The 118,285-nt window shown below is 44.0% G+C and overlaps 2 protein-coding genes and 1 long non-coding RNA gene across 4 annotated transcripts; 1 reads left to right on the forward strand and 2 right to left on the reverse strand.

The window, feature by feature from the left end:
• Positions 1-18,321: 18,321 nt before the first annotated feature.
• On the reverse strand, positions 18,322-68,018 carry FYTTD1 (forty-two-three domain containing 1). The gene is made up of 9 exons (XM_033958777.1): positions 67,806-68,018; positions 59,149-59,280; positions 48,732-48,877; positions 47,601-47,707; positions 44,254-44,350; positions 34,256-34,320; positions 33,619-33,693; positions 23,528-23,651; positions 18,322-20,689 (listed from the first exon to the last, which is right to left on the reverse strand). The coding sequence occupies exons 1-9, from the start codon at positions 67,876-67,878 to the stop codon at positions 20,594-20,596; spliced, it is 915 nt and encodes a 304-aa protein (XP_033814668.1). The 5' UTR covers positions 67,879-68,018; the 3' UTR covers positions 18,322-20,593.
• Positions 51,727-104,234, forward strand: LOC117366833 (cytochrome P450 2F2-like). Of its 2 annotated transcripts, XM_033958775.1 has the most exons (10): positions 51,727-51,828; positions 75,182-75,560; positions 78,206-78,368; positions 90,160-90,309; positions 90,798-90,958; positions 92,437-92,610; positions 97,310-97,451; positions 98,699-98,886; positions 103,175-103,316; positions 103,398-104,232. In XM_033958775.1, the coding sequence occupies exons 2-10, from the start codon at positions 75,390-75,392 to the stop codon at positions 103,574-103,576; spliced, it is 1,470 nt and encodes a 489-aa protein (XP_033814666.1). In that variant the 5' UTR covers positions 51,727-51,828; positions 75,182-75,389; the 3' UTR covers positions 103,577-104,232. The 2 variants fall into 2 exon arrangements, with proteins under 2 accessions (XP_033814666.1, XP_033814667.1); XM_033958776.1 differs by lacking the exons at positions 51,727-51,828; positions 90,160-90,309 and having other exon boundaries at positions 75,150-75,560; positions 103,398-104,234.
• A 7,127-nt stretch (positions 104,235-111,361) lies between these two features.
• LOC117367020 lies at positions 111,362-113,678 on the reverse strand. Its single transcript, XR_004540678.1, has 2 exons — positions 113,538-113,678; positions 111,362-112,911 (listed from the first exon to the last, which is right to left on the reverse strand). It is a non-coding gene; the product is annotated as an uncharacterized LOC117367020 (long non-coding RNA).
• Between the last annotated feature and the right edge of the window lie 4,607 nt (positions 113,679-118,285).

The raw sequence follows: 118,285 nt of genomic DNA on the forward strand, positions 1-118,285 counted from the left end.
TCCGCTCTATTGAGCATTGTGATCTGTTTGTGCCAGCTGTGCAGGACTTAAGGCTTTCCTCTTCCAGGAACAGTGTTTTTCACTATATTGGTGCCAGGATATATTCACCAACAGCAAAATTTACAGAACTTCAAAGACATCTGTTCTGTAAGATGAAAATATATGGTATGAGTTTGGCTGTGGGGGATAGGAGTGATGACTGTTGAGGGCTGAGTGCTGGTCACTGAAGTATTTCAATGGTCTGGTTTGTCCCATTTGGCACAGGATGTTTTTCATTGCAGCATCTTGTGTGCCTTAATGTAATTTTACATTTTTGATGTATGATAGGGTTGGCTAGTTATTGATATTAAACAATGTTCATGTCTTATACGATTTGATTTTATATGTAAGTAGTTTATTATAGTGTTGTCTCAATGTGTTTTGTATGATAAATGTAATGTTTTATTCTGTATGTTGGTGTGGAACACGCCCTGGATAAGGGCGGGTGATAAAAAAAAAAAAAAAAAAAACAACCTATTGACCAGAGAAAAGGCTTTTAGAAATTGTCATTATTTATGCGCATGCACACACTCTAAAATTTAAAACATGTTTTCTTGAGGGATTAGAAGGCTGAAAGTTGAGAACATAAGAATAGCTATCAGGAAGCAAATTGATTGGCCACTGCTAGAAGCAGAATAGGCAAGATAGACTGTTAAAAGTCACAAGTACCTAGCAAGATTCCATGCTGTCAATCCCAGGGATAGCAGTTTCAGTTAGACCTAAGGCTGACGATGTGCTTAGGACAGCAAATATTCTTCTACCGACCTTAGCTGCAGTTTGTTCAGGGGCTACAGCACAGCTATGCTAGTGAAGATTTTCAGAAGGGCGGAGGTTTAGGAGAGTTACTAATTAATCCTAAGAATTTTTCAGTTTAACTACTTTTGTCCTGTTGGCAGATGTCTGATGCCTGAGAGTGCAGAGGCTTTGAACTGCCAGTGCACTGTGGAGGGTCTTCCCCTGCTCCACTCCTGCCACCGCCTGACTGCTGATCTCATGCAAAGAAGCCAGCTCTGACAGAGAAACTCCATCCTGGGACAAAAGTGGCATAAAAATCAGACTTTCCATCCTCCCAGTCTATAACAGACTGAACTTCCTAGTCCAGGTCCTCAGCTGGTCAGGGCACATGTTGAGGGGAGTTCCCCTGTCCTATCACCACTGATGCACTTCACACACTGAGGATCCTCAGCAGTTCAAATAGGCTTTCCACTAAAGCTCACAAAATCTGGAATGAAGCTTTGTAATGGGGGGTCTCAAAGACCCCCTGCTGGGACTCCTGGGCCCTGCGGCACCCACGTAACTACACTTGACCAAACCATCTTCAGAGGCACCGGGAAAGGGCCCTTACCCTGAGAACACACCTCTCCAGGTCCCCAGTCCTGGAGGAGGCTGAGCCCAAGGCTCCCACTCCTCCCCATGTGCTCTGTTGCACATGAGACATGGAGATTCCCCGGCCAGTCATCCAGCATAAACCTGGCATGATATATGGGTAAGAAGGTTTGAGGAGTCCGTCCCTATTGATTTTAAGCAAAATAGAGGGGTTTTGATGCTTCAACAACAAAAAAAAAAAGATTGTTTAAAATCCAAGTTGGCCACCACCAATAAAACTGCACCAAAAACAGCCCGTGGAGACTCCTTACAGTCATAAAATGCAGAGTGAGGGGTTTCAGAGGTGGGGAACCTAGCCTCTGGCTACAAACACCTTCAAAATTGAGTTTTGGAGACTCCCCTCCCCAATTTTTCCCACAGACTATAATAGCTTTACTCGCTTTGCCTTGCAGTGTCTGCCAGTCTCAGCCTAAGATTTCAGCTGGAACATCGTATACCTGGACTTCAGTAAAGCATTCGATAGCGTACCACACCGCAGGTTGCTGAGCAAGATGAGTTCTATAGGATTGGGCGACACATTGACGAAATGGGTTAGGAACTGGCTTGGAGGTAGGCTTCAGAGGGTAGTGGTGAACGGCACCCCCTCCGAAATGACGGAGGTAATCAGTGGAGTGCCGCAGGGCTCGGTCCTGGGCCCGATCCTATTCAACATCTTTATAAGAGACTTGGCAGAAGGGCTCTGAGGTAAAATAACATTATTCGCCGATGACGCCAAACTAAGCAATGTAGTGGGCAAAAGCACAACAGACATAAATTCAATGTCCGACAACATGATGCACGACCTACTCCTACAGGAGTGCTGGTCTAGGTCCTGGCAACTCAGCTTCAATGCCAAAAAATGCAAAGTCATGCACCTGGGCAGCCAAAATCCATGCAAGACTTACACCCTTAATGGCGAGATCCTAACAAGAACTGAAGCAGAACGAGACTTAGGGGTGATCGTCAGTGAGAACATGAAGACTGCCAATCAAGTGGAGCAAGCTTCATCCAAGGCAAGGCAAATCATAGGTTGCATATGCAGGAGTTTCGTCAGCCTTAAGCCTGAAGTTATTATGCCATTGTATAGATCCATGGTGAGGCCCCCACCTGGAATACTGTGTGCAATTCTGGAGGCCGCATTACCGTAAGGATGTGCTGAGACTGGAGTCGGTCCAGAGAATGGCTACCAGGATGGTCTCGGGACTCAAGATTCTCCCGTACGAGGAACGGCTGGATAAGTTGCAGCTGTACTCACTCGAGGAATGCAGAGAGAGGGGTGACATGATCGAGACATTCAAGTATCTCACGGGCCGCATCGAGGTGGAAGAAGATATCTTCTTTTACAAGGGTCCCGCGGCAACAAGGGGGCATCCATGGAAAATCAGGGGCGGGAAACTGCACGGGGACACCAGGAAATTCTTTTACACTGAAAGGGTGGTTGATCGCTGGAACAGTCTTCCACTTCAGGTTATTGAGGCCAGCAGCGTGCCTGATTTTAAGGCCAAATGGGATAGACACGTGGGATCTATTCACAGAGAAAGGTAGGGGAGGGTCATTGGGGTGGGCAGACTAGATGGGCCGTGGCCCTTATCTGCCATCTATTTCTGTTTAACTCTGCCTCATAGATTCACTGGATGTACCTGGTCTTCTTGCTGTCAGTTGGATTGAGGTCAGATTGAGCATCAACCCCTGGGAGCGGATGACCATGCACCCAGCCCAATGTTAGTGCCAGCTGGGCTGGGAAGGAGCCAAACAGCCTGTGGTTAAGCTCTTGAGTAAATCAGGGATGCGAGTAGCTATGCAGGAGATGCCTTTGAGCTCAAAATATATAAAACCAGGCTGGCTAGCTAGGTGTCCCCAAGGGCTGATCCTGTAGCAACATATTTCTGCCATACATCTTCTACCAGGCAACGGTCCCAACAAGTGGGAATCTCTGGATACCAAGCCTCCAAACAAAACAAGAAAAAACTACCTGAAAATAATAAAACTGCAGGGCAGATCGGAAGCACTCTGAGCAACATGCATGCAGAAACCAATAGGAGGAAATATTTTTTTCACTCAGAGAATAATTATGCTCTGGAAAGCACTGCCAGAGGATATGGTAAGAGCAGTTAATGTAGCTGGTTTTAAAAAAGGTTTGCACAAGTTCCTGGAGGAAAATTCCATGGTCTGCTATTGAGACAGATATGGGGGAAACATAGATGGCAGATAAAGGCCAAATGGACCATCTAGTCTGCCCATCCGCATTAACCATTATCTCTTTCTCTCTCCGAGAGATCCCACGTGCCTATCCCAGGTCCTTTTGAATTCAGACACAGTCTGTCTCCACCACCTCTTCCAGGAGACTGTTCCACACAGCTATCACCCTTTCTGTAAAAAAGTATTTCCTTAGATTACTCCGGAGCCCATCACCTCTTAACTTCATCCTATGCCCTCTAATTGCAGTTTCCTTTGAAATGAAAGAGACTCGACTCATGCGCATTTACATTACATAAGTATTTAAACATCTCTATCATATCTCCCCTATCCTGCCTTTTCTCCAAAGTATACAGATTGAGATCTTTAAGTCTGTCCCCATATGCCTTACGATGACCAGACCACACACCATTTTAGTAACCTTCCTCTGGACTGACTCCATCCTTTTTATATCTTTTTGAAGGTGCAGCCTCCAGAATTGTATTCTATATATAAAAAGCACGCAGGTGACATCAAAAGCCATCAGAGCAGGTTCATATAAGTTAGTCTGTATTATGACGGGGGTCTTTATCCCTACAGGATATAGATAAAGACTTCTCAATGCTATCTGCTGCCATTCCATATGTTTTTTTTTTGTCCAATGAAAATAGTTTCCTACCTGCCCTAGAAAACAAAACGGAACCTATACATTGTACTATTCTAAAAAAAGACATACTAAACCAATGTACATTTATACTTTTTCTATAATCAGACTACAGTTTAATACAATTTGGGTGTCAGAGAGAGGCTGGGTAACTGACATTATTATGCCTCGAATGTACACTGCTGGCTGGGCCTTTTCTATTGTAACATGAAAACCAAACACTAGCGCTGCAGCAGTGCTTCTCAGCTGTCCTTGGGGCACAGCCAGCCACACAGGGTTTTCAGGATGTCCATGATGAATATGTGTGGAACTGGAAAAATTCCACCTTATTAATGTATCTGTCGTATTAAGCTAGGACTCTTCTGGAACTAGTAAGAGCATTAACTACATGCTCTAAGTATGACCTCTTTGCTGAATCTGCATCTCACTGGCCTTCTGGAAAAACATAAGCGACTAGTTTATAACCCTAATAAATACTAGGCCTCCAGATGGTCAAAGGGGTGAAGGAGAGTAGCATGGAAGAGTAAACTAATCTATGTACCTGTAATAATGACTCTATTTTTATGTATGTATGTGATCCCTTTGTGTTTAAGATGCCAAATTCCTTTTATAAGGGGCTGGCTTTTGTCCAAAATTTAGAACATAGTAGGTCTGCTTTTAAGATTTGTGTGTCCTCATATATCGATATATTAATAAACAATTGTTTGTGGGAGTGTGTGGTGCAGTGGCTAGAGCTACAACCTCGGCACCGTGAGGTTGTGGGTTTGAATCCCGCACTGTTCTTTGTGACCCTGAGCAAGTCACTTAATCCCCATTGCCCCAGGTACATTAGTTAAGAGTGGGAACCCGCTGGGACAGTTAGGGAAAACGCTTGAGTACCTGAATAATTTGTAATCCGCATAAATAATAATAATTGTTAAACTGAGCACAAGCTAGTGTTTATTTCCACATATGTATGAGGTAGATTTGCCTTCTTGGTATGCAAATCTCTCCTGGACTGAAGAGAGAACACTGCACAACAGTATCTGTTTAAAGGTGGCAATTACCATCTAGCCAGAAGCAGAGAAAAGCTTAAATCAGGGCCTTAGTTTCAACCCATCTCCCTTTGTCCCCTCTTCAATGCAAGCTGTTGGTCTCACTGACAGCAACGTGAAACAATGGCAAAGGAAGAAAAACACGTGTATTAGATTCTTGGTTTTACATTTTAAAAACTAGCCTGGTCCACATATAGAGTTCATTTGTGAGTGTGCTAGGGCACTTTTACATGGGACAGCTGCACAGACAGCATCTGAATTAGAGGAACATAAGGTGTACTGGAGGCTGACTTGGATCTCTCCCACAACACATCTTGGACTCACCCCATGATATAAGCCTATCTTCTAGAGTTACTGAATTTTACAACTGGATCATTACAAAACAATTAGTGACTCATTCACTCAAGGCAGCTATGCCACTGCCAAGTTCAAGACAAACCATGCCCTCAGAACTTAAAGAATCCCTCTCCATGTTAACAGCATTCCAACACCCCAGTTCTGGTACTGCTTGAGGTTGACAATGGCAATACAATTTGCAGCAGGCTGAATTTTCATAAGCTGACAGCTGAACTCCTAAATCAGGATTGTGTTGTGTCATTTATTACTTATTCTGTCACCACCGGCCAAATACAATGGCATCAATAAATTAGAAAACTTGACAAATATTCCACAAAACGTTACTAAATCTCCGTTTAAAAAAACCCAAAACTAAGGCATTCAGTTGTTTGAAATTTGCACACACGTCTCTCATAAATGCAATATTCAAGATTAAGGTTGCTCACCGCCGCAACAGCATTCAAGATCTAGAAAGGAATTTGTAAACACATTTCCAAATAACATGTGTAAGCATCCCTCGACCAATCTAAAATCAGTATGTAGGTATACTCCTACATGACTACTAAGAAAGAGGTTGGGCAATTGGGATTTTGCTCACTCTTATAGTCAGATACGTGAGCTTGTGAATAAAGCAATAGAGTTATTTTTATGAGTAGGAGGGACAGGTTTTTCCTTGATTTGCTTGAAGGGCCCAGATGAAGAAAATGACAAGAGGACAGTAAAGCACTGGTCTGCACCTATGCATATAGAACCATCCAGAAGAAATTTCCTTTGACATTATAATTCTCCGATCTCAACACCCTTGTTTTACACAGTCAAACTGTCCTCCTAAACTCATTGATGCAATGTTTGTGACTGCCCTTATGCACATCTTGAAAAATTGGAAGTCCTCTTCATTACTAAACTATACCTTTTGGTGGAATTCTTTGAGCATGTATCATAAATTTGAATCATATGCTTATGAAAAGAAAAATATAATTCGACTTTCCAAAAGTTTGATACAATGTAAATCACCCTGGAAATTCCTGGACTCATATGTTCAATCTATTTCCAGAACACCGCGGCCAAACTCATCTTCTCAAAAAGCAAATTCGACCATGCCTCTCCACTCCTGTCCAAGCTGCACTGGCTTCCTGTCATCTCCAGGGTCCATTTTAAATGTGCCTGCTTAACCTTCAAGATGCTCCACGGCATCCTTCCACCTCTTATTCCTCTATCCTGGAATTCCTCAAATCCATTCTCCACCAGATCCACGCAAAAATTAAAACTATCCTTCCCCTCCTCAAAGGGTATCTCCCTCGTCGGTAAACTCGGGTCCTCCCTCCACTTCAGAATAGCTCAGCTCTGGAATAGTCTCCCTTCCCCTCTCCGCAACTTGAGCCCCCTTCTACCATTCCGTAAGCTTCTGAAGACTTGGCTCTTCTCCAAAACGTAACCCGTCCCCTCCCTATTACTATCACACCTAACCTCTCTCTTACTTACTTTTATAAACCCACTGGAGTTCCGTTGCTTCCTATACATGTAAACCGTGTCGAGCTCCACCTGTGGAGATGATGCGGTATATAAACCCAAGATTTAGATTAGATTAGACACTCCTGTCTTCTTCTTCTTCTTTTTCTTTACCTTCATCTTTTTCCTCATTTTATTCTTTTTCTTTCTTCCTTCAATTTCTCTTTCCTCTTATCTTTTCTTTTATTATTTTTTCATGAACAGTCCTAATACTTTGGATCTTTTAAAACGATTCAATTCTACATTGCACACTGTAACTGAATATTTGTTATACTAAATGTTTTGTTTTATTTTTTGATATCTTGTACTTGAACTGTTTCTTATATTTTTTCAAAAAACTCAATAAAAAATATTGAACTAAAAAAAGAACCTCCAGCACCAATCCTTTTTTCATAGATGGAGGAATGCTGTCCTAAGAATATAAGCATTACCATCTTAGGACAGACCAAGCCCAGCATCCCATTTCCAACAATACCTGGCCAATCCCAAAAGAGCAAAACAGATTTTATGCCCCTTATTTTAAAATTTGTATTCCACTTAGCTCCTAAGTGGATCACAATGAAAACCACAGAGCATCTCATCCTCTGCCAGCTAGAAACACATCAGATTGCAAAAAATGGAGCTTTAAGCCGTTTCTTAAGCATTCTCATATTCACAGTCTAATAAGCAGTGGCTTTTCTCAAGTCCATCTTAATGGCTTATGAACTTTTGTTTTAGACAAAGGGTGAGACTAGGTCCGAGACTTGTCTTTTCGGGGATGAGGAAGAAGCTAGAATAGAAAACCATGCCATGCTGTGGGGCAGAAACAACTTCTACAGCATTGTTCATGATTAGGAAATTGAGTTCCACCACTAGACTTGGCAGATGGTGGTGCAAAATTTCTGAACAAGGTGGCAGATGAGAGGTTTCTCAGCTGGGCATAAAGCTGAGGTGGTGATGGCCTGAAAGGCAGGTATGAAGTAGCTGAGCCTCCCCTCCCATCGAGAGTTTTGTCAAAAACTGGGAATTGGCTTAAGGGTGATCATTTGTGAAGCAGCAATCTATTTGCACTCCCCGAGTCTTTGCTCATCATGTTATGTTCTACAGCAGTGTATCGCAAATTGTGTGCTGCAGCGAGATTCCGGGTATGCTGTGAGAGACACATCTTGTAGGCAGTCAGCTGGTGACAGCACCTCTCCTCTCTACACACTCCCCCCCATCCCACAACTGGCGTAGTAACTTCAGGCAATTCAGTTGCACGTACTCGATCATTATTTCCTGATGAAGCCTGCTTATAGCAGCGAAACGAGATCCGTTGAGCACTAAGAACGTTGAGTGTGAATACCGAGAGTATTGGGAGTATCCAGAAACTCTGTGCGTTCAGTACGCATAGAATTTGAACATCAGCTATTGGACTGAAGGTCTACAACTTACAGATAAGTGGCCAACTGCTTAGTTTCATCTCAATACTCATTTGATTTATGCAAGAGAGCTATGTTTGAGCCTCGCAGCTTGTAAATTGATTGGTCCCTTATTAACTATTTATTCCATCATTGATATTACTCAATTAACGAGTTAATATAATATTGCTAATAACAAAAAATACAAATAAATAAATAAAAGATTAGCAATTTAGGATAGGGTGGAGATTTTTGATCGATGAAAGAAACCCATCACCATAAAATACATTCTTAGGGAGAATGATACATGTTTCCTAAGTGGTGAATCTGAGATCTTTTCCTCCATATAGGCTAATTTCTAGGTGTCAACTTGGGGTGGCACTTCATACCTGATGGCTAGCATTGGTCATGACAAACAGGTAATCTGAGACACAAAACTCATTGGCCACCTCTAAACAGCAGAGGACTCTCCAAACATTCAACAACTCTCAAACCAGCAGAATTTTGTCCCGTTTCTTCTTGCCCAAGGGATGAAAGGCAAACCTCTCAATTCACATGGAATGCTGACACCACCTTGGGCAGAAACACAGGTGACACCCCTCTGTGAATCTGAGAAAGGGCTCTCTGCAGGACAAAACCTGGAACTCTCCTTGCTGAGGTGATATCCACAAGGAAAACCATCTTCACTGTAAGATCCAAGAGACACACCTCTGACAGTGGTTCATAAAGAGCTTTCCTAAGGGTTCGCAAAACCAGATTGAGATTCCAGGTAGTTAATAGCTGCTTCACAGGAGGCCGCAACCATAACACTTCCCTCAAGAATCTAGTGACATCCAGATGAGAAGTCAAAGACGACCTGCCTATTCCAGCTCTGAAACAGGAAAGACTGGTTTCCTGAACCTTAAGAGATCCAACCACCAAGCCTCTCTCTAGTCTGTCCTGAATAAATGACAGGATCACTGAAATAGAAGCCCTAGAATGATTTTCCTTACACCAGAGCTGAAAAACTTTCCACACTTTAGCATCAGTTGCCACTGTTGCTGGATTCTTAAGACTGTAGGAGAGTGGCTGTAACCATCTCAGAATATCCTTTGTGCACTAAAGTTTGTGCATAGGAGTCATGCCTTAAGACCAAAGTGTTCCAGATTGTCTAAAAGGACAGGACCATAGAAACATAGAAAATGACGGCAGAAAAGGGCCATGGCCCATCTAGTCTGCCTACACTAATGGCCCACCCCCTAACTACCTCCATGAAGAGATCCCACATGCCAATCCCATCTTTTCTTAAAATCTGGCACACTGCTAGCCTCAATTACCTGTTGTGGAAGATTATTCCAGCGGTCAACCACCCTTTCGGTGAAGAAATATTTTCTGGTGTTGCCATGAAATTTCCCATCCCTGATTTTCAACGGATGTCCTCTTGTTGCCGTGGGTCCTTTAAGGAAAGAGATCCTCTTCCACCTCGATACGCCCCACGACATATTTGAATGTCTCGATCATGCCTCCCCTCTCTCTGCATTCTTCGAGTGAATACAGCTGCAACTTATCCAGTCGTTCCTCATATGGGAGATCCTTGAGTCCTGAGACCATCCTGGTGGCCATTCGCTGAACCGACTCAACTCTCCGCACATCTTTTTGATAATGCGGCCTCCAGAATTGTACACAGTATTCCAGATGGGGTCTCACCATGGATCTGTACGACATTATGACCTCGGGCTTACGGCTGACGAAACTTCTACGGATACAGCCCATGATTTGTCTAGCCTTGGATGAAGCTTTCTCCACTCGATTGGCAGTCTTCATGTCTTTGCTAATAATCACCCCCAAGTCACGTTCTTCTACAGTCCTTGCTAGGATCTCACCATTTAGGGTGTAAGTCTTGCATGGATTTTTGCCGCCAAGGTGCATGACCTTGCATTTTTTGGCATTGAAACTTAGTTGCCAAGTCTTTGACCAATGCTCCAGCAGGAGTAGGTCCTGCGTCATACTGTCGGGCATTGAGCTTTTGTCGGGCACCGTGCTTTCATCTGTTGTGCGGTTGCCTACTATGTTGCATAGTTTGGCATCATCGGCAAATAATGTAATTTTACTTCAGAGCCCCTCAGCCAAGTCTCTTACGAAGATGTTAAATAGGATCGGGTCCAAGACTGAGCCCTGCGGCACTCCGCTGATCACCTCCGTCGTATCAGAGAGGGTACCGTTTACCACTACCCTCTGAAGTCTACCTCTAAGCCAGTCCCTAACCCATGCGGTTAATGTTTCACCCAGTCCCATCGAACCCATCTTGCTCAATAACCTGCAGTGTGGGACGCTATCAAACGCTTTGCTGAAGTCCAAGTACACGACATCCAGGGACTCCCCTATATCCAGCTTTCTTGTTACCTAGTCAAACCATGTTGATGGGGATCTCGTAGATTCTCCTCGTTCAGGATCATATCCAATTGGCGTTTGATTAGTGTTTCCATAAGTTTACTCACTATCGATGTGAGACTCACCGGTCTATAATTCTCAGCCTCCGTCCTGCATCCCTTTTTGTGGAGTGGAATGACGTTAGCCATTTTCCAATCCAACGGGACTCTTCCTGTACTTAGGGAAAGATTGAAGACGGGACTCTTCCTGTACTTAGGGAAAGATTGAAGAGCGCGGATAACGGTTCCACCAGGACGTCACTCAACTCCTTGAGCACCCTGGGGTGTAGTTTGTCCAGTCCCATAGCTTTGTTCACCTTGAGTCTTGATAGCTCCTCGTAGACACTGCTGGGCGTAAACTCAAAATTTCGAAACGGGTCTTCTGAGTTTTCCCTCATTGGCAGCTGAGGGCCGGATTCCGGCGCCTCGCAAGTGAAGACCGAGCAGAAGTATTCATTTAAAAGTTTGGCTTTGTCGGAGTCAGATTCTACATAGTTCCCATCGGGTTTCCTAAGGCGTACTATCCCATCTATGTTTCTTTTTCTGTCACTAATATACCGGAAGACGGATTTATCGCCCTTCTTGATGTTCTTCGCAAGGTTCTCCTCCATTCGGAGTTTGGCCTCCCTGACTGCCGTTTTGACCGCTTTTGACTTGGCCAGATAGTCTTCCTTGGATTCTCGCTTCCCTGATAGTTTGTAGAGGATGAACGCTCTTTTCTTCTTTTTTATGAGGTCTGTGATCTCCTCAGAGAACCACTGTGGTCTATTGTTTCTATGCCGTTTACTTACTGATTTGACGTAGCGGTTGGTTGCTTCGTGTAAGGTTGATTTCAGAGTTGATCACATTACCTCTACATTATCTGTTTCGGCATGGTTTTGCAGTGCTCGATGGACAAAATATCCCATGCTTTCGAAGTTTGTGCCCTTAAAGTTGAAGACCTTGGTTGATGTGCTTGACTTAGTGACTTTCCCCGAGGTTGAACCATATCATGTTGTGGTCACTGGAGGCCAACGTATCGCCTACCGAGACCTCTGTGACACTTTCTCTGTTGGTGAGTATTAGGTCTAGTATCGCCCGATCCCTAGTGGGCTCTAATACCATTTGTCTAAGTCTCGCTCCCTTTATAGAGGTTACATTCCATTACATTAGTGATTTTTATTCCGCTTGTACCTTGCGGTTCAAAGCGGATTACATAAGAAGAGAAACTGACATTTCCAGGAGGGTACATGACATTGGAGAATGCAGATTGAGGGTAAGACTTAATAACAGAATGAGGGTATAGACTTAATAACATTGGAAGATAAATCAGGTTACATTACATTACATAGCAAGTAGTCTGATTCCATACGTTGGTAGATGGTTGGTTTCGGTAGGATGATTTAGGTTTCAGGTAGCTTTCTTGGTATTTCGTTTTTTTTGTTTTTGTTTTGTTTTTTCGCTTTTTATTGGTCGATTGAGGGTATGGTGCCAGGGAGTGAGCAGAGCCTGGCCGGAGTAAGTGAGGACGAGGAGAGGGAGATTAGGTAGATTGTTTATACTTTTTGAACAGCAGTGTTTTGATTTCTTGGGGAAGAGGAGAGGGAGATTAGGTAGATTGTTTATACTTTTTGAACAGCAGTGTTTTGATTTCTTAGGGAAGAGGAGAGGGAGATTAGGTAGATTGTATATACTTTTTGAACAGCAGTGTTTTGATTTCTTTACGGAATGCTTTGAGGTCAGATGTTGTGGTTAACAATCTGGTGATGGAGGGTTCGAGTTTTGCTGCATGCGTTGCTAGGAGGTTATCATAAAGCTTTTTGCGATGAGTGCCTTTGAGTGGTGGGTACGAGAATGGTGTCAGTGTTCTTCTTGTTCTGGGTGGAAGGTTACGGTTTAGGTGATCGTTTAGATAGGCAGGTGCAGTACCGTCAATTACTTTGAAGAGTAGACAGTATAGTTTGAATTGAATTCTGGCTCGAATCGGTAGCCAATGTGAGTCTAGGTAGGCATTGGTGATGTTGTCAAATTTTCCGAGGGAGTAGATTAGTCTGAGAGCTGTGTTCTAAACGGTCTGTAGTTTTTTGATCATGTTTGTGGGGCATGGTAGATATAAGATATTGCAGTAGTCCACAAGACCTAGTATCAGGGATTGTACAATGATCCTATAGTGTTCTTTGTCAAAGAATTTCCTTATTTTTCTTAAGGATTTGACCATGGGTTAGATTTCTTATCATTTGTCTTAACTCCTGCTGCCGCTGGACGCAGCGGAAAGTTTGTTCCAATCCACATCAGGCATATTGAAGTCTCCTAACAATACTGTGCCTCCACGCAAAGTGATATTCTCAATGTCTTCGACTAATTCTATATCCATGTCCTCCTGTTGTCTTGGAGGTCTGTATACTACACCAAGATACAGGCATTTGTCCTTCCCCCTAGCCAAATTCACCCAGAGAGATTCCCCGGTGTACTTGACATCTGCGATTTTGGTAACTTTGATGTCCTCTTTAGTGTATAGTGCTACCCCTCCTCCCATTTTGCCCTCTCTGTGCCACCGAAGTAAGTTGAATCCCGGTATAGCCATATCCCACCTATGGGAGTCCGTGAACCAAGTCTCGGATATCACCACCACATCTAGGTCGGCATTCCTCATTTCTGTCTCTAATTCCAGAATCTTATTGCCCAAACTGTGGGCATTAGCATACATAGCCCTCCATACCTTATGTTTGCTATATCTCTGTGTAGATATTCCTGCTTGAGCTAACTGGACTCCTATAATGCTGTTTGCAATGTGTGTACTTACCTCTGACTCAGAAATGCAGCATGTACTTACCTCAGACTCAGAAATGCAGCATGTACTTACCTCAGACTCAGAAATGGATTGGCAACTTACCTCTCTCCACAACCGAACTAGATCCGCATACCATGAAACCTAAGACCTGTAGGTAATGCCAAGCCATAGGAGCTGCCAGTGCCAATAGATCCCTAATCTGGCATATCAGTTTCAGTTTGCGTGCCTTTGGTAGAAAAACTTGGCCCCATAACGTGTTGAAGAATTCCCCTATGAACTCCAGGGACTGATTCGGCTCAAAGTGGCTCTTCTTGAAACTACAAGATCCAAATAGAGATGGACCTGAATACCTGACTTGTGAAGGAGTGTGCAGCCTCCACCAACACCTTTGTGAAGGATATGGGTGCTGTGGCCAAGCTGAATGGTAGCGCAGAGAACTGGAAATGAGACTCCAGAACATGGAACTGGAGAAATTTCCTGTGTTCTGGGAAAATGGGAATATGCAAGTAAGCCTCTGTCAAATCCAGTGAGGCCAGAAATTCCCCTGGCGCCACAGAGGCAATAACCAATCGCACCATTTCCATTCAGAAGTGGGGAACTCTTTAAGCTGTATTTACTGATTTGAGATTCAGGATTGGCCTCCAATCTTCTGAGTCTTTGGCATGACAAAGTATATGGAGTATCTCCCGAAGCTCGACTGTGTCCAGAACCAGCTCTATCACACCTATCTGCAGCAGCCTTTGTACAGTTCTTCTGACTGCAGGCCTTCTCTGGTCTGCCCACCAGAGAATCTACAGAGGTCCCTGAGAAGGTGATAGAATTCAATTTTGTAACTCTCTCAAATGATGTCCAGCACCCATTTGTCTGATGTGATCTGATCCCAAGCTTCCTTGAACTTGCAACAGTCTCCCTTCTACGTGAGGGAGGTCAGAGGTAGACCTGGCATCATTGGAACTTTTGGAACTGGCTGCTGAGTGAGAGCCAGATGATTGACCTAGTCGGGAACCGCCAAACTGCTGTTTGGACCCTTGTAAGGGCTTACTGTCTGGCAAAGACTTGGGATATCAATCCATCACACTTGTCATCAGACCATCAATCCCTTCCCAAAGAGCATCTGTCCCTTGAAAGGGAGTCTACTCAGGGTAGCCTTGGATGTCGAATTTCCTGCCCATTGCCTGATCCAGAACATTCAGGATCATACCTCCTTCATTAGGCAGCAAGGTCCTCTGTTACCTGTGCCACCAGAGAATCCACCTTAGGTGGTGAAAAAAGCTGCTGAAACTCAGAGTCCATGGGATATAATATGGCCATTGCCCCGACTCCAGTTAGTTAGAAGACCCTCTAGCGCATTCCAGTGCTCCATTATCTTTGGGTGAGAAGGGAATCATGTGGACCAAGACTTGGAGCTGCTTAACAGAGAATTCTGAGTAGTCGAAGGTTGTGGAGACTCCAGCTCACTCAGGGAGCCTGTAATTATTTCCATCAAATCTGCAAGTTTAAACAGCCTGCATACCTTAGGGTCCTCTCCCTGGTCTAAGGCAGTCACCCTGACTGGGCTGTCAGCCCCAAGCTGAGACCCTCCATCCCCTAAGGACGAGGCTGATTAGGAGAGAGAAGAGGAATTGCCATAGATCCCTTATCGTCTGATTCCCCGACCGACTGGACATCCGATTCCTGCAGGTCCCCTGATTGCAAAGGATTGCATTCAGGCTGAGCAGCATATATCAAAGTTACAAAATCTGGGTCAAATACCTGCCCTGGATCCTCCAGGGACCTCTGGAGGTCTGTATCACTTTTCCTTTCAGGATCCCTGACATCCGTGCACTTGCGCTTCGCTGGCGGTGCCAAGAGACGTAGAGAAGGCTCTAATAGAGTTTTATGACCCAGAAGAGCCTTTTATTAGTCCACAACTCCTGCGCCCCCTCCCTCTCACATGCACCATGGCACGCAATGCAAGGATGCTCTTCAGGCAGCAATCCAGCACAAATCTGGCATGATAAAGGGGTCAAATCGCCTGAGGAGTTCATTAAACATGATTATAAGCAAATTCAAAGCATTTGGAGGAAGAAAAATGCTTTTAAAATAAAATCAGGAACTCCAAGATGGCCATGGCGGCAATATTTTGGCACAAAAAAATGGCCCTGGAGAACCAAAATAAAGGCAGAAAATTCTCAAAATAGGATATTTGAGGTAGGGGACCCTTAGGACAGCCCTAAGAACTTTTTAAAATAGCCAAATTCTAGACTACCCCAATGTCTCTCATAAATAGAGTGTACTCGCAGAACTGCCATGTGCCGTGCCTGCATCAACTTTCACTGTAGCTGGAAAATGGAGAAGGATTTCTGCCTCTGACAAACAAGAACGGGGGAGGGAGGAAGCAGCCGACCACTGCCAAGCCTGCCAGCCAGTTATGGGGTCAAAACAGCCTGCACTCTAGTGCCTGAACTCTGCAGGGGCAAGCAATGCTCTCAAGGAACCGATCCCTGAACTCCAAGTGTTAAGGCCGGCCGGCCAGGAAGGTGCTTCCCTCAGAGGGGTGACCTTAGTGGCTACAGACCCAAATGTTTGAATCCTCTCCCAGGAAGAGCTGTCCCAGGTCTACTGTGATCCTTTTAGCACAGGGAAGCCGCTTGAGAAAAATCGGATTTAAAACCCGAAAATAACAAATCTAATGCAGAGCAGATGAGAAGACACTCTTAACTCACTTGCAGAGTTAAAACTGAGAAAAGGGGGTGCTACTAGGGGAGACAAGGAGGAGCTGAGAAGAAAATGACTGACATTCTCTGCAAGCAACACAAGAAAAGTTAATGCCGAGTCAACAATAACTTCTAGAAACTTAATTTCAGAAATCATCCAAAATCACATAAGAAAGTAAATCAGTATCAAAATCAGACAACAACATTTCAATTTAAATCTTTTCTTTTGCAGTAAGGAACAAATACTTGAAATGTTGGATGACATCATCAAGTGAATTCTTCACAGGAAAAAAGAATTAAATATCGTCTGCATAAAGCTTGAAACGTACATCCAGGCTTGATAATAAACAGAAAAATGATTTTTTAATAAGTGTTAAATGTTCTAAAAGAGACGCATCAAATCGACACAGATCCTTAAGAAATTCCTTTGCAGGGACTTTTTGCAATTGCAGGATAGTCCAGATGTCGCATCAGCTGTGTTGAGGCTCAGTAGCTTAGATACCTTTTAAAGAAATTCAAGATAGCAGGTGCTTGTTTAGGCAGCAGGGGGTGGAGATGGGTCTTTTCCTTAGGTGAAATGACCTCCTCTATATTTGACCAAGGTTCCGGGGAGCACAAATAGGAGTAAAGCCCTATTCCAACCATGTATGTGTAACTGGGGGTAGGACAATAGCATCTGGCAAATTGGAAGGCAGGTTATGTGGGGGAGGGTATGCATACCTTGCATGAGGGAGGTACTTTCATGCATGGAGCTGCAGGAAAGCATTTGAAGGAGGCAAGAGGAGAAACTCCTGGAGATTCACAGGCATCAAAATAGAATCCTATGGGGAAGGAAACTGGCCAAGAGGAGAGAGGAAATTGGGTCAGCCTTACCTTTTTCACAGTGCCTGCTGGTGTAGGGGGAAGCTGCACGCTGGTAGTCTGTGCCAGGACTTGTTGCACTTTCACGTGTCAAAGCCACTACCTTTGATGATGCTGGAGGAGTGGGCTTGGAGCAATGGTCCACAGATTTGTGGCCATGTCCACTCTTTGAAAAAGCTGCTGCCAGAGCTGAGCTGGCATCTGGGTGCGCAGGAGAATATTACGACATGGTGAGTCTCCAGGTCACTTCTCCTAGCAATGCCAAAACTGGACGAGGGGGTGGGGAGCAAACACTGCTTATGCAGGCACAGGATAGGTAGCCATGTCAGGTTGAGGAAAGTACCAGCATTGAGGCAACAGTTGGCAGGCCTGGCTTTCCTTTTGGGTATGGATGTTGACCTGTTTTATTTTTTTGGCTGAATGCAAGGACAAGGGGGCAGCTGTGTCTTAACTAGGAGCAGTTGAAATAAAACTGGTGCTGAATGTGGGAACTCTCACCTACAGCCAGGAAGCCAAAAGGATTACTATAGCTAGGGGAGAGCTCGAACGCAGGATCAGTCTGAGGATACCCCCAAGAGGTCTGTCTCTATCTCCCCTGCTTGTCTACAGAGATCCACATGAGCACTTTTCTAGGAGGACCGATACACACCAGTTTATATTGTATCCCAATTGCTTGAACATGGAAACTGGCAGACCAAAGACTAAAGAAATCAAATGGGACAACTCTAATGAATGTATGTGAACATGTAAAGGTAAACACCAAGACCAGGGAACACATTACCAACAATTTGAGGAGATTTACCTAAAAGGACAGCAACAGGGATCCAGCTTGTGCTTGATCTAGTCTGTGACAAGGACAGAATAAGAAGCACCCAAGATGTTGCAAGACTTGCCTTTCTGGTATTGAATTCTCTGAAGGCAGATAAAGACCCTATGATCTAGCCATCTACTCCCTTAGAGATCCAACGTACTTGTCCCAAGCTTTCTTGAATTCAGAAAGCATAAACTGCCCAAGAACACCACAATTAAATCTGTTAATACATACCAAACACTGCTTAGAGACGTAAGAAAGACACAAAACCAGCTTAAGAAAACAGTAACATTTTTATTTAAAAAGTCACTTCAACAGCTTACGATTCAAATGTATTAACTTCCAAAACATTCACTGTAAAGAATCTTTGTGTAAATTGCAAACTTTCCCTGACAGATGCTGCACCTCACTGCTGCGGAAGGCACTGAACACCACGCAAGGACCTTTCCAGGCTAGTAACAGGATGACTTGACACGACACTGGCTATTTCCAGCTCAGTCAGAACCAGGGTTGGGATCCTGGAGGTATTGAGCCCTCATTCAAAATCACCTCTTTTAATAAGCCAAACAACCATTGTTCCTAATCTGGCTATTACAGCAATAGTCCTGAGAACTCTGCATCAAGCCTTCCTCCCTCCAGGGCACAGAATACTGCCCTCTGCTGCTTTACTCATGATGGTGCATATCACTGCCACTCAGTCAAGGGGTCAGCCCAACACAGAACATTTTTTAAACAAATTTACTGCTACATGGCATGAAATGGGGAAATAAGCCTCCAGTGCTTATTTGTTTAGACTTGCTATTGCCAAGAAGCATGCAAGTCATATTAAACAATTATTTTTAAGCCAACATGATTAGGGATGTGCAATGTGTATTGGGGTGAGAAGGGGAAAAGGAAAGTTAATATGGGAGCTGTCTAAATCTCTCTCGCATAAGTCTTCCCCAAGGAAGATGCAAGATAATTCTGACAATTTCACCACAAAGGCGTTACCGAGACATTTAGATCCATAACGTGGCATTAGCTCAGCTTTAATGGAAGTAAAGCCACAAAAAGCCACTTGAGGTTCAACCCTTAACATACACATTATGCCTCCTAATTGTTAGCTGCAAAAGGCTCAAATGGAAATGCAGCTTCTACCTCAATCCTTCCCATAATGGGGCCTGCACTGGCACCAAAGGAAAGCAGAGAATATCACCAAGGACTCATCTTCGACTGTTTCAGGCAGGTATCGGATTTTTTGTGCATTAAGACATTTAATCATTATCAATTGACAATTTGAAAGAGCTGAAAGAAAAGTTATAAAAAATTGCTTATTAGTGCAATGGTTAATTAGTGTAAAGGACTTCTTTTGGGTCAGCCCTGAAACTCCTCGGTGTGAACATGTCATGAAGTGGTACACAGGAAAGAAAGTGGCTGGCCACAGAAAGATAGCGATGACATCTCAATAAAGGCTCTGCCGTTGTCCAGCTGTGTCATGCCATCTCTGGAATGGGGTTTGAAAATGAAGGGGGAATTAAAAGGAAAAAAATAAATTGTTCTTCATGTGTAGCGCACACTGCTTTGATACATGGTGTACTCTGCTCTGAATATTCATCGTACTCTCAAATGATAGCCAGCAGTCTAAAATGTAATTTTGACGCTAAACCCTACTGTGTAGGAGGACTCTACAATCCTGCTATAAAAAAAAGAACAAATTTTGCTTGGGATTTACAAAAACGTCAGAGCCTAAGGTACTCTAATCTGTAAAGATGAACAACACATATTAAGAAGGAACACACTTTTTAGCCTCCCTGGCAGGTGATTTTAAACTCGGGATGCTACCGAGCCAAAGAGATGTGCAAGCCCCCTGGACAGGTAGTTCAATCTATCCACCACGCTAAGAACCAGGTTCCTCCTCTTGCGTCTAGCAGGGAATTTCCCAAGACATTCCTCTTCCAAGGTTGCTGAAACATCATGTGATCGTTAGCTAATAATAAAAACACTAAGGGTCAAGATGGACCAAAAAGTATGAGAAACTTTATAGCCTTCAATAAAGAAAATTTTGTTTCAACTGTCAGATCCCCAACTAATATAAAAAATATATGTTCTGCCCATCTTGCTGCTGGCAGACTTCTGATGCATTAACTGTTTGTGATCTACAATTCTTTCAGTCATCGTAGTAAGTATGGACACTATCACCTGGTTAGCCAGCTACTGGTGTAAATCAAACCTCATCTTTTATTGCCCAGAATAGCAGAACACTGTTATGCTGTTTCCCCTTTTTTGGAGGGTGGGGGTAGGAGGGCAATAGAGAGAAAAGGTAACTATTCTAAAGTATAAACAATAAAAATATATTTTACTAAGGTTGCCTTAAATTAAAAAAGGGAATCTGCTTCCTGTCTGGTCAATTTCTGAAAAACAATGTTTTTTGGTTCCTCGTTTTCCAAAAAGTTAACAAAAAAAAAATTAAAAATTAAAAAGCACACAAAAAAGCTCCACAACTCAAATACCCCCCAAAACAGTCGAGTCCATTTATACAAAACCAAAGCAAGTGTAGGGTGGAGAATCTATCCCACTGTGACAAATCTGTTGCCTTTTTCTGACATCAGGGCAGTCCTTTGTTCCTGTAGGATCCTAAAGCGCTCATTCAAAGTTATTCCTGTCTGCAAATCAAAAACAAAGACTAAATTAATTCTGCAAACAGTCAAAAATGATCTTCTTCACCCAAACAGCTTAATCCTTTGGACTGTTATTTTTTGTTTACATAAACACTTTAAGCAACTCATTTTTCACAAAATTAGACAGGCAGGAAGGTGAGAAAGCAAAACAAATATGGTCCAGAGCTGGCTTAAGGGGCTGTGGCGCCTTAAGCCAGCTTTTGCTATTGAACTCAAGGGAAGGGGTGGGGAGTGCAATCTTATAATCAGAACCACAGAGATAACCACAAGAACGACCCCACACCAGAAAGTAGCTGTGTTGTCTGATCATTTTATTTTTCCAGTTAGGTTGACCCTGATTCTCTCTTTATCACTTTTCTCCTTTTGGTTTTCCAGGCTCTCATTTCCATTTTTTGTTTCTTCTTCTTCCCTATCTTCCCTGGTCTCCCCTACATCTGACACCTTCTCTATCTAGAACTGGGTTTCACTCCTCCATGTTTATATTAGCGACTTTAATGACCCAGTCTTTCCATTCCCATTTGTCTCATTCATTCCACAGCCTCCTTATGCCTCCCTCATCTTTCACCCATTTTCTAGACCCCCATTTCTATTTAGGTACTTAGGGCTAGATTCACTAAGCTTTGCGAGCCTTCTCCGGCCCCAACCCGATTCAGTAATCTTCTGGCCGATCTGATCATGCAAACGAGGGAAAATGGCATGTAAAGTAGGAAGGCAGCGATTCACTAAACCAACAAAGGAACACTAATTGGGCTGGCTGATCCAAAGAGAAGCGACTGCTGAGGACCAGTCGCTCACGTCCTTGCCGACTGTCCTGTTCTCTGCCGCCCTGAAATTCCAGCTCTGCAGCCCTAAAATCCCAGTATCAAAACAAAAATAAAACCAATTTAAACACATCTCCCTTGTGCAAAACGCACAAGGCAAGCTCTGCCAACTCTCCTGCTCTCTGCCGCCCTGTACCTGAAGTGGGCCCACAGGTTAAAAACGTGTTCTGTTCCTGGCTGCATATAGCTCTGGCTAAAGTGTGTTATGTTCCATTAAACCCCCCCTCCCCCGTTTTGACCTCGCTTGTGCAGAGAAGATGGTCTGCGCATGCATCAGAATCGCTCTGCAGCGATCCGTGAAGTCACTGTGGGGCATGCCTCCAATCGAATTAATTTGCATGATGACTTGTAGTGAATCGGTCACCCGGGAAGACTCAGTCACAGATCACATCAGTGAGTTTAGTGAATCTAGGCTTTAGTCCTTTCCCAACCTTATTTACCTTTCTTTAATTTTCATCCCCTTACCAGAAACTTCCTTGTCAGTCAATTCCTTTCTTAGGTCATACCCCCTCCATGCATTCCTTTTAATCCTCCCATTTCTACCCTTTCACTGCCTTCAAAGACTAGCCCCTTGTCCATAGCCTCACAAACCATCTCCCTTCCCTCCTACTCACATCCTTTCACCCAATTCCATTGTTCTTTTAATCTCTGGTCAATTTAGTCCTCACTCAGGAGAAGATTCTCTTAACAATCGCACTAAAATCCAATGGACCGCTATCGCAGCCATAAATATAACAATTTGAAAAAGACAAGTCATTCTCTAAAACCTGCGCATTAACATGAGGTTCACAGAAGGCCACTAAATTTGCATGGGACAAGTTGCTGGTGATAGCATAGAATACACCTGCAAATAAAAAAGACCCCAAATTGAAGATTGTCAGGAGGGATGCCCACTCCCTCCTGCCGCTGGTGATGCCTATACCCCGACACCCCCGTACCTTTCAGCCGTTGGCCGGCCGGAGGGATGCCTACTCCCTCTGGCCAGCCACTTCAAAATGGCGGGCCTTCCTCTTCCCGATGCATCTTGGAATGCACTAGGGAGGGACCTAAGGCGCTGATTGGCCCAGGTGCTTAAGGCCCCTCCCACAGGGGACATCTCTGCTTCTGGGAGGGGGGGGAATCACCATCAGGAGTTGGTATCCTCCCTGTCAGAGGGACGGGGACCCCAGTGGCGGGAGGGGCCGTACTTCAATTCAAGGTTGAGGTTGTTTTTTTGGAGGGGAGGTTCATTTGCAGGGGTGGGGGGTTGCTGAGCTGTCAAGTCTACTTTCCTGTCAATGCCTGAGCCAATCAGCACTCTGGCACTGACCGGAAAGTAAGGCTACGACAGCTCAGTCCCTGCAGGAAAATTTTGCCTGCAAATATAGGACAACGAAGTTAGGGAATCATTCGGCAATAATAGAGAATCGCCCGGAGTGCTTGTTTAAATATTAATGACCTCATTGTAATACATTTGCATGGTAGAATCGGAGTCTGCCAGGAAGCTCTGAAAAGACAATGGTGAGACCTTTTGATAACTTCCACACTAAATCGGCTGGAACTGGTAGGTTTTGAGAATCTTCCCCTCAGCATCCTTCTCAAGCCCCAGGTCTCCACTTACATTCCCAATACTCAGCCACCCAATCATAACGTCTCCACTTAAGTCTGAGTCCCTGCTGTCCTGCATCCTTACATCCCCAGAGCTCACCTCCTGCAGATGACATTGCTACTGCCCCCTCATAGAATCTATCCTCCTTTCCAAGCATCAGCCCCAGTTCCACCAGAAGCAACTGGTCTCGCATTTCAGATATGTAGGGAAGCCCAAGGCAGAGGAGCATGGTTGTAGAAAGGAAGAGAACATGCTCCTGCCGTTGTTCATGCCCCTAAAGGTTGGGCCTCACTGGCTCACTCCTTAAGCTAGCCCGGGGAAGGTCCATGCTAACTAATGAATTCTATATTTTGCAACTGGAACAGCAGACATGGCACTCAAGAGTAAAATAAGAATAACAAACCCAAGAATCACCTGTTTTCCCACACTGTTGATATCAAACTGCAGAGGCACTCCTTTTGGAATCCTTGGCTCTGACGAATCCTTTTTCATCAGGAATGAGGGAAGAGGAGGATGGTTTAATCTGGACCTCGCTGGTCTGTAATGACACACAAGACTGATTCTATCGCAACAGGCTAGCATACCCACTGGAACAAAGAATACAGGAATTTTGTCAGCGAGTCTTGATTGGTTGAAATTCACAACCAGGTTACTGCTGCAAAGTCAATTTTAAATTTTATAAACTGCTTGCTCACTTAAAACTGGCAAATTCAGTTAGTCCTATAGATCTGGATATAAAACAAGATTATTGTTCTTCAATAGATCAGAGCAAAAACTGTGGATGGGATGTTCTGAAAGATTTATTTATCACTTCACAATAAAAACAAATACAAATCCAAGTTGATAGTCCACATATATTTGTCCCACCGGACCCTACACGGTCCGTGTTTCGGCAAACATGCCTTCCTCAGGGGTCCTGAAAGTAATAGGTTTGACATGGTAAGAGTGTAAAGAATACCATTGAGAAGCTGTAATTGTGCAATTTGATAGAATGCTGATCCAAAGTCTGGGCCTAAACTTCCACAGTTTTAGAAACAAATCACTCCCAAACTAAAGATGAACCAAGTACCTGCATGGCGTCCCCCCAATAGTCTCCATTTCAGGGTTCTGCAGTACAGACATCAAAATAACCTGGCAGTTTCCAACCCTGCTCAAAAGTTGCAGCAATAAATTCCTGGAAGCAATTGTTGAATCAGCCAAGTTGCAGGAGGATGACCCTCCAGCAACTCCACTGCCCCTTCTATGCCGCTAGCACATCCGGGTCGGGGTAGGTGAAGCTTCTGTTCAGGGGTAAAGAAAACCCCATTAGTGCAGCCATTGGTCTAAAGCTCTGGCAAGGCTGAAAGAAGTACTCCCCCAGAGGCAACAGAGATGTGGCAGTAGCTGGAGAAGTTGTCACGGCCCCCCTGTTCCTCTTCTTACCCATGGGGGAAAGTTGCCACACATACTCAAACTCAAGAGAGGTCAGGAGCTCTGCCATCTTGACTTAGGACTCCTTTTAAGTCCTATGAAAGAGGTTTCTCAGTCTCTGCTCTTATTATAAAGACCTTGGCTCTCTCTAACATTTTCTTTATGAATATGTACAAGGTATTTGATTATATGATAAGAAAGGGTGGGAGATAAGAGCATATCATTTGAACTATTGATGATTATTAAGTGCTATATTTATTGTTAATTTGTTTGAATATATTGTCACACTTATTGTAAGTTTGAAAATGAATAAAAATTTAAAAGAATATCCCAATATAAACATTTGCTGGACAATTATTGTCTATACAAGAAAATGCATATAATTTGGAAATCATTTGTTTTATCCTCAGGCTTATCTGATGCAGATCAAAAGGAGAAATTAGGTTCTTACCTGCTAATTTACTTTCTTTTAGCTTCTCCAGACCAGTAGAGGTTAATCTTTACGAATGGGTATATATCCAATCATGACCAGCAGGTGGAGACTGAAAACAAAACTGTGGGACAGTATATCATATACTCCCTTCTCTATTCTCATCAGTCAGCCGAATAGCCAAGCAGAGCTAAGAACTGGAAAACAGAAATAAACAATACTCCGAACAGGAGTAACAACTAACATACCCAAATGCTGTTGGAAAATGCAGAGGAGAAATACTAGAAGGAAAATGTCCTCACAGCTCGCCAGCCGAGCTACAGCCGCTGTTCTTTAATTCTCCCCGGCCCTAGAAAAATACTAGAACCCGCAGCAAAAAACAAAACTGCCCACGCAACAGCCCCAACACACCAATAACAGACAAGGTGGAGACCTCTACTGGTCTGGAGAAGCTAAAAGAAAGTAAATTAGCAGGTAAGAACCTAATTTCTCCTTCTTTAGACTCTCCAGACCAGTAGAGGTTAATCTTTACAAATGGGACATACCAAAGCAGTCCCTCACACGGGCGGGACCCCCGAAGGGCTAACACCAGAACATGCACACCGAACACCGCATCTCGACGTGCCTGAACATCTACCCAAAAGTGTCTGACAAAGGAATACAAGGAAGACCAAACCGCAGCCTTACAAATGTCCACTAGAGGCATGAGCGACGACTCGGCTCAAAAAGCCTCCTGACCCCGAGTGGAATGAGCTTTGAGAAACTCCAGAATGGGCTTCTGCCTCAGAAGAGAAGCAAAAGCAATAGTCTCCTTGATCCAGCGTGCAATAGTAGCCTTAAAAGCGCCAGCCCCCCTACGAGGACCAGCTAGAAGAACAAAGAGATGATCTTATTTCCTGATCTCCTGGGTCCGCTGCACATAAGAGCGAAGGACCCAACCAACATCCAACTTGCGCAGCTGTCTTTGCTCAGAAGAGCTCCGACTACCCAAGATCGGGAGGACCACAGATTAATTGACATGAAAAGGAGAAACTACTTTTGGCAGTAAAAGAAGGAACAGGCCTCAAGACAACCCGCTCCCTAGAAAACTCCAAGAAGGGAGCCCTACAAGAGAAAACCTGTAGCTCAGAAACACGCCTAGCGGAAGAAATGTCCATCAAAAAGACCGCCTTCAGAGTAAGATCCTTCAAAGAGCAACCGCCCAACGGTTCGAAGGGCGGGTGCACCAGAACAGATAGAACCAGATTGAGATCCCAAGAGGGAACAGAGGGCCGCACGGGAGGCCTGAGCAACTTGGTCGCCCGCAAAAAGCGAATCACATCAGGAATGACTGTCAAATGCTGACCTGTCACGAACCCCAAAAGGCTGACAAGACCGCAAGCTGAACCCGGAGAGAAGACCAAGCCAGGCCTCTATCCAGGCCATCTTGTAAGAACTCTAGGATGTTAGGCAGAGAAGCGCGAAAAGAGACCACTCCCCGCATCTGGCACCACCCCTCAAAGAGGCGCCAAACCCACATATAAGCCTGAGAGGTAGAAAGCCTCCGGGACCCCAAGAGTATAGAGATCACCTTATCTGAATACCCCTTCTTACCAAGGCGACCCCTTTCAAAAGCCAAGCCGTAAGACAGAAGGGAGACGGGTCGAACATGGGAATGGGACCCTGCGTCAGAAGGTCGTCCAAGAGAGGCAGAGGAAGAGGATCCACCACCAGAGCGTCACCAGATCCGCGTATCACAGATGTCGAGGCCAATCCGGAGCCACCAGAACCACCAGACCCGGATGGCGAGCAATGCGGAGAAGAACTCTGCCCACTAATGGTCATGGAGGGAACACGCACAACAGCCCTCTGTTGGCCATGGTTGAACCAGAGCATCCAGATCCTCGGCCAGTCCATCCCTGCGACGACTGAAGAAGCGGGACACCTTGGCGTTGCCACTCGTGGTCATCAGGTCCATCAGGGGCTGACCCCAAGCCTGCACTATCAACTGAAAAGCCACGGGGCTGAGACACCACTCTCCAGGATCTAAGATGTGACGACTGAACATTCTCCACCCCAGCTATGTGAGAGGCCGAGAAGTCCAGAAGGTGTGACTCCACCCAAAGCATGAGCCGAGCCGCCTCCTGTGCCACCTGAGCGCTCTTGGTGCCCCAACGATTGACATAAGCCACCACCGTGGCATTGTCCGACTGGACTCTGACCGACTTGCCCATCAAGAGGGAGCAGAAGGCTAACAACGCCAGACGGACGGCTCTGGTCTCCAACACATTGATTGACCAGGACGCCTCCTCCATGGACCAGGTGCCCTGAGCTGAGTTACCTAGACACTGAACCCCCCCAACCGAGGAGATTGGCATCCGTGAGAAGCATCGTCCACTGCGGTAGATCCAGACTCACCCTCTAGACCAGATGAGAGGTCTGGAGCTACCAACAAAGATATCCAAACTGTGCCTCTGGGGTGACCACCTCCGGAGCAGAGCATACTGAAGAGGTCACATGTGGGCCCGCGCCCACCTCATCACGTCCAGGAATGCTGCCATCGACCCCAAGACTTGGAGGAAATCCTGCGCCCGAGGACACCGGGATGCCAAAAGGCGGCGAATCTGAGATTGCAATTTGTTTACCCCGGCCTCTGGAAGGAAGACCTTCCTCAAGGAGGCGTTGAACAGAACCCCAAGGTACTCCAGATGCTGAGCTGGGACCAACCGACTCTTGGAAAGGTTGACCACCCAGCCCAGTGACCGGAGAAACTCAACCACCCGAGCCGTAACCCGGGTGCTCTCCTGCAATGACTTCGCCCAAATCAACCAGTCATCCCAGTAGGGGTGCACCAGAATGCCCTCCGACTGCAATGCCGCCACGACGACCACCATCACGTTTGGTGAACATCTGGGGAGTCATGGCCAGGCCTAAGGTAAGCACACAGAACTGATAGTACTGACCCAATATCGCAAAGCGAAGAAAGAGCTGATGAGAGGCCCGAATGGAAACAGGCAAGTAGGCCTCCGCCAGAGCGAGAGAAATCAGGAACTCCCCGGCTGAACCGCCAGAAGGAGAGACTGCAGTGTGTCCATGCGAATAAAAGGGAATTCTGAGAGCCCTTTTGACCCCGGTTTAAACCAAGGATGGGGCGAAAGGTCCCCTCCTTTTAGGGCCCCACAAAGGAAATGGCGTACTAGCCGGTGCCGCACTCCTGAGGGGACACTGGACAACTGCTTTGAGATCTAACAAGCGCTGAAGGGTCTGGCGAAAGGCTAGCGTCTCCCATGCCACCTGACACGGAAAGGCTAGATATGATCCGGTAGAGAGCAGGCAAAATTCTAGAGCATAACCGTCCCGCACCACCACCAGGACCCACTGATCAGACGTGATCTCGGCCCACTTGGGAAACAAGTTGCGCAGCCAGGCACCCACGGGAACCAAAGGGGGCGCCGGCAAAGAGCCATCGTGCAGGACGGGCAGCAGGGGAACCGGGGGGGGGGGGAACTCCCAGCCCCCCGACGGGCTCCCTGAAAAGACTGCATGCGCTAAGCCAACCAATCCCGGGGAAAAACTGGAAGCCTGGAAAGAAGCAGCCCCACACCCCAGGCGAAACTTGCGAAATTCCCGCAGACGCCCCCGGGCAGTGCCGCCCCGAGACACCGGGCAGGCACAGCCCTCAGGCGGACGGGGCACCTTAGAGTCCGTCAAAGTCTGAACCACCATATCTAAGTCCTCTCCAAACAAAAACAACCCCCAAAAGGGAAATTTGGGGAAGTTCAGTTTTGGACGCGGCATGGTACGGTGCGCGGCCACCAAAAGCCCCAGACTTAGCCGCACCAAGTCACAAAGAACATCCGAGAGGAACGAGGCAGTCATATCAATCTTCACCACCTCCTGATCCACTAAGGACCAGTCATCAGACTCACGATCCAGGACACGCTCAGACCACCGAAACACGGTACTAGTCACCAGCCCCACACAAATAGCCGCCTGGACCCCCAAGGCAGAGACATCAAAATTATACTTAAGATGTGTCTCTAATGTACGCTCCTCAGAGACCCTAAGGGCAGAACCGCCTGTAACAGGCACAGTATGCCACATAGCAAGCGCCGAGACCACCGCGTCCACCACTGGCGAAATTAAAGTAGCCCTATCCCCCTCTGGGATGGGATACCCATGAGCCAAGGTGCGCATCAACCAAAATGGCGCCCCGACGTAGTCTACTGCGCCAGCACAAAATCCCGAAAATCCTGACGCACAGGAAAAGAGCGGGAAACAGGACAGACCTCCCTGAAGCTGAGGGGCCCACATACGCGGGGTCTCCGGTGGCGCAACTTCAAAAATGCAGCACCGAGGAAACCTGCTAAATCAGGTCTAAAAGCTCATCCCTCTGAATAAAAAGCGCACCACGGACGCATCTGCACTGGAAGACGGGAAACCCGACGCCCCGCTGTCATCAGCCATCCCCTCTAGAGGATTCTGGAAGCCCGCCAAAGCGGCCAGGTCTTCAACCACGCCAACACGCTCCTCCGACCATCAATTTGCAATCCAAGCCCCCCGCGGGCGCTTGGATGAGGGAGGAGGAAGAGGGGACGCCAAATGAAAAGAGGGAGGCAAAGCCACAGGGGTCGCGGAGAGAACCCCCCCCCCCCCCCCCGGAAAACCTCCAGGTGCACATGGGATCCCCAATTGTCTGCACAAAGAAAGAAATTAAATTGGGGGGCAAAAAAAACCCCCGGCAGTCCCCAGGGACTTCCTGTCCCAGCAGGGGTCCCTGCTGAAACCTGCCCCTGTGATTGCAATACAGGGGGAAGGTCACCTGAGGTTGCAGACAAAATGGAGGGAACTGTCTGTCAAAATGGCAAAGATCCCGCCAAAAATAACCCCTCCAGGGCCTGTAGCGGCTGGGAAACCTAAACTGTCCCAGACGCTAAAGTAGGCAAGCCGGCATCAGCTGTTGAAAAATCAGCTGAGAGGGAATCCTATTTCCCCTACCTCGGTGGTTCGGGGAATCCCTCTGGAGTAGTGAGAGCAGATCGGGCTGTCTCACTGCCTTCAGCCGGCTCACGAGGCACTAAGGCCGGGGAGCTCTGGATGCCTGCAGCCACTGCTGACAGAGCTCCATGACCACACCGGCCCAAACCACTGAGTTCAGGACGGCCACGAGTGCAATTGTGTCACACTCCCCCGGAGAAGGGCACAATTGCTCCATATGCGACCTAGCTAGAAGAAAAGTGTCGGTTAGTGCAAAATACAGTAAAATACAGCAAACTGCCAGGGAAGCAACTCTGCAGACCGGCACTATCTCGGGGATTTTTTTTTTTTTTTAGAACAGACTCCACAGGCTCTCAAAGCAATATGCCTTGCTTGATTTAGGGGGCAAGGCTTATTGCTGGGGCTCCTCTAAAAAAATGTGGGGAAGTGGGGGGAGGACCCCGCTCGAGACCCGCCGGGTTTGACACCCCCGAGGTCGGACGGACCCCCAAACAAGGCCCGCCCAAGCTCTATCCAGCCAAAAACAGGGACTAGAAACCCCCTAAACAAATTCCAACAGCCCTACCAAGGGAGATGGGTACATATCACTCAACACCTGCTGGAGACTGAAAGAAGACTGATGAGAACAGAGAAGGGGATATCTTATGTACTATCTCACAGTTTTGTTTTCAGTCTCCACCTGCTGGTCATGATTGGATATATACCCATTCGTAAAGATTAACCTCTACTGGTCTGGAGAGTGCTAAAGAATTTGTTGTTAGTTTTATTTTAAAAATGAATTAAAGTGTGCTTAGGAGGTGGTTGAGGAGTTTGCTCATTTCTAGACTGGAGATATTCAATTCTTGTTAGGTTTTAAGTTTAAGTTTATTAGGATTTTATATACCACCTATCAAGGTTTTCTAAGCGGTTTTACAATCAGGTACTCAAGCATTTTTCCTATCTGTCCCGGTGGGCTCACAAACTATCTAACGTACCTGGGGCTATGGAGGATTAAGTGACTTGCCCAGGGTCACAAGGAGCAGCGCGGGTTTTGAACCCACAACCCCAGGGTGCTGAGGCTGTAGCTTCATCCACCGCGCCACACACTCCTCCTTATATGACTTTATAGGACTTGTGAACCACTGGATGATTGTAGCTTCATCCTGAACTTGTATCATATAGTTCCCTCCTCCAGCAGCTGCTATATCTAATCCAATACACAACTTATTAATCGCACTATACCAAAAAGGTTCAAAGCAATTTATAGTCTAAGAGGCCGTAAAATCTACGGGAAAATACAAAATAAATCAATAATTAAAATATCATCATACCATGAATTTTACAACAAATCAAATAAAGTTTGCAAACTTTTGCAAAACCTTAAGTAATTGATATCCGTCCTAATGTGAACAGGTAAATTAGTCCAAATTGTAATAAAAGCATATGCAAAAGAGGAATTGAGCTGTGCGTTTATACCATAGTCCACTAATCTGTGGAAAATATAGTAATAAAGTAACACAGAATCTAGTGGAAGAATAATGCAAATGAGAAAAAAGCAAAATTAGATTATCTGAAGAGTCAGTCTGTAATATACGATAAACTATACAAGCCGATTTAAACTTAATTGGCCTCTCAACTGATAGCCAATGAAGATTCTCATATGCTAATGCACCACTTTCATATATTTATAGACCAAAAATTCATCTAACCACAGTACTTTGGAGCAATTGCAATTTTTTGATCAGTATATGTGGATTAAAAGTGGAGATCATCATCACAGGCACCTTTTCGGACTTTAATCCATCAAATTAGAACCATATGATACACTCCTGAATGCATAAAGGGACTGTTTGCTGCCCTGCATGATGAAATACATTGTCACTGATATCTATTAACAGTTGAAGCAATACACTTTGCAGCCCTCCCTCCCCCCCCTTGAAGAACCTAAGTGGATGCTAATGAGGAGCCTTTAAGTATTCACATATGTTCAAGTCTGTCTCGGCGACCTACATTAATCTCTAAGTTTCTATAAAAGCTGCCCATCTGTAGCAATGTAGAGATGTCCATTTCAACAGGACATAGTTTAGTTTAGAAATCCCAAGTACTTCATCTCTCTGGACTTTCCAGATATGTTCCCTGTTATAAAATTAATATCTTTGGGGCACCAAGGTTGTGAAACTACATATGTTGCATCTATTTTATCTCCTTTGAGTAGATTGTAACCTTTATAGAGCAGGATCTACAGTGCTGCCTCTTGTCTACTGCTAAGGAAATGAGAAGCAGCAGCAGCTTAGGTGGACCTGCTTCATAGCAGCTGTGAACGATTGCCTTTCTTCCAGAGAGTTTTGGGGTTTGTTTGGGTTTTTATTTATTTATTTATTTTTTGGGGGGGGGGTTTCACATAAGCATAATAGAAGAATAAGTGGTTAAGATTTAAAGGTCATCTTGAAAAGGTAGATTTTTAGGCTGGATTTGAACAGGCGTAGGAGAGGGAGCATGTTTATTTTAGACATATGGTTCAGCAAAGTGGAAGGAATAGCGTCTGGAGCATGTGGTGGAGATGGGCACAAAGAATGACATTGATGGAGGGGTGTAGAGAAATAAAGAGGTCTCTATTGGTAGGTCAATGAGGAACGTTTGAAGTGTACGTAGAAATGGACAGGGAACCAACAAAGTGACTTAAGACAGTGGCAGACGTGTGTGCAGCAGAATTTGAATTGATTGGATGGGAGAGCGATGGTTCAGTGGTTCTCAGAAGCAGGTTGTAACAATTTAAGCAGGAGGTGATGAGTATGAGTAAGGGTTTTCAACATGAATTGAGATTGCAGGGTGGTCAACAGGAGTAATGTCAGGAAAAATTTCACAAATGTCTGGAATGCCCTCCAGGGATTAGACAAGTTCCTGCTGAACAAGAACGTGAGCTGGTAGTCTCAGTTAGGGCGATGGTCCTTGACCAGAGGGCCGACACGTGAGCAGACTGCTGGACATGATGGACCATTGGTCTGACCCAGCAGCGGCAATTCTTATGTTCTTTATTCAAAAAGACATGCAATAAACACAGAAGATCCCTAAATAGAAAGAGGATGATATCAAAACAAAACTTAAATGACCTCAAGGATGTTGGTGTGTTATGATGGGCAGATGGAACCACCAGCTATGACAGATCAGGATGGGCTGGAGCAGGCTTCAATAGCAAGTCCGATAGTTGGGACTTTAGGACAGGGCTGAGCAGACCTCTATGGACAAGAAAGATCAGGATCAAGTATGCAGATTTTATGTCTGTTTAATTATGAATTGATAATGAATGTGACTGGATCTGCTATCATCTACTATGTTATTATGTGTTGAGAAAGGGTGATAGTCTGCTGGATACATGGCCAGACACAAAGGGGTCAAAGACGACCTCCAAGGCTAAGTCTGTGCGTGCACACACACAACATATATGTGAACTTCACAACTAGGTCCCAGCACATGCTCATCTCATGTGACTGTCTGAGCTATGGGTCAGTAGGACAAATCTTTACACATCTGTGGATAAAAATGCTATATAACATTCCTCTCAGCATTCAAGAAGGTATTTATGAAATAATCATAATTAAGCACTGCATATTGGCAATATCAAATTGCAACCAGAACAGGGAAAATATTCTGTCTACATTATTGGACCCTGAGAGAAGAGAGAGCGAGAGCACAAGCTGTTTTTACTTACACCGGTGTGAGAATAGCTGCTGGGTTGTCTATGGATACAGTCAGAATGCCGCCACTTGTGGTGGATGTCCTCCATCTAGTTTGGAAAGAAAGCTTGCTGTTAGCAGGAGCCACTTACCAAGAGATGTTCTGCTTCTTATTAAAAGCAACAATCTTAATGAGAAGCAGGCAGTCTGCAGCTTATGACCTTAACACCCCCAATAACCTCAGGACACTCAGTATTCCCTTGTTAGCCAGAAGAGGCAGAATTTTCCAGTATTGTGAAAAATCAGATCTGCAAAAAACAAAAAAAACACAAACCAAACCAAACACCCCACCCTCACACTTCATGGACAATTTATGTGTGGCAGATTTCATAACTGAGCTTCCAGTCAATTTTCAAAACCTGCAAGTTATATATCACAATAAATTTTAAAAATCTCCATTGCAGACATGTCGATTTCATGCTAGCCCACACTGCTACTGACTGCTTCAACACACCACCACCTGATCATCCACCCAAATCCATTCCTTCTGTAATGTCAAGCCATGCTGCAACTGTCAGTAACCCAATACATTCTCTGTTATTTTCAGCTTTGATGGGTTTGTGTTATTCCATCCCACACTCAGGTCTGCAATTCCTAACACTGGCCACTTACAATCGACTTCTTTTGATTGCTGGCTCCTCCTCCTGCTGGGGCTCTGTTTGTAGCTGGGCCTGGACCTGAAAGCATGAAATCAGTTTAAAACAGATTTCCCAGAAGGATTCCAGACACCCGTACTTTTTACAACACAGAAATACTTGAAGAAAGAATGCATTGCCAGAGGCTGTGGTAAGAGCGGATAGTGTAGCTGGCTTTAGGAAAGGTTTGGACAATTTCCTGGAGGAAAATTTTGTCCATAGTCTGTTATTGAGAAAGACATGGAGGAAGCCACTGCTTGCCCTGGATCGGTAGCATGGAATGTTGTTACTCCTTGGTTTTTGGCCAGGTTCTAGGGACATGGATTGGCCACCATGAGAACGGGCTACTGGGCTTGGATGGACCATTGTGCTGACCCGGTAAGGCTATTCTTACGTTCAAGCTATAAACAGAGGACATTTTACAAAATACAAAGAAATTCTCTTACAGGGTAATCTCTTCATGAAAAAGGAAGCAATACCAGATACAGTGGTTTCTTATCTATCAACATACAGAGAAAACCATATTACCTACCTGTAGCTTGTGTTTTCTGTGGGCAGCAGAATGCAAGATCCCACACCTGGTGATATTTGACAGAGCCCATGCAGGAAAATTTCTCTGGGACAAGTACATCTTCTAAAAGCTTTGAAGCAGCACTCCTGTGCATGAGCAGGACTTTCTCATTCACTACAGAGAAGATAACTTCCAAGTGGAAGAGTATATGAGGACCTGCACTTTGCTCTCCACAGACATTTGGACAAGTAACTTCTCAAAGGAGAAGCAGAATGGCAATAGAAAAATGTAAGGTGCACAAAAGGACTGATGGGATAACTGAGCCCGCTCAAACCCTTTAAAGGGCACCGTACGGTATTTTGACTCCATTTTGGAGGGAACGGCAGTTACCGCATACGGGGATTCCAGATTCCGCAAAAAAGCCTGCCGGAGGACCGGGTTCAACGGGAGGCGGGGAGACTCCCTAGGTGGGGAAGGCAAATCCTGCCCTGCCAGGAATTCCTTAGAATACTGGGACCCCACCAAGAGGTCCAAATCCAAGGCTCGTCCCATGTCCTGAACAAACTTCGAAAACGAGGATGGACGCAGACCGGACCGGTCATCCTCCGGGGTAGGCGAGTGAGGGCAACGAGCCGCTGAAAAGGAAGGAGAGGCCTCGCGGGAATAGCGGGGCTCGCGGCCAGCCCCCACATCCAACCCCCAAGAAGCAGCGCCGAGAGAAAGCGCTGGGGTCGGACCTCAGGGTCCGGGGCATCGAAACCTTCCGATGCCTTGGAGAGGAATCCCGGGAACCCCGGAGCGAACCCTTACGAGGGGGCGATCGAAGCAACCTCGGGTTCGAAAGGGAAAGATCAGAGACCCGAAGAGCCTCGACGTCCCTGGCCCGCGGGGAGCGACCCCGCCTCGGAGAACCCCGAGAACGTTTCGGCCTCTTGGAATGGCGCTTCGCCCAAGGCCGGCCCGAAGGCAAAGAACCCCCCCGAGGCTCTGGAGGACGACTCCGAAGACGAAAGCCGTCGAGTCCGGCGCACCTTGTCTCGGGGCACTCTGACGCCCCGCTCAGGCTGGGCCGGGGCCAAAGCCGAGCCCGAGGTCGAGAAAGGCTGCAAATGGGCCAAGGCCGAGGACAGCTCCGAGGAGATAAGAGCCCGGAGCATGTCCTGAAAAACCGGGATCGCCATCATGGACGGCATGTCGGTAGCAGCTGTGCACTCCACAGAGGGCGACCTCGGTAACGAGTATTCCCTAGGAGTAGAGGACTTGGAAGACCGGGCCGGGGTCGACCCACCCGGCCCTGCCGAGGACCCCAAGGATGGCTTCTTCGCCGGAACGGCACCTGAGGAGGGAAGCGGGGACTTACCCTGAGAAGGCTTCGAGCCCGAGGACAAGGGCTTCAAGGTCGAAGACAGTCGAGGCGGGGCCAAGGAGACCGAGGCCGAGGTCAAGGCCAGGGCCGAAGCCAAGGCCGGGCCCGCCGAGGGCTCTACTACAAACAGCTCCGCCATGCGTGCACAGCGGCGGCGGAAAGCCCTAGGCTGAAAAGTCGCGCACCGGGGGCACAAATCCGTCGGGTGGTCAGCAGCCAAACACAACAGGCACCACCGATGGGGGTCGGTGATCGACAACAGCCGATCACACTTGGTGCACTTTTTAAACCCCGACAAGGGCCGGGATATGAAAAATCAAACCAGGCCGACCAACCGAGGCCACGTGGCAACGGCAATCCAGGAGGCCCCGGATGCCGAACAGCGAACTATTTTTTTTTTATTAAAACAAACGAAACAATAAAGAAAGAAGAAAACACACAGTGACTCCGATAAAATTACAAAGCCGCAGTGCTAGAAGGCACTTTACACGGAGAGAAAACAAGAACAGGGCTTCTGGCTCCGCGGAAACTTTAAAACTGAGGACCACGAGGCGGGGGATGCGCCCTCTAGTGGAGCAGGAAGGCATGCACATGCGTGGTGCAGCACAGCAGACTTGAAATTTCTTTCAAGTTTGCTTGAAAAGCTGTCCGCATCGGGGCTCCGTGGATGATGTCACTCACATGTGAGAATATGCTGCCTGCTTGTCCTGGGATAAAAATGTTTTTGATGGCACCATGACTTTTGCCATTTCACTCTTATTTGGATTTCCAAGTTATCTTTATTTAAAAAAATGGCCTTAGGAGGCAGGAGTTTCTGAAGGATGAACTAACTAATCCTACTATCATACTGGGAATCTCCGACAGTGATGAACGTGAAAGTATAGACTGATGATGACCATGTTACAGCTGTACACATCTCATTCAAGGAGGCCAACCGAAAAGTGGGTTATCAATGTAGCCATGGTATGACAAAGACCCTCCTTTTCTAGCCTTTATTTTATTCTAACTTCCTCCCCTATATGTTTGTCTGTCTGTCATCCACCCCCCCCCCCACACACTTTTCACATTTCCTGTATATAAATTGTAAACCATCTAGATACTTGTGATGGACGGTGTAACAAAAATCTATTAAACTTGGAAACTTAGCATATGCTCGGCATTGGCAATCTCAGGCTTGCTGAAATAAAAAGAAACAAAGCTAGTTGGACTAAGCACTTGTGTCTGCTTCAAGTAAGAGGCCAAGACATGTTCATTATGAGTGCATGGTTTTGGCATGGAAATCCAACACTACCTTAAGAAGGAACTTCAGATGAATGCAAAGAACCATCCACTGAAAGCTTCATTTAGGGCCAGTCACTAGGGCTTGGAGTTCACCAAAAATAACTCCTCCTAGGTCAGATATTTTATGTCACAGGAGTTTACGGCCATAGTAACATAGTAGATGACGACAGATAAAGACCCGAATGGTCCATCCAGCCTGCCCAACTTGATTCAATTTAAATTTTTTCTTCTTAGCTATTTCTGGGCAAGAATCCAAAGCTTTACCCTGTACTGTGCTTGGGTTCCAACTGCCAAAATCTCAGTCAAAACCAACTCCAGCCCATCTACACCCTCCCAGCCATTGAAGCCCTCCCCAGCCCATCCTCTCCCAAATGGCCATAAACAGACAGACACAGACCGTGCAAGTCTGCCCAGTACTAGCCTTAGTTCAATATTTAATATTGTTTTCTGATTCTAGATCCTCTGTGTTCATCCCACGCATCTTTGAATTCCGTCACCGTTTTCTTCTCCACCACCTCTCTCGGGAGCGCATTCCAGGCATCCACCACCCTCTCCATAAAGTAGAATTTCCTAATATTGCTCTTGAATCTACCACCCCTCAACCTCAAATTATGTTCTCTGGTTTTACCATTTTCCTTTCTCTGGAAAAGATTTTGTTCTACATTAATACCCTTCAAGCATTGTAATCTTGAAATAGGGACTTTAGATCATCTTTTGTTTTATTGTCCCTTTATCTTAGCCTTTTGGAATTCCATCTGGGATCAAGTAAATTGTTTACTGGAAAATCATGTAGCACTATCTTATGATACAGTATTATTTGGAACAGCTATGAGAAAAAAGGTTCAGATATCATTATTTAACAATAAATTTTTATTATTCATGACTGGAGTCGCTATTCAACATATCAACAATTGGAAGGATTTCAGTAGACTTAATTTCAACTTTTGTGGAACTCATTATGTCACATGTTCAAAATGGAAAGATCATTAGCTGTACAAAATGGAAATTATAAGACCTTTACTAGAATAAGGGGGGGCCATTCATATCTTTTTTTTGTGATGATTAAACACCAGTTATTCTATTGAAATATACACCATGAATAAGAGAGGAGGAAGGGTTCTTATTATATTGTGTATATTAATAATAATAATGGGGAGGGGGGTGAGTTATGGGTTTATATATATATATATATATACTAGTGTTTAAGCCCGTTACATTAACGGGTGCTAGAATATATGGCTGTCTGTCTTTCTTTCTTTATGTCTCTCTCCCTGCTCCTGTTTCTTTCTTCCTTTCTTTCTGTCTTTCTCCCTCCTGCAATTTTTTTCTCTCTCTCCCTGGCACCCTTTGCCTGTCTGTCTTTATTTCTGTGTCTCTCTGGTCCCCTGTCTGTCTTTATTTCTGTCTGTCTCTCTCCCTAGCCTCCTTTGTCTGTCTGTATTTCTTTCTGTGTCTCCTCCCCCCCCCCCCACTTTCCTTTGCAGAAGCAGCAGTGCTATTTCCCTTCCCCTCCAGATCCCTGTAAAGTAGTAGCAGCATTTCCCCCCACCCACCCCCCATTCCCTTCTCTCCCCCCCCACTTTCCTTTGCAGAAGCAGCAGCGGTATTTCTCTTTCCCTCCAGGTCCTTGCTGAAGCAGTAGCAGCATTTTCCCCCACCCCCCATTCCCTTCTCTCCCCCCCACTTTATTTTGCAGAAGCAGCTGTGATATTTCCCTTCCCCTCCAGATCTCTGAGAAGTAGTAGCAGCATTTTCCCCCACCCACCCCCCATTCCCTTCTCTCCCCTACCACCACTTTCCTTTGCAGAAGCAGCAGCGGTTTTCCCTTCCCCTCCAGGTCCCTGCTGAGTAGTAGAAACATTTTCCCCCACCCCCCATTCCCTTTTTACCTTGAGCTGCCCTGCTCCGTTCGGCCCCTCCCCCTTCCCTTCCCGTGTGCTGGCCTGCTGCGGCTGAAGGTTTTTTTCGGCGACTCCTCCTGTTAAAACTCCCCCCCCCTCCCGCAACCGCTCCTGTTCAAAGCGGCCTGCTGAGGTTCGCGGCCGCTGTAACGAACCTCGCAGGCCGCTCTCCAACTCGGTAGCATGTTCCCTCTGACGCGATTGCGTCAGAGGGAACGTGCTACCATGTGGAGAGCGGTCTGCGAGGTTCGTTACAGCGGCCGCGAACCTCAGCAGGCCGCTTTGAACAGGAGCGGTAGCGGCTGTTGCAGGAGGATGGGGGGGGGAGGGGGGGAATTCGTGAGCGGCGGCAGGACCATAAGGCGCCGTGCCAATTTCAAAGCAGCTGCTTTTAACATAGGCGTAGCTGAACTGTACCTGATGGAGGAAGGGAAGGAACGGTGGGGCAAATTTAGTCAACGGCAGTCCTTGTGCGGTTCGAGAGAGGGGGGGGGGTGGAGTCGGCGACTTGCAGCTTCGCGTGCCTCCCACCCCCCCTTCCCCCCGGCTCCGCCGCCGATAGTCTCCACCTGCATTGCCCCTGGCGCAGCACTCACCGGCCCGTCGGGCGGGGAACGGAGGGACAGGTTCAGGGCTGCCAGGGGGGGAGGATTGAGTCCGGCTGAGACTGGCAGGAAGAGGAAGGCGGAGCAGATGAGCCGGCACCGAAAAAAACTTTAAAGAGCCAGCCAGACCGTGAGTGCGAGCTGTTGTAAGTTTGCATGTGCACTCTTGCCAGCCACGGACATACGGATCACGGAAGCACGCGGATTAGACTGCGCATGCGCCGCCTACGGTTTTATTATATAGATATATATATATATATATATATAATTGTTGTTTTTCTTGATAGATTTACAAGTGATGTTTTCAAGACTATGTATGGTTTTAATTTGTACACTTGTTGAAAGATTAAAAATGAATAAAGATTAAAAAAAAAAAAATATCCTTCAAGTATTTGAACGTCTGAATCATATCTCCCCTGTCTCTCCTTTCCTCTAGGGTATACATATTCAGGGCTTCCAGTCTCTCCTCATACGTCTTCTGGCGCAAGCCTCCTATCATTTTCGTCACCCTCCTCTGGACCGCCTCAAGTCTTCCTATGTCCTTCGCCAGATACGATCTCCAAAACTGAACACAATACTCCAAGTGGGGCCTCACCAACAACCTGTACAGGGGCATCAACACCTTCTTCCTTCTACTGGCTACGCCTCTCTCTTTATACAGCTCAGTATCCTTCTTGTCACACTGATTTTTCACCTTTAGATCTTCAGGACTCAAAGAAACTTTCATAAGCTAGAGGAGAATAATGCTGAGATCCCAAAGCACAGCAGATGTCTTGATGGGAGGATTTAGTAGAAGCCCCACAAAGTGAACTAAAGATTATAAAGAGATAGGTTTCCCTTCTACATGGTAAAAAAAACTCCAAGGCCCAGATGCACTAAAGCCACCAATCATCACTAAACCTGTTTTGACAGCTTCAGTGATGATTGCACATGCCGACCAGATGCACAAAATGGCTCGCCGCATGTTTTTCCCCCTCGATCACCCATTTTCTAATCCGGCCATGCAAATTAGCTAAAACCCCATGCAAACTATCCAAGCAATTGATGCATTAACATCACTTTGCTATGCAAGGGTTTTAGTGATCCCAAAAAAACCAACAGGTCTGCCTGTTTTGTTAATTTTTTTTTTATGGCACAGATATTTTGCATGTTACAAGGGGGATGCAAGGGGGAGGAGTCTAAGGCCCTGATTGGTTTGACTGAGCTAATCAGGGCCTTAGACTCCTCCCCCTTGCATCCCAGGATACAGAGGGAGGAGCCCAAGACCCTGATTGGCTCAAATGTCAAAGGCCCCTCAACGCAAGAAAACTGGACATGGTGGTAAAGGTGAAAAGTGCTAGTAACAGAAGTGGCAGTATGAAGAATCTGAGAGGGCTGATTCATAACTCATGGCAACTATTTATTTTCTCTTGAAGATGTGCCAACACTGGAAATCAAGTATGTACGTTTGATTGTGTGTGTCTTGTGCTTCTTGGTGTTGCCATTGGATGAGAGATGAGAGCAGCGGTCTCAGGTAGGGGAGAAGCAAAAAACATGACATTTGAAATCATTGTTTTATTAGCAAATATTATGTTAATTGTTTCACTATACCAAGCAGACAATCAGGAGGGTCACGAGTGGTGTTCCGCAGGGGTCGGTGCTTGGACCGCTGCTATTCAATGTATTTATAAATGATCTAGAAACAGGGACGAAGCGCGAAGTAATAAAATTCACAGATGACACCAAACTATTTAATGGGGCTAGAACTAAAGAAGACTGCGAAAATTTACAAAGGGACTTGAACAAACTAGGGGAGTGGGCAACGAGATAGCAGATGAAGTTTAATGTCGAGAAATGTAAAGTCTTGCACGTAGGAAACAGAAACCCGAGGTACAGCTACACAATGGGAAGGCTGTCACTGAGAGAGAGTACCCAAGAAAGGGATTTGAGGGTAATAGTGACAAGACAATGAAGCCGTCGGCACAGTGCACAGCGGCCTCTAAGAAGGCGAATAGAATGCTAGGGACTATCAAGAAAGGTATTACAACCAGAACGAAAGAAGTTATCCTGCCGTTGTATTGGGCGATGGTGCACCCGCATCTGGAGTACTGCGTCTAATATTGGTCGCCGTACCTAAAGAAGGATATGGCGATACTCGAGAGGGTTCAGAAGAGAGCAACACGTTTAATAAAAGGTATGGGAAACCTTTCATACGCTGAAAGATTGGAGAACTGGGGCTCTTTTCCCTGGAGAAGCAGAGACTTAGAGGGGATATGATAGAGACTTACAAGATTATGAAGGGCATAGAGAAAGTGGAGAGGGACAGATTCTTCAAGCTTTCGAAAACTACAAGAACGAGAGGGCATTCAGAAAAATTAAAAGGGGACAGATTCAGAACCAATGCCAGGAAGTTCTTCTTTACCCAACGGGTAGTGGACACCTGGAATGCGCTTCCAGAGGGCGTGATAGGACAGGGTACGGTATTGGAGTTCAAGAAGGGATTGGACAATTTTCTGAAGGAAAAGGGGATAGAAGGGTATAGATAGAGGGTTACTATACAGGTCCTGGTCCTGATGGGCCGCCGCGAGAGCGGACTGCTGGGCATGATGGATCTCTGGTCTGACCCAGCAGAGGCACTGCTTATGTTCTTACGTTATGTTCTTGAGTATCTTTAATGGACCCCCGAAAGGGTTCCCCCAAGTTCAGTCCGGCATTAGACAGGGACAAGAAGGCCAATAAACAACTTCCAACAGCCCTACAATAACTAATTGGAAGACTGGCAACGGCTTACCACACCTGCTGGAGATTGAGAACAGACCGGTTATATTAGGGGGAAGCTCAGCTACAGTCGACTCTATCTAAGTGCTCGTCAGTTAAGCGCACGCTTTGGTTATCCGCACCCTACCACCACGGTCCCAGGTTTTTTTTACATTAAAGTCAATGGATGTAAACTCTGGATATTTGCAATTCAGATAAGAGCACAATCCGCTTATGCACACTGATGTCATAGGTCCAACCTCTATTCTTTCATGTTACGTTCACTCCGGTTAAATGCAATCACGTTCTGACTGGGAATGGCTAGACTTCACACAGCAGCTTAAGCACTGGGATGAGTGCTTTGCTTCCACTCAAGCTGTAGGGCATAGCTTTCCTGTACTTTAGGCTCCAGCAGCCCACATGCCATATTTAAACTGAGCCGGCTTAGCTACAGCCTCCACCACTCCCTCCTATTAAGTGCACACTCCGTTTAAGCGCATGTGGCGACACAGTCCGAGGGGCGTGAACTTAAGCAGAGTTGACTGTACTTGTATTACAGCCAAAAGTATTGTCCAGTCTCCACCTGCTGGTCATGGTGAGCTATTACCTATCAGTGAACTGTGCCAGTCTGGAGAGATGCTAAAGAAGCTTTATTTCCTAAAACAGGGAAAAAAGGCTGCCTAGGGCAATTTGGAGGAATGTAAGTATCTGGGAGCAGCAGAGGGAGCCTGTGATGGGCACACTTAAACAGTGTGAAAGGGCAAGAGGGGTGAGCTCGCATCCCTCAGGATCAAGCCAAAGCCTCATCTACTGGCACAAATGAGTGCGACTGGGAGTTGTGGAGCCAAGCTCCAAGCTCAACCAGGTATAGTTCCAAGACAGTGACCTAGGTCCGGCTGTTAGGCTCAACCACACTGAGCAGCCAGCAGAGCAGGGAGCCAGGCCAGGGACAGGAGCACCATCAGCACAACCTACCACCTACTATGAGGTAGAAAGCACGACGCAATATAGCTGGTGAAGTCACTGGCTGAATTCAGTTTTATGTTCAAGTGATTTTTGTTGAGCTCAATGCAGCAAAGGTAAATGAAAGCTCAAAATGTTAAACCAAATACAAGCATACAATAAGGAAGAAATTGTTAACATTAAGGATACAACAAGGAAAGAAATTATTAACATTAAAGATAGAAAAATCCTACAATATGGATGGTAGGAGATATTTACAATATCTGTAGAAGAACAACAAAACCTAAATAAAATAAATAGGGAAATAAATGAAATAAAATGGAAAGAATGAAGATGAGAAAACAAAACAAAACAGAAGGATAAGTAGAATGCCTAGTGCGGGAGAAACTGGTAGACAGTTTTATCTACCTCCATCTGCTGGTGGGAAGGGATAACACCCACTAATTCAGAACAGTGTAAGGAGACAATGAGAAAAAACAAACAAACAAAAAAAGTTATTCACATTCCACCAAAATTTGTGAGTGATTGAATTAAGTGAATAAAGACAGAAAATAAGCTTCTTGCATGGATGGATGGATTTTTCAAGGACAGAAAAGAATAGTAAACCCTCACCTTCAGGCCTCGTCTAAAGAGGAAAGTTGCTTGACGTGTGTCTCTTTGATGGTTTAGGAAAAAGTTACCATCATCAGTATTTCCTGGTATGCTATTACTGTAGGAAAGAGATAAAAAAACAGTGCAAGCAGCACATGGTTCATTTGACCATAAATAAGGTATTTGTGAACTACATTAATTGCAGGATTTATTTAAGCCTGCAGCAATGAAGCCACATCTAACCTAAGAATGCTTCAATCAAGTTCAAATCTGCACAAAAAGGAAAAGTCTACCAGCACTAGTAAATGTTTCTATAGCAGCATGGGACATACAGTCATGTGAAATATTCAGTTCTTTCTTAAGAAATCGCAACCTTAGAATTACAGGGTTCTAAGTGACAATTTTCAGGATTTTTAACTCCGATGACTTCCGGGTTCTATCTGACATGTAGATGTTACAACACTCACAAGGATTTATTGCAACTTAACCGTTCCTTCATTTCATAAGAAATTACATGGTTCTATGTACAGAAATTAGTCTATGCATGGGATTACAAGGTTCTAATTGCGGTACAGTTAGAACCCTGTAATTCTAAGGTCGCAAAATGTTCACATATCAATGTCAAATCTTTTTTTTTTTTTTTTTTTTATTTATCTCTGGAAAAGAAAGTGATGTAATTGCAGGTAAACAAAACTTTTCCTTGATTTACTCATGAAACAAAAGATATCCACAAAAATGTGTATTCTAACTGAGGAATAAATTAGGACACCCCAACATATCCTTCCACTTAAAAGTGACTCAAATCACACACAGGTGTATCACATCAGGTGCACCGGGCTATAATCTGTTCAGGAAAGATAGGGTTGGAAGAAAAGGAGGGGGAGTAATAATAATAATAATTTATTTCTTATATACCGCTATACTGTGAAGTTCAAAGCGGTTTACATTAAAGATACATTTTGACAGTATATGGGATACATCACATCAGATTACAGCTGATTCCAGAATTGATGGCTACGATGGAAGTTTCATTGCCGAGTGCATCGGTCTGAGTGAGTTCAGCGTTATATGTTAAAAATCATATTAAAGCCACACAATTGCAGGATCTGAATTTTCCATACTGCTTACCTCTTCCTTTTGCAAGAAATATAGATGCTAAATAGAGCCAAGTTATACCTTGGGACCAGTTCAAAGTTGCTGTGGCTATTTTTCCCCCATAAAGTTACCATGTGCTCTGTCTTATCAAATAAAGTTAGAAATCTGTTGAGTGTCATTCCTAATTATTTTGATTTTGCTTACAACTTGTTCATTAGAAGCTCAAGGTGTGCTACTTGTGAGCAAGTCGTAAGGTCTCTGGAGACGGGGCTTACAAGCCAACTTTGTACTTGAGGCAATGAAGGGTTGAGTGACTGCCTACGATCACAAGGAGCTTTGAACTGGGTCTTCCTAGTTGTCAACCTGGTGCTCTAATCACTAGGTAACGCCATCTTGTGCTGTCTTTTTAGACAAATCATTTGTCTTAATTACTAAGGCTATAAGTATGTTTCCTATCTTGGAGATTTTAAACTTCTAATGGCAATCTGATATTTCAATGGAAATTATTCAAAATCAACTTTTCCATCAGATTTTGTTGATATGTTTTTGAATGCTCAAACTGGTAGATAAGCTGCCCAATTATATTAGCCATGGCTTATCTACCAGTAACTGGGGCGGCCTATACAATTTAAAAAAATCATCCCCCCCTTACCTCCCTCGCTGGACGGCATCGAATTGCTGCCTCTTCGAATTGCGGCCAGCGGTGCAGGGCAGGAGAGATCTTTTCGATCTCCAGCCTGGCCCCGCGTTGCTTCCTGCATGGCTTCACGTCAGTTCTTGTGGGACTTTCAAGGCAGCATACAATTAACCCCCTAAAAAAACCAAGCGACACCCTGAAACAGCCTTTCGATTGGATGACACCAACGTTTTCTTTTTTAAAGAAAATAAAAGCAGATCTCGTTCGCATATTGGTTGCTCAAGTGGACCGCCATATTGGTTTATTTAACATCTTCCCTCACGCCTTAATTTTTTTTCTTTCAATTCCATTGGCGGAACCTAGCGTTCATCAATGTTGCGGCTCGCTCAGATTGGCTGGAATGCTTAGTCTTTGTCAAGGGCTACAGGAAACCCTGCACGCTGCTGGGCTAGCTGTGCATGAGGGGGTAGGAGGCTTGCGCCATTTCTGTGATGCGCTGGTAGTGCGGCATTGGAAGCCGGTAGTGTATACCGAGAAATTTAAAGAGCGCGGCCTGGTGAGTTTAGTGTGGTTATCCGCTGCTTCTGCCACAAGAACCGACGTGAAGCCATACAGGAAGCAGCGCAGGGACGGGCTGGAGATCAAAAAGATCTCTCCTGCCCTGCTGGCCGCGATTCGAAGAGGCAGCAATTTGGGGCCGTCCAGCAAGGGAGGTAAAGGGGGGGGGGATGATTTTTTTAAAATTGTATAGGCCGCCCCAGTTTTGCAAGCTGTACCCACTGGGCCAGTTTGCAAAACCCATATATAAGCCGCGGCCTATATATGGGGAAATACGGTACTACTATGAATGAAAACAGTTTTACTTGTACAATACAGTTTTTGGTAGACTTTTGAAGCAGCAGCTGCGACTGAAATGCAAAATATGTGTATGAATCTGGCATTAGTGTGGGCAGACTAGATGGGCCGTGGCCCTTTTTTGCCGTCATTTTCTATGTTTCTATGTTTAAAGTGCTTTTTGGTGCAGTTTCTGTCTTAAAGAGCCTTGCGATGGTTCAATCTCAGTGGAAGATTCTACAGTTCATGGCTGGGTAGAAGACCTGGCTATCTGCGCTACTTTCCTGGCTATGCTGCTGGTTGGACGGCACAACTCATCAGTCTGGACTGGTCTAGCAGGATGAAAAGTCAAAAATATGTTTACATTTCGTTTTTCTCTTTCAGCATTTGAACTTAGGAGGAAATTCTGTAAGGGCCACCTAAAGTTAGGTGGTGGTAGGCATCTGAGGCACACTTACCGGCACCTAACAATTGTTTCAATCAGCTTTAAGTGGCACAATAAATGCCATTAAAAGCCAATTACAACACAATTAACATAAAAAATAGGCGGCGCTAGGCATTTCTCTGGCACATAGCAACACCAAATGCGTAAGTAGGCAATGCTAGGGATGGCGCCAGAATTAGGTGTGACTATGCGTGATTCTCTGATGCATCTACATTTCCAGTGCTTAGGGTCTGTGGTAGCCGCGCCACTTCCAGAATGAGCCCCTTACTGTTTAAAAACCCAATTAAAGCAACAGCATCCCACAAGGCAAAAGGGAGTCTAAGCAGATGCTGAAATTCTGTTCCAGTGAGCTCTCACCTCCAAGGAAAAGGCCTTCTCAAACCCACAGCTGGTATCCTCTGGAACTCAGATGACCTCGGTAGGTTTCGTCCCTTTTTGAACATTGGACGCTGCCTCTGTATGTTCTGAAGAATTACATAGAAAAACCCCCCAAGCACATCATAGAACATTATTCATATAAACTGCTGCTCAGTTCTACTTGGCTGACAAAAAAGAGGATAAAACCCTAATCATTCTAAACATTTTAAAAAACCACCTCACTTACAAGGTTTCCACAGCTCTTCTACATAGCCTATAATTTTATTAATAAATGAATTGCAGGCAAAAACACATGAAATTAGAGCAACCATATTCTTCTGAAAGTAGTTCTCATCAGGTATTTTCCAAAGGGTAGGTTGTAAGCCAAATTATTTCTTTTGTCTAATGAAGCTTTTCTGCTTGCTCAAAGTGAACTGTAACACTTGGTTAGCAGGGCTTGGGTGCAGGGCTGTGGAGTCGGAGTCGGAGGAAATTTCGGGTACCTGGAGTCGGAACATTGATCTACCGACTCCATTTTTTAACTTGGCATACCAATCACGAGCGATTCTTTCAGCTATAGCACCCACTATATACACAGCACAAATGTTGCAAGCTGCTTCTGCGGCCTTAGAACCTTGATTAAAAGCAAAAAGAAGGTGGTGTCGAAATTGCTCATTTCTCTCAACTTGACATTCCATTTTAACGATCTGAAAATTAACCAGTGCTGTGGAGTCGAAGTCAGAGTCGAGGAGTCGGAGGAAATTTCGGGTACCTGGAGTCGGAGTCTGAAGTACAAAAAACTGAGGAGTCGGAACATTTATCTACCGACTCCACAGCCCTGCTTGGGTGAACTTTAAAACAAGAGAGCAATCTGCCAGTACCCCCTATGAGAGAGCCAGCATGGCTGCCGATTTTATTGAGATGTAACAGTGTGTCCTAAGGCAACTTCTCATGCCAAAGGCTTACGGCAAGCTCCACCACCACATTAGCTGTGCACTGGGGCAGACAAGCTGCCATCTCAGCAAGTACTCCAGGGGTGGTATCGAATTTGAATAGATATTGCCCTTTAGAAACATTTTTCAGATTTTGAGTCACACAAGTCAGAAAAACAAAAAAGTGTGGCCTTCCTACCCTCTCACTCAGTGGTGGCCGGTTCAAAGGGCTGATGCCTTTGTGCATGGCTGATGCTTTCCTGGCTGCCAGGCCTGTAATAAGCCCATAGGGACGTCTTTTTCCCATTATTCGCCCTCTGAAGCCCAAGCGATTCCTGCCAACACCTACAAGAGAAGCAGTGAGAAGAGCAGCAGATGAACAGCAGATCACCGCACCCGTCTGCATCTGACAGATACCACTGGCACAGTTAATTCTCAAGAACCAGAAACAATTAGAAATATACTATCAGCCTGAAATTATCCATGATGTCTATTCCTCTTCTTCCCAGCCCATTACAGATGGCAAATTAGTTTTTCACACACTAATTCAGGCTGAAAAATGATACTGAGTTTGGATTGAAAAACGTACGAAGAGAGACTTGAGGAATTTAATATGTATACCCTAAGAAAAGAGGGACAGGGACGATATGATTCAGACATTTCAATATTTGAAAGCTACAAATATAGTGACAAGTAGAATTAGAGAACATGAAATGAGGTTGCTGGGGGGAGGGGAGGGGGTGGTGTCAAAATTAGGAGTAATGTCAAAAGTATTTTTTCACAGCAAGGATGGTGGATGCATGGAATGCCTTCTTGCAGGAGATGGTGGTGATGAAAACCATTAAACACACAGGATTCTCAATAGCGTAGGAGGTGACTCCCCCCACACACTACACTCATGCCCTCCATTCCCCCCTCGTACCTCTTTAAATTTTCACCAGCCTGAACAGCTTCTCTGGCCCCGCGACCAGGAAGTAATCTCAGAAGGGAGCCAGGACAGCACAAGAAGCAGGCCAGAGAAGTTGCACGCAGTGGCGAAGATTTAAAGAGTTACCAAGGAATGGGTAAGGGACGGTGCGAGCATGGCATGGAGGGGGGCGCACACGGTGGTCTGCCCCCCTTACTACGCCACAGAGGATTCCTATATGGAAAAAGAATGGAAGCAAAACAAAAAAAACAAACAAACAAACAAAAAAAAACAACTTAGTGGTGCTTGGAAAGTAAATCCAAGAATTGGGAAATAAGAGCAGCGCCGGGCAGACTTCTGCGGTCTGTGCCTCAGTTATGGCTCGATACATCTGGATGGGCAGGAGTGGCCTTTGACAAACTTCAGTAGCTGAGGAATATATCTAGTGCCAAGCAGACTTCTATGGCAAGGACAAATTCAAGGTTTATTAGATTTCTTATCCCACATATCAAATACACTTCTAAGTGGCTTACAATCTGAAAAATAGAAGAGGAGGGAAGGAACTATACTGGTCAAAGAGGGGGGAAGAATTCCAGAGAAGTGGGACAAAACATGGGGTAGGGTATCCGCGTCTCAGGCCCTTCCTTTCCCCTAGAGATTCCAAGTAAATTGGTTTTAATAATCTTTAAAAAATATTTGATATATTGCTATATGACGAAACGCTGAGAGCGGTTTACAAAATTGCATCAGAAAAAGGAAACTAAAGCCATCAATTAAAAGGAAAGAAAAAACAATAACACAGTAAAGTATCAACAGTTCAGCATTCAAGATAGACCTGCTTTAGTATCATCTCATCTGATGAAAAAGTTGCAGACGCAACCCTTGCTTTCAGCCGACAAAATAGTGCAAAGTTTGACACTGTAAATTCCCTCATATGACTAAGACCCTCTCTCTTTCCATACATATATTACACACTCACCCTCACCTTCGCAAAGGCGCCATGAAGGAAACATTCAAATATTAGATATCTACATAATATTATTCAGTGGAACGAAAATTCTAAGTGGTCACGCTAGAGAGAAAACTAAGTCCCAAAAGAGGGGGTAGGAAGAAGAGTAGCCTGAGAATCTGGGTTTGATTCCCTCTGGGCACGTCTCTTAGCCCTCCATTGCCCCAGATACAAAGTAAGGGCCCGTTTATAATATGCAACTACTAAAACAGATAGGATCTGACAAGGTCCGTGTTTTGGCAAATTATGCTTTGCTCAGGAATCCAATCTTCTAAATATCAGGCAAACACATTTAGGACAATGGATGTTTTCATACAACATGTAGTGATGAGCATCAAACAGTGGGTCTCATTGACAAGGCTTATTTTCATCCACATTTGAGAATTATCTGGCATCTACAATCAAGCTTTATCTCTACAGCTAATTTCTGTGCAGCCATCTGGATACTGGAGAAAAACTAAGTGAGGGATAAACACAATGAACCCTTAGCTGTGAGGCAACAAGCAACAGGAAATCCACAACACTAGAGTCTGTTTCAATAAAAGCAAAAGCCACTAAAAAACAGAAAGAAAATCCCACATCGGTCCCCCCAAATGTAATAATGCTTTGGACAGACTAACTTATCTTTAGATAGGCTAATCTCTCTGAAGCATAAAATTCCTTTCTCTGTGAAGCTTCTCTTCCAATAGGGCACCTAGACTGTGAAGGCGCCAAGCTCTAAACATTGTACTTATTTTCTAAAGACGACTTATACTCCTTCCTACATGCTTTCCTGAAAACTCCCACAAAGTTACACAGAACTTTTCTGCTTAAAGTTTGCAGGGATAAAAGTTATTCTTGCAACTCTGCCCAACCTTCACCATCAAGAAACACAAATGTACCAGCTTTGTGTCAGCAGCTAATACATCTGGACAATCTTTGTGCACATAAATAAGTGCTTTTTTATAAGCATAAAAAAAGGATTATTACCCCCAAATAGAGTAATTAAGTTTGGTTATCCTCAGTTCTGAAGAAGAAGGTAAAATTATGTTCTTACCCGTTAATTTTGTTTCCATTAGGAGCAGCAGATGAATCCAGAGACCAGTGGGATAGCACACATCGACCAGCAGGTGGAGATAGAGAATCTGATTAACAGGTGGTCTTATAGGTTGGCATTCCTCCTGTATATCCAGTATCGCTCCTTGCCCAAGCATCCGGAACTAGGAAATATTGAGCATGTAAAAAACTTCTTTCCAGCAACCAAGTGCAATGGGTAAAATACAGAATACAACTACCAACAATAACAAAACTGAAACTTGCAACCAACAACGGACAGACCATCTGCAGAAAGGGTGGGGCTCTGGATTCATCTGCTGCTACTAAAGAAAAGAAAATTAACAGGTAAGAACATAATTTTTCCTTCCTTAGCACAGCAGCAGATGAATCCAGAGACCAGTGGGATGTAGCAAAGCACACCTCGAACTGGGTGGGAAGCAAACGCCGCCTCCGCAATAACCGAAGCGCCAAAGTCAGCATCTGCACAGGTGGCCACATCCAGTCGGTAATGCTTAGAAAAAGTATTCTTAGAAGACCAAGTAGCCGCACGACAAATCTCGTCCAAGGAAAGACCCTTGGACTCGGCCCAAGAAGTAGCCATCGCTCGGGTGGAATGTGCACAAAGCTGTTCTGGCAACCGCTTTCTGGCCATCAAGTAAGCTGAAGCAATGGCCTCCCTGACCCAACGAGCGATGGAAGCCTTGGACGCAGCCATACCTATGTTGTGTCCTGCAAACAACACAAAGAGGTGATCTGAACGACGAAAGTCGTTAGTAACCCGCAAATAATGAAGAAGAATTCTGCACACGTCAAGGAAACGCAAGGAAGAGAAGCGCTCCCCCCAATCCTCCCGCCGAAAAGCAGGAAGGACGAGATATTGGTTCACATGAAAGGAAGACACCACCTTAGGAAGAAATGAGGGGACCAGCCGAACAGACACTCTGGCATCCAAAATGCGCAAAAAAGGATCCCTGCACAAGGCCTGCAACTCTGAAACCCTTCGGGCAGACGCCATCGCGACCAAAAACACCACTTTCAACGTGACATCCTTTAGAGTTGCATGAGATAACGGTTCGAACAGGGCCTTCTGCAAACACCCCCCCCCCCAAGGACAATCTTAAGGCTCCACTCTGGACAGATCCTCTTAACAGGCGCCGAATACGTTGCACCCCTTTCAGGAAATGAACAACATCAGGTTGAGATGCCAGCGGCGAATGAGATACTCGGCCTCTGTAACAAGCAACGGCCGCCACCTGAACTTTAAGGGAATTATAGGCTAACCCTTTGGTGATGCCATCCTGTAAAAAGGAAAGAATATCAGACAGAGAAGCCTTAAAGGGCAAAAGACCAAGAGTAGCACACCAAGACTCGAAAACCCGCCAGACTCTAGCATATGAGGCAGAGGTAGATCTCTTTTTGGCTTGAAGAAGAGTGGAAATAACCTGTTCTGAAAAACCCTTACGCCTCAGCTGCGACTGTTCAAGAGCCAGGCCGTAAGACCAAAGTGGGATGGATTTTCCATGTTGATCAGACCCTGAGTAAGTCCGGAGACACCGGAAACGTCAACCTCTCACCCATCGATAGCCAGATCACGTCCGCATACCACGGACGACGCGGCCAATCCGGAGCTACCAGGATCACCCTGCCTGGAAAGAGAAAAATGCGATGCAACACCCAACCTATCATCAGCCAAGGAGGAAACACATAAAGAAGACAATCCGGAGGCCATGGAAGAGCCAACGCATCTGCTGAAGAACCGAGGAAGCTTCGCATTGCGAGATGAGGCCATGAGATCCATCTCCGGAAGACTCCACTTCTGAACTAGCAGATCGAATGCCTGAGTGGAGAGTTCCCATTCTCGGGGATCTAGAAGATTTCTGCTGAGGAAGTCTGCCTGAACATTTGCCTGACCCGTAATGTGCGCCGCCGAGAGAAGAGGAACATGAACTTCCGCCCATTGAAACAGGACCAGCGCCTCGCTGGCTAATTGAGGACTTCAGGTACCTCCCTGCCAGTTTATGTATGCCACCGCTGTGACACTGTCCGAGAAGACTCTCGTCGGTTGGTCCTGAACCATGGACTGAAATGCTAGAAGCGCAAGCCTGATCGACCTCAACTCTATCATATTGATCGACCACTGAGCCTCCTCCTGAGACCAAACTCCCTGCGTAGAGGACTGAAGGCACTGAGCCCCCCATCCCAGAAGACTGGCATCCGTCATAACTACGACCCAGTCCGGTGTCGCAAGCGGTATGCCCTTGAACAGATTGGCCTCGTTGAGCCACCAATGCATGCTGAGGGAAGCTTGAGAATTCCATCGAAGACGCCGTCCGTAGTCCTGAGACACTGGGGACCACCGTGATAGAAGAGACTTCTGCAACGGTCTCATATGGACTCGAGCCCATGGTACCACCTCCAGAGCCACCACCATCGATCCCAGAACTTGCACATAATTCCAAACCCTTGGTCTGGGTGAGTGGAGAAGAAGGCGAATCTGAGACTGCAACTTCTCTCCCTGGTCCTTGGGGAGAAACACCTTCCCCAGACAAGTGTCGAACCGCACTCCCAGATGCTCCAATGATTGGGACGGGGTAAGAGAGTTCTTCGGAAAGTTGATGATCCACCCCAAAGACTGAAGAAGGGAAATCACCCTCTGGGTCACTGACACACTCTCCTGCTTGGAAGACACACGGATCAACCAATCATCCAAATAAGGATGCTCCCGAATCCCCTCTTTGCGAAGAAACGCCGCCGCCACTACCATCACCTTAGAAAAGGTGCATGGTGCCATGGCGAGACCAAAAGGCATTACCCGAAACTGATAATGCTGGCCTAGGATCGCAATCCGAAGAAATCTCTGATGCGGAGGCCAGATCGGAATATGCAAGTAAGCCTCCTTGAGATCGAGGGACGTAAGGAACTCCCCTGGTTAGACCGCTGCAATGACTGAGCGCATCGTCTCCATACGGAAATGTCGGACCTTGAGATATTTGTTGACCCTTTTGAGATCCAGCACTGGCTTGACCGACCCCCCCCCCCCTTCTTGGGCACCACAAAGTAAATGGAATATCTGCCTAGGCCCACCTCCGCGGGGGGAATCTGAACCACAGCCCCCAGATCCAGAAGGACTTGAAGGATGAGCTGTACCGAGTCTCGCTTGGTGGCCCCATTGCAAGGGGATAGCAAGAAAGAATCGGCGACGGGAGAGGAAAATTCTAATTTGTAACCTTCTCGAATAATGTCCAACACCCACTGATTGGACGTAATCTTGGCCCACTCCGCCAGAAAGGAAGACAGCCGCCTTCTCAAAGAAATGTTGGAGGGAGCCGAGATCCAGTCATTGCTGATTGCGAACTGCTGGAGCACGGGCTGGCTGAACTGTCGGGGGTTTCATAGCACGAAAGGAACTCTTATGTGGAAATCTAGGTCTAGAATTGTAGAAAGAACCGTAAGACAGCTGAAATGACGGCTTACCCGGCCTATATCGCTTAACAGCGCGGAAGCGAGGTCTGGTAGACGAGGATTTCAAAGGCAGCTTAGGCCTATCTTCTGGCAACCGCTGTGTTTTGGAATAATCAAAATCTTTCACTAGCTTATCCAAATCCTCACCAAACAGCCTACCTCTAAAAGGGAGTTTCACGAGTCTAAGCTTGGACGCTGCATCCACCGCCCAGTTACGGAGCCACAAAGATCTGCATGAAACTACTGAAAGCGACATTTGCTTCGCAGAGGCACAAATAATATCATACAAGGCATCCGCCAATACGCTAAACCCGATTCCACATCTGCCAATTCGGATGGAACCGCAGTCCCTGACTCCATCATTCTATCTGCCATCTGTTGAGACCATTGAAGACACACCCAAGCCGCATAGGAACTGCACACTGCCGCTTGCAAGGTAACCGCTGCAACCTCAAATGACATCTTAAGCGAAGATTCTATCTTCCTATCCTGGACATTCTTAAGAGCAATACCCCCCTCAACAGGCAAGGTAGTCTTCTTGGTGACCGCGGCCACCAACGCGTCCACCTTAGGGAGCTTAAACCTCTCCAGCTCATTCTGAGGCAGTGGGTACTAGAGAATGACACGGTGGCGGTTTACCCGCGGCCACCGCATTTTAGCCGCGGGTCACCCGCCGAAAACGGGGAAGAAAACTAGCAGTCGCTGCGGCGACGGGGACAAGGCCATTCACCGCCCGCGGGGCGGTGAATGGTCTTGTCCCCGCAGTGAGGCATGAAGGATCGCGCGGTCCCCGCAGCTCACACCCGCCTGCCCAATCGATTCTAGTGTTTAGCCAGCTCTCTCCCTTCTCCTCACCTTAGTTTGTAGATTTTCTTTTTCGGCGACCCGCACGCTATCAGAGAGCCGCGCACCCGCTGCTGCTCAGTTTCGATCTTCTGCTCTGACGCAACTGGAAACAGGAAGTTGCAGCAGAGCAGAAGATCGAACACTGAGCAGCCGCGCATGCGCGGCTCTTTGGGAAAGCGTGCAGGTCGCCGAAAAAGAAAACCTATAAACTAAGGTGAGGAGAAGGGAGAGAGCTGGCTAAACACTAGGATCGATTGGGCAGGCAGGTAGTGGCTGCGGGGACTGTGCGATCGCTAGTGTTCCCTGCTCAAATTGGAAGGAGGGAGTGAAAGGGAAAAGGATTCTGGGCCAAGGGGATGAAGTCGGAAAGAAAAACCCACAGCAGGAAAGAAAGGGAAGGACTGGCAGGTGAGCCAGATGCTAGAAGCAGGGGGGGGGGGAAGAAAGAGGGAAAAAAGCTAGATGGGGTTGAAAAGAAGAGACACACTGGTATGGAAGAGGAAGATAGGGGAAATCTGGACACAGGAAGGTAACAGAAAGAGGGGAAATTATGTGCATGGGGCATAGGGACAGAGACATAAAGGGGACATGCCATGGGGATGGTATATGGACACAGGGGGGGCAATGACAGATACATAGGGGAGATATTAGAAATGGAGAAAATAGGAGCACAGAAGCGAGATGGTTTGTGGGGATGGGACAGGGACCGAGCTTGCAGGCTCCAGTGGCTTGCACAAATTACATTGTAACGTGCCATGAAAATAAGAGGAAGGAAGGTAGATAGGCCACGCGAGAGGAGCTGAAGGGTAGTAGAAAGGAACAGATGGTAAAGGAGGGAGGGAAGGGTGGTGGTGGAAAGGAATAGAACAGACATTGAAGGAGGGTGGAGAGGAACAGACCCCCAAGGGAAATGTGGAAGACAGAGTGGGAAGACAGATGCCAGACTATGCGGGAGCGGAGGGAAGAAGATGGGTGCTAGACCAATTGGGGGGGGGTTAAGGGAGAGGCACAGTAACAGCAAATGGAAGACGCAGAGAGAAGACACACAGTGGATGGAAGGAATTCAATGAGAAGATGTGGAAAGCAGAAACCAGACAACAAAGGTAGAAAAAAAAATTATATTTATTTATTTATTTTTTGCTTTAGGATAAAATAGTACGTATATTAGTTGTGTTGATAAAAATTTATAAACAAAGCCCTGCCAGCTGAACATCTTTCTCTAGTTCAGCAGCAGGAACTTTGATTTATAAGAAAGGAATAAGCTAAATATTACAGTACTAAGGCTTATATGGATGCAGCGGGGATGGTGACGGGGCAGTGAATGGGATGGCAGTGGCGGTGAAAGGGATGGCGGTGACGGTGACGGGGCGGTGAAGGGAACGACGGTGACGGGGCGGTGCAGAGGATGGTGGGCCGGTGACGGGGCGATGACGGGAACAGATTTTTTCCCCGTGTCATTCTCTAGTGGGTACAACTGCCGCATAACTTTTGTCACTCGGAGACCTGCCTCCGGCGTCTCCCATTGAGCCGCAATAAGCTCCTGCATGGCCTCATGAACTGGGAAAGATCTAGGCGGCTTTTTAGTTCCCGCCATAAGAGGGTTAGCGGATCCAAATACTAGTGAATCCTCCTGAGAGATGTTCAACCCTTGCAACGCCTTAGATATCAACGAGGAAAGTTCCTCCCTGTGAAAACAGACGGAGCGCAGTAGGATCATCCAAGTCCCTACCTAGCGCCTCCTCCGTGTCCAATTCTGGCACCTCCCCCTCTTCCAAAGACTCAGGAAGAGTCAGAGACAAGGGGGAGACTTGAGTCAAGGAACCTCCCTCATCTGCGGTAGCCAGCCTACGACATTTTGCCACCTGAGACTGAACCGGAGGAATAAAGGCAGAAGGGAGCAAAGAGTCGTTGCAATCCAGGTTTTGTGCAGGCTGAGAGCCTGCACCGCGTTCTGCAGAGAAACCACGTCATTCACAAGCTCCCTCGAAGCGCCTCCAGCTGCTGAACTCCTCCCAGACGCCGACATGCAATGAAGCGTGGCGGGCTCCACCGCGAGTGAAGAGGAGATCGACCGCGCTTCCCAAGCACGGGGAAAAAACAGCCTCGCTAGCTGGCAACAATAAATCTTCTGCCGCAGCGTCTGTACACCCAGCGGACATAGCCCCGACAGTGTTCTGCACTTCCCACAGCACAAACACCGCTTAACCGCCTCGGCTGCCGTGAAATTCAAATTTTTTTTTTTTAATTGCAAAGCCAAAAAACACCAAACCGGAAGGAACACAATGGAGAACGCCAACTACACACCAAAACGCGCATAAAACCCTCAAACAGTACCAGATACCCCAGAGAGAGGGAAAGACCAACTCACCAAACCCCCTACCGGACAGAAGTTATGGCTGGCAGTTGTAAGTTGTAAGCTGACAATAAAGTACAGCACAGCTTCACACTTAGAGGCTCTTTTTATTATTTTTTTTTTTTTACTAAGAAAAGAAGAAAATTAAGAGCCCAAAATAAACCCCTCAATCCACTGGAGGGGAGGGTGGAGCAGGGACCTGGGGGGGGCCCAGGTGTAACTCCCAAAGCTGGTACCGTTCAGCCAGTCATCCCTTTCTACCTGAAGAGAAATAATCTCAATAGAAGAAATGATTATTCCTCAGAATTTTCACCAGGCACAGCCAGAACCCAGGAGCTAGGATAGCTACCAACCCCTGCTGGGAGATAGAGCATACTGGATATACAGGTGGAATGCCAACCTATAAGACCACCTGTTAATCAGTTTGTCTATCTCCACCTGCTGGTTGATATGTGCTATCCCACTGGTCTCTGGATTCATCTGCTGCTGTGCTAAGGAAAATAGCATTAAATAAAGGGGTGTCGATTCAGTAGAACAGCGAGAGCAGGTAAAAGCATGAGATTAACACAGAAGATGCCTAGACAAAATCTGAGATTAGGGGAGGTTTTACCTCATGGATCTCCTCAGCAAATTTTCTCTGTCATACTCATATTCCACTGCCCAATCTTATTTGTTTGCACATACTCTAACTGTAGAAAATACTGCATGGTAATGCTTAAATATGATGCCTGTGACTGTCTCTAATATGGGATGCTTGACCAAGGGGGAGATAGTGATTTTTCAGTCATCTCCTTAATTACTGCTGGATTCAACCTGAGGCATAAGGTGATGCACACAGTGAGACAGAAGAAATGTAGCCCATTCCAGTGTGTGTGTGTATTGTGGTTTCCTGCCGTGCAGTGATTTGCTGACTGTATCTTCAAGTAATTGAGCAGGTGCTTGAAAATCTGGATGGACATGTCATTCCAGTGTAAAGACAAATATTAACAGCTCTATGCATATACCTTTCTGCTGCTGGATTCCCCACCTGCTCCTGCCCATCCTGAACTGTCGAGCAAAGTACGGCCGCAAGCCTCCATTTTGCCGCAGAGCCTTTAGCTTTCTTTCCTCCTCCTTGTTCATCTTGATTATATCATCTGGGAAAAGGACGCAATGAACAAAAGTTATAGCACAACTCTAGAGAAAGCAGAATGTTAAAAGCCGCTGTGTATTTCTGCAGCTGTTTCATGGTCACAGGGCTCAAGCATTTCTCACCTGTCCTTCTCAGGCAAGGCTTAAAACAAAATGACACAGATTGCCCACAAAGATTACATTTTATCTTTAAAAGGTTAAAATGACAATCCCCAGATTCTTCAAAGGGTGTCCAAATATTCACACCCAAATTTGGCACGTGCAGCCTGATTAACGAGCCAACATCAATAGTTAACATTAACCGGCACCAATTAGGGGCTGCATGTGCCAGGTCACCCATTTACAAGATATTCCAGAAATTAATGAGGAAGTATAAGTGCCCAAATCCCTAGAAGGGGGCATGGCCAAAGCATTTTAGAATTCCAGGAATCCTACCCCTACTTGCAGGTTTCAGCTACTCAAAGCTGGGCATGGGAATCCCCAGCAGCTGTTCATTCTAGAGTGCCCTTTACTGAATCTGACTAGGCTGCAACCAAAAGTCTTGTGTCAAATACAACTAGTTGATATTGTGGCAAATTGCCGACTGCCCTTTTTCAGATGCACAGGGTGACAGGTGCAGCTATGAGCACCTTTCAGGGCAGAATGGATGGAGTTTGTCAGAGAGAGAATGATAAAACAGGCCTGGGTGCTTTACAAGCGAACGGCAAGTAGGAGTTAAAGCAATACTAGCAGAGACGGAGTGTGACGTACGGACTCAGGCAATCCGTTCCACTCTATATTACTATGAAAATGAGCAAATAGGATTTAGATTAGATGTAATTTCAGCCTGAATTCCGGAATGCAATTAAATGACTGACTGATTGTTGTGGGTAATTATATGTGCTAGCGCATCCTCATTCATTTAAAAGGCAGTTTGTGATATGGAAATGACTAGTATGTGTGTGACCTAGCTAAAATTGGCACCACACATAACAGGTGATATAGAAACACCAACAGAACGAGACACCAAACAAGACTAAGCAGTTCACTCCCAGTCAACCTAGCCATACCAGCTTCTCAGCTTTTACCCACCCCCGGAAATGATATCAAGGACAAGGTAAATTATACTCGGACCATTGCCTAATTAAAAAATTCACTTCTGGGAATGTTTTGTAGATGATGGCATGAACAGAATTGATTAGATTACCTGTAGATACTCACAAGTAAGTCACCCTCTACTACTACTATTTATAATTTCTGTAGTGCTGAAAGGCGTACACAGCGCTGTACATGTAACATTCAATAGATAGTCCCTGCTCAGAAGAGCTTACAATCCAATTTGGACAGATAGGACATCTGAGGGTAAGGAATGATACTCATATGATGGGTAAAAGTAAATGATGAGTTAAGAGCTGAAAGCAACTTCAAAAAAGGAGGCTTTTAAACTTGGATTTGAAGACTGCTAAAGACGGGGCATGACGTATTGACTCTGGCAGCCTGTTCCAGGCATATGGCGTGGCAAGAAAGAAGGGACGGAGTCTGAAGTTGGCAGTAGAGAAGAAGGGTACAGATAAGAAGGACTTACAGAGTTTACTGGGGGGAGTACAGGGAGAGAGATAAGTGAGGAGAGATATTGAGGGGCTACAGAATGAATGCACTTGTAAGTTACCCTCACTTATACAGTAAAACCTTGGTTTAAGAGCATAATTCGTTCTGAAAACATGCTTGTAATCCAAAACACTCATATATCAAAGCAAATTTCCCCATAAGAAATAATGGAAAGTCAGACGATTGCATTACAAGACTTTGCTTGTTTAGAACAGTCACTACACTCTTGCAGTGTCAGAGAGAGAACCATCGGCTCAGTTGTGATGATGTGACGCGTGTATACTGTATGTACTCGTATTGCAAGACTTTGTTTAGAACAGTCGCTACACTCCCGCAGCGTCAGAGAGAGAAGAACCCTCGGCTCAGCTGTGATGTATGTATACTGTATGTACTCGTATTAACATAGTAACATAGTATTGAAAGACCTTGCTCGTTTAGAACAGTCACTATACTCTTGCAGTATCAGAGAGAGAATAACCATCGGCTCTGATGTTGTGTTGTGTATATACTGTAAGTACTTTTATTACAAGACATTGCTTGTATATCAAGTTAAAATTTAATAAAATGTTTTGCTTGTCTTACAAAACCAAGTTACTTGCAATCCAAGGTTTTACTATATTTAGATTTTAGCAAAGCCTTTGACAGTGAATGGTACAGTTTAGAGGGTGAAGAACTTATGTGTACAACAGAAGAATGGGACTTGGGTGTGATAGAATGTGATAATCTTAAGATGGTCAAATGGGTTGAAAGGGCAATGGTGAAAGCTAGAAAGATGCTTTGGTGCATAGGGAGAGGAATGGCCAGTAGGACAAAGTACTGATGTCCCTGTATAAGACTCTGGTGAGACCTCATTTAGAATATTGTGTATAATTCTAGAGATCACTCCTTCAAAAAGATATACACAGGATGGAGTCAGTCCAGAGAAAGGCTACTAAAATGATGCATGGTCTTCATCTTAAGGCATATGAGAGCAGACTTAAAGATCTCAATATGAATATTTTGGAGAAAAGGCGGGAGAGAAGAGATATGATAAAGACATTTCATTTGAAAGGAAGCTCCGGAATGAGAGGGCATAAGATGAAGTTAAGAGGTGACAGGCTCAGGAGAAATCTAAGGAAATACTTTTTTACAGAAAGGGTGGTAGATGCGTGAAACAGTCTCCCAGAAGAGACTGTCTGAGTTAAAAAATGCATAGGACAGGCACATGGGATCACTTAGGGAGAGGAGGAGATAGTGGATGTTGTGAATGGGCAGACTGTATGGGCTATTTGACCTTTATCTGCCTTCATGTTTCTATTTCCACTTTCCCCTTAATTACTGAAATCATGTTATGACCTCATTCCCACTGGTTCATAGATCGAGCTTTTCTCTTCCTTACCCTATCCAGCCATGCCAGATCCAACATCTCACCTCTTCTAGGGCCCCAAAGCTGTTGTTCTAGAATGGGGCCTTTGCTCACAAAGTACAGCGTTCCACTCTCTCCCTGATGGGAAATGCATCATGGGAGCTCTTTAGAAAAGAGGTCTTTGGAAAACAGGTTTATAACTGTAATTGAACTGGAAGAGCATTCCAAGAAGTAGGATCAGTAACACTAAGTATCATACTTTGAATGTGATGTACAAGGTGTCTGATCTGCCTAGAAGCAGGGTCACTGGTAACCACTGGGATAATCTAAGCACCCAGCAGAGTATGGAGTTAGTAATCAAAAGCAGAAAATAGCCTGAATGACTAATAATGCCCCTGTATCGTTCCATGGTGTGACCTCATCTGGAGTATTGCTGAGGGGAGATATGATTGAAGTCTACAAAATCCTGAGTGGAGTGGAACGGGTACAAGTGGATCGATTTTTCACTCCATCAAAAGTTACAAAGACTAGAGAACACTTGATGAAGCTTTAAAACTAATAGGAGGAAATATTTTTTCACTCGGAGAATAGTTAAGCTCTGGAACAGTCCATAGTCTGTTATTGAGAAAGACATGGGGGAAGCCACTGCTTGCCCTGGATCGGTAGCATGGAATGTTGCCACTCTTTGGGTTTTGGCCAGGTATGAGTGACCTGGATTGGCCACTGTGAGAACGGGCTACTGGGCTTGATGGACCATTGGTCTGATCCAGTAAGGCTGTTCTAATGTGTATGTACCCCTGTAACCTGTTCTGGGCTCTTTTGGGAGGACGGGCTAAATAAATAAATAAAGTAATGTAGTTTAATTTGGGATAAGCACCTTAGGAATTAATCTCTTTAAGGAGATACATCAGCCGTCACTCCAAATACAGTGCAAAGTCAGCAACTGTAAAGCACTGTGGCTTTTACTTTCAGTTTTCATTAGCTAAAGTCCAGGTGTGCAGAGGCTATTTCGCTTGGAAGTAAAATAAGGACTTTCATTATTTAAATAATTATATGTTTCTGGCTAGGATACCGTTTGATAATTGAAAAGAATTTCCAGGCTCTGTAGGCTATGATAAAGATGCAGCATTTTAACCATAAAACTTTTGACATGCAGAAAAGGAACTTGCAGTGTTTGTTTTCAAGTACGGATTAGCTTATAGTGTTAGTAGGGAAATATTAAAATGAATTTTATATATTATAAGATAATTTGACTGTAATTTTTCAGAGCATATAAACCTCATGCTCAGTAACATCAATGGACAGATTGTGGATCAGGCAGGTTTAATGCCCACAATATAGACCAGTGTTTGGATTCCTTTACCCTATTTTAGTAAACGTCTATATCAGGGTGCCCAAATGGTCGATCGCGATTGACCAGTAGATCACAAAGGCAACGCAAGTCGATCGTGTTGCCTTTGTGATCTTGTTCTTCCTGCCTCCCCAAGCCAGGCTTGATGCGTACAAGCACTTGACCCACAAGCCTTCACCTCCGATGTCAATTCTGACATCGAAGAGGAAGTTCTGGGCCAGCCAATCGCTGCCTGACTGGCCTGGAACTTCCTCTCCAACATCAGAATTGACATTGGAGGTGAAGGCTTGTGGGTCCGGTGCATGTACGCGCCAGGCCTGGCTTGGGAAGCAGGGAGAAATCAGCATGGTGGCTTGGGGGTGGGACAGGAAGAAAGAATCAGGGAAGTGGAGAAATCAGTGCGATGGCTTTGGGGGGGACAGGGGGAGAGAGAAAGAAAGACAGAAATAAAGAGGGGGCAGGGAGAAAGAGAAAGAAAGGCAGGGGAAGAAAGACAGAAATAAAGAGGGGCAGGGGGAGAGAGAAAGAAAGGGGGGGGCAGAAGGAAAGAAAGAAATACTGGATTTACAGTCAGAAGAAGGAAGTGCAACCAGAGACTCGTGAAATCACCAGACAAAAAGGTATGAAAAATGATTTTATTTTTAATTTAGTGATGTGTCCGAATTTATATCTGCTGTCTATATTTTGTACTTTGGCCCCCTTTTACTAAACTGCAATAGCAGTTTTTAGCACAGGAAGCCTATGAACTTCAGGAGCAACACGGGGCATTCAGTGCAGCTCCCTATGCTAAAAACCGCAATCGCAGTTTAGTAAAAGGGGAGAGGGTATATTTGTCTATTTTTGTATAGTTGTTACTGAGGTGACTGCATATTTTAAAGTCATCTGCCTTGACCTCTTTGAAAAAAAACCCCAAATATAAATGATAATTAACATTTTCTCTGCATATAGTGTGCTTTGTGTTTTTTAAAATTTTATTGTTGGTAGATCATTTTGACTTGGTCATTTTAAAAATAGCTCGCAAGCCAAAAAGGTGTGGGCACCCCTGGTCTATATCATGTTTGCCCTTAATCAGTTTTATAACTAAATTTCTGATCTGAGGAAGAAGGGGTTACCTTCGAAAGCTAATCATAAACTACATTTTTTTTCCTTTATGTTTTTGTTTTATTTCTACTTATTACCTTGAAGAGTGGACTAACTCGGCCATTACACTATAAACATAAAAAACTGGCACTCATGATTTTTTTAGCACATTCTCACAAAATTCCTATATCAAAAGGATATTCAAGTACATCAGTATTGACTTGTTCAAATGGCTCTTCCAGATATCAACTGAACAAATAAAAATTGAAAATCTTGCCTTACTGTGATAATAAACTAAAGGAAAAAGCAAAAGAGATGTCCTTCCAAATAAAAAAAACGTTTATTCTTTAAAATGCGTATTGTCCCATTTATTTAGTTTGGAGGACCTCTCTTGCCTTTTCCTTTAGAATAGATTCTCCCAAATGTCAGTCTGCACTTCCAGATTCCTGAGTCTGGAGGGTACATGACGGCAGATAAAGGCCAAATGACCCATCCGCAGCATCCACTATCTCCTCCTCTCCCTATTGACTAAGGCTCTTAACATTTGCATCTCCTCTTCCTATAGGCTAAGGCTCTTTACACCTGCATTGTGAGGTCATAGAAACACGATGGCAGATAAACCATTCTCTCTTTCTCTCTCCGAGAAATCCCACGTGCCTATCCCAGGCCCTCTTGCATTCAGACACAGTCTCTATTTCCACCACCTCATCCGGGTTTAGCAGATGGCTGCTGACTGCAAGCCCTGACAATCCCCAGTGGGCCTCACTGGTTCTAAACGTTAGTTTTTGGTTTCAGTTTCAGCCAACACTCAGTGATAAATTTCAGCTGCACTTTCGGTTTTGGCCAAAACTGATTAAAGCAGTTTTGATCTGCCTCTAACTTATTATGTTTTTGAGTTATCTACTTGCATACCTAGACTATTTAGTCAATAAGAGCATGTAAACATATAAAATAGTTAAACAGAATAGAAATTAAAGAAAAATTAGTTCCTGTATTAAGCAGCGTACTGCGCTAACCCATTCCTGAACACCTAAGGGCGGGGTTAGTGCAGTACGCTGCTTAGTATACCAGGCAGGAAGCATAGCAACAACAAATGCAGTAGACATAAGAACCGACTTCAAAGTACATTAGCTTACTCCTTGGTTCCAGAAACAGCTTGGAACCCACTAGACACATGAAGAAAGTCACACCACCAAGTTTGGGTTCTTTTAAACCTGATGAAATAACCCAATAATGCTCTTGTGGCAGAACTACAAGGACAAAGACCAGGTAAGTATATTAAAACACCTGATGAAACTCTAGGACTTTATGAATCCTATATAATAACATTTTCTAATGAAATCATCATATGGAAATAATAAAGTAATAAAAATTCAACAGAAATGTATCATAAAAGATAAAATTATTTAAACCAAATTCTTTTTCTTTATCACACTTAAGCATCTATTGAAAGGGGAAGGTTTCCATTTTTTCTCTAAATAATCAAGGAATAACTGGTGCTGGAAAGTAAAATAGTCCCCTCCCCCTTCACACACATACTCCTTGGTTATCAGGTCCCAACACGGCAACTGGGAACCAGAGAAATCCATTCAGAAGTCTGCACCAGAATATAAATTCTAGAATCCAGAACAGCAACTGAACACTAGCAACATCTGTTCTACAGTTCCACCCAGATCTTCAGATTATCTAAATCTTCCATTCTGTCAACCAAAAGAAAACAAATACACTAGCAATAAATAAGAACAATTTTGAAAATAGGAAGACAGAGTAGATTTAAAAACAAAAAGTACAGATTAGATCAAAAACATTGCAGGTGTAATCACTGGTGCTAAAACTGGGATAGAATAATTTATATTTTGAAGGCTCTTCATCAATTACCCTTTCTTAAGAGGAATTAGTATAAAGGCAGGGGAAGCAACTTATTTGAAGACAGTTCTGTCCCATGTCAGCCTAATCATAACCCATGAAGCTCACAATTTAGAATTTAGGCCCCCTTTTATTAAGCCGCATTAGGCTTTTTTTAAAATCACCAGCCATGGCAGTATTAGCTCCAACGTTCATAGGAATTCTATGAGTGTTAGAGCTTTTACCACCATGGCAGGCGATAATGCAGCTTTATAAAAAAAAGGGGGGGGGGGTTAATTTGATATTATCTGTGAAGGAGTCATTCTTAGCGGTCACATAGGAAACAGATTTTAGTTTTATAGGCCTGAAATTAGGAAACAAGCTTCCACCAATTAGTAGGAACACATCATGTTACCTTCAACTCCAAGAAAGTAAAAATGTAGCTGTGTAAACATGGTTTAAATGGCCTGTGTAGCACCTCTAGCCGATCTTTTAGTTTTCAGCGATTGGTATGTTTTTATATACATGTGCTTCAGTTGGAGTGTTTTAGAGTATGGAATCATTTTTAACAAATAGCTAAATGAGGAGGACTGAAACGGATGAGGAAGAAGCAATATGATAAAGAGAAAGCTGAGCAAGAAGCAGCATCAGGGGTACCTTGAGAAGGAAGACCTGGTAAGGGGTTGGGCAAAAACTGGATCCTCTAGATGCCATACTTTGCAGTCGAAAGGCACTTGTGGATCTAGGAGGGTATTAAGCTTTTAGAACACAGGTGTCGAAGTCGGTCCTCGAGGGCCGCAAATCCCCAATGAATATGCATTGAAAGCAGTGCATGCACATAGATCTCATGCAGATTCATTGGGGAAATCTTGAAACCCCGACTGGATTGCGGCCCTCGAGGACCGACTTCGACACCCCTGTTTTAGAAAGATGAGACCTCTGGATCTGCCTGTAGGAGATGTGGAGTTATTAACCCGATTTGATTTTAGATTCAAGGACAGCCCCCCCGAGACAGACGCTGTGGCCTCCTCTCCTCCTTGTCCTCAGCCCCAGTCCTTTGCTGCTGGGTTTTATTTTTTTCCTTGGCAAACAGATGAAAGCCAGATCCTCCAACGTCTGTTGTTTGATTTTTTTACCTCTTTCTCAAGGCACTGACCAGGGATGAAGGAAGGAGCTGAGGAAGGATGAAGTGAGCAGGTGGAGGGGGGGGGAGGGGGGCAGAGCAGAAGGAAAGAGGGGGAGGGGCCTGGCGGAGAAAGACAGGGACAAACGGGGTACGAAGGGAGCGCGAGGACAGAATGCCGAGCGAGAGCCTCCCTCACCCAGGGACATGTCCAGCTTGTCGGGACTCTCCGAACCTTCTCCTCCGGCAGCACCGAACCCGAATCCGCTCATGACAGGGTCGGGCCGGGCCTGCTCCGGCTGCTCTCGGGGAAGCGAGGCCGCGGCGCGTGCGCACACGTCACAAAGGCGCAGAGATAGACGCGCTGAGCGCGTTCGTTACGTCATTAGCAGAGGCCACGCACGCGCGCTCCAGCCTCTTGTGCGCGAACTGGGAGGGAGGGAGGGAGGGGGGGGTGCGCATAGCGTCAGCACGTCACCGGTGCGCGAGGCTGCGTTGAGGCGGAGCTTTGGGGGGCGCCAGTGGCTCCTTCAGAGAGTTCTAGAAACGGCGTCCGAGGGCTTCTGGGAATGTGGCCTTCCTTCACCTCGGCCTTGTTTGCTTCAATAGCCCTTATTAGTATGACTGAAAAATGGTTCAGAGCAATTGCCACACTGGCACAAAGCGAAGCCCAGTATCTGGTTTCCAACAGTGGCCAACCCAGGTCATAGGTACACGGCAAAAACAACAGATTTTACGCTGCTTATCCTAGGAATAAGCAAGGGATTTCCCCAAACCAGCTCAATAATGGCCTAGGGACTTCTCTTTTAGAAGATTATCCAAGGGCTCCTTTTACTAAGCTGCGATAGCGTTTTTAGCCCGCGCTACGTGGCTAGAACTAACGCCAGCTCAATGCACTAAAACCTCTATCACCCCCACATTTTTTTAAACCCTGCTAAGTTAACTGATTTCACCACATTCTCCAGCAATAAATTCCAGAGTTTAGTTACATGTGTGAAGAAATATTTTCTCCAGTTTGTTTTAAATCTATTTAGTAGCTTCACATGCCCCCTAGTCCAAGTATTTTTGGAAAGGGTAAACATGTGATTCATAGCTATCCTGTCCATGCCCCTCAGTATTTTATACACCTCTTCATACAAGTATCACCCCTGAGCCATCTCTTTAAGCTGAAGAGCCCTAGCAATTTAAGCTTTTCTCATAAGGAAGTCCCATCCCTTTTATTACTTTTGTCACCCTTCTCTGTACCTTTTCTAATTCTATATCTTTTTTGAGATATGGTGACCACAATTGCACACAGTGCGGCCATAGAAATCTGCCTAGCACTAGTATTATTCCCCAACCTAGTGAAGCACGTGTATGCTGGAAGAATGAAACCATACATGTCTATATCTGAAGTGTGTATGTGTGCGCATGTGTCTGAAGAGCAAGCATGCATGCATATGTGTATGTTTCTGTGTCACTGGTAGGGACAGTCATATAAATAAGTTTCCCTTTGAAAATGTGGGCTGGAGTGGAGAAGTCCACTGGTATAAATGTGCATGTGCGTTAACTAAGTAAAGGGAAGATTTTAAACTTGGGAAATTCACCTAACTAGTAGGGAACTTGGGCAGATTTCTTTGAAAACTGGCCTAATACTGCCTCAACTCTGTCTATATCTACTCAAGCACCAAAGAAAGCTAAATATTTTCTTGTAGCTCTATTCACAGGAAGGGAGGAGGGAAGCTGGAGAAAATTTCTGACCTGTTAAATTTAAGTTTCTGAATCTGATAAGAGGCGAGAGATTAATGAACCTCCTCCCAAAAAATGCCCCAGTACTTTTCTATGGGGGAAACAGTTCCAATAGCTGCAGTGTGTGTACACTGATTCACTGTAACAATGATTAAGGAATTGCTCCTTTCAAACTGCCTTCCCTTCTCATCTCCTTTCTTGGTTGGACTTATAGAAAGTGTGCATACACATAGACACACTTCGTGAGTGGACTGCTGGGCACGATGGACCACTGGTCTGACCCAGCAATGGCAAATTTTATCTTCTTATGTTCTTCTTGTCATATTTGCATCACTGATGATGTCATCAGTAACACGGCACATGGAAGGCCCCGACAAGAGAAGGCCGCAAAGCAGCCTGTTTAGAGTGCTTCTGACCCGACGCTGCTTTGGAGGGAGGTATGTAGGGCTCACAGTTGGCAGGGTTCGGATGGGAGGGAAGAATGGAGGGTCAGCGGGGGTTCGGCTGCTCGGCAGGGGTGGGTGCTCAAGAGTTCTGCTGCACAAGGGGAGGGAGGGAAGGAAGGATGGAAGTTGGGCAAGGGTTCTGCTGCACGAGGGATGGGAGGGAGAGAAGGACAGAAGCTGGGCAAGGGTTCTGCTGCACGAGGGATGGGAGGGAGGGAAGGACAGAAGCTGGGCAAGGGTTCTGCTGCACAGGGGGATGGGAGGGAGGGAAGGACAGAAGCTGGGCATGGGTTCTGCTGCACAGGGGGATGGGAGGAAGGGAAGGACAGAAGCTGGGCATGGGTTCTGCTGCACAGGGGGATGGGAGGGATAGAAAGATGCTGAAGAGGGAAGGCACAAGGGGATGGATGAGAGGGGAGGTAAGATGCTGTACACGGGGAGAGACAGGAATGAGGAAGAATTGGGGTGAAGGAGAGGAAGGGAGAGATGATCAAATACATTTGTTTTGTACAATAAGACTTACTTACGTGTTCATGCTTTGGTACCTTATAAAGACCGAAACCTTTTATGTTATGACATTTACATTTAATTTATATTAATTACCACAAACACACCATCCATCTACTTTTAGTCCGGCCCCTCTGTCAAATTTAAGAACCCATTGTGGCCCATGAGTCAAAAAGTTTGCCCACCCCTGGTCTAAGTGCTTTGAAAATGACCCTCATAGTCAACAAATAATTGAAATGTAAGTAATTACAGATTGCCCCATATTCATATTCATTTTTCACTGACCAAAGAGGCTATAGCCAGCAAAGAGATGCTTTTGTTGGACGTACTCTAGCTTTTCATCCCTTTCTATGCCTCTTAATGAGAAGTATATATTGAACCACCCTGTGTTCTGTATATTTGTCATAATTTAGATTTGTTTTTTTTGAGCAGGGACTGTCTCTTGCGTGTTTAATGTACAGCGCTGCGTGCATCTGGTAGCGCTATAGAAATAATAAATATCTTGATTAGTAAAAATGAGGTGATAATTGGTGTTAACCAGTATGACAAGAAGCAGAAGCCTTTTTACCAGACCCTATCGAAAGACTGTGTAGTTATAACAGGAATGACTGATCACTTGGGAATACTAACTGAGCTTATTTGCATATTTATTTGCATGGAGGAGAACTACCATGCTCCCCTAAGTATTGTCCTATCATGTCATGATCTAAAATGTACTGTCATGCTTTACATTACTATATTTTATTATGTATGTAAACTTGTAACCCATTATGAGCTCTTCTGGGAGGACAGGAAATAAATCCAAATAAATAGATCAGCACAACTAAGGCTGAGGAATTATCTGACAGGATGGACTCTGGAACACTAGAAGAAACGAGATTCTCTTGACCCTCAGAGCTAAGAAGGGCAGTGAAGACCCTCGCCCTGAGTTGAGGAGGATACCTCCGACAAGACACCTGATTCCATTGTCCCTTGTCAGTGAGAGCTACCTGAGCTCTCAAGGCAACCCTCAGGGGTACTTATGCTGGCTGTTAGCCTAAGCCCTGGTAAGCCTAACCATTGGAAACTAGTGAGGCCCAAGCATGGCCTATGGGTCTGAATCACCACTGCGGCCAGAGTGTGGCCTAAGGGCCAGATTCACTAGTGAGATCACAGTGTGGACTAAGGGCCAGATTCATCATTGAGGCCAGAGTGACCAGAGGAGCCGGAAGTGACCACAGTGTCTGGAGGAGCCAGATTGACTAGAGATGTCTACCTATAATGAGCTATAATCGGTACTGATAAACAGTTACATGTGGAATTGCCCTAGTTGGTATTCTTAGGGTTACTAGATGTCCAGATTTCCCCAGACATGTCCTAATTAAACTGTGAATGATTAGATCTCTAGCTAGTTTCCTGGAACCTTCCTCCCTAAATATCTTAATTCACTTACTTGTTATCTCAAAAATAGACTATTGCAACTCTCTCTATAAAGGTATTTTTCAAAAAGAAATCAGACAACTTCAGTTAATACAAAATACTTCCATTAAAATCATTACCAACTCCAAAAAATATGACCTTGTCTCCCCACTATTTAAAAATGCCCACTGGCTCCCTGTCCTTCACAGAATGAATTTCAACACCTCTCTACTCACATTCAAAACATTTAAAACCAGATAGCCAGCTTTCATCAACAAACTTCTTATACCCCACGCACCCGTCAGAATTCTTAGATCTTCCTCCCCAAATCTTCTTTTTGTTCCCACCCGCCGTTCTACCTCCTTTGCAGTTACCACTCCCCTTATCTGGAGCTCCTTACTGCCTTACATTAGGGAATAACAAGTCTAGATAAATTTAAAAGAGTTCTAAAAAGTTTTCTATATGGAGATGCCTTTGAACACTAACACCTTTTTCCCTTACCAGCCTCTCCTTTTGATTCTCTTCAGGCAGATCAATCAAATCCCTTCCCCTCCTACTGTTTTACCCTTTTTTGTAATCTTTTCTTGATCTAATTGTAGTTCACCTTTACCCTTTTGTATCTCATTAGCATGTTTTGTTTCTGGTCTGTCTTAATAAAAGGTTTTTTTTGTTGATTTGCAACCCCCCCTGATTTTATTATATTTTGTATAATCGCTTAGAATTGTGATATGCGATTCAGCAAATCACTATTAAACTTGAAATTCCTTTGAAGGATTTGTCCAGGGGCCCAGATAGCTTTTCAAAACACTTTGGGTTTTGAAAATAAATCGCATCATCATAAGAATTGCTGCTGCTGGGTCAGAGCAGTGGTCCATCGTGCCCAGCAGGGGGGCGGGGCTGAGGGCGAAGATGGGGCATAATGGGATGGGTGGAACTGGGTGGGCCTGGGAGTGGGTCTAAGGGTTTTCTATAAGACGTGTGTTCAAATTCCAGAGCAACAGTTAGAAAGGGGATATGATCCTCGGAGGGGCTTGGTGTAAAAGCAGGTTAAACGTGTGGGTTATGGAATGTTAGCATTTACATGCCAAACTGCTTAGGTGCGAGCAATCTTGCCAGGCATTGAACTAGAAGTGGTCATGCCTAACGTTAAGCCTTACACTTGTACTGCCATCATGTTCAGGGCTGAAGACATTTGTGCACCAACATCTTACACAATTAAAGAGATTCCGTTTTAGGAACTCAGGGAAAAGAAGGGTTCGATATGGAAGGCAGGACCGTGTAATATGTAACTTTCAATGACCACTATATAATCAGAGTTTCGAGAACTAACAATTAAACTACAACAGCAACCTGGTTTAAGAAATTCACTTTCAGAAAGCAGTATTGCCTCAAAATTATTTCTATAGCACTTTCCCAAGGTTTCCCTGAAGAACCGCAGAAATTCTCAGCTGTCTTGCATCCATTTTCTCTTACTCCCAGCTGTGCACATCCTTGTCCCTATAAAGCTGAATCCTGAACCCTGGATCGGTAGCGTGGAATATTGCTACTGGGCTTGATGGACCATTGGTCTGACCCAGTAAGGGGACAGATTCAAAACCAATGCTAGGAAGTTCTTCTTCACCCAACGGGTGGTGGACACCTGGAATGCGCTTCCAGAGGGCGTGATAGGACAGAGTACGGTACTGGAGTTCAAGAAGGTATTGGACAACTTTCTGCAGGAAAAGGGGATAGAGGGGTATAGTTAAAGGATTGCTACATGGGTCCTGGACCTGTTGGGCCGCCGCATGAGCGGACTGCTGGGCACGATGGACCCCCTGGTCTGACCTAGCAGAGGCACTGCTTATGTTCTTATGTTTTCATCCCGGGACTCCATTTCAGCAACCTATGTGCGCATGAGAGAGATGTGCGTGCACTGCATCCCTGGCATTTGGAGTGATTATGGCAGTCCTGGAAACCTAACTGGCTAGGTGAACCTCCAGACCACAGTTGGAAAATGAGTAGAATGCTCAAAGACAGGAATTTGGGGGAGGAAAAGCTCACAAATTGGAGAATGGAGAAAAAGGAAGGAAGAGCAGGACCAAGAACTGGAGATCAGGGGAACATTTGAGGGCTGAACATGGGGAGAGTCCATTCAAATTCAACTTATTTTGATATACTGCAAATAAAACAATATCTAAGCAGTGAATAAACATTTCAAAGTAAAAAAAACAACAACACATGGAATAAAAGAGGCATAACTGAGAGGGAAGAACAAGAGGAGAAGAGATTACATGGAAAAAAAGAGAGAGGGGAGGGAAAAAGGGCAAAACCTCAATCACTCACTGCCAAGGTATCAGGAAAAGAAAATACTATCTCCCAAACTCTATTGTTGACTCACTGGCTGTCCATAGCCAAACATTGTGTCGTCAAGGGCCTGATGCTAGTGTTCAAATCCTTCTGTACGTGCCTAACAGGTCCCTCTGCTCCCAAGATGAAATACACCCAAAACGCCCCCTGCTCGTACCCTTCAACTGCAAACCACCAAATGACATTCCTACTCCCACTTCCTACTGACCCACTGGAATCGACTGCCCCTGCAGATAAGATCCCTTGAAGGACTCCTCAACTTTAGGAAAGCAATAAAGACAGACCTCTTCACCTAACTCCAATGACTGATAGATTACAAAGAAATGTATATTGATACGAGATCCTCGGTATGTTCTGCGTTAGGACAAAAACATGTAAAATCTTGTACTGTAACGGTGACAAATTTAACCTGTAAACTATATATTGGCTTCAGATCCCTAATATGTGTCGTTAAGATAAAAACTTATACTGTAACTATGGCACATTGTAACAAGTCTGGGAAAATAAATATGCTTTAAGGAGATGTTTGAATTTATTAAACAAAATGAAGGCTCTTTTTTTTAAGGGAGTTGGCAGTATATAAGTACACTGTATTACAAAACATAACACAACACAACAGATAAATGGGAAGGTTGTTCCAGAGAATTGGTGCAACTACTTCAAAATAGCAAGGAGTTTTCAAGGAATGGAGACTAGGACTGAAGGAGAAGACTCAAAGACAGGAGATTGGGGGGGGGGGATGAAAGTTCAAGGACTGGAGATTGGAGGAGAAAGTAAGGCAGAGGAATCTCTAGGACTGGGAATCAGGGAGACAGAAGAGGAAGTTGAAGGACTGGAGACTGGGGAAGGATCAATGATCCAGAAAGGAACCATAGGGAGAGAGGAGGATGACAGATAAATTTCTGGCCTGGGTACTGGATGTGGGGACTTGAATTCATCATTGAGCTGATGTTGCCAACCAGAGTTAAGAGCAACTGCTGAAATCTCTTCCATGCTAGAAAAACTGGTTTCACTGGATGCTCCTTCATAGTATGTCAGATGTTAATCATTAATGTGAAAGCTATTTTAAACCCTCAGACTTAATGCATTCTTGGTGATTACAGTGAAGGAGAAAGTGATAGTGATTCAGATACGTTTTTGCATCTATTAGATCCAGTGAGCTTGCTGTTGATGCAGAATTATTCAGAGACACCCTGGATCTCCCTGGTTACACACACTGATCAGGAACAGGAGATCTTGGCCCACTGCTGACTTAAACACCAAAGTGATCCAGTGTGGGAAGTATTTTGGACCACTACAGATTCTTCTTGGTTATCCTGGCGTATACATTGATCCGAGTGAAAGTGTGTGTTGGAGATATGCTGATGCTCACAGAGATGTTATTCACTCTCCTCCTATTTCTCTTCATGCTAAAGTTTCTAAAGCTACAATGGACCAACAGAGGACTTCCCCCTGGACCCAGCCCCCTCCCCATCATTGGAAACCTGTGGATGCTGAACTTCCAGTTTCATCATGAGACCCTCATTCAGGTAGTTCATTTTTGGTCTGTCTGCTATAGCAATCTACTACGTCTCCCCTGCTACTTATTGACTTGATAGTGTTGTCTTTTCTGCAACTTATGACATCACACTGTGATGAATAGGACCTGCTGAAAGGCAGTTTAATGACAGCTCTGAGGAGCTGCTGAGTGCTCAAGTCTTCCACTTTCTCGGGGTCACAGATATTGCCACTGTAATGTTTCCGACAATCTAAGGATCAGTTTCAGTTCTTGGAACAACTTCTATGAAGAATGGAGCTATAATAATACTTGTAAAATAAACAAAAAACTAGGCATGGCAAAGTCTTTTTGCTTCTTGTATAAAGATACAACACCTAATATCTTGAGCTACTGGGAAAATTAGCTGTGAATGTCAGCACTATTTGATCTTAAACAAACAGATCAAGTGAGAAACAAAATATGAAGAAAAAATACAAGTTGAAAGGGGGTCCATAACAGGGTTTAATTTGTAGAATAAAAGGGAAGTTAGGCTTTACAGTGGGGAGAGGGTCAGTAGCAGCAGAAGAAGGGAGGCTGTCAGGAAGAGAGGAGCAGGAGTAGAGCATGCTCCTTCTTCAGAAAAGTGATGGAACTGCATCCCAGGCCATTCCTCCTGAAATGAAGCCCTGGGTCCTAGTAGACTGTCTTGATTTCTTTCTTTTGCCTATTTGCTCTCTCATTTTCCCTTCATATCTAGAGGAAAGGCTTGTAATTGCTATGTAGAAATAAAGAGGGGAAAAAATAACTAAGTTATATGTGAGACTTTTTTATTGGACTAACTCAGCATATCTGCGAATATGCTGTAGTGAGTTATGTGCAGGTGATAGGACACCAAAATTGCTTTCTCTGCTTGGCTGCAACATAGCGGGCAAGGCAAGGATGCTAAGGGTGTATTGCGCAGGGTATGTTTCTGGCTCAGGTCTGCTCCACAAACCCCTTTTACACCTAGGGGGTGCTTTGTGCTTATCCAAGGCTTTCTATATTTCAGTCATAGTTTTGTCAGGGAAGCTGTTTCTTTGAAGACATACTTTTCCTGGTGTTACTCTCCCCCCTTCCTTTAGATCAGGGGTGCCCAACCTTTTGGCTTCCCTTGGCCGCACTGGCCGAAAAAAATGTTTCTGGGGCCACACAAATGCGCAAACGCTGCAGCAAGACAGAGGAGGGAGCTGACAAGATGGTAAACACCCGGGGGCAGCAGAAGAAAACACTGCATTGCCCTCGACCAGGGCCACACAAAATACTTCATGGGGCCGCAGGTTGGACACCCCTGCTTTAGATCATCACGGTGTAATCTCTTATACTAGAGCCTGCTTTCCTTTACACTGTTCACTTCTTGTGGCTAATTTATACCTTTGAATGTCTCTCCTGTATTCCACTCCTTTCTCTAGGACAATGCTTATCAATCTTTTTGTGACTGTGACCCTGTGATCAGTCAAACAAAATTCAGTGACCCCCCAGGTCATTACTCTAAGCACAGATTTTTTAGACTGTTTGGGGTTCTGAACCATAGACTGGGAAATCTCTGCTCTAGGACAAACAGTTTTAGGTCCTTAAGTCTCTTCTCATTGTGCATCATTTTAGTATGATTGGCTCTGGGCTTGTCTTCTGGAAGATGCCACCACAGACTAGCAGTTACCACTCAATCTATTTTGGCTAAGAAAGAAAACAAGGATCTGAACCTGAACTAAGCAGGGCCAATCCTGACCTTCTGAATGAAAATGAGAATTTGTAAAATATGGGGGGGTGGGGGGTACGCCTCTCACCTGAATCCATCAGGGATGCAACAACCTTTGCCAAAGCAGACAACTTAAATCTCCTACTAAAAGACTCTCTAGAACATTTCAGTTAAATCTCTGTAAAATGTTAAAAGTGACAGTGTAATTCTCCTGGTCATTACCTTATCCTGCATGTGAGGCAAGACGTAAAATATCCCATATTGTAAAGAATTTAAATTTCATCCCAAAGGCTAAGAATGTCTCATCCTTAGCTTAAGAGCTCAGACCCTGCACTTGCATCTGAGCCAAAAGGTCGAGAACATCGTCATAAATGTATTTCAGTGTGAGCTGCCAAGTTTAGCCAAGTGTTTAATAACCCGTGGAAGAAGCATTTTAATTAGTGTAGGTAGTCACTCCTCTTGCTGAAATGGGAAAGCTTGCGAGTTTCACCTGATCCACCCTTCTAATACAGGAGTTTCTCACCAGTGAAGTATTCAGGAGTACAATTAGCCCAATCTCTGGAACACCACTTTAGGACTGGAATGCAGTGATGCAACCAACTATTTCTAGCTGATCAGATAGGAATCCACCCATGTCAGCTGCTTTCACAATGCTCAATGACATCATAAATCAACTATGAAAGTTTTGTACAATCCACTACAGCTGGCATTACGAGTTAATTCAACTTTCTCTTAAATGAGTTGAGTTATTCAACTTGTGGAGGGTATAATGGCTAGAAAGATGAGGCTAACACTGATTCATTGTATCCTAAATCACAGATTCTTTATTGATAACCTCTGGCAATATTCACTATTATTAATTACATTCAAGATTAGAGAGAATTCTTGAGGTGTCTCATTGTGCAATAATATCGATTTACCATATACCTGGGACCCACACCTTGTATCTATTCTTTCTCCAGTTAGCTAATAAATATGGGAGCATCTTTACCATATGGGCAGGAGAGACTCCTGTGATTGTGTTCAGCGGATGCAAGGCAGTCAGGGATGCACTTATCTCCCACAGCCAGGAGATTTCTGGAAGGCCCACAACCCCTTTTGTAAAGGAATTCACCCAGGGAAAAGGTATGTACAATTATCAGTGTACAAAGCTGAGTTTAACTCCTTTGTTTCCAAACCTGCAGGAAGAGATAAAACCCAGGCCATTCTGGTGGTTCACTGGCACTGCCATCTATTGCCATGCACAGGACTTGCTCAGCTTCTGCTTTCTCGACTGGCTAGAGCCCAGAGATTCACTGTTTTTGAATGGAAAGGGTCTTAGTCATTATACAATAGGTTAGGGCAGGGTTGTCCAACATCAGTCCTTGAGAGCTGCAATCCAGTTGGGTTTTCAGGATTTTCCCAGTACATATGCAAGAGATTTCTTTGCATGCAGCAAATAGATCTCATGACATAACATAACATCGTACTTATAAACCGCATAACTGTAAGTTCAATGCGTGAACAAAAGATTCAAAATAACATAACCTAAGGATGATTTAAATTAGTTCTGTAAATATTTTGAAAAAAGATGAGTTTTAAATTGAATTCTAAAGTGCTTGTAAGAGCAAGCACTACGCAACAGTGGCCTAAATTCCCTGTCATAGAAAGCAGCCTGAAATGCTAGTGTATGTTTCAAGGATTTCTTGCTCTTACATCGTTGAGCAGATGGAAAATTAAACAATGCATGTGATTCTCTCCTATGTTTATGGAATGCTATGAGAAATCTATCGGTCATATAGTTTGGAGCAATACCATATGCAACTTTGTAACAAAGACAACCCAGCTTAAACAACACGCGCCTCCACTGGAAGCCAATGCAACTCACGGTAGAAAGGAGTCACATGATCATATTTCTTTAGACCACGGGTGTCAAACTCAATCACACAAAGGGGCCGAAATCCAAAACGCAGGCAAAGTCATGTACCAGACTCCGCCCAATCTCCACCCCAGACCCCGCCTCCATAATAGTACTAATTATAACACAATTTTTTCCATTCATTTTTCATATATACACACACACAATATAATCTTATTAACACATAATGGTAATGGCTAACCACAAAATTAAGCTACACAAAACACACTGTATGCTTCTCAACATTCATTCCTACCAGAACATAGATAACCCCTATGCAAATACAGGGCCAAAAACTAAAAGTACTAATATATAAAAATGAAACCCTAAGATTCAAGACTCTGCATGCAGTACAACCCTAGAGAAAAATAAACAAATGAGCAGTGCAAAAGACAGCAAATTAAAACTCTCAAAAAAGACACAATTCAAACACTAAATTGAAAATAAAATCATTCCTCCTACCTTTGTCGTCTCCCTCCCTCACCACTGCGGCTGTGCAGAATATTACTGGAGGCAGGAGAGGTACTCATGCTCCCTCACCCCTGCGCACATTGTACTGCTGGGCCAGGCCAGTAGGGAGGTGGAGCTGGAGGTGGAAATCAAGAGGGCAAGCCTACGGTTATAATCAGCGCCCCCCCCCCCCCCTCACTCGCTGCCTCAATTTTCTCTTATGGTCTGGCTTCCTCCTCTTTTCAGCAGTAATTTAACAGTGCCAGCCAGTAATTTACACTACTGGTGTGGTGTCAACTTGCGCATGCCAGTAGCGCACCAGAAATGAATTTAACTGTGCTGGCCCCAGTGATGCATCCCATCTGGGCCTGGCACAGTTAAATTCATATCTGCTGTGCTGCCGGCATACGCATGTTGATAATCACACTGGTGGTGTAAATTACTGGCCGGCAATGGGGTGCATCGCTGTGGTAGTTTTTGTTGTGTTGCCAACGTGTAGGATGGAGGTCTGATAAGTTCTGATCCAGGGCATCAGAACACAGGCAAGGTCAAGTACACAGGCAGTTCGGAACCAGGCCAGGTCGGCACACTGCCCTAGGCCCTGTGTACGGATCCAGGCCCTGTGTACGGATCTAGGCCTGTGTTTGGATCTGAGGCCCTGTTTCTCATTCCCTCTCCCTCCTGTCACGTATACATTCTAAGCAAAGACAAGGTTTGCACCTTGTGACAGAATGCTGAGGCATTCCTCCTCCCTTCCTGTCACATATTAACCTGACACACATTTACCCTTATTCCTTATCTTGTTTAAGCATCCCTTATATGGGCAACAATCAGACTGTCTGAGCAGGCCTTGACTTAAGGCTAATCAAGAAAGCTTAAGAAGTATGCATTATAACCTTTGGATTGTCACATGCCATAGTAAGATTGGAGACATATCAGAAATGTACACATTGGGAATCACTTTATGGTAACTGTTATTATGTATTCATATGTCACGTGAAATAATAGTTTTGAGAAGCACATGAAATAGATAAACAATAAGTTACCTTGGTCTAATTCTCACTGTGAATGTATTATGAAATTATAACCTTGTAGAGCATTAACTAAGTAATTAATGGAGCTATGATTGTCAATAAAAAGGAGAAGAGACCATTCATTTGGAGCACCTCCTCCCGACTTTAATAATAATAATAATAATTTTATTCTTATATACCGCCATACCCATCGAGTTCTAGGCGGTTCACAACAATTACATTAGGATCCGCATTGACATGCCGATTTACAAACAATGTATTGGATTTACAACACCTTCCGCCTAACATGGCTGAAGAAGCGGAAGTGGGAAGGAGAGAAGGAGGAAAGCGGTCAATGGAGGGGGGGGGGGCAGGGCCAAATGGGCCGATTTTCCACAATTTATTGGATTTACAACAACTTTAGCCGAACTTGGCTGATGAAGAAGGGGGCGGAAGCCAGTGATCAATAAAGGGGGGGAAATGGGTCGAACGTGTGGCCGGGTGATTCCGGAGAGGGGGCGTTATGGGGCTTGTTTGTTGAATAGATAAGTTTTGAGTGTTTTTCTGAAGTCGAGGTAAGTGGGAGCCTCGAGAATCATTTGGGCGATCCATGGGTTCATCTTGGCTGCTTGGAAGGCGAAGGTTTTGTCTAGGAATCTTTTAAGATGACAGAGCTTTAGCGAGGGATAGGCGAACAGTTGAATTCTGCGGGATTTCTTGATGGTGCAGTAAAGGTTAAAGAGGGGATTGATGTATCTTGGCGAGAGGCCATTTACCTATTTGTAACAGAAGCATGCGAATTTGAAGAGCACTCTGGATTCGAAAGGCAGCCAGTGAAGTTGGTGGTAGAAAGGGGTGATATGTTCCCATTTCTTTAGGCCATAGATGAGGCGAACGGCGGTGTTCTGGATCACTTTTAGTCTTCTGGTAGTTTTCTTCGTGGAGTTCAGGTAAATAATATTACAATAGTCTAGAATGCTGAGAATGGAAGATTGCACTAGAAGGCGGAACGAGGAGTCATTGAAGTATTTTTTTATGGTGCGGAGTTTCCAGAGTACTGCGAAGCATTTCCTGACGCTGAGGTCGGTGTGAGTTTCTAAAGATAAATGTCTGTCCAGCATAACACCCAGGATTTTTACTGTGTTTTCAAGGGGGAAAGGCCTTCCTTTCAGTAGGATTGTGGTGTCCTTAATTTTGTCGTTGGGGGAGGCCAGAAAAAATTTTGTTTTGTCGGAATTTAGTTTCAGCCTGAAAGCTAGCATCCAGAGCTCAATCTGGTTGAGTATGTTTGTAATGTATTCGAGTGTTTCTGGTGAGAGACTGGTAAGAGGAATAACTAATGTGATATCACCTGCATAGATGAAAAATTTGAGCTTGAGGGTGTGTAGAAGGTTACCTAGGGAGGCTAGGTAGATATTGAACAGGGTGGGGGATAGAGGGGAGCCCTGCGGGACACCGCAGGTGTTTTCCCAGCTGTATGAGAAAGCGTTGTTCTGGTGTACTTTGTAGGATCTATTTTTTAGGAACCCCTGAAACCAATTGAGGACCTGATCAGAGATACCAATGTGTGACAGACATTCAAGGAGAATGGTGTGGTCGACCAGGTCGAAGGCACTGCTTAGGTCTAGTTGTATAATCATTGCACTAGAACCCTGACTAAAGAGCGTGTGGAGATGGTCAAGAAGGGTGGCTAAGATGGTTTCGGTGCTGTGTTCCGTGCGAAAGCCAGATTGATAGTCGCTTAGGATGGTGAATTTTTCTAGGTATGTGGAGTGCGTGTGTGTGTTTCTTGTGGGGTATTCCTACAAATGGCGCTGGGAAACAGGGACTCTCGACGACCCTCGCCCTGCTTGCTCCGTCTGACGATTAGACTTGGTGCACCTCATCCTCCGGGATCCCTTCGAGTAAGTATGGGCAATTCCCTGTCAGATTTACAGCGTGTTCATGTGACAGAATTGAAGAATATTCTGAAACATACAGATAGAGAGGCCTCTGATTCACAGTTAAACTGTTTAGTACAAGAGATAGGAAAGCACTGCTCCCAGTATTCAGAAAAGGGGTTATTAACATTAGAAGATTGGCTTAGAGTCGGGAATTTTTTGTATGCTGAGCCTCTGGCCTCGGCAGCCATAAGGGTATGGCCTCAGTTGAGCGTGCCTTGGAAATGGTAGGGACAGAGGCGCATTCCAAGGTGGCAACGGTTTCGCTAACCATTCCTCCCCCCTGACTATTCAAGTCAGAACTCATATCCAAAAATTATACCTCCAGCACAGGTATCCCCAGCTCCTTTACAGGAAAAAAAGGGCAGAAACATTAGCGCAACCTTTAAGCACGTTTCAAGCAATGATACAAAAGGCCAGAGAGGAAGGGCCATCTATTTCAGAGACAGGTTTCAAACCAGGACACTTCAAACAAAACTTCAAGGCAAATAGTACTAAACTGCCCATATGGAACAGAGGGCGAAATAGTAATAAACTGCCCATATGAAACAAAGGACGACCCCCTAATATTGGCAAGCACAAAGCCAACTTTGTCAAGTTAAAAATCTGAAATAGCTCACAGTGCAGGCATAGATTTATATATTCAAGCAGAACAAGAATTAACAAAAAGCATCAAGGATTTAGAAGCTGCGTCTGTGTGTGAGGGGGCTGTCTGCCTGCCTGAGAGGTTTTTTTTTGTGTTACTGATAAGATGAGTCTGAGGAGAAATTAGCAAAGGAGGAGTTGGTCAAAAGCTCTAGAGAGAGAATAAGGATTTTAACCTCTTATCTTTATAACCTCTTATATTTGTATATTTGAGACTTGGTTCAGAAAATAACAACACTAAATTATATTTTTGTAAATTAGTTGAAATATTGATGACTAAGATGTGGGGTGCTAATTATCCCTCATAAATTGGAGTCACAGTTAAATTTCTAAATTCACTCTGACATTGTGGCTAGGGTTAATTTCTCCCCTAAACTACCTGACCTTTGCACATCTTATCACATTTGTTGACAGACTACAGCCCAGGTCCTTTTGTTTGCAACTCTTCAGTACTGATCTGATACCTTTGATGTTATCTCGGTTTGTCCAAAATTAGATATGAAGGATGTGTCCTTCCATAGCATTTGCCCACTCTGGGTAAGCCAATTATTATCTGAACTGAAGACCACAAGGAGGGGATGCGCCCTCTAGTGGAGCAGGAAGGCACACACATGCGTGGGCAGCACTAGCAAACTTTGAGATCTTCAATCAAGTTTGCTTGAAAAGCTGTCCGCGACGGGGCTCCGTGGATGACGTCACCCACATGTAGAGAATATGCTGCCTGCTTGTCCTGGGATAATAACAGTTACCATAAAGTGATTCCCAATGGGTACATTTCTGATATGTCTCCAATCTTACTATGGCATGTGATAGTCCAAAGGTTGGGGGAAGAACAAGCTCTTCAGGAGGGACGGACTACACCTGAGCAAGACAGGAACGAGACTGCTAGCAAACAACGTCAAGAGAGGAATTGAGCAGGCTTTAAACTGAGAAGGGGAAAGCCGATAGTCGACCTGACGTCGACGGTTCGGACAAGAGTATCCAAAGAAGATACTGAGTGGGAAAAATGCTGGGAACAGGCAAGAGACGAACAACAGAAGCTGTTGACCAACAAAAAGGGCAAACAGATAAAATTAGAGGAACAGGAGAGATCAGGAAATCAGGTTGCAGACGAAAAAGATACACCAAAAAATGTGGAAGAAAGGAACAGAAAAGATACACCAAAAAATGAGGAAGAAAGGAACAGAAATGAGGGACTGGCAGCCCAAATAGGGGATGGTAAGAGGAGCAAAACACATGTAAAACCAGCAGAGAAAAGAAAAGACCAGGACTTAAATTGCTTGTACGCTAATGCAAGGAGCCTAAAGTCCAAAATGGGAGAATTAGAAGCCATAGCCAAAAAAGAAAACCTAGACATCATTGGAATCACGGAAACATGGTGGAACGAGGATAACCAATGGGACGTAGTGCTGCCAGGGTACAAACTCTATAGAAGAGACAGGACCCACAAGTAGGGTGGAGGAATAGCACTATACATAAAAGACACCATTCCCTCGTCCGGAGTGAAAATAGAACCAAAGGCAGAAGGACTGGAGTCATTATGGGTCAAATTACCAGGAAAAAGTGGCCTTGACATAAGATTGGGTCTATACTATAGTCCACCTGGACAAATGGAAGCAAACGACAAAGATCTGGCAGCAGAATTGAGGCGGGAAGGCAACAACAGGAATGTGACAGTAATGGGAGATTTTAACTACCCCGGGATAAACTGGAATATTGGAAACTCAAACTGTGCGAGGGAAACAGAATTCTTAGAGGCTGTGAGGGACTGCTTTATGGATCAGCTTGTCAAGGAACCAACAAGAGGATATGCCACTCTTGACCTAATCCTCAACGGAATAGGGGGACTTGCAAAAGAAGTGGAAGTAGTAGGACCACTAGGAAACAGCGATCATAACATGATCCAGTACAAATTAGGAGTAGGTACAGCAAAAGGGAAGAGAATCACAGTGACAATGTTCAACTTCAAGAAAGGGAACTATGATGCTATGAGAGCAATGGTAAGAAAAAAACTTAGAAACAGCTCAAGGAAAACAGAAACTGTAGAGCAAGCCTGGTCTCTATTCAAGGGCACAGTGCAAGAAGCACAACATATGTACATCCCCAGATTTAGAAAAGGGTGCAAAAAAAACCGAACAAAAGACCCCGCATGGATAAACAATGAGGTGAAGAAAGCGATAGGAGACAAGAAAAAATCATTCCAGAAATGGAAAAAGGACCAAACTGGGGAAAACTGGAATGAACACAGGAAACGCCAAAGAGAATGTCATCAAGTGGTTAGGAGAGCGAAAAGAGAATACGAAGAGAGGCTGGCCAGGGAGGCAAAAAACTTCAAAACATTCTTCAGATATGTTAAGGGGAAGAAACCGGCGAGGGAGGAAGTAGGACCGTTGGATGATGGAGACAAAAAGGGAGTGATAAAGGAACAAAAAGAGGTAGCCGACAGGTTAAACAAATTCTTCTCGTCAGTCTTCACAAGCGAGGACACATCCAGTGTACCAGAACCCTACGTGATCTTCCATGGTGATCAAGAAGAAAAACTGTCAGCAATAGAGGTGAACCATGAGGATGTCCTCCAACAGATAGATAGATTGAAAAGCGACAAATCGCCAGGCCCGGACGGAATCCACCCTAGGGTACTAAAAGAACTAAGAAATGAGATAGTGGGAATACTCCAACGAGTTTGCAACCTATCCTTGAAAACTGGAGAGATTCCGGAGGACTGGAAGATAGCAAATGTTACACCTATCTTTAAAAAGGGGTCAAGAGGAGACCCGGGAAACTATAGGCCGGTAAGTTTGACATCGGTTCCAGGCAAGATGGTAGAAGCATTGATAAAGGACAGCATCTATGAGCACATCGAAAAAAATGGGCTGATGAAAGCGAGTCAACATGGCTTCTGCAAGGGAAGATCATGCCAAACTAACTTACTGCACTTCTTTGAGGGGGTAAACAGCCAGTTGGACAAAGGGGAACATGTAGACATCATTTACCTTGACTTTCAAAAGGCCTTTGACAAGGTACCCCATGAGCGGCTACTTAGGAAGCTGTGGAACCATGGGGTGGAAGGAGACGTACACAGATGGGTCAAACACTGGTTGGCAGGCAGGAGACAGAGGGTTGGAGTGAAGGGTCACTACTCGAGCTGGAGGAAAGTCACGAGTGGAGTTCCGCAGGGGTCTGTACTTGGACCACTGCTGTTCAATGTATTTATTAATGACCTGGAAACGGGGACGAAATGTGAAGTTATAAAATTTGCAGATGACACTAATCTCTGTAGAAGGGTTAGAACTACGGAAGAGTGTGAGGACCTACAAAGGGACCTAAACAAACTGGAGGAGTGGGCGAATAAATGGCAGATGAAATTCAATGTAGGGAAATGCAAGGTCATGCATATAGGGAGAAAGAACCCGATGTTCAGCTACCAAATGGGGGGATTAGTATTAGAGGGAAGTAACCTTGAAAGAGATTTGGGTGTATTGGTGGATACAACAATGAAGCCAATGGCGCAATGTACAGCAGCCGCGAAGAAGGCAAACAGAATGTTGGGTATTATTAAAAATGGCATTACGACCAGAACAAAAGAAGTCATCCTGCCGTTGTATCGGGCAATGGTATCAGGCGCCCGCACCTGGAGTACTGTGTTCAGTATTGGTCACCGTACCTTAAGAAGGATATGGCAATACTTGAGAGGGTCCAGAGGAGAGCAACACGAATGATTAAGGGCATGGAAAACCTTTCATACACTGAAAGATTGGAGAGGCTGGAGCTCTTCTCCCTGGAAAAGCGGAGACTCAGAGGAGACATGATAGAGACCTACAAGATCATGAAGGGCATAGAGAAAGTAGAGAGAGATAGATTCTTCAAATTTTCAAAACATATAAGAACAAGAGAGCATTCAGAAAAATTGGAAGGAGTTAGATTCAAAACAAATGCTAGGAAGTTTTTCTTTACTCAGCGGGTGGTGGACACCTGGAATGCGCTTCCAGAGGACGTAATAGGACAGAGTACGGTACTGGAGTTCAAGAAAGGATTGGACAATTTCCTGCTGAAGAAAGGGATAGAGGGGTATAGATAGGGGGCTACTGCGAAGGTCCTAGACCTGTTGGGCCGCCGCGTGAGCGGATTGCTGGGCACGATGGACCTCAGGTCTGACTCAGTGGAGGCATTGCTTATATTCTTATGTTCTTATGGTTATAATGCATACTTCTTAAGCTTTCTTGATTAGCCTTAAGTCAAGGCCTGCTCAGGCAGTCTGATTTTTGTCCATATAAGGGATGCTTAAACAAGATAAGGAATAAGGGTAAATGTGTGTCAGGTTAATATGTAACAGGAAGGGAGGAGGAATGCCTCAGCATTCTGTCACAAGGTGCAAACCTTGTCCTTGCTTAGAATGTATACGTGACAGGAGGGAGAGGGAATGAGAAACAGGGCCTCAGATCCAAACATAGGCCTAGATCCGTACACAGGGCCTAGGGCAGTGTGCCGACCTGGCCTGGTTCCGAACTGCCTGTGTACTTGACCTTGCCTGTGTTCTGATGCCCTGGATCAGAACTTATCAGACCTCCATCCCTACACCAACGCGCACAAGCTGATGATCACTGCGGCCCACGAGTGCTATTGTTGCCATCAGGTGAGGGCCCAAAACAGAAAGCAAGGCGACATCGTGAAGCCCTGTTTACTCCTCCGTAATGACGGCCCTGAACTGCGGGCCGCATAAAACAGCCAGGTGGGCCGGATTCGCCCCGCGGGCCTTGTGTTTGACACATGTACTTTAAACATAAATTAATTTGATCCCTGTATTTTTAATCAGTCTAAGTCTAGCCATCTCTTTCTTGGTACTTGTCAAATAGACACTGTTACAATAGTCGAGAAGACTTAGAAGTAATGAGTGAATTAAAAGTTTAAAGGCTGGAAACTCAAAATATGATTTTATAATACACAGCTTCTACGTGTAATAACCCTTTTGCACCACAGCATCTACTTGTTTTTTCATGGTCAAATGTTGATCTATAACAACTCTCAATATTTGAATCATTGGATTGATCTTAGAGAGTGTTGAGTCTATTGTAATTGATGGTTCATGTAAAATTCAAGGTGGGGACGCAACCAAAGAATTTGGTCTTATCATGATTTAATTTGAATTTAAATTCTTGCATCCATGATTCCATCAGTTTCAGTATAGACTCAATTATTTGGGTAATATGAGATATAGCTGTATTACAAGGAATGATGATCAGCATAACTAAAGAGTCTAGAGCCCAGTTTGTTCAAATGAAACCCCAGAGAAGATAGCTGCACATTAAATAATGTGGGGGAGAATGGGGAACCCTGAGGGACCCCACAAGGGTTTTTCTAAGCTACGGAAAGGAACCCTCTGAACCACGAGAGAACATTACCTTGCAACCCTAGGGCATCTAGACAGGCTAGTAACTTGGTGTGATCCACCAAGTCAAAGGCGCTACTCAGATCAAACTGAACAACCAATGCAACTACCTTTGCTCAACAGACCATTTAGATCAGTGGTCTCAAACTCGCGGCCCGGGGACTACATACGGCCTGCCAGGTACTATTTTGCAGCCCGCGGTCTGTACTAGTGCTGTCTGCTCTTTGCAGCATCCTTTGGCTTCCCCCCCTGGCCTCCAGCTCTTACCTTCAGATAATTACCGCAGCCTGCAGAGAGGATTGCCGGTGCTGTAGCGATCCTTGCAGACTGCTGTCATCCTCAGCAGCACATTCCCTCTGTTGCGATCCTGCCCTGAAACTAAGAGCGGGAGACCAGGGGGGAAGCTGGAGGATGCTGCAAAGAAGGGGGAAACATGCAGGTCTTTGTGTGGGGGGAAGATTTATAAACTATAAAGAGTTTTACCTCGTGCAAAATTGTAATTTCTTTAATAAGACATTAACTTTTTTTTCTGCTGCCCTCCAAGTACCTACAAATCCAAAATGTGGCCCTGCAAAGGGTTTGAGTTTGACACCACTGATTTAGATGATCTAACATTGTAGCTATCACTGTTTCTGTACTATAATAAGTTCTGAAGCCAGATTGAGAAACATGGAGCAAGGAGTGTTTCTCAAGATATTTCAGCAACTGAATTTGGGCCAAACCCTCCATATCTTTACAAAAAAGGGGATTGATGCCACAGGTCTATAGTTGGCTGGTAGAAAAATAGATGACTTCTTATTAGTGGAGTAATAATTTTATTACCCTCTTCTTGTGGAAATTTTCCTGCCTTCAATCCAATAATTTTAATTTAAAGCTTAAAGGTGCCACTGTCATAAAATCTGAAGGGCAGGGATCTAATATACATATGATTTAGCGTATCTACAGAATAGTTTAGAAAAATCCTTCCAATCTGGGTCTTCAAATGAAGACCAATACAAATCTCCATGGACCTCGATTTTATTCATATTTAAATGAGACTCAAAATTTCCCAGACAAGGAAATCCTGAAAACTCAACCTGGCGTGGGCCACGGTTGGACAACCCTGGGTTAGTTACCAGATTTGTACAAGAAAAAAAAAAGAGGACATGTGCCCCCCCCCCCCCCACATACCTAATTTTTTCTCCTTCTCTGAGTCCGGGTCACGTCTGGAGGGTCTCCGAGCATTCACGGATACGATGCAATGACATCATACTCTTGCATGTGACATTGCATTGCATCCATGCATGCTCAGAGGACCTCCAGATATGGCCTCGAGCTCGGGGCCTTCCAAAACCTGCATACACTGCTGGGTTTTGAAAATCTGTCTGGATACCTGGACAGTCCTCTAAAAAGAGGACATGTCTGGGTTTTCCCAGATGTCTGGTAACCTTAACATAGGTCACCTTCTGGAGGGAGCTGCATTTGGTGCCCCTGGCAATGGCTGGGTTAAGTTGAGAGGAGAAATGCCCCAGGTAGTTGTAAATTAAAACTCTGGGGGGTTTTCTAACTCAGATTATCTATTTGCATGTTATATCATTTATCTCAGGGATTGCTGTGTCTAATGGTCACAACTGGAGGCAGCAGAGATATTTTGTGCAGATGTTCATGCGAAAGATGGCAACCCGGACCAAAGGCCTGGAATGGCAGATCCAGGAGGAGGCTCAGCACCTGCTAGAGGATTTTACTTCCCAGAGAGGTAGACTATTGTGCAGAATCTCATTTCCCACTGTAGGGCTCTTAGTGAAGAAGATCAGCCCCTGAAAAGCAATGAAGAGTACACACAACATGCTAAATGAATGGTTACTATAGGGTTGCCAGATTTTCCTTTCGGAAAATCCAGACCCCTAGCCTCACCCACCCCCCTCTGCCTGCTCTTGTTGGGACACAGCTTTTCAAAATCCAGACAAAGTGCCAGACATGTCCGGGGAAATCCAGACATCTAACATGTGTATATACGAGTTTTTCCATGCCACCTGCTGATATAAGTACAGCAGAATATTGGTATTTTGTACTCATGTAACTTAAAAGCAAAATTTAAAGCAGAAATTACTTAGATACTTTCTCATTACAAATTCACCTAAAATTACACAACTTCCAAGTCTTGTGTATGTCACTTCCAAACAGCTTACGCAGAATTGCTTCGTGTATGTTTCAATTTGCTTACTGAACCCTTCTGTGTTCCAGGAAGACCTCTGGACCCCTCTACACCTATTAGACATGCAGTCTGTAATGTGACTGCCTGCTTGGTATTTGGGCATCGATTTTCTGGGGAGGATGGAGCCTTCCAGCAGCTGAAAAGAGCCACTAATTTTGTGGTGGCTTTTAATGGCACCCACTGGGGCCGGGTAAGTGATTTCCATCAGTTTTAAGTTCTTGGTATGAGGCTTCGCATATTTCTGAACTGACTTGCACTTAGCTCAGAAAAGTTTTCAACAGTCAGCTGAATATTAACTGCTGTTGTTCTAAGTCTGGGGTCTCAAAGTCCCTCCTTGACGGCCGCAATCCAGTCAGGTTTTCAGGATTTTCCCAAAGAATATGCATGAGATCTATGTGCATGCACTGCTTTCAATACATATTCATTGGGGAAATCCTGAAAACCCAATTGGATTGCGGCCCTCAAAGAGGGACTTTGAGATCCCTGTTCTAAGTGGTGCAATACACCTAATTATTTTATTTCCATTTAACAATGAGCAAGCACAGAACATATGTACGTCTGGTAGTGCTATAGAAATAATTAATAATAGTAGTGAAGAAAGGTTTGGACAATTTCCTGGAGGAAAAGTCCATAGTCTGTTATTGAGAAAGACAAGGGGGAAGCCACTTCTTGGCCTGGATCGATAGCATGGAATGTTGCTACTCCATGGGGATTCCGGAATCTTGATATTCCTTAGGATTCTGTATGGAATGTTGCTACTCCATGGGTTTTGGCCAGGTACTAGGGTCCTGGATTGGCCACTGTGAGAATGGGATTGGACAAGTTCCTGAAGGAAAAGGGGATCGAGGGATACAATTAGAGAGTTACTATACAGTACACAATGCTTTAGAGTAATAGATCACTTACAGGTCATTGACCTGGGGGGCCGCCGCGTGAGCAGACTGCTGGGCATGATGGACCTATGGTCTGACCCAGGAAGGCTATTCTTATATTCTAACAAATGATATTAAATAAATGTAACAACAAATATAGAAAGAAAGAAACCCCATAAAATTCTATCACTAAAGAAAGGGAGTTAATTGGCAGTAATTGAGATCAATTATCAGTTGACATGCAGCTGCCTTTAGTCATAGAAGTTGTGTGTGTAATTTCTATCTAGGGGTGGGGGGTGCATGGACATAAGAAAATAAGAATTGCCACTGCTGGGTCAGACCAGTGGTTCATCGAGCCCTGCAGTCTGCTCCCACGGCGGCCCTTAGGAGGCTGTAGGTGGGTGAAGGGCACAAACACGGGCTAGGTATGGGCGGTCAAGAGTGTACCTAGGAGTTATGTGTACAGGTTATAGAATACTTTCAGTTATTCCCATCCTTTGATGTAGCGCAAGTGCTGAGGCCTTAAGTTGGACACGAGACTGCGGACTGTGTTCTATATTGACAGTTCTGCAAGGAACCGCCATCATAGAAATCACATTTAATGTCTAAAATTTGGCTCTCTTTTTCGAAGTGTAATAGCAATATAGTAGATCTTCCTTGGGATCCTGTCTTTTAGAAATGCTACTGTCCTACACTGCCATACCAGTATAACAGAATTTTGCTTTATTGAGCAGAATTAAACATGTAGAAATGATGTAGAACTCATGGCGCTTCTCCCTATTTCATCTCCTCTCAGCTGTATGATGCTTTTCCATGGCTGATGTGCAGAATCCCAGGACCTCATCAGAAGGTTTTTGGGCACGCAGAATACATCCACAATTTTGTAAAACGAGAGATAAGAAGCCATCAGAAAAACTTGACTGAGGAACCAAAAGATCTCATTGACTTCTACCTGGCGAGGATCTCCGAAGTGAGTATCCCACTTGGTCTTATTCTCTGTGGTTCTCAATGGAGAAAATGTGCACTGGTGGTAGAACAGCCCAAGAAAAAAAGAAACAGTGCCACCATCTACAATCTTACCATTTCATCAGGGTCTACAATTCCCAAGGAAATCCCTAATCAATTTCAACAATAAGGCATGAGCAAAAGTATGACATACTTTCTCTTTCTGAATACAGTGGTACCTTGGTTTGCGAGCATAATTTGTTCCAGAAGCATGCTCGTAAACCAAAGTACTCGTATATCAAAGCACAAGTCCCCATAGGCCACAATGTAAACTGACGTTCTGCGTGCTTGTACGTGGTGCGCGTGTTGTTGGAGCGGCGCCAGCTTGACGGGGGAGTGCAGAGATCCTGCGCATGCGTCTGGAGGATGGCCGGCTTGAATCGGAAGCCGGGAGGCGCTGGTTAATGGAAAGGCATCACCAAAGAGGGAGCAGAGCCGCATGGGGACCCCGGGGAAAGGAAACCACCACGCTGCAAGGGCTGCAGCACCCACAGACAGGTACCCACCCACCCCTGGGCCACCCTAGTGAGTGCTCGTTGATCGGGGCAGTGCTCGGTTTGCGAGTCAAAAGTTTGCTGAGTGTTTTGCTCGTCTTGCAAAACACTCGCAAACCGAGGTTCCACTGTACATCAGAGTTTGTGTTTTGTTTCAGAGCCCAGCCTAAGGCCAGATTTAAAGACTGGACATACGATTAGTGCAAAGCCTAAAACTTGGTTTACTGATAGCTTTAAACAGTGCATTCCTTTGGTGAAGGGTTTAGTTTCCTTCAATTTATGGGAGTGAAAAGTGTCCACAGTTAATTCTGCCCTTCAAAAATTGATTTCTGCTCAGGTAAGGATTCAGTAATTGCAAATGAAGTGAACTGATGCATGCTAATGATTTTCAAGGATGGTGTATAAAGAAGATGTTGAGAGGAAGATCTTAGGACTCATGTGGAATAGGAAGCTTGTGATGAAGACCGGTTCTTTAGTATTTTGGGATTTGGAGGAGAGAATAGCTATTTTGTATATAATGCGGTGTGGGATTTGGTAGCCAGTGACATGGTCAAATTTCTTTCTGTTTGTGATAATTATTATGGCAGTATTTTCTATCAATTGTAGGTGATGAATATCTTTTTGGCAAATACCCTTATATAATGCATTACAGTAGTCAAGTTTGGATATAATGAGAGAGTGAATTAAAATGTTGAGGGATTGGGGATCCAGAATGTTCGCAAGAGATCTAAACATCCTAAGTCTAATGAAACAATTCTTTACTACTGCGCTGATTTGTTTTTGCTCTTTGGGAGTTTTCAGTGTAGTGGGGGGGGGGGGTCCTCTACACTCCTCCCCAGCGGGAGCGTGAAGATTTGTAAGTGTAGCAATACCCCCTTCAGAGTGCATAGGAAAAGGCCTGAAAGCAGTGGAAGCAGCAACGCACTTGTGTCCTGAGTGCAAATGTTGGGGTGGGATTGTCAGTGTGCCAATGTCCTGCGTGCTTTTGACAAGTCACAATAAATTCTGCCTAGGATGTCCTGGAAAAGCTTCAATTATTGCTTCAGGACGTCTAGGTGGAAGCCTGCCCAATTCCTGCCCATAACACACTTCCTAACACACCCCTTTGCGCTCTGGACGCACAGCCGCTTAGAAATGCTGCTGAACGTCCAGAAAGTTTGTTTTGATTATCGACTTAGGCAGGTTTTTGGATACTTTAAAGTTTTGATTATGCCCCCCTTAATATAAAGACTGGAGTGAAAGTAGTTAGCAATGGGTAGAGGAAAACTCCATAAATCACTATTAACCATGAAATCAGTGGTTCTCACTGAGTATGAGCAAGAAGGATTGGAAATTTGGGGGGATCCTGGAAGCAAAATATTGAGTTCCATGGAACTTTGGTCTGATTGACTGTGGCAATTCGTATGTCCTTATAGGCCAAGCTGACTGAGCATTACTCAATCCTTACCTGAGCCTCTGGGGCAGAAATCAATTAACTGTGGACAGTTGAAGGAAATTAAACCCTTCACCAAAAGAATGCACTGTTTAAAGCTATCAGTAAACCAAGTTTGTTTGTCAAGTATTGTTTAGTCAATACTTATTTGTTCATTGTTTCCCCCTTTTTAATACAAATTGTAAAACACTTAGAAATCTTGATTTGCATTTTATCAAAATTTTTATAAACTTAAACTTGAAACTACTGGGGGGGGGGATTCTCCCCCAACCCCCCAAACAGGTGCGTGAGGAGTTGTAAATGTAGTGGGGGGGTTCCCCCCACCCACAGATCGCAAATGGGAAGGCCTCAAACCGGTGGAAGCAGCGGCACACATTACTCCTGCATGCACATGTCGGGGCGGGATTGTCAGCCCACCAATGTCCTGCACGCTTTTGACAGTACACCAAATTTATACATTGGGACTTAGACCAAAGTAAAACAGGTCTAAGTGCCCCAAAGGTGAACAAACTGACAAGATGACTACTGGAGGGTTTAAGGCATGACCCCCCCCCTTACTCCCCCAGTGGTCACAACCCCCTCCCACAACCCAGAGATGGGGGTAAAATAGCATATTGAGGGCTTGTTATCAGCTGATCGTGGCAGAGAAATTCCCATAAGCTGAGTCAGTTTCGGGGATTCCTGCTGGTTCAGCTGAAGGAAATTCCCCCTGCCAGGATCAGCTGGACCCCCCACCAACATCACCCCCACATCCCCCAACATTCCTGCCCCCGCCACATAACTGGACACCCCGACATCAGACAACACCCACCCCACATCACCGGATACTGCCCAACCTCAGGCAGCTTCTCCTCACATCAGCGGATACCACCTGACTTCAGGCAACACCCCCCCCACATCAGCAGACACCACCTAACTTCAGGAAATAGGGCCCCCCAAATCATCTGACACCCCCGTACCTTGCACTGCAAAATCGGCAGAAGGGAAGCTCACACCCTCCTGCCTACAGGGCCAAGTGCTGTGAATGATGGGCCTTTCCCCTCCCAATGTGTCTTGGGATGCAATGGAAGGGGCCTAAGGCCTTGATTGGCTCAAAATGGTGATTAATTATGAGCCAATCGAGGCCTTCAGCATATTGTCTACAATTACACCCAGATCATTTTCTTGAGCACTGACCTCCAAGGTGGACCTTAGAATCTGATAACTATGATTTTTGTGATGCGGCAACCAGAATTGTACAAAGTATTCAAGGTGTGGCCATACCAAGTCCGGTCCTCAAGATCTACTGGCTGGCCAGGTTTTATGGATATCCGCAATGAATATGTATGCGAGAGATTTGCCTGCACTGCTTTCTTGGTATGCAAATCTGTCTCATGCATGTTCATTGCGGATAGGGACAGATTTTTTAAATTATTGGGAACCACAAGTACTAGGGGGCACTCAGAGAAATTGAAAGGGGGAAGGTTTAGAACAAACGCCAGGAAGTTCTTTTTCACCCAGAGGGTGGTGGATACATGGAACGCGCTACCGGAGGACGTGATAAGCAGGAGCACGCTACAGGGCTTCAAAGAAGGATTGGATAGGTACCTGGAGGACAAAGGGATTGAGGGGTACAGGTAGGAGTAGAGGTAGGTTATAGGGATAGGATTAGAGGACTAGAGACAGTTACATAATTAGTCAGGGACACTGTTCAGGCAATTAGGCCTGATGGGCCGCCGCTGGGCAAGATGGACCTCTGGTCTGCCTCAGCGGAGGCAACTTCTTATGTTCTTATATCCAGAAAACCTGGCCTGCCATAGAGTGATACAAGGGCATTATAACATTTTCATTCCTTTCTTGTTAATTCCTAACATTCCATTTGCTTTCTTAGCCACCACCATACATTGAGCTTAGAGTTTCAACGTATCCTCAACGATGACACCTAGATCCTTTTCCTGGGCAGCGACTCCTAACACAGAACCCAGCATCACAGCTGTAGTTCGAGTTCTCTTTCCCACATGCATCACTTTGCACTTGCTCTCATTAAACATCATCTGCCATTGTCTCACAAGATCCTCTTGCAATTTTTCATAATCCTCTTGTGATTTAACAACTTTGAATAACTTTTTTGTCATCAGCTAATTTAATTGGCTTACTAGTTATTCCCATCCCATTGATAAATTTTTATAAAGCAGTAATCCCCATTATTTACCTTTCTCCATTGGAGAATATTGACCATTTAAACCTACTCTGTTTTCTGTCTTTCAACCAGTTCTTAATCCATAATAGGACATTGTCTCTTATGCCATGACTTTCTAATTTCCTCAGAAGTCTTTAATGAGGTACTTTGTCAAATGTCATTTGAAAATCCAAATACACGACATAAACTGGTTCACCCCTTCAAAGAAGCTGTTTCTTGTACAATTATTCCCCTCCCCCAGACATTGCAAGAAAATACATTTTTAGGCAAAGGTGTACAAAATGCTCTTAAATGTGGTCCGTAGCACTGTCAGAGCTTGTCTTCAGATCATGAGTGACAGCTGAACAGATTGGTTCATGGTGTTGGGGGTGGGCTTCAGAGTGTGAATGGCAGCTGAATGGACTGGTTTATGGTGTTGGGGGTGGGCTTCAGAGTTATGATGTATCTTGATTAAATATTCATTGGGCTTTACCAGCCAGACTTTTTGGTTCTTTCCTCCATCCCCCCTTCTGATTTTGAGTACTATATTTTCTTTCTTCCTTCTGCTCACTGTTTTCAGACCAAAGATGATCCCAGCTCTACATTTGATGAAAGCAATATGATCCAAGTTGTAACAGATATCTTCATGGGCAGTTCTGATACCATTAGTGCCACGCTGCATTGGGCTGTTCTCTATATGGTGGCATATCCATCTATACAAGGTGAGCTAGAAACAGAGGGAGGGACTCACTTAAACATTGATATTCTTGAAAACTCATGGATTGTGTGTGATAACCTGACCCTCCATTAAGTATTTAACAATCAGCTCCAGAGGCTTCAAGTAATGTACAGTATACAGAAAAAAAAATTAAAAATTAAACAATAAAAGGTGGGTTTGTGGACAGGGGTGGGTTTGTGGGTGGGATGTTGGGGAGCTATTATGGAGATTAACAGGTGCATCATCTTGGGCCGGCTTGTCATTCCAATACACTGGTGGGTCACTGCAGAAGCAGCAATGAAACCAGGCTGCCTCCAAGTCCACTCCTCTGCAGCATTTTGTGCACAGGAGGTTGCTTTTGCTTTCCCCTCCGCATGGATGATTTAACTGCAGCAGTTCAGGACAGACTACATTGGAACGGACATCCTTGCCATGGCTACCACAGTACCTGTGGGACTGCTCTACCAACTATGGGACCATCGTACTGGTGTCGTAGGGTTGACTTCATGTTGGCTTTGTTTGTCACTTAATCCACTGAATCCTCTGATTAACCCCTGAGTATCCTGGGATGCACTGCGCAGAATCAGTCTGTCAAGTAAGGGAAAGATTATTTGGCAGTCTGGGTGGAGACTACCACATATGTACTATCTAGACATGTAAGGCACAAAAGTGCCAAGTTCTGCATATAAAGGTTTCTTAGAAACTACTGACTAATAGATAAGTACATGCCATGAAGTGATGGTACATACTTTGCCAGTGGGTGTACTCATGAACGGCGTTTGGGCAGAGCATGGATGAAGCACGGACGTATTGCACATATGTTATAAATTGCTATAATGTCTTGCATTTACACTAGCTAAAGGGCCAATGTAAAAGATTTCACTTTGAATTAAGGCTGCTCGTGGTGATTTAAGATGTCACCAATAATTGTACTTTAAGGGTGAACTAAATGGATGTATGGCATTTCTTTCTGGAAACCCTTTGATCCTTTAACATACTTCCAGATTCACCTGATGGGAACTCAAAGCTCAGATGCTAAGCAGCTTCCCACCAGCTCCTCTGTCTCTTTAGCAGAGGTCTCTTTCCTTCATGTACAGCAAATAAATCATTCTTTTGTAGGGAAAGAGGTTTGTTAGTAGTGCATGAGTGTTATCTACTGACCTCTGACATTGCCACCATCAGGAGCAACTTTTCCTAGGCCACAAACCCACCCCTATTTCTCCCATCTATAACACAGGTATCTTTTCTTAGAGAAAGTACAGAAGGAGCTGGATAATGTTCTTGGGCGCTCACGGATAATCTACTTTGAAGACCGGAAGAGGCTGCCGTACACCAATGCCGTCATTCACGAGTTCCAACGCTTTGCCAACATGGCGTCAGTGGGTCTTGCACGACAGTGCATACGAGACACAAGCATACAGGGGTTCCTCATTAATAAGGTAAGGAAATATATTAGATGTTGATACAGAACCTCCTCAGTTCTCAAATCACTGCTTACTCCTTGATACACTGTCCTTGCTTGGATTCCAAAAATCTGTCCTCTTCTGGTTTACCTCCTACCCGCAAAACCATTTTTTCACTCACTGTCCCCACGTTATGGAACACCCTTCCGTCAGATCTTAGACAAGAAACATCTGTTGAAAAATTCAAATGTAAACTAAAAAATTCCTTTTTAAAGACGCCTTCTCAGTTTGATTCCATTCACTTAGAGCCCTAACAGCTTCTAGGCAGTCGGCAGTACCGAACTGAAACGCTTCTTTTGAAGTGACCCCTATCCTATTGTGCTAAAGCCCCTCCATTTCTTCCCCCCCTTTTAAGATTTTATTTTTTCATTGTATTTAAGCTCTTACCATTTCCCATTTTTCCTTTTTATTCCAGTAAGTCTATTTGTTTTGTCAACCCTCCACTTTTTACTTTTAAGTTTGTTTTATTTTAACAATATTCTGATAATTGTAAACCGTTTAGGTATGTTTTTGATAAACGGTATATCAAAGATTAAATAAACTTGGAAATATATACTGGTGGATGCTCCTCTGCTGTCATCCCACCAGCAACTGGTCTTAGGACCTCTTCTCTCTCTACACCTCGTCCCTCGATGCCTTGATGTCCTCCCATGGCTTCCAATATTACCTATATGCTGATGATTCCCAGATCTATTTTGTACACCTGAGATTTCACCGAAAATCCAAGAAAGTCTCTTCCAGTTTGTCTGACATTGCTGCCTGGATGTTCTGCCACCGCCTGAAATTCAACGTGTCCAAGACTGAGCTGCTTCTCTTTCCTCCCAAACCCTCTGCTCTACTCTCCCTATTCTCCATTTCTGCAAATAATACTGTTATCGTTTCCGTCTCCTCTGTTTGTAATCTTGGAGTCATCTTTGACTTCCACCTCTTATTTTCTACACACATCCAACAGATGTGAAAGCGTGTCACTACTATCTCTACAACATCTGCAAAAATTCACCCCTTCCTCTTGGAGCACACTGCCTGGATGCTTGCTAACACTCTTATAACCCCACGCTTAGACTACTGTAATTTACTCCTAAAAGGTTTCCCACTGAACCGCCTCTGCTGCATGGACATCTTCTGCTAAGCTTGCTACACTCATATTACTTCTGTCCTCAAATCTGCCTTCGCATACACTTCAAACTCCTATTACTAACCTATAAATGTGTTCATTCTGCAGCCCCTCAGTATCTCTCCTTATACACCTCTCCGAGAACTCTGTTCCTCAGATAAGTTGCTTTTATCTGCACCCTTCTCCTCCACTGCCAGTTCCAGGCTTCATTCCATTTATCTCACTGCCCCGGATGCCTGGAACAAACTACCTGAGTCCATGAGTCAAGCACCTTCCCTTGTCCAAAACTAGGGTGAAGACCCACCTCTATGAGACAGCCTTCAACTGTCATTCCTGCTAACCACTGCACGTTGGAAGCTCGTAGCCACCATGAAGCCTCCCCAAACACCCTCTGCAGCACGCAGTCACCGCACATAGCGCTCTCCGGCTGCAGCCAGCCCACTCCGCGCTACCTCGTCTCCATCCTTGGCTGCCTGCCGCACGCAAACCGCCACAGGCTCCTACTGCGCATGCGGCACTACAAAGGCACAAATCACGGAGGCAGGGATCATGCCATTTGAAGTGCTCATGCACGCTTAGGGTTTCATTATAGCGGAACTATCTGTACCTCCTTTCTGTATGGGTATTTAATTTAAAACATGGATGGCAGATACAGACCAGAATGGTCCATCCAGTCTGCTCTGAAAAGGTGGAAGTGTTGTATCTGTGACTCTGTACTAGTGCTCGACAGAATTTGTCCCCATCCCCGCGGAAAACCATCTCAGTGTCATTCTTTAAGGATAGAGGGAAGAATCAGAGTATGATTGGGCACAACCACTGACCCTTAAGCTTTGCATTGAAGAATGCTGCTGTAGAAGGACTGAGGTTGAGATGGACACTAAAGAATGACATGGGATGGTTTCCAGCCACTCACCCTCAAGCCTTGCATTGGAAGAATGCTGGTGTAGAACGACTGAGGTTGAGATGGACACTAAAGAATGACATGGGATGATTTCTAGTCATTGACCCTCAAGCACTGCATTGGAAGAATGCCGGTGTAGGAGGACTGAGGTTGAGATGGACACTAAAGAATGACACGGGATGGTTTCCAGCCACTGACCCTCAAGCCTTGCATTGAAGAACGCTGGTGGAGAACGACTGAGGTTGAGATGGATGACACGGGATGGTTTCCAGCCACAGACCCTCAAGCCTTGCATTGGAAGAATACCAGTATTGAGGGACTGAGGTTGATATAGACACTAAAGAATGACACAGGATGGTTTCCAGCCACTGACCCTGAAGTCTCGCATTGAAGAATGCTGGTATAGAAGGACTGAGGTTGAGACAGACACTAAAGAATGACGGGATGGTTTCCAGCCACTGACCCTCAAGCCTTGCATTGGAAGAATGCTGGTGTAATAATAATAACAGTTTACATACCGCAGGACCGTGGTTTACAATGATTAAAAATGCTACAAATTGAGTAGAACGGACAAAGTTAGAAATTAGTGACTAACAGTTCTAGAGATCAGTTGTTGTGGGAAAGATTGTGCAGATCAGCTACCTAAGTACTTCATGAACAGATGTTTTGAGGTATCTCCTAAATTCCCCATAGTTATCAGCATGCATAAGCAATTGTTCTAGATCTTTACCCATAATGCTACTTGATAAGAGAAGGACTTTTCTCAAAATATTGTAGCTCTCCCTTTTTCCCATTTGTTCCTGTTCATTTATGTCTAAGTTTTTCGGTCCTCCAACCTCCCCTGTCATTTTTTAATTGTCAAGTACTAACCTTGTTTTATTATTTGTAAGCTGTATTTTTTATTGTACACCGCTCAGAAGCCTGATTGAGCGGTATAAGAAATTTTAAATATACTTGGAAACATACTACCATAGGCATTTCATCTGATAATGTTGCATTGGATTATTATTATTATTAATCATCATCATAATAAAATAATCAAAGTTAATTAAAACTTTCAAAGCAAATAAAACAAATAAATCGGTACGGTAACTAAAGCGCTTGGGACAAAAACGCGCAGACAATTGTGAGCAGGACTTATGCGCGTGGCCTTAAAACAGTTCCTGTTAGGGTGTGTGAGAGTGGAAACTGCCGTTTTCCCTCGTTTTTTGGGTATTCGGTAGTTTTCAGTGTAGTGGGGGTTTAAGGTTAGGGCACTAAAAGAAAGTGTTTTAAGATGGAGCGCATAAGTCCTGTGCGGGATTTTTGGTGCGGGATTGACAGTGCGTTTTTGTCCCACGTGGTTTTGATGTGTCACCAATAAATCAACCTACCTGCAACCTTCTATCAACCTCCTCCTTCCCAATTAAACATTAAAAATCTCCCTCATATCCATCCATCCATATCCCACCTAACATACCACCCTGTAAGCATACCATGGACTCATTTTCAAAAAAGAAAAACCTCCAGAAAGTGGCATAAAGAGGCACATTTTTTTTGCCAAACCCAAATTCACTGTTTTCGAAACCCATTTTCTAGACTGATTTCTATGCTGTTTGCAGTGTGTCTGCATCTCAAGGGGGCATGTTAGAGGCGGTATTAGGATGAGGATGATTTTTCTGCAATCATCAAACATTTTAGAATACGTCCAGAGCACAATTTGGACGTTTGGGGCTAGACCTGTTTTAAGTATAGTAGTATAGTAAATGACAGCAGATAAAGATCTGAACGGTCCATCCAGTCTGCCCATTAGTTATACCAGTAAAAAATACATGATTAAATTAACTTGTCTCTTCTTTGATATTTCTGGACCATAGACTGTAAAGTCTGGTATTGTCTTAGGTTCCAGCTGCTGAAGTTGCCGTCCAAGCTCACTCCAGCCTCTTTGTAGGATATCTGTCATAAAGTCTAATCAGTAACATCCTCATGTTCCAAGTTAGTGGCGTTCCCATCGATGCCCTCCCCAGCCCATCCTACACCGAATCACCATATATGGGACACAGACAAATAAGTGCCAAAAAGTTACCCAAACTGTAAGCTTGACCCTGGAACCCCCTAAAGATGTGAATGAAACATTACATAGAAAGGTGTGAGTAAACCAAAATTACAATCTGTTATTAGAAAGGATGGATCCTGAGATGGTTTAATTTATTTAACTCATTCTGCATATTCAATTCCATCATTAAATCTGAGGCAATCTTTCCTTGCAGGGCACGATCATTATTGCAAATTTATCCTCTGCCCTATATGATCCTGAGCACTGGGAGACCCCTCGACAATTCAATCCCAACCATTTCTTGGATGAGGAAGGGAACTTTGTGAACAATAAGGCATTCCTACCATTCTCTGCAGGTAACACAGTCACATAGCGCAGTTCTTATCCCTCTACCTCTCTGGTGAGAATATAACCCCCGTCTTGTATTCCTCTTCCAGGGCATCGTGTATGTTTGGGTGAACAACAGGCACGGACAGAGCTGTTCATCTTCTTTACCAATCTGCTCCGGGCATTCACATTCCAGTTGCCAGAGGGAGTGACAGAAGTCAACATGGATTCTATTTATGGGACTGTGGTACAACCACATCCATATGAAATCTGTGCCTTTTCACGCTAGACTGTAGTACACCCTAGACCTTGAGATTTCTCCATCTATAAGCTCTGTTGCTTCTCGCTGTCCTTCCTGCAGGCCTAGTGTTTATTAGCCTGCCAAGTGTCTGTCCAGTAGGAGGCTTTTAGAACAAGTGTGAGAATATTGAGCCTAGTGTTTATTAGCCTGCCAAGTGTCTGTCCAGTAGGAGGCTTTTAGAACAAGTGTGAGAATATTGAGCACAGAATATTGGTTGTATGTTCTGGTAGGACTGACATATCTTCCTTTGGGGACAACAAACACCATGTAACAGATTAAGAGGTTTTTCCTCTCCCATGCAAATATTATATCCCCAGGCAGCAGGAGGTGCTAATCAAATGTGGAACTACAGGTCCCAGCATGCTCTGGGCTATGGGAGCTCAGTGTTGAGTCACAGGAGCGGGTTTATTCTAGAGAGGTCTCCTGAGGGAGAAAGAGGAACTCTCAAGTTTTCCCCAGAGATAGGCGGAGGCAGGCCTTGGGAAAACAGACTGGTGCCTGAATGTGCTGGGCTGAGGTAAGCCAAATTCCTTCTACTTGGTATGAGGCAAACAATAAAACAAAGTATATGTATTTTGTATCTGTGAAAGGTGTTTGTGTGTTAATTGCTCGAAGCAAGTCAGGCTAGCCTGCAAAAACAGGCTAGTCTATCACATATGGTGTTTGTTGGGTTTTAGCTTCTGCTGCAGAGAAGCTGACCAGGGGTCTGTAGAGGCTGGGAACCTCAATATAGAAAGTTTTCTTTTTTTTTTTTTTGGAACAGCCTAAGGAGATAAGCTCCAGCTGAAGTTTAGCTGGAGCTTATCTCTGACTGGAGCAGCTCAGTCAGAGCTGGGTAACATAAGAACTGCCATCTCCGGATCAGACCTTCGGTCCATCAAGTCCGGTGATCTGCGCACGTAGAGGCCCAGCCAGGAGTACACCTGGCATAATTTTAGTCACCCATATCTCTCTATGCCTCTCATAAGGAGATGTGCATCTAGTTTGCTTTTAAATCCTAAAACGGTGGATTCCGCAATAACCTCCTCTGGGAGAGCATTCCAGGTGTCCACCACTCGCTGCGTGAAGCAGAACTTCCTGATATTTGTCCTGGACTTGTCCCCCCCTCAGCTTCAGTCCATGTCGTCTTATCCGTGTCACATTGGACATTGTAAATAACTTATTTTCCTGCTCTATTTTGTTGTTGCCTTTCAGTATTTTGAAAGTCTCGATCATATCCCCTCGCAGTCTCCTTTTCTCAAGGGAGAACAATTCCAGTCTCCTAAGGCGTTCCTCGTATTCCAAGTTCTCCATACCTTTTACTAGCTTCGTTGCTCGTCTCTGCACCCTCTCCAGCAGTTTTATATCCTTCTTTAGGTTGGGAGACCAATTGGACACAGTATTCCAAGTGTGGTCTAACCATTGCTCTATAAAGCGGCATTATAACCCTCTCCGATCTACTCGTAATTCCCTTCTTTATCATGCCTAACATTCTATTTGCTTTTTTTTGCTGCCGACGCTGAGAAGTCTTTCATGTGGAACCTTGTCGAACGCTTTCTGGAAGTCCAAGTATATTATGTCTACTGGTTCTCCACTATCAATTTGTTCATTCACGGTCTCAAAAAATTGAAGTAAATTCATCAAACATGATTTCCCTTTCCTGAAGCCATGTTGACTGGCTCTCATCAAGTCATGTGTATCCAAGTGCTGGACTATGCTATCTTTAATCAGTGCTTCGACCATCTTTCCAGGGACAGACGTAAGTCCTTCTTTGAAAATTGGCGTGACGTTCGCTATCTTCCAGTCATCGGGTTATCTGTCCAGTTTTAATTGACAGGTTGGCAAGTTTTTGCAATAGTTCTCCGATTTCAACCTTCAGTTCTTTTAAAACTCTCTGGTGAATTCCATCCGGTCCAGGGGATTTGTCACGTTTAAGTTTGTCGATCTGGTAGTATATCTGGTCCAAGTCCACTTCTACTATGGTGAGGCTGTCCTCTATTACTCCTATGAACACTTTCACTGTTTCTGGTATTGTTGCGGTGTCCTCCTTCGTAAAGACAGATGCAAAGAAGGAATTTAGTCTGTCTGTAATTTGTCTTCCTTGATGTACCCTTTTCTTCCCTGGTCGTCCAGCGGTCCCACCGCCTCTTTTGCGGGTTTTTTCCCTTTTACGTATTTAAAGAAGGGCTTGAAATTTTTGGCCTCTTGTGCTATTTTCTCCTCATAGTCATTTTTGGCATCCCTCACCGCCTTGTGACATTTCTTCTGATCATTTTTGTGTTTGTTCCAAGCTTCGGTTGTTTTTGTGCATTTCCATTTTTTAAAAGAGTCCTTCTTTTCTTTTATGGCTTCCTTCACCTCTCTAGTAAGCCATGCCAGTTCTCCTTTGCCTTTAGTTTTCCTTTCTTTGGAAACCCGCGGAATGTAGAGATTTTGTGCTTCCGTGATAGTAGTTTTCAGTAGGGACCATGCCTGATCTACTGTTTTAACTTTGTCCATTTTTTTCTTGAGCCGTTGTTTCACCATGGCTCTCATGCTATCACATCTTCCCTTTTTAAAGTTTAAGGTCATGGTTAAGATTTTTGTATGTTTCCCTTTCCCAATGTCAAGTTTGAAGTTGATCATGTTGTGATCGCTCGTCCCCAGCAGGACCGTGACTTCTACTTCTTTTGTCGGTCCCGTAATGCCATTTAGGACAAAGTCCAAGGTGGCGTTTCCTCTCAGCTCTCCCACCATTTGTTCCAGGAAGCAGTCCCCTAGCGCTCCCAGTAACTTGGCCTCCTTGCTGCAGTTCGAGGTTCCCAGGTTCCAGTCGATCCCTGGGAAATTGAAGTCTCCCATGATTATTACATTACCTGTCTTACATTCTTGTTTAATTTCCTCTATCATTTCTGAGTCTTGTCTCCTCCATTTGTCCTGGGGGTCGATAGTAAAGGCCAGTTTTTGTGTCTGCACCATTGTGTCTAGGAATATTGATCCAGAGGGACTCCAGCTTCTCTTTCCTTTCTGTTGTAGCCTCTCTAACAGATTCTACTCCTTCCTGAACATATAGGGCAATACCTCCACCTTTCTGCCCTACTCTATATCTTCTGTATAGTTTGTATCCCTGTAGTATTGTGTCCCATTTGTTTTCATCATTCCACCATGTTTCTGTTATGCCAATGATTTCCAGTTCATCGTTTCTTGCTATTGTCTCTAATTCTCTCATTTTGTTTCTCAGACTTCTAGCATTCATTTTCTTTGTTGTTTGAAGACAGTAAAAAACAGAGTGTACAGCTCCAGAGTGCTGACAAGCGTAATTAAGCCACTGTGGGCACCTGCTAAGCCAGCAGCATATCGGTGCATTGGAGCAGTGAGTGAAAGCTGCCTTAATTACCTCACTGATTGCAGCTGGAGATAGCTATCAGAGCTCTACAAAGAGGAAATATAACTGCAGTGGGAACAGGATTTGCTGGAAATCCTGGAGTGGATTATTAGGTAAAGGTATGCAAGAGGGGAAAAAAAGGTACGTCTTGCTGCCAAAAGGAAACAAGTGTTTACATAATAACATAGTAAATGATGGCAAATAAAGACCAGAATGGTGCATCCAGTCTGCCCAACCATGCACATTAGGAATTATTTAAAAAAAGGAATGGTTAACAAGACTAAGAATGTTATTTTTTCAGTTCAAAAGTTTTTATTGAGTTTAAGAACAAAATGTACAAAATCAAGATCATACAATACAAAGTAAAGCTTACTGAGTGAAATGCGACATAATATTGACCAACATATTGGCATACCTGAAAAGGGCAACAAAGCAGTAACTAGGTAGAGAGGGAGTATTAAGGGAAAAAGTAACGAATCCAGCAAAAATAAAATGAGTAATATATAGTAATACTTAATCATGTATAATACTTAAACAAATATAAGACCTGGATGCCACTGCTTTGATTTTAAGCAGCACATTCTCAACGATTCTCCATATTTTTGTTATTCCACGTATCTACTACCATAGGATTTTCAGGGACCCCTGAAGATGACTATCTTTTCGAAACACAGACCGTATTGGGTCCTACGCTCTCAGTGGAATAGGTTCTTAAGGTTTTTAGGTGGATTATTTTACTTTCATGTGGATTGTTTAAGTAGAGTTTTGGAACTTTTGAACTTTCAGTAAAGTCCATTTCAGGAACATCATCACTCCACAGTGTTTTTGAGTTTCTCTTAGACCTGGATGTCAGCCAGTGTGAATAATAATGAGACATTATTTCAGTTGGATGAAGTGAACAGTTTAACAACTCAACTAATGATGGGACATCAGTCAGCTTAGGTTGTATGGAGAAATAGAGAGATCAAGAATAGGAGCCCAAAGTCACTCAGAAGTTGACAGGGAATATGATCTTTCAGCAGCAATACGTTCGCATTTGGCTGCTAAGCAGACCATGTTCCACCATGATACATAATCCACAGCAGCAAGATTTTTCCAGTGGGCAAGAATGATTTTAATCGCAATAAGTAGTAGAAAGTGCAGTAGAACATTATTGTCATCAGCAAAAGATATACAGTACATACCGACGATGAGTGTTGAGTATGAAAGGTATATTTATCTTAAGTATAGAACAAAAATCTGCCATACTTTCCACCAGAAATCGCAGATTTGAGGGCAATCAAATAACATGACGTAGAGTGCCCACTGCATTATCACAGTACCAACAACAATTATTAGACTGTGAATCTAGAGAAACGGCTCTATTAGACTCTAGAATCTAGAGAGACGGCTCTATGGAGCAAGAGAAAAGCAGTTTGCAGGAATTAGGCAGAATGGCAAACTTTTTAAGTGCGAGACCAAAGTACCTGCCAGTCTTCTCTAGTGATATTTATATCCAGCCCCTTATACCATTGTGTTCAACTTTCAGTGATAGATGATTGGATCTATGGTGGCCTTTGTAACCTGCTATAATAAATGTTCTGATACAAATATATAGTCTGTTCTAGAAAATGAGTACCTGGGAGCAGAAAGAAAATTCCCAATCACTAAAATGAAGAATTCGCCAAATATCCTTTAAACCACAAGATCGTATCAAATTATCTAGCCCTAAAGATTTTATTATTCTGCAAGGTTTTTTTATCCAATATCGGATCCATAACTGCATTAAAGTCCCCCGCCACCACTAAATTAGCAGCAGCCAGTGGCAGAATCAACTGTTGAAGAGATTTAAAAAATACATTTTGATTTGAATTATGTGCATAGATATTAACAAGCTTCAGAGTATTTTTCCCCAAGCTCATATCCACCAGTACCCATCTCCCTATGGGATCTGCAGATATCAATTTGAATGTAGCCAAACACTTTCCACTAACTAAAATGGCCACCCCAGCTTTTTTCCCCACCGCAGGAGCAAAAAAACAATGTTTAACCCATCCACCTTATAGCTTTTTTGCTTCTGTGGCATTTAGATGGGTCTCTTGTATATAGTATATATCCGCGTTCTATTTTTTTAAAAAGTGTTTTTTCCTCTTTATCGGATGATTGAGACCATTGACATTTAGAGAAAATATTTTCAGAGTCATTTTGCTATTATAAAAAGGAAATGGAACCACAAAACATATCCCTTAATTCCATCTATACCTAAAATTACCCCTTGAGCACACATCTAAACCCCTACCATAAAATTCCCCTGACCCCACCCTTCTCCTCCCTCAAAAATACCTAACAATACTACCCCTTGATCAATACACGTCCACCCCCTACCATAAAATCCCCCTGACCCCTCCCTCAAAATCAGATGACAACTTGAAAGTGCACACATAGACAAGTAACCCAAACCCCCCCAGGCATCTTAAATATTTCCCCCTAAAAATGATCTTTAACATCCATCCCAGAATACAAAAATAATGTATTAAAAACTTGAATATTTTATATAATAAATAAGGAAAAAAGGATTCTAAAATGATTCTTAAACAACCACAATTAAGATTAATGTATAATATTGTTATACCCAGGGGGTAAATGAACTCAGCATAATACGTGACATGTCTCCTCAAGTCTGCTTATCTGACCTCCTTGATCTGAGTGTTACCTTGACAACCCCAAAAGGATAGTAAAGACAGATGGTAAACCAGTCTCTGCAAACACCTCCTGGATAACATCAAAGTCTGCTTCTTTGACTTCCTTTTGCCTGCGTGACGCCCGATAGCATCAAAGGGACAGTGAACTGAAACACCTCCTTGTTTCCTGACTTCCTTTTGCCTGCGTATCTCTCAATTAACATCAGTAAAGCCAGATGGGAAAACCAGTCTCTGCAAACACCTCCTGGGTAACATCAAAAGGACAGGGAAACCAAACAAGTATCTGCCATCTTGACCTCCTTGACCTAGGTGTTGTCAAAACAAATAACAAAGGACCAGTACCAGCTGTCTTACTAAGAGGCAAGCAGCTTTTCACCCAATATAAAAGACGGGACTTGCCTCTAACCTTAGAACCCAAGACGTCTCCAGGATCCAAGATGTCTCAAGGGGCAGTCTCTCGTGTCTACTTGCCTATCTATTAAAGGGTTCCCAATTGTGAAGGTAGAGTGTTTGCCTGAGATACGGTGATGCTATTTTATATATATATATATATATATATATATATATATATATGTATAATAAAGTGTGATTGTTTATGCTTTATATTGTCTGTGTGCTTTTCTGAGTGTCACTGATCATCCCATTTGACAGAAATAAGTGGCGGAACAAATATTAATTAATGTTATAATGAATTTCATAAATATAAGAAATTTATAGAGTAATCTAACTAACCAAAAATTTCTTAACTCCCTTATTCCAGCAATACTCATGTAATAATAATTAAAAGACCTAACAGATCAAAAACTAATTTTAAGTTACCTTGCATACATAGAATCAAAAAATTATTTATACAATAGCTTTTTGTTAAAAAATAAATAAATAATCCATTGAGCATCCTCTGTCAACTCTAGTTACTCTGGAATCAATCATAAAATGTTATATAAAAAACCATCTGGAACTTCTGATTATCCTGATGAGACTCTTACAATGGTTTGCTGCTACTAACTTCACATTACAGTATGTTGAGTCTTATATAGAAGACACCATTTCCACTCAGTTAGTTCTGTCTCTACACCCACCCCTGGACAGCAATTCCAGTAGTATTCAATTTCCACTTAACAGGCTGTGCAGCTGCACACTCTCACCCCTGAGACCAGCAACAGATCTCCCATGAATTAACAAGCTGTCTCACTGAATACTGCGGGAGACAGCATGTCAGTAGAAATGTAAGCGCACTTGAGGCTTAAAAGGACTGCTGCTGAATGGCAGTCAGCTGATGTGGCTGGGCATGCCAATTCTCACACCCTAGCATAGGAGAAAGGCTCTGAACAGAGCCATTATATTTGTCCCAGTCCGCTGAAAAAGCAGGCATCAGCAACGATAGTAAAGAGTTCAGGTTTCCTCTAACAGCAAAGTAAATCGAAGCTGACAACTTTGCTGGAAATGAACTCTCTCACTGAGTACTGAGAGAGACAACGTGTCAGGAGAATGCTGGAGTGATCTTGTTGCAGCCATTTGAACAGTGGCAGTCTGCTGATGTGGCTGGGCTGAATGGAGGACATTCCAGTGGGAGGGAACAGACCCATTCTAGCCTGGCATTCTCTAAGAATGGAGCTCAGAACGATTTCTTACCAGTCACAGGGCTGAATCAGGTAATTCTGCTGACCTCAGGATCTTCTATCCAATGGCAGTTGAAAACCCAAAGTAACCGTTGGTTGTTGTTATTATTAAAACCAAAAACAAAATATATTGCCATAAGATCAAAGTTTTATTTGCTTATAAATTCACATAAAATAAACCTAAAAAATCAATTTTTGCTTAGACAGTTACAGGACCTTTAATTCAGTTCTTTGGTATTTCTTGCTGCTCCAAAAATTCTTTTAGTTTCTCAGGATCATCAAATTGAACAGTTTTCCCTTTGTAAGTGACCTGCATTAAAGTAGGATAATAAAGGCCATACCTTGTAATTTTGCTCTCATTGACAAAAATTGTCTGCGTTTATTAGCTGTTTCCCTTCCAAAGTCTGGAACAAAAAGGATCTCTGAACCTTTGTAAGTAAGGTTTCTATTTTCCTTTGCCACTTTTAGTATTTCCAGCACATGCTGAAAACGTAATACCTGAAAAATCAGTGGTCTAGGACCTTACTGTCCATTAGCCCTTCTCCCTGGTACTCTGTGTGCCCTTTCAATCTCCAGTGGCACCTTTAGATTAATGGGGAGTATCTTTGGTCTTCCAAAAAGGCAACCACATTTTTTCCTTCAATATTATCAGCCAAACCCAAAATTCTTAAATTATTTCTTTTAGATCTATTTTCCATATCCACCATCTTTTTCTCTAGATCCTGAATAGCTTTGTGATCGTTTTTAAATTGTGCCTGCTCCATTTCAATTTTTCCAACTCTTACTTCTAATTGTCCCACACTGCTGCTTACCACATCCATCTTTTGTTCCAGGTTTGCCAGCTGTTCAGTATTTGCAGCAATCATTGATTTAATACTTCTTAATTCTTCCAGCACCTCAATCATGTCAAGGGCATCTATGGGAAAATTAACCATAGAAGGAGTAGGTGGATCTGCCTTTTGCCTTTTTGCTTTTCCTCCTGGGTTTGGCACCAGACGTCATAACATGTTTTCAATTGTGGCCCCCCAAACTTGGAACTCTCTACCACAATATATAAGAGATGAAAAGGAACTCAGTCTCTTTCAAAATAAATTAAAAACTTTCCTTTTTAAAGATTCTTTTAGTCTCTAAAACAAATTCTTTTCAAATAGTATAGCTAAGTCATCCCTCCTTATGTCTTTTCCTTGAATGTTCCCTTTTCTTCTTTTCAAAACATTTATTATGTAACTTTTCCCCTTTTATCATTTTGTGTTCTTGTTTCGTCTGTTTATGAGTCTGTTTTTTACCTTTTATATAATATTATTTGTATGTTTTTTAACATGTTTATATATCTTATTGTAAATCGCTTAGTAAATTATGGATAGGCGATTCATCAAATTAATAAAATAAACATAAACATCCTTTAGTATAATTTTGTGTATCAGCTTTGAGGGGAAAAAAAATTTTCATTTTAAAAATGCTCTGCAGATGCCTAGAAGTAAGATCTCAGCTGTTACACATCCATGCAGATACACCTCCAAATTCCGGAATATTAGCCTGCTTTTAATGCCAGTATGTAAATTGTGCTTTTTCATAGTTTATATCATTTAATATTAACTTTTCACTTATCTATGAAATGAAATTTCAAAGACAACTGGTTGCTGACTAGAAGACAACAGAGGCTGAGACAGAGACAAGGACCTCTCCAACATGGACCTAATTCTATGTCTGACCAGGATGGATTATTATTATTTTTAAGTTTAACACTGTTGGAATGACAATGTATGGAATTAGTTTTCTATATCCATTTCAAAGGGTCTGTGGCCTGTTCCTTCCTTTCTGCCAAAGGTGATTTTGCCTTTTCATGTCAATCAGTCCGTGGTCCTACTGGTCTTGGGTAGTCAGGAGGGCTCTTCGGAGCAGAGGCAGTTGAGTAAGTCGGGTTCTTTGCTGTTATGTTCAGCGGACCCAGGAATTCCGGAAGTCAGATCATTTTTTTGTCCTCCTAGCGGGGCCTCATAAGGGGGCGGTGCTTCCAAGGCTACCAATGCGTGCTGCATCAAGGAGACTATCGCTTCCACTTACCTTCTTCAGAAGAAGCCTGTTCCGGAATTTCTCAAGGCTCATTTCACTCAGGGTCAGGCAGCTTCTTGGGCTGAGTCTTCTCTGGTGTCTCCAGTGGATATCTGTAAAGCCGCGGTTTAGTCTTCTCTGCATTCATAGTTTATATCATTTAATATTAACTTTTCACTTATCTATGAAATGAAATTTCAAAGACAACTGGTTGCTGACTAGAAGACAACAGAGGCTGAGACAGAGACAAGGACCTCTCCAACGTTGAACGTATGAACGAGCAAATTGATAGTGGAAAGCTGGTGGACATAATATACTTGGACTTCCAGAAAGCATTTGACAAAGTTCCACACAAAAGACTTCTCAGGAAACTACAAAGCCATGGCATAGAGGGAGATATACAAAGATGGATAGGCAAATGGCTGGATAACAGGAAGCAGAGAGTGGGCATAAATGGGAAGTTCTCCGACTGGGAGAAAGTGACTAGTGGTGTACCCCAGGGCTCTGTACTTGGGCCGATCCTTTTTAATATTTATATCAATGACCTGGAAAACGGAACATCCAGTGAGATCATCAAGTTTGCAGACGACACAAAACTCTGCCGGGCAATCAGATCACAGGAGGACAGTGAGGAACTCCAGAGCGATTTGTGTCGGTTAGAAAAATGGGCGGAGAAATGGCAGATGAAGTTCAACGTGGAAAAATGCAAGGTAATGCATTTAGGCAGTAAAAATAAGGAATACGAGTACAGAATGTCAGGTGCAACTCTGGGAAAAAGTGAACAAGAAAGGGATCTGGGTGTACTGATAGATAGGACCCTGAAGCCGTCGGCACAATGCGCGGCAGCGGCAAATAAGGCAAATAGAATGTTGTGCATGATAAAGAAAGAAATCTCGAGTAGATCGGAGAAAGTTATAATGCCGCTTTATAGGGCAATGGTCAGACCCCACTTGGAATACTGCGTCCAACATTGGTCTCCCTACCTAAAGGAGGATATAAAACTGCTGGAGAGGGTGCAGAGACGAGCAACTAAACTAGTGAAGGGTATGGAGAAACTGGAATATGAGGATCGACTTAAAACACTGGGATTGTTCTCCCTTGAGAAAAGGAGACTGCGTGGGGATATGATCGAGACCTTCAAAATACTGAAAGGAATCGACAAAATAGAGCAGAGAAGATTATTTACATTGTCCAATTTGACACGGACAAGAGGACATGAAATGAAGCTAAGGGGGGGCAAGTTCAGGACTAATATCAGGAAGTTCTGCTTCACACAGAGAGTGGTTGACATCTGGAATACTCTCCCAGGGGAGATTATTGCGGAATCGACAGTCCTAGGCTTCAAAAGCAAACTAGATGCATATCTCCTTGAGAGAGGCATATAAAGATATGGTTGGCTATAAAATAACAATTTCGCTGTGGCTATAGTGTTCTTAAAGCCTTCCGAAATCAATTATAGCAAACCACACAGAAGCAGAAGGTCAAAACAATTTTCACTTCTTTAGTTAAAGCATTAGCTCTTAACTCATGGACCTCAGTAGTGCCATTCCATGCTATTAAACTTTAAGCATGCAAGACCCCTGATCGTCATTGGTCCCATGTAATTGTAATCATTTTTTATAGTAGTTTTTACTTTCAATTTATAATATATTTAGAAAATAACTTATCTTTTCGCTACGCGGGTGGGGGTACGCACTCCGACGTAGACTACGTTTCGCCCTTTCGGGCTGTATCAAGGAATCCCCCTGCAGAATGTTAGAAATAATAGTATCATTATAATGCCATTTTATTATATTATATTGCACTTTAGTAATATTTAACATAGCTCTAAGTTACCTCAAATATTCCAGCTCATGCTCCCCGCGTCTGATTTACAAACAGGAAACATGGCCGCGGCGTTCACAGCTTTAAATCTCCTAACTACTCCCTAAACGTGATGACATCAGACTTAACGTAAAAACGCCCCCCTGTTCTTATTTAGCCTCATATTAAAGTCGCCCATTCTATTTCGGCATTCAAACCAGCGGGAATTACTGAATTTAAAGAAAAAATCCATTTTTGTTCCCTATAGTTTAATTTGCTTCTAGAGTCGCCCCCTTCCCATCCCACATGAACCTGATCTATAACCCTCCATCTTAGATCCATAATATTATGATTATTATCCCTCCAGTGTTGTACAAGGGGTGCCTCAAGATTACCAGTATTTATGCGAGATTTGTGCTCGGTCAGGCGAACACTAATCTTCCGACTAGTCCTTCCAATATACAGAAGTTGACATGGACATTGTATCATATACACGACCATTGAGCTTTGACAGGAGGTGTTAGAAAAAGCACGATATGTTTTATTCGTCCCAGGATGTCTCCAGGAAGGACCAGTAATGGCATATTCACACCATTGGCAGTCATTGCATGTTGAATGTTCAAACATAGAAGATTCATCTCTTATTTTAATCTCAAACTTATGTTGAGATAAAATCTCTCCTACAGTTCTCCCTCTTCTATATGAAGCAATGGGGAGATTTTGAAACTGAGGGTTAAGTTGTAAAATTGACCAGTGACGTTTCACAATCTCAAAAAAAGAAGTACTCAAGGTAGTATAAGGAAGCACCATAATAATACGATCTTCTTGAGTATCAGTCTGTTGATCCCTATCCCTAAGTAAAAGGGCCCGTTGGGCAAATTTAGCTCTTAGATAGGCTTTACGAATGGCTTTTTTGGGATAACCCCTTTTGAAAAAACGTTCACCTAAAATCTTAGACTGCTTTTCAAACTCCTCCTGAAATGAACAAAGCTTTCTAATTCGCAAAAATTGACTGGTAGGAATGTTAAATTTTAGGAAATATGGATGAAAACTAGTAAAGTGGAGAAAATGATTTTTGTCTACTTCTTTCCTATATAGGGTAGTATATATTTGATGGTTTATATCTCTCTTTATTAGTATATCCAAAAATGGAATATTTTCATGATGATGGGTCATAGTAAAAGATAAATGAGGGTTAAGGGAGTTAAGCCAACTCAAAAATACTTGCAACTCGGATTCAGATCCGTCCCAAAAAATCAGAATGTCGTCTAGATATCTTTTCCACAGGAGGACATGTTTAAAGTTTTGAGCAGGATATACTTGCTGTTGTTCAAATTTTTCAACATAGAGACTTGCCACAGAGGGTGCCAGAGTCGCTCCCATCGCGACACCCTGTATCTGATTGTAGATACAGGGTGTCGCGATGGGAGCGACTCTGGCACCCTCTGTGGCAAGTCTCTATGTTGAAAAATTTGAACAACAGCAAGTATATCCTGCTCAAAACTTTAAACATGTCCTCCTGTGGAAAAGATATCTAGACGACATTCTGATTTTTTGGGACGGATCTGAATCCGAGTTGCAAGTATTTTTGAGTTGGCTTAACTCCCTTAACCCTCATTTATCTTTTACTATGACCCATCATCATGAAAATATTCCATTTTTGGATATACTAATAAAGAGAGATATAAACCATCAAATATATACTACCCTATATAGGAAAGAAGTAGACAAAAATCATTTTCTCCACTTTACTAGTTTTCATCCATATTTCCTAAAATTTAACATTCCTACCAGTCAATTTTTGCGAATTAGAAAGCTTTGTTCATTTCAGGAGGAGTTTGAAAAGCAGTCTAAGATTTTAGGTGAACGTTTTTTCAAAAGGGGTTATCCCAAAAAAGCCATTCGTAAAGCCTATCTAAGAGCTAAATTTGCCCAACGGGCCCTTTTACTTAGGGATAGGGATCAACAGACTGATACTCAAGAAGATCGTATTATTATGGTGCTTCCTTATACTACCTTGAGTACTTCTTTTTTTGAGATTGTGAAACGTCACTGGTCAATTTTACAACTTAACCCTCAGTTTCAAAATCTCCCCATTGCTTCATATAGAAGAGGGAGAACTGTAGGAGAGATTTTATCTCAACATAAGTTTGAGATTAAAATAAGAGATGAATCTTCTATGTTTGAACATTCAACATGCAATGACTGCCAATGGTGTGAATATGCCATTACTGGTCCTTCCTGGAGACATCCTGGGACGAATAAAACATATCGTGCTTTTTCTAACACCTCCTGTCAAAGCTCAATGGTCGTGTATATGATACAATGTCCATGTCAACTTCTGTATATTGGAAGGACTAGTCGGAAGATTAGTGTTCGCCTGACCGAGCACAAATCTCGCATAAATACTGGTAATCTTGAGGCACCCCTTGTACAACACTGGAGGGATAATAATCATAATATTATGGATCTAAGATGGAGGGTTATAGATCAGGTTCATGTGGGATGGGAAGGGGGCGACTCTAGAAGCAAATTAAACTATAGGGAACAAAAATGGATTTTTTCTTTAAATTCAGTAATTCCCGCTGGTTTGAATGCCGAAATAGAATGGGCGACTTTAATATGAGGCTAAATAAGAACAGGGGGGCGTTTTTACGTTAAGTCTGATGTCATCACGTTTAGGGAGTAGTTAGGAGATTTAAAGCTGTGAACGCCGCGGCCATGTTTCCTGTTTGTAAATCAGACGCGGGGAGCATGAGCTGGAATATTTGAGGTAACTTAGAGCTATGTTAAATATTACTAAAGTGCAATATAATATAATAAAATGGCATTATAATGATACTATTATTTCTAACATTCTGCAGGGGGATTCCTTGATACAGCCCGAAAGGGCGAAACGTAGTCTACGTCGGAGTGCGTACCCCCACCCGCGTAGCGAAAAGATAAGTTATTTTCTAAATATATTATAAATTGAAAGTAAAAACTACTATAAAAAATGATTACAATTACATGGGACCAATGACGATCAGGGGTCTTGCATGCTTAAAGTTTAATAGCATGGAATGGCACTACTGAGGTCCATGAGTTAAGAGCTAATGCTTTAACTAAAGAAGTGAAAATTGTTTTGACCTTCTGCTTCTGTGTGGTTGGCTATAAAATAAGCCAGGTGTATACCTAGCAGGGCCTCCGCGTGTGCGGA

This window comes from Geotrypetes seraphini, chromosome 9 (assembly GCF_902459505.1).
Source record: "Geotrypetes seraphini chromosome 9, aGeoSer1.1, whole genome shotgun sequence".
Taxonomy (NCBI): domain Eukaryota; kingdom Metazoa; phylum Chordata; class Amphibia; order Gymnophiona; family Dermophiidae; genus Geotrypetes; species Geotrypetes seraphini.

Excerpts from the sequence above, each read along its gene's own strand:
- LOC117366833 (XM_033958775.1), top strand. The coding sequence starts at position 75,390 with ATGCTGATGCTCACAGAGATGTTATTCACTCTCCTCCTATTTCTCTTC. Across the intron at positions 75,561-78,205 it reads ATCATGAGACCCTCATTCAG|TTAGCTAATAAATATGGGAG; the intron begins GTAGTTCATTTT and ends TTCTTTCTCCAG. Across the intron at positions 103,317-103,397 it reads ATTCCTACCATTCTCTGCAG|GGCATCGTGTATGTTTGGGT; the intron begins GTAACACAGTCA and ends TTCCTCTTCCAG.
- FYTTD1 (XM_033958777.1), bottom strand. The coding sequence starts at position 67,878 with ATGAGCGGATTCGGGTTCGGTGCTGCCGGAGGAGAAGGTTCGGAGAGT. Across the intron at positions 59,281-67,805 it reads CAAGCTGGACATGTCCCTGG|ATGATATAATCAAGATGAAC; the intron begins GTGAGGGAGGCT and ends TCCTTTTCCCAG. Across the intron at positions 34,321-44,253 it reads TCTTTAGACGAGGCCTGAAG|GTCCAGGCCCAGCTACAAAC; the intron begins GTGAGGGTTTAC and ends TCATGCTTTCAG.